Genomic DNA, 136741 nt, shown 5'->3' on the forward strand with positions numbered 1-136741 from the left:
AGGGACTCACCTGGGATCCCTGGGTGGCGCAGCGGTTTGGCGCCTGCCTTTGGCCCAGGGCGCGATCCTGGAGACCCGGGATTGAATCCCATATCAAGCTCCCGGTGCATGGAGCCTGCTTCTCCCTCCGCCTGTGTCTCTGCCTCTCTCTCTCTCTGTGACTATCATAAATAAATAAAAATTAAAAAAAAAAGGGACTCACCTGCTCCATTGTCATGCTGCATGGGGTGTGCAAAGCTTCCAGGATCTATAGACCTATGTATATAAAGATGAAATAATTGGGCCACCTGGCTGGCTCAGTCAGTAGAGCATGTGACTCTTGATATTGGGGTTGTCAGTTCAGGCCCTATGTTGGGCATAGAGCCTACTTGAAGGAAGGAAGGAAGGAAGGAAGGAAGGAAGGAAGGAAGGAAGGAAGGAAGGAAGGAAGGAAGGAAGGAAGGAAGGAAAGAAGGAAAGAAGGAAAGAAGGAAGGAAGGAAAGAGGAGGGAGAGAGGGAAGGAGGGAATAACTGAAATTCCCATTGCCTCCCTCTGTCTTCTGCTCAGCGGCCATCACGAAGGCAGTAACTAATGGCCTGAGAGCATGCACCTGGCCAGACTTGCTAGCACTAATAGCCATCATTGCATTCTAGCTCTTGCTGGTACTGGACTGGCCCTCCCAATGTATACAGACAGAAATGGATCAACAGACAGTTGCTGAGTATTCTGATGTTGAAGAAAAGACAGAGGTATGGGTTTTATGTAGAATCTCCTGATTTTATAAATGCTGACGTCATTTATGTAAACACGTTAATTTACATATGATAAAATTCTCCTGGGGTACCTGGGTGGCTCAGTTGGTTAAGCATCTGCCTTCGGCTCAGGTCATGATCTTGGGGTTCTGGGATCAAGCCCCGCATTGGGCTTTCTGCTCAGTGGAGAGACTGCTTCTCCCTCTCCCTTTGCCCTCTCTCTTGCTCTCTTTCAAATAAATAAAAATTTTAAAAATATATAAATAAATACAATTCTTCTAATTTTTTAATTTTTTTCTCATTAAACTTTTGTTTTAATGGGTCTCAAAAATCTGTGACAGATTTTTGGTCAAGTTGTTTCCATTAAAAAGTACTGATTTTAAAAACTAATAACTTAAAACTGCCCACACGCACAAAAAACAAAACAAAACAAAACACCAAAACACAAATGGTCCACAAAACATTCTCCTTTCCTTCTGAAGTTTTTACAATGCATTGTTATCATTAACCAGTCTTTTACTATTAAACTTAAATGGCCAATTGACACAAACAGTTCTGAGACCATTCTTCCACCACTGATTAAGACTGGGGTGGCGGGTATTGGGGATAATATTCATTTAGCCTTCTGAGCTTTCTGGGCAGACTTGGTGACTTTACCAGCTCCAGCTGCCTTCTTGTCCACTGCTTTGATGACACCCATAGCAACCGTCTGTCTCATGTCACGAAGAGCAAAACGGCCCAGAGGAGGATAGTCAGAGAAGCTCTCAACACACATAGGTTTGCCAGGAACCATATCAACAATGGCAGCATCCCCAGATTTCAAGAACTTGGGACCATCTTCCAGCTTCTTTCCAGAACAACGATCTATCTTTTCCTTCAGCTCAGCAAACTTGCAAGCAATGTGAGCTGTGTGACAATCCAGCACAGGTGCATATCCAGCACTGATTTGGCCTGGATGGTTCAGGATAATCACCTGAGCTGTGAAGCCAGCTGCTTCCATTGGTGGGTCATTTTTGCTGTCACCAGCCACATTGTCATGACAAACATCTTTGACAGATACGTTCTTGACATTGAAGCCCACATTGTCCCCACGAAGAGCCTCACTCAAAGCTTCATGGTGCATTTCAACAGACTTTACTTCAGTTGTAACACTGACCGGAGCAAAGGTGACCACCATGCCAGGCTTAAGAACACCAGTCTCCACTCGTCCCACTGGGACAGTACCAATACCACCAATTTTGTAGACGTCTTGGAGAGGCAGATGCAAGGGCTTATCAGTTGGACGAGTTGGTGGCAGAATGCGATCCAGGATTGCAAGCAGCGTGGTCCTGCTGGCATTCCCATCTTCACGGGTGACTTTCCATCCCTTGAACCAAGGCATGTTAGCACTTGGCTCCAGCATGTTGTCACCATTCCAACCAGAAATTGGCACAAATGCTACTGTGTCGGGGTTGTAGCCAATTTTCTTAATGTAGGTGCTGACTTAACGATTTCCTCGTATCTCTTCTGGCTATAGGGTGGTTCAGTGGAATCCATTTTGTTAACACCAACAATTAGCTGTTTTACACCCAGTGTGTAAGCCAGAAGGGCATGCTCACGGGTCTGCCCATTCTTGGAGATACCTGCTTCAAATTTACTAACACCAGCAGCAACAATCAGGACAGCACAGTCAGCTGAGATTTGCCTGTAATCATGTTTTTGATAAACTCTCTGTGTCCTGGGGCATCAATGATGGTCACATAATACTTGCTGGTCTCGAATTTCCACAGGGAGATATCAATGGTGATACCACGTTCACGTTCAGCTTTCAGTTTATCCAAGACCCAGGCATACTTGAAGGAGCCTTTTCCCATCTCAGCAGCCTCCTTCTCAAATTTTTCGATAGTTCTTTTGTAGATCCCACCACATTTGTAGATCAGATGGCCAGTAGTGGTAGACTTGCCCGAATCTACGTGTCCAATGACGACGATGTTGATGTGAGTCTTTTCCTTTCCCATTTTGGTTTAGGGTTAGCAGTGGTTTTCACGACACCTGTGTTCTGGTGGCAAACCTGTTGCAAAAAAGCCTAATTTTTAATTTTTAAAAAAGATTTAGTATTGGGGGGAGTGTTCTAAAAAGATTCATGGCAGCCATACTCTCAGTTTGAAAAGGCAAAAGTACTTTATTAATATTATAAAAATCTAATAGAAAGAAAGAAGAAAAGGGAAATCTATGCATAGACGAGGGCAATAGTAAGCAGTAAAGGAGAATAAGACAAAGTTACATCAAATTGAGTACTTACAATATTCAACTTCATTAGCTAAGGAAGTCCTGTGGAGATAGCCAGGCTGGAGCCCCCACTAAGAGGCCTGGGTGGAGCATCCTCCCCTCAGGTGAGACTTCCAACTGACCATCCCCATAAAGGTCATATTTATAGGGCAAAATGATGAGTACTGAAATTAAACATGTTTGCCTACATGCACTTTGGAGTGGGGTGTATTTCTATGTTATCATGTCTTTACATCTTCAAGGAGCCTAGACCATATATACCTGTCTGCTGGATTCCATTCTGGGGGGCCCACCCAGCCTAGAGTCAGAGGAGATACAAGGTAAAATTTATAGCTCTTGGCATCTGGAATAGAGGGGCCAATTCTGACCTAGAGGCCAGCTAATGTCAACTAACTAGTTATTCATGCAGCACACAACATTACTCATAAACAACATTCTTTAACCTGCCTGCATATGTGCAGATTGAGGTGGTTCGTTACACAGGAAAAAATCACAGAAACCTCTATTCATGCAATACAGACGGGCAAAGGGAGAGGAAGAGAGAGAATCTCTAGCAGACTTCCCACTGACGATGGAGCCTGACACACACGGCTTGATCTCACAACAGTGAGATCATGACCTGAGCTAAAATTAAGAGTCAGACGCTTAATGGACTGGGCCATCCAGATGCCCCAAATGCTTCTAATTTTTTTTCCTTCTAATTTTTTGAAGTAATCTCTAACCCAACATCAAGCTCAAACTCATGATCCAGAGATCAAGAGTCAGATGCTCTACCGACTAAGCCAGCCAGATGCCCCAAAATGCTCTTTTAAGTGTATGGGTCAGTGAGTTTTACAAATGTATACACCTATGTAATGACATACTTAAATATTGAACATTCTCACCACATCTAAAGTTCACTTTGTGTACTTCTCCCTCAGTCATCTCCAACCCATGTGTCAGACAACTAGTAAGGACTTGCTTTCTGCCACTATAGGTTAGTTTTGTCTTTTCTAACATATTATATAAATGGAATAATTTATCCCAAATGGACCTTTTGTGTGTGTGTTCTTTTGCTCACCATAATTTTGGGAGATTCATTGATGTTGTAACCTATACCATTACTTCATTTATTATGGAATAGTACCTCATTGTAGGAAATGTTACTACATGTTTATTCCACCCACTGGTTTTACCCATCAGAGTTGTTTCCAACTTCTAGCTGTTATGAATAAAGGTGTTATGAACACTCATGTACCAGGATATTTTAAAGATTTTTTAAAAAGATTCTAAAGTAATCTCTACACCCAATGTAGGGAGTAGATCCCGAGTTCAAGACTCACATGCTCTACTGACTGAGTCAGCCAGGCCCCCGTTATGTACCAGGATTTTTGTGGTCTTGTGCTTTTATTTCCTATGGATATATCCCTAAAAGAATTGCTGAGCTGTAGGACAGGCATATGTTGAACCTCAAAGACATTGAGGGTATGCCACAGCTTAAGAGGCTAGCTGCACCAGTCCAAACTGAACTACGGAATTCAATATTCAGTCAAGGCAAAATCTTCTATTTCGCAAAGATGAAGTTGTGTGATTATAAATTCCTCCTGGGGAAGGAAAATGCATTCAAGTCCCTCAGTATACTCAGCAGGGACTACTAGCACAGTGCAAGTGGGTTATACCTCACTCTGAGTCTAAATATAGCATCCTTGGTGACCAGAAGGAAAACTCCAATACTTCCTGACAATTCAAGCAGAGGAAATACACAGCTCCTGTTAGGCACAATCTAGGCATGAGCAACAGGAGGACAGACTTTAGATGTCCTGATCAAGAGCCCCACCCCAACCCAGGCCTGCCCAGGGATCACCCTATTCCACCTATCTAACCATCAGTTTCTGGTTACAGCATCCCAGCAGATGAAGAGTTAAGTGTTTTTTTGTGTGTGTGTGTGCTGGTTGCACTTGTGTAGAAAGTAGCTGCTTGTCCTTATCTGACCTGTGTCTCTAAAATACAAATAATGTTGAGGTTTCCTAAGGTGCAGGTATTTTGGTTTTTTTGTTTGTTTTCTTGTTATTGTTGTTTTAAGATTTTATTTATTTATTTATTTAAGAGAGAGAGAGAGAGAGAGAGAGAGCCACTTAGGCATCCCTATGTAGGCATTTTGAATGTATCATGGGAAAAGACATGTTTAGTTGGCTAATTATTATATAATCCAGGCCTGTCACTCAAATGATATGACCCTAGGAATCACCAAAAGAAAAAAATTGTTATAAGCCCACACACTAGAGTATCTGGGGCCATTGTCTCTCTTGACTGCCTTGCTTCTTCCTTGGAATGTATATATTACTAAAACTTTGCCTGCTTTACTTTTTTTTTTGTTTTATATTTTATTTATTTATTCATCACACACACACACACACACACACACACACACACAGAGGCAGGGGAGAAAAGCAGCCTCCACGCAGGGACCCCAATGTGGGACTTGATCCTAGGACTCCAGGATCAAACCTTGGGCCGAAGGCAGGCGCTAAACCACTGAGCCACCCAGGGATCCCCGGGGCTGTGGTGATTCTGTGTCAGTGAAGAGGCTGGCTTAGCAATCAAAATGCTAGTCATGTGCTTAAAGATCCCTCTCCTTTCAAAGACCCTCAAACTCACCCTAGCTGGCCAGTGACATAACTATTTTATCCTGATGGATCATAAGTGGAAGAGGGCAGCAATACAGGACAAGAATCCCAGAGCAAGCTGGTATCCAGACACACTATTGCTCCAGAGGGGTCCTGGGAAAGGTACACATCAGCAACAACTGTACCCACCTCACAGGAGTCCTTAGGTATAAATGAGTGAATATGTGAAAAGCTACTAACACTATCTAAAACAAAATGGACCATGAAAAAGGTCATTGAATTCTCTGGGCCCCCCCAAAAATGCAGCTTGAAAGATGCTACATTTTTTATGAGGTACTAGATACTCACACTCTTGTTTCCCTTGAATAGGAAAAATGACACTCATTGATACATTGTTTTAGTGTTGCTATTAGAAAGCTCCATGTATCATGTTCGTATTGCCATGCAGTTATACCAGAAGTACCCTGGTGCCAGGTAATTTGGTCTAGGGGCTTGGGCTAATCCCTCTCCCTATTCCTATGACCAGGCTGGACACCTGGATATGGCCAGCAGTGCCAGCTTCCAAATCACCTCCCAATCCAGCAGCCAGCTGCCCTGAGAGATGAAAGGTAGGAGCAAATGAGGTTATGATTCCTGCAGCAGTCAAGAATGGAACCCTCTGAACTAGGATGGAGTGTGAGAGGATGCTGGTGGCTAGAGGCACTTTCTGACTCCCAGGTACAGAAGGCTGTAACACTGTTAGGGATGTGGCCCAAGACAGGTGTGGTGATTTCCACAAGTCACAGAGGTGCCCAACATTAATGCAAGGCTGCCCAGGACAGGAGCTGAATGTGAATACTCCCAACAACCTGGAGTTGTGCATTCTTAGTCCAGTATTTTAGATGTGAAGAAACTTAAATCACAGACAGGGGACATCGGGGCCCATTATCACACAGGTTATGGTCAGAGGAACCCACCTGCAAACTTAGGTGAGACTGACCTACCCTGGGCCTAAGCTGACTCCTCTTCCTCCAACTTGCATATATATATTTGAGAGAGAGAGGGAGCATGAACAGGGGAGGGACAGAGGAAGAGGGAAAGGGAAGAGCAGACTCCCCATTGAACGGGGAGGAGAGCCCAACTTGGGGCTCCATACTTCCACCCATGACCTGGGTGGAAGTCAGATGCTTAACTGAATGAGCCACCCCCGGTAGCCCCCCTCCATATTGCATTCTGCATCCAGCTGGACATGTGCATATATTTTATGCAAGTTTGAAGCATGTGGAAATCACATGCTTGGAAACACCAGATACAGAACATCTCATTTGATTCTGCCACTCCGAAACAGTGTAGACCTTTCTCTTCACAAAGTTAGGAGGGAATAATTCTTGCATGTCCCTAACTGTGGATGGTGAGGCCTGTAAGAATGCATCCCATGCTAAGAGGCTTGCCTGTATTTCAAAAAAGATCCCACTTGGACTGTTTGTACACAAGTATGCTACCTTGTCAAAGTGTAACCGAACTCAAGGGATTCACTGCTTAGCGTGCATTAAATTGAACACAACCCAAGGAAGTGTTAAAGAACTTTTTAATTACTTGTTACTAAATAAGTAAGGAACCAGGGCACTGTGTACCGGTAGGGTTAGTACAGGAAGGTTTTTTGTTTTGTTTTGTTTTGTTTTTTGTTTTGTTTTGTTTTTTTGAGAGAGAGAACACAAGCTGGGAGAGGAGCAGAGAGAAGGACAAGCAGACTCCTGCTGAGCATGGAGCCCGACACAGAACTTGATCCCAAGACCCTGAGATCATGACCTGAGCCAAGATCAAGAGTCAGAAGCTTAGCCACCCAGGCGCCCAGCAGGCTTTTTATTCAGTGTATTAGGGTGTGGAGATAGGGAGCTTGCATATACACTAAGGAACCTACACACATTGTATTACTTAGGTACTTTGGTTCAACTGTGTCTTGGTTTGCTGTCTTGATGGAAGTAAATTACTCCCTTTGGGTTTGTTGTGTCTTTTTAAACACTAGACATTGCAGAACATCCTCCCACTCTGCTGGTCTCTTCTGATTCCCAGCCCCTTGCTGTGACCTCATATCTCACCCTTTCCCCTCATCCCTCATCTCTTTCTCTCAGGTCCCCCAACACCAGTGTCCCCTTATTGTGTCCTCACTTGGTCACATGTCCTTGAAATGCCTTGTTAACATGCTATTTGATGACATTCATTTGTTCTTTCCAAAGACCAAGACCTGCTGCCCAACATGGTGCTCCTCTGCCACCAGAGGCTAAGGCTGTACCAAACTTCCCAGACAGATAAGTGAGCAAGGGACCTATCATGTCACTTTGTACTTGTACCTGCGCAGAGTCTCCCAGTCTGGGCTGTCAAACCTAATTCCTGTCCCCTGGGCAGTGACCCCATGAACTCCATCCTGGCTGTGTCCAATATGCACTCAGTTAACTGGCATGTCTCTGTTTTTTCAGCTGTTAGCATGGAGCAGGGGAAGAGCAGGTGTTATATGACCAGAAAGATAACCATCATGAAATATACCCAGAGCCTTTTCCCTACAAAGATATATACTACCAAGAATAAAGCTGCTAGAGCCATCTCCAGCTGGGTGAAGGACATTGCTCCCATTACATGAGACAAGATTCCATATGACCAGAAAGATAACTATCTCATGAAATAATGAGATTTCATATTTTCCCTACAAAGACATATACTACCAGGAATAAAGCTGCTAGAGCCATCTCCAGCTGGGTGAAGGGCATTGCTCCCACTACAGGTCCCTCTAGCCTTCTTCTCTCACCTAAGTGAGAGAGATCATAGTCAGCAGGGGCCAGGGCTTCTAGCAAATACTTTGAGAATGCTGTAGCCAGGGAAGGCAGTTGGGGTCAAGGAAGAAAAAATGAAAGAAAGAAACTACGGTGGTGGAGATATGCTCCTCAGACACAGTGCTACTAAAGATTGGGATTCATTGGAAGATTTAGTATGATCCTCTCCCCTCTCACCCTTTACACATCAGTGGAATTCCAGTGTAACAGAGGATTACCACTAAAAGAGATGCAAGACACGGACTCTCTCTGGAGAAGAACACTTACCAGAGCACAAAGTCTACAGAACAGACAAAAACTAGACCACTAGAGGAATTTGAAGCCTCTAGCACCCATAGTTACAACAAACATTAAGTACAGTCCTACTTTGATCCATATTACCAAACCTCCTGTTTACTTTTGTTCCTGTTACCAAACATAATTCTCGCTTTCAACAACAAATGACAAGGCATATCAAAAGGCAAGGAAAAACAGGCTGAGCACACACAAAACAATCATCAGAATGACAACCAGATAGGACCCAGAAGTTGGGAGTATCACACAGGATGTAAAATAACTGATTAAGATGTTAAGGGTCCTAGTGGAAAAAAAGTAGACAAAATGCAGGAATAGATGGATAATGTAAGCAGAGAGATGGAAACTCTAAGGTAAGATCAAAAGTTAAGGCTAGAGATAGAAAACACTAGTAGTAATGAAGAGTGCCTTCAACTGGCTCATCAGCAGGCTCAACCCAGCCAAGGAAAGAATGGATGCTCAGCACAATTCAGCACAATGCAAATGCTTATTACTATCTGTTTCACAGATGAGGACACAGGGGTTCACAGAAGTCCAGCCAGGTTAGCTAGGGCCCCACCACCGGCCCCAGACAACACCCTCCCCATGCCCCCCACAACCCCCCACCGCGAGTCACCTGGCAGTGCAATCTTGTTCAGGGTGAGATCTGAATCAGGGATATGGAGCTACTCTGTGTACAGAGGACGACTTGTTGCCATTTTTATTTCATTTCCAATTCATTAAATTGTGAGTTTACCAAACAATTAGCATTTCTCTAAATAGTAGGCAATCAAGATCCTTCTAGTCTAACTAATTACACGTTATAGGGATAATTTTAAAACACGAAGTTTTAAAGAAATTAAATGTCTCCAAACATTCAAACAGTGCTTGAAATGTTAATGCCTCTAAGCTTCTGAATAAGTCACGAGTTTAATATGTTAGATTTTCTTAAACTCTTTCAAAGCGAGCATCTATAGTGGAGATAGATGCATATAGAAGGAGGCAGGAATAATGAACGAACTTGACACACATTAATTCCATATTTCCTTAAAACAGTGGGTAATATGCGGTGGGTAACATGACTGTACCACCTTATGCATGCAGATTACCGACCCTGAAAAAAACCAAATCGTCCCAGTGGAGCAACAGAGGGAAAACCTCTTCTTCTCTGCCAGCAGTCACTCGTGTGCAGAGACTGCCTTTCCTTTTGTTTTTAGGTGTGACAGACACTCAGGTTGGTCCCGAGGAAAAGACACCGAGGAATCAATATCGTGATGTGCCAACAACACCCAGACGACCCAAAGACAAGCAAGTCTGGGAAAATACATTCTGCGCGGTCCAGTTTAGTAAGGTAAACAGATGGCTTAGGGACGTCTCAGAGAACAATTCAAACTCAAGAAAAATTTAGGCTGGGGGCTTGCAGCCCTTGGGGTAGAGGCTGCAAAAGTGATATTAACCCTTCACAGGACACAGAGAGGCCAAACCCGAGCCCAGGCCTCCAGAGGCAGCGCTCGGGTGGGCACTGCCAGGCTCGGTGCCAAAGCGCCAACCCTCGCACACGCACACACCCCGCCCGCAACGACACTGGGCTTTGTCCTTAAAGCCCCAGGCTGGGGTCGCCTCCCGGGACCTCAGCAGTTTCCGCTTCTGCGCGTCCAGCATTTAGTGTCGGCGGCCGCTTGGGTGCACGCCGGGATCCCAGAACCCCGAGCGCAGGCCCCCCAGCCGGACGACTCCCCACCTCACGCGCGTGGGCCCACGGAAGCAGGGTCGTGCCTGCGGGAACCCATGTCCCAGAGCGCTGCGCGGAGATGCCTGACGGTCGCCAGAGGCGTGGGCAAGGGTACCGCGGGACTGGCCGCCGAGCCGGCGGAAACTACGCTTCCCAGAAGGCGCCGCGCGTGCGTCCGCAGCGCTCATGGGGCCAATGACGGCTTGCGGAGGCTGGACTTCCGGCGTCCGGGGGCTGTCACTTTGCTGCCGGGCGTGGGGCCACACCGGTGTCGGGGACTGAGGCGCGACCGGCCCGGGTCGGTTTTCCAGAGGCTTGGAGACCCAAGGCGAGGGCTGCGAGGAAGGCGCGAGCGGAGGGCCGCAACGCGCACGCCGTGATCGTGGGCGACGGTCGCGTCCCCCGAGCCTGGGTTTCTCCGGGTGTAGCCTGGGACGCCCCGCAAGGCTGTGGGGCGGTGCCCAGAGTCACGTGTTCTCCGACCCCCGGGCGGCAGGGGCGGCGGCGTCCTGGGCGTCTGTGCCCTCGAACGACGGGAAGACTGAGACCTGGAGCCGGGACGTCGCGTTGTGCGTCGCTTTCTGCGCGTCCTCAAGCAAGGGTTCTGATGGCGACCGCGGCGCTGACAGAGCCCGCACAGGTGAGTAGAAGAAACGTAAGACCACCAACCGCCTGCTCCCTCCTCGAGGCACCTCGACTCAGGGAGGGACTTTACTTGGACGTTTTGTCTCCCCTCCCGGTCCGTCCTAGGCCCGGGGGCTCAGGCCAGTGGAGCGTGCACGTGTGAGATCCCCACTTCTGGCAGCCAAAGGAGTGAGGTGTAGACGGAAGTTCCCAGCAGAGGGTCCCACGCGTGCAAAAGCTGGGAGGGGAGACTGAGCCTAGGTGCTTCGGGAACTGAGCTTCCAGACGTGAGCAAGGAAGAGAAATAGCAGGCTGAGGAGTTGCGTCGGGGCCCGGGGAGGAATCGAACAGAGCCTGGACGTGCTTTAAGTTAGGATTTTTAAAGTATCCCACCGTTTCCTTGGCGGAGAAATGACGCAGAGCGGGGGTGGCCGTGTGCACGGAGCAGGCACTGCCACAGTCTGGGTAGCCGAAGACGGCACCTGCTGCAGGCACGCTGGGCCAGCGGAGACGGGAAAGGGGTTGGATTCCCGTGGGTCTGAGGTCTCAGGTGTGGCGTGTGAGCCAGTGGCCCTAGTGTAGCACAGTCCCAAGTTTTTTGGCCTGAGCACCCAGAGGAACGGAGGTGCTGTAGACAGGAACAGGAATTTGAAGGGAAAGCAGGGTGCGGAGTAAGATCAGGGAGTCTGTGATGTCCCAGGGTGGAGGTATGGTCTGGACCGGGAATTGCAGATGTCTAAGGATAGGGGCCTGACATTCTGAGCCAAGGCAAGGCCTGGGAATCAAACTTAGGAAGGAATCTCGTGGATGCGGCCAGGGATGGGTAGCACTCCAGGGAGATGAAGAAAGGCTGGTAGCCCCTGGGGCTCTTGGTGGAGGATGGGGGGTGGAGCTTGGCTGGTGGCTGAAGGCAGGGTTTAGGCCAAGGAAATGGGGGAGGGACCATAGTTTGGAGGGAGGGTGGAACTGGCTTCCTGTGTGCCCACCAGATCCTTGGGGCCCCTCCTGTAGTGACTGGAGGGGATCAGCCGGCCAGTCGTTCATGCTGAAGGAGCAGTCTTGGGATGTCAGGCAAGTTCAGCAGAAGGGGGCATCCCTGCGAGCATGGGCATGTCCTGCAGGGTCCATAGCTGGGACTTGTACAATTGCTAATTCCAGGAACAGTTAAGGGTATGTCTGGGGAGGTCAGTCTGTGCAAAGGCTGGAGCATGAGTGTGCACCTGGGCCTGCCTTTGGGGTGGTAGCCATCTGAAGGCCGAGAGCTAGCTCTGCCTGCCTTGTGTAAGTGGCCAGTCAGGAGGCCGAGAAGGCATCTATGGCCTAGACAGGTAGGGTTTAGGAAAGAGGAGGGAAGTTACATCTGCAGAGTTGCAGAGCCTGGGGAGAGGAGGGTAGGGGGAGCAAGGTAAGCCTCTGAGGGATATTGGGAAAGATAGCCCTTGGGACAGGGAGGTGGGTCCTGGGTTGTCATCAGCCATAGCTTAGATCGTGTCCATCCCCCCCGCCCACTGTTGTAGAGCCTGATGGCCTTTGAGGATGTGGCCGTGTACTTCTCCCAGGAGGAATGGGAGCTCCTGGATGCAGCCCAGAGGGCCTTGTACTGCCACGTGATGCTAGAGAACTTCGCACTTGTGGCTTCACTGGGTAAGGCCCTGGGTTTTCCATGGGAAGCTCTGTTGTTGCCAGCACTAACCCCTTATCTCCTGTTGGCCTATGAGCAGCCTCATACCAGCTGGCTGAGTGTCCCTGTGCCGCTGTGGCGCCTCTGTGTCCAGGCTCGGCCCCTTTCATCTGGTGCTGCCAACACGGTTCTCCTCACAGGGACCATTGAACTCTTCCTGTGAGTCTTGCCATGTGGTGTGGTTTTCTTGGTTGCACAGATGACACCATCTATACCCCATAAAGCCCTGACTTCTGCCATCTGTTGGGCGGTAGGTTGTCCTGAGCTGGGCCTAGCCCCTCACTTGCTTGTCTTTTCTTACAGGGCTCTCTGCGTCACGACCCCGGGTAGTCATGCAGCTTGAGCGTGGCGAGGAACCCTGGGTTCTCAGTGGGACAGTTGTGATGCCAGCCAGGAATGCTCAGAGGAAGGCCAGCCCTGGTGAGTGGGGACTCAGAGGGAGTGAGCTTGGGCCCATCTGCCGCCACGCTTCTGTCCCCTTTCCCTGCCTTCCTGGAGGCTCTCATCTCCCACCTCCTGCCTGACTCCCTCCCGTCCTCCTTATACCATCAGCCACTCCTGGAGACTCTGGCCTTGGCTTGCCCATCAAGGGGGAGGGAGATCCCAGGGTACCCCATGCCAGGCAGTGGGCCACAGCCTTTACCAGGACAGTCTGTGACTCACACTCATGGCACTGGCCACACTATGGGAGAGGCAGTGGGGTGGGGGTGGGGTCACAGGCAGGAACAGGGTTTGAGAGTAGGGCCTATAGCATCAGGTAGCTATTTGTGTAAGGAACAAAAGCAGGCTTGAGGAGTCCCCTGGGACAGAAGTGAAGTACATACGCTGGTATCTGGCCACGGCTTTTCTCCCCAGCTTGCACACCACCCAGTCCTCAGCATTCCTTTGCATGACCACTAGGCATGCCCCAACCATCCCCTCTGGCCAGGATGACCCAGGATCCACCATTTCTGTGCCTTCAGGTTCCCGTCATCTGGCATACGACAGGGTGGTTCCTGGAGAAGCAGCGCTGCCAGGGGCCCTCCATGATGGCTCCCGTCCAGCGCCTACAAGGGTCCTTCCCTTCACTGGCATGTGTGATCGTGGGAAAAGCCTGGAGGACTGGCAGGGCATCTCCCGTTCTCAGGAGAAAAAACCCACAGGGGTATCTGTAATCTATTGGGAACGGCTCCTGCTGGGTCCTGGCAGTGGGGAGGCCAGTGTGAGCCTCAGACTGACCTCTCCACTGAGGATGGCTGAGGACAGCTCACCCAGGGAGAAGGCCCTTATGAACCGCCCCATGCCAGGCAAGCAGCTGAGGGCATGTGGGGGTCAGAAGCCATATGGGCGGGAGGCCCCTGGGAGAGCCTTCCCCAAAATTCCTGAATTTGAGGCTGGTCTCACCTCTGGGCAAGGTGGTAAGGGTACAGCTAGCCACAAGCCTCATGGACTCCCTGCTGGCCAGGAGCCCCCGACCTGGCATCAGCTGGGCAAGGCCCTCCACACAGGCACTGGCCTCCTTTCAGGGGAGAAGCCCTTCGAATGCAGGGCATGCAACAAAGTGTTCGTGAAGAGCTCCGACCTGCTCAAGCACCTGCGCACCCACACTGGGGAGCGGCCATATGAATGTGCTCAGTGTGGCAAGGCCTTTAGCCAGACATCACACCTGACGCAGCACCAGCGCATCCACAGTGGTGAGACACCCTATGCATGCCCAGCCTGTGGCAAGGCCTTCAGGCATAGCTCCTCCCTGGTGAGACACCAGCGCATACACACAGCTGAGAAGTCTTTCCGCTGCAGCGAGTGTGGCAAGGCCTTCAGCCATGGGTCCAACCTCAGCCAGCACCGCAAAATCCACGCAGGTGGGCGGCCCTACGCGTGTGCCCAGTGTGGCCGCCGCTTCTGCCGCAACTCACACCTGATCCAGCATGAGCGCACTCACACGGGTGAGAAGCCTTATACCTGTGCTCTTTGCGGTGCTGCCTTCAGCCAGGGTTCCTCACTCTTCAAGCACCAGCGTGTGCACACAGGCGAAAAGCCCTTTGCCTGTGCAGAATGTGGCCGTGCCTTCAGTCACAGCTCTAACCTCACGCAGCATCAGCTACTGCACACGGGTGAGCGGCCCTTCCGCTGTGGGGACTGTGGGAAGGCTTTTGCCAAGGGCGCAGTGTTGCTCAGCCACCGACGCATCCACACGGGTGAGAAGCCCTTTGTATGCACACATTGCGGCCGTGCCTTCCGAGAGCGCCCAGCCCTCTTCCACCACCAGAGGATCCACACAGGAGAGAAACCTGTGCGGAAACCGCGGCGTGGGACAGGCCTGTGCCCCCAGGCCAGGCCTTCTTTGGGAGCATCATCAGAGGGTTCACTGGGGAGGGAAGCTGGGCCCACTCCCACTTCAGGTCCAGCCACAGTTTCAAAGCCTGCTGAAGCCTGAGTTCACAGCTGGTTGTCTAAACACCTGTGTCGCCCACACATCCACATTTTGGGGAAGACATGGCCGTGTACTGTGGTTCCATCTGCACATGGTGATGATGTTTGCCATTTCAGCCACAGGTCATCCCAACGGTCAGGCTGCAGAATTATCAGGGGGCTGTGTGGATGCTGGGACTTTGGTAGGGCAGAGACCTGGCAGAGTGCTGTTTCATGCCTATTATGACGTGGGTACTCAGGTGAGGAGGAGGAGGGCTGGAGTGCTGGGGAGGTGGTCCTAGAAGGTTCCCACGTCTGTACACCAGTGACTGCCATGCTGACCCTCAGGATGTTCCTTCAAGACCTCACTTCATCCAAGGCCTCCTGTGAGCAGACCCAGGGGGTAGGACGTCATGTGCTGTCTGGTGTTGGCCTTGGGCTCTAAGTCTCAGCTTCCACCTCCGGAAAAGAATGGGAGGGAGAGAAAGGGAGGGAAGGAGGGAGGGAGAGAGATTCAGGCCTACCGAGGGTATCTGCAGGACCGTGATAGGCAGGATCTTGATAAGGGCCAACATGTGCCCATTGCCACCCCTGAGGTGGCTGCTGTGGTTGGTACCCCATTTCTCCGATGAGGAAACTGAGGCAGAGAGAGGGGATGTGAGTTGCACACAGCAGAGCCAGGACATGGCTCCTGGCCATAGGGTCAGCATCCTGAGCTCAGCACTCTGCCCCCGTGCTCTGGCATCCATGCTCTAGTCTGCCAGTGTGAGAGCTGGGTGGTGCCAGGCCTGGCTACCTGCACCTAGAACTCCCACAGTCGGTGGAGCAAGCAGAGGTAGAGGGCCCTGAGTTGAGGAGAGGGAGACCAACATCAAGAATGATGGCTCTTTAGCCATGCTCTTCCATTCAGTTTCTCATCCAAGCCTCAGGATTGGCCACATCCTCTGTTACCAAAGGCTCCCTTACAGGAGCCTTTATATCCCCACTGCCCTGAGAAGAGGTGATCATAACAGGTTTGGAGGAGACCAGAGGGGACTACTTGTTTCTGCAGAGTCTGGTGGACAGGTGTCCACCAGTTCTCTTGCCTCAAGTGGAAAGGGGATTTGCCGTTCCCTAAGGCCATGTGTGTGCACCCTCCCATCGTGGGTCACCTCCACATGGCTGGGACACTGAGTCAGATGGGTGGGATGGGGCCCAGGTTTCTCCCTGTGGCTCTCAGTGGACCAGCTTCCATCGTGACCTGAGGCTTTACTCCCAGGGATGTTAGTGGACTCTTGGGAACAAAAAAGAGAAGACCCAAAAGTAGAAGTTGGAATGGACGTATATTATGTAAATCCTTGCACAGCAGTGTGGAAGTGCACAGCCTTGGCCCTCCCTCCCAGCCTCCAGATTATGGTTCAGAAGGGTTTAAGAACACAATCCAGAGAGGTTTTCATATATAAATTTTCAAACGTGCACAGTAACAGTCTGATGCCTGTTTCATCTTAGCACAATGCATACATGCCTTCAGTGTGTTTCCCAAATGTACAGGGACCTTGTTTTGTCCCATGTCTCTTTGAAAGACCAAAGGGTAGATGTGTAGTCTGAGGCCCACTGAGGATTTGGGATACCTGTTATCCCCTTGGTAGTCATAGGTGTAGGAGTATCCAAGGAGGTCTGGGCTGGGTGGTGTGCCTGGGTCCCCAAACAGGGCCTCTGTCTGGATAGGAGTTGTTTATGGTCCAGGCCAGGGGATTTAGTGGTGGGGTCACCAATTGGCTAGAAATATGGAGTCCAGCCTGGTGAGTCTTCTATCCCACCAGCTGCAAGATTTGGCAGCCGTGTGCCATATACAGTGACCACAGACCTATTGCTCTCTCTCACTCCCATCTTCCCAGCAGTGCCAGGCTCATTTCTGGAACCTCATAGCTCCTACAAGGACGAGAGACTTGCTGGACCTGCTCCCAAAGACCCTTAGATGGAGGTCTTATGTGCCAGGCTTCTTAGTTCCTTACAGACTTCTGAGCCACTACCCTGCCCCCGTCCCCCCCCCCCCCCCAAGTCATCCTTTCTCCTGTGGTCTGGTACACCCTGGCCTCAGCCACATCTTCCCTCAGAAGGGCCTCCTTGAATGTGCCTTGAGTAGTTAACAGCCTCAGGCTACAAAGCTGTGAAATGCAAACATCTGACTGATAGGTCTAGGAAGCCAATGGGATTCAGGAGCAAAGGCATCTTCAAAACACCAAGTGGGTACTCAGCAAGTCATGCAACCTTTCCTGCATCTTGGATGGAAGCTCCTGGAGCTCTTATGACCCCTTGAGTTGGGCTTGATGTCCTAAGCCATCTCCCCATCAGTCTCCTCCCCACTTCATTGAATTTCACGCTTGTGTGCTTGGCTCCTCTGATCCCTCACTTCCTCTATTCTCAAGTCCACCCCTCCCAATACCTAAGACTTGTCAGTGGCCCACAGTAACAATGATTACCTGCCTTCCCTGGTGTCTTGGGTGTCACATTACCATCCTCTAAACTTCTGTGGTCATGTTAAGCCTTGTCTTGTCAGGCTAGTCCATCTCTTTAATCCTGAACAGGCTGAGTGTATAAGTGCCCTTGAGCCCTCTGGGTCAAGATGGTGGACTGGACACATAGCATTTCATTTGGTTCCAAAAGCCACGGAAGCGACAGAGATGAGACTGTTTAAAAATATGAACCCACAAGTATGAGGATGGTGAAACAGCAACAGCAATGGCATTCTGGAATTAGAAGCAGATGCAGATGTGGGATATGATTTAGAGAAAGTCAAATACTGACTTGGCACTGTGTAAGTAGACAGGTCCCACCAGGCTTATACTGCATAAATCCAGAAGGCTTGCACATTGCAAACCAGCAGCCCCTGGGAGGAGAGATCTAAAAGATGACTGAGGTAGAGCTATTAAAGCTGTTAGAGCAACAGCTTTCTCCATATAGTGGATGATGGAAGAGTCATTTGTGGGGAATCCGTACAGTTTCAGAGAAATAATCTAAGTCCTCCATAAAACAGCTCTGACTGACGGCATTTATGAGTAGACAGGCCCCAGCCATGCAGATACTCAGAGTTTCCAATCAGCAGGTAAGACCACTGCTCTTCATGAAGTGCTGGCTGCTAGGGATTACAAGAAATCAAAACAGGCATATGCAGTTTGGGATGGTTCAGCTACTTGGTTTCTGGAAGCAAAGCACCCCTTTCCCACAGTGATTCTTGCATATACTGAGGTAAACTGAAGATCACTCTTACTAGGCCTGGTACCCGATGTAAAAGGTTAGTGGCGTCCCATAAGCTGGACAAAAACTTTCATCCCTTACTTTGCAGTACTGACATCTGAAGTGATGTCCGAGACTCTGAGGGTATTGATCATGGGATATTTTCCTCATGTGTAAATGAGTGCCCACCCTGGTCCTTGTTCTCGATGTCCAGAGGTCGAATGAAGGACTCCAGCTCCATCCTCGCTGGAATCACTCTCGGGGTTGTCCACAGATCAGGCCGGCCTTGCGGGCTGGACCCCGCTTCCTCCTGGGACTACCTGGAAGGAGTCTCCGCCGAACTACACTACGCTGGTAGTCACTTCCGGCCTCCCTGGAGGACCGGGCGACGCTCTGTCCGTTGCCTTGGAAACAGAGGGAGGTGGTTGGGCGTCCTCTACCGGTTAGCAAGAAGACTGCTCCGCAACTAGGACGAAGCCTCTAAGACGAGCGCTGGGGAGGGGCCTAGGTGGGGTGCTAGCTCTGAATGGCCGTAAGGTCACGCTCCTCCCCATTCACCACACTTGCCAATAGGCTCCGGGTCCACTGCACATGCGCAGGATCTTAACATACCGTCCATCACGGCCGTTGGTGAGTCTAGGGTTCCTTCCTTCCATATAAAGGAAGAGTGGTCGCCAATGAGGGGAGGGAGCCCCCAAACTGCGACTCTTCAGATTCCTCCAAGAGGAAGAGAGCTCTTCTCGGCCGTGCGAGGCCTTTGGAGATGAGCATCTGCTGGCGGAGGCCGCATCCGTCCTTGCTTGCTGAGTCTCACGGGAAACGTAGTCCTAAGGGAGGGGGCGGGTCCTGCTAAGCCGGCGCGTCCTTGGCCAGGGCGGAGTCGCCGCGGCACCGCGCGGCGGGGCGGGCGGGGCAGGACCCCTTACCGGAAGTGGTCTCCTAGCACCGGCGGCGAGGTTGAGGTGAGCGCCAGCCTGGCTGGGCGGGGCGCAGCTTTTTCCACCCCCTGGGGACCCGGCCGCCCGGTGCTCCTAGTACTCCAAAGTACCTCCCGACGTGCGCTGCGCGCTCCACCTCTCACTCAGAGCTGCGTTCCCCTTCCTCTGGCCTGACCTCTTCCTTCCCCTGCTTGTTGGGAGACCGACTCCAGGGCCGGGTGGGGAGGTGGGAGGTGGTCAGGCCTGGTCTGGCTGGTCTAATAGGTCCCCCAAGTGGGCTTGCTTCACTCCAGTCCGTCTGGACGGCAGGGGCACAGTGTCCGCTCACGACTGCGCGCAACTCGTAGCTTTGTTTTGCTTTTCACATGCTTGGTGCGGGAGGCGAGCCATTCACAGTTCGCTGTGGGTCAGCGAACACGGTGTCCCGGAGTCCGCGCTGCCCCTGCCTCGACCCATGGCGCAGACGTGCCTTATACTTAGAGCTGGCCCTCGGGTTGCTCACTTCAGTCAACATATCTGGACTCCTTGGAGATGATGGGGACACACACTCCACCATAGCCCGCACGGCCGCCTATGCCTCTTCTCACCTTCACTGCCTCCGCTCACTGGCAGTGATGGTCTCACCCGGTCCCTGGTTGCCTCTCCCTCAACGTCCTGCCTAACTGATCACTCCCCTCTCTTCTCTGTAGTCACTTTCCCTGGCTCCTGAGTCAGATCCTAGAATCCTCTGTTGACTCCCTTTGCCTACCTCTTCATCAATTCCTGCAGTTTTATGGAAGCTCCATTGTACAACTTGCCTCCAAAGCATTCATCCACAAGGTTTTCTTCTGCCTTTAGCTCCTGTCAGCAGCCAGCTCCTGTGACCCTCCACAAAGCATTCCCAGCCTCGTGTATCCCTGTGCCAAGGCCCTCCCACAACCAGCCTCAGCACCCTGGGCTGGGCCTGTCTGCCCAACCCTGGCCATGGCCTCTTGGCCTGCACCCTAACCACTCCTTTCCTGCAGGTCCTTCTTGTTGGCTACAGGAAGACACCCAGTACAATGCCATCCCCACTGGGCCGCCCACGCCTGCCCTCTGTGGATCCTGTGGCCATCCTGGAGGAGCCTGAGGCAGCACGCCTGCGCTTCCGGGGATTCTGCTACCAGGAGGTGGCAGGTCCCCGTGAGGCCCTGGCCCGGCTTCGAGAGCTGTGCCACCAGTGGCTGCGACCGGAGGCATGCTCCAAGGAGCAGATGCTGGAGCTGCTGGTACTGGAGCAGTTTCTGGGCACACTGCCTCCTGAGATTCAGGCCTGGGTGCGGGGCCAGCGGCCAGGCAGCCCTGAGGAGGCTGTCGCCCTGGTTGAGGGCCTGCAGCATGACCCTGGGCAGCTGCTGGGCTGGGTGAGTGTGGCTAGTATTGGTTTCTTGGAGGGACAAAGCAAAATTAGAGCCCCTGTAACTTATTTCTCCCCCTCAGATCACAGCCCATGTCCTGAAGCAAGTGGTGCTCCCAACAGCACAGAAGACAGAGGAGTCCTTGGGGAGATCCCACCCCTTAGGGACAGTGGAGCTCCTCAGTGCCACCTCTGGGGAGGGATCACAGGACACTCAGATGCAGCGGTCTGCCCAGCTTAGCTGCAGTGTGAAGGAGGAGCCAGATGCTGATGGGCAGGAGATGGGTGAGAATGGGAGCCACACAAGGTCTGGGGGGCTCTTGGGGGTTGTGTGGACATCCATGATAAGGGTGGGGATCCCAGGAGAAATTGTGCTGGGGGGCCTCCTAGAGGGAATGTGAATGTCCCCCAATGGGATGGGGATTCAGAAAAGACTGCAGACTGTAGAACTGGGTTCTCAGGAGGCAGGAGGGCTGCTTGCCTGCTATGTGACTGGCACACACAGTAGTCTCCTGCCTATTGGCAGAGGAAGGCCAAGGCTGCAGCACCGACACCACCTCATCTACTGTGGCTCACATGAGCAGCCTCTGATTCTCATCTGCCTCATTTTCTAGCACCTTCCAGCCCCCAAAATCCAGCCCAGTCCCAAGAGGGACACCCTGGACACAGGGAACCAACTTCCACATCCTTCCACCCACCCAGGATTCAGGTAAGCAGCCCTAGGTGGGAGGTACAGGCAGCCAGTAGAAGTATGTCCTTGGTGGCCACTCTGCTCTCGTTAGTTTTTCAGGCTTTTTGGCCACAGCTTTGTGCTCTTCGCTGCCCAAAAATGGAGTTGGTATCAGAGCTCCAACTGCAGGTCCTGGGAGACAGGGACAGGCTGGTGGTCTCCCTAAAATTGGGGAAAAAATTGAGGCTTCAGGCCATGGAATCTGGTTTAGAGTGACTGGAACTGGTAGGAATTGGCTTTCTCAATTACAGAGAAATCGGAGATTTTGAAGCTCTCAGCAGTCTTAAGCTGGTGCATGAGGATTTGAACCCTCATGTGCAAGTGGGGAGAGGTCAAGATGAAGAACTCTGACCAGAAAGCCTGAGCTACAACACATCACAGTCTGGTATCCCCAGCACACCTGAGATCAGAATGGAGATAGCTAGGAAATAACCTGCAGCTACCTCTTTCCTGAGTCTTTCCTCAGAGGCCATCCATCCTCTGGGCTGCGACCAGCTGGGGGCAGCAAGGCTTGGCTGAGGCCCTGCTACCTGGAGTACTTGGTTCCTGAGTGTGGAGAGCAGTGATCCTGTCCTCTCCCAGCAACTTAGCTCCTAAGCTACTCCACTGGGTAATGTTCCCGGTGGAAGATCTGGTTGAGATGTGTTTGGAGGCTAAAAAGTCCCTCCAGGCTCCCTCCACAGTCTGATGGCACAGTGGGAAACAGCTGGGTGGGCAGGCCACACCCTCCAAAGCCTCCAGCCAGCAGCATTCCACCTGTGGCTTCATGTGGCTGTCACCTCCCTGTCTGTGGACCTGCCGTGGCTTGTTTGTCAGGATTATTTTTCCCATCCCAGCAAAGCGCACGTGATGGGATTTTGGGAGACAAAGAGAGCAGACACCAGGGACAGGGAGTGCATCTCCTGGTAAAGCCCACCCTCGGCAACAGGCAGGAGCCAGCCCACCACCCCATTAACACACATCATCTGAGCCCTGAGATGGCTGTACCTCCTAATGTAAGCCCTTCTGCCTTCAACCTCTCTGCAGCCAGGTCACCACATCGAGGAATGCTGATAGCCCTCAGCAGCTCCCCCAGGGAGGATCTCTGTTACTTTTGTAACCAGAGGCTTGGGGAGAGGTGGCTAGGTTCCCTTGGGTCCCCAGGCCTTTTGTTCTTGATGCAGCACTGTTCAAGGCAAGGGTGTAGGGACAGTCACTTCCACACAGAACCTATCCAAGGGTTCTCAGCTGCCTGGCTAGAATATGGAGTGGGGCGGGCTTCTTAGGGGGACAGGTCCTAACACTGAGATGAAGGACAGCTCCTCTCTGCCCTATTTTCCCAGCCTTCACATTTCCCAGCCTTCACACACCCTTCTCAGCTTCATCCTTAGCAAGCAGAAGAGCCTTAGGTAATAACCTGCCTGTTCCCTCAGGTAATTAGTAAGATTGTAACCAGGGACACGGACAGGTAGGCACTGCAGGGCAGGGCAGAGGATGGGGGAGTGGACAGGCACCAAGAGTGATGGGCTGCATCCCCACAGGAGGAGTGGGGGCTACTGGACCCGTCACAGAAGGAATTGTACTGGGATGCAATGCTGGAGAAATACGGCACGGTGGTCTCCCTGGGTGAGGACCAGCCATGACCCCTCTTTTACTGTCTGCATACTGCCCTGGTTGTAGGGCTCGCTTCCCAGCCCTTTCCCATGCAGGTCTCCCAGTGCTTACCTGTATTCATGCTCCTTACCTAGGGGCACCCCATCATCCACCAGGGCCCCCGCCCCTGGCCCTAACATGTAAGAGCCCTTCACCTGCCCCCATGTCAGGACTGCTACCTGACTGTCCCTCACCCCAGCAGGAATACCAGCCCCCCAGCCAGAGGCACAGGCTGAGTTGGAGCCAGGGGCATTGCGTACAGGGACAGAGAGTCTAAGAAGCCTCCACCTGGGTGAGTGTTTTTCCATGCGACCTGAACCACCTGTTTTCTGGTGGAAGGGAGCTTGTCTGCCCCACACGCCTCATGGGAGAGGGTGGGCCAATGTTAAGGGCACTGAGCTACCTGGGACTATCACCTCTCCTTCCCTCAGGAGATGAGAATGAGAGCCACTGCGAGGGTCCATCCCGCTGCCCAGAGGACCAGCCACCCCGGGGCTTGGGGTCTGTTACTTGGGAGGGCCCGTCTGTGGCCTCTGTGTCTGCCAGGGCAGTGCTGGGAGCAGGGCTGGAGCCTGGCGTCCCTCGGAGGAAGCCTTATACCTGTGAGCTGTGCGGCCGAGGCTTCGACTGGAAATCGGTGTTTGTCATCCACCACCGGACACATGCAGATGGGCAGGGTACACAGGCACCAGCGCTGGCTGTGGGTGGTGCTCAGAAGCTGCCACAGGGTTCCCGGGAGCCAGGCACACCACGTCACCCCCGACGCATGCTCCCATGCCCCCGGAGCTATGCATGTGAGGAGTGTGGGTGCAGCTTCAGCTGGAAGTCGCAGCTGGTCATCCACCGCAAGAGCCATGCAGGCCAGCGGCGCCACTTCTGTGGAGACTGTGGCCGTGGCTTCGATTGGAAGTCCCAGCTGGTCATCCACAGGAAGAGCCACCAGCCCGAAGCCCCATGAGTGTCTTGAGAAGGCAGCCTCATCTTGGGGGCCTTGGAGCCTCCAGGGCTTGACACAGTTCCTGGTACTCTGGTTCCAGCCTTCCCAGGGCTGCTGAGCCTCTGTCTGGACACTTGTAGGCAGCAGAGGACATTGATGAATCAGAGCTCCCAGGAGGGTCCCCTGCCCGTATTTCAGTCTCCCCAAAACAGCCACCTGGGTATAAATAAAAGAAGCTGTCCCTCCCCCAACCGCCTGGTGAGGCTTGGGTTGGAATCCACTGCCTAAGTCTGGTGATTTCCAAATTTTGAGATCCCCAACTATGACCTTATGATATATAGGCAGACAGGACCTAAGGACTGTCCCTACCCCTGGGATCTTGTTGGCCCCAGGTGGATGCTCAGAAACTGCCCCTTTTCACTCCTGAAGCTGTTGGGCCTGCATCTTGATATGGAAGGTACAAAAAGCTCAGGAGAGCATGCCTTGCTTCTGTTTGCAGGCAGATGGAAAACTAATGACTCTCCACATTTTGGATTTTTAACAAATTCCACTTTTACAATGGGAAGTTTCTGCTTAAGAATCCTGATCTCTGCTTTCTACTGGTCAGAGTATCAGCAGTGCCACTCCCCCTCCCTGGCAGCTGGAGCCACAGAGCAGCCATACCCACAGGAAGGGCCAGCAGTCCTGTTCTACTGGCCCACTTTGTTTCTTGACCACACATATCACTCCCTGGTTTCCTTGTCCTTTAAGCTCTTGAGTCCTAGCTTGAGTAGACACTACAGGGACTTCCTTTGCAAGTTTGGATGGACAAGGAGGGTGGCGTCTGAGAAAAGGGTCTATAAACAGATGTCTCTTTGGCCATGTGATTTAAAAGTAGCTTGTGTTCATTTAGGCAAATCTGAAATGTACAAGAGAGTAAAGATAAGGTAAATGACCCCTAGTTCTACTGTCTATGGCAGTACCTATTCCAGGTGTTCACATGCAGAAGTGTTTTATAAATCTTATGGAGCTACTGTATATATCGTGCTCTTCTCACTCCCTCATTTCCCTGTTATTAAAAACATATTTTAATGCCTGGTTAAAAATTCTATTTTCTGTCCTATACTGTCTTTTCTACCAACCCCAGATTGTTCTTCCCAGTGGTACCCAGTACCTGTGATGCACACTCCCAAGCAGACACTTTGGATACAACTTTGATTATTTCCCAAAGTGTAATTGTTGCATTTAGAGAGCATGGGAGTTTAGTTTTGTTTTTGCCTTAAAACAACACTGGATTCCTTGAGCCAATTCCAAGTCCTCCCCTCCCCCTAGAACACCAAGCAATTCAACAGAAAATATTTTTTAACTCCAGTAAGAAAATGACTAAAAACCTAATAGAAAGGTGGATAAAGGCTATGAATCAGTAATTCACATCAGAAAAAACTTTACCAACAAACCAGAAAAAACATACATGCTCAGAAGTAATCAGGGAAATACCAGTGCCATGAAGATGGGGCCTGGCCTACCATGTTCACATACCCTGTTCCTGGCATTATGCTTGGTATGCATGGATTGCTCAGTCTTCAAAATAGCAAATAAAAACTCGACAGTAAGGCACTTGGCTGGCTCAGTCAGAAGAGCATGTGACTTTTGATCTCAGGGTCATGTTAGGGGTAGAGATTACTTAAAAAACCTAAACCTGTTGATAACAAGTATTAGGAAGTTCAGAATTGGGACCTGTGAATATGATCAGCTATCACTCTTGTGATGGGGTTATGTTATATGGCATAGTTGACCTTAAAATAGGAAGATGAGGGCAGCCCAGGTGGCTCAGTGGTTTAGCACCACCTTTAGCCCAGGGCCTGATCCCGGAGACCTGGGATCAAGTCATGCATCGGGTTCCCTGCATGGAGCCTGCTTCTCCCTCTGCCTGTGTCTCTACTTCTCTCTCTCTCTCTCTCTCTCTCTCTCTCTCTCATGAATAACTAAATAAAATTTTAAAAAAAATAGGGAGATGATCCCAGTGGGTGTGGCCCAGTCACATGAACCCTTTTAAAGCATGGAGTTTTCTCTGGCTGGTGACAGAAAAGGAAGTCCAAAAGAGTTGAAGCATGAGAAGGATTTGATGTACCATTGCTGGCTTTGAAGATAGAGGGAGCCATGCTGTGGCCTCCAGAAGGTAAGAACAACCCCTGGCCAGCAACTAGCAAAGAAACAGAGACCTTGGTCCTACAACCACAATTACAATCTGCCAACAACTTGAATGGGCTTGGAAGCAGATCATTCCAATGTCTTCTAGATAAGAGCCTAGTGCAGCCCATCTTGATTTCAGCTTTGTGATACTCTGAGCAGAGAACCTAGCCAGTGTCTCCCAGACTTATGACCTACAGAACAGTGAGCTAATAAATAGATGTTTTAAGCCACTAAGTTTGTGGCAATTTGTTAAACAGCATAGAAAACCAATACAACCATGTATTGTTAATGGGTTTAGTACTGTTCATGGCTAAAAATGTAAAACTGGCCTGCATCCAGTGATGAATGGAGTGTGGAATAAAATGGTGATAGTGTTTTTCAATAAATTATTAAAAATAAATGAAATGAATAATAACTTTTGACAACCTTAGCAGTATCTACTATAGCTAAATCTATGTAAACTGTGACTCAGCAGTTCCACTCCTTGGTATGCACCCAACAGAAATGAATACTTATTTTGGTTCAGGTCATGATCTCATCAGGGTCATGAGACTGAGCCCCATGTTGAGCCCTGTGCTCGGTATGGAGTCAGCTGGTCTCTGTCCCTCTGTTCCTCCTTCCACTTGCTCACTCACTCTCAAATAAAATCTTTTTTTAAAAAATATTTTATTTATTTATTCATGAAAGAGAGGAGAGAGAGAGGCAGAGACATAGGCAGAGGAAGAAGCAGGCTCCATGCAGGGAGCCCGATGTGGGACTCGATCCCGGGTCTCCAGGATCATGCCCTGGGCCGAAGGCAGGCGCTAAACCGCTGAGCCACCCAGGGATCCCAATCTTTTTTAAAAAAAGATTTATTTATTCATGAGAGACACATAGAGAGGCAGAGACATAGTCAGAGGGAGAAGCAGGTTCTCTGCAGGGAACCTGACTCTGGGACTTCCAAATCCCAGGATCACACCCAGACTCCAAGGCAGACACTCAACCTCAGAGCCACCCAGGCGTTCCCCCCACCCCTTTTCTTTAAAGATTTGCTTATTTATTCGAGAGAGATACAGAAAGGCAGAGGATAAAATCTTTTTTTAAAAAAAGAATGCTTATGAGAACCAAAAGACAAGTCCAGAAACATTTAGAGCAACTATCTATAAAATAAAAAAAAAAAAATCAGTAAACAGCCCTAGCCCACTGCAGCTATCAATTTATTGCCTCTCTGTTCCATATATTACCTGTTCTGCAGTAGTGGGCTGGACCCTGTAGCCATTTCTCCTTTGCAGTCAACACTTTGTTGGCTTTGTCAGTAGAGGGCACTGGCTCTTATTCTTTGGGCACACTCTCAGCCCTAGGATTTTATTTTATTTTTTTTTATTTATTTTTTTTTCAGCCCTAGGATTTTAAGAGTTATAGTTATTAGAATTATAACTGTTATAGGTAAAAACTTTTTTTAAAAGATTTATTTATTTATAAATCTTTATCCACTGAGCACAGAGTCAGATGTGGAGCTCCATCTCACAACCCTGAGATCATGACTTGAGCTGAAATCAAGAATCGGATGTTCAACTGACGGCCACCCAGGCACCCCTATAGTTAATAACTTTTTATATCAAATTTACTCTGTTCAAATGACTGGACATTCCCTGATACACTCACCAACAGCAGTGTGGATAATTACACTAGATATCCATGCAGTGAAATGCTATGCACATTTGCAATGACCAAGTGATTCCTACATACAATACTGTTGACTCTCAGACACAAATGGAAGGGAGGGATAGGGCTTAACCTTGCCTAGCAGTGCAAGGTTCTAAAGCCTTTCCAACTTCACTTCCCGATACAGGGTCCTCTGGGCAAGCTCCAACTGCCCCCATTCCTTCCCAGTAAAAGCCACGACCATGTCCTCAAAGGTCATATATCCCTGGGACTGGGACACACCTGTCCAGCCAGGCCTAGGTCATCTCCTCTCCATCCTTGCTTTGAACAAATTCAGGGGATGGGGCAGACAGGATTCCATAGCACCCAGGGTTAAGAGGGACCCAGGCCCAAACCCAGAGTCTCTAGCAGAGAAGACACATGTTCCCAGGAAGCTCTATCCCCACACATAAGACTGCTCTTTATCTCTTGCATCTATTTGGCTCTCCCTGCCTTGGGGACATGCCCTTCCCTCCGCTCCACTTTGGCCAGCCCTTACACGTCAGCTCCTGATTCCCATGGCCAACTGCCCCTCGAGTCCCAACCTAGAAGTCTCCAGAAAGCCTAGACTTCATTGGCTCAGTGCTACCTACCGCTCTAGCCACTTCCCATATCACTCAGTGGTAACTCCATCCCTCTAGTTGCTCACAGCTGAAACCAAAAGGGCCCCCATAATCTTTGTCTGGGGTCCACAGTCTGGCCACCTCTCATTCTTCCACTGCTGCCATCCTTGTTCTCCATATCATAGCACTAGCCCCTCAACTAAACTAGCTTCCCCCCAACCACATCCCCCCTCCAGGTTCGTCTTGTCCCACAACAGCTAAACAGATCTTGCTAAAGCTTTAGTCAGAACTCCAGGTATATACACCAAAGAATTAAAAACAGGTACTCAAAACAAGTACGTGTACAGGGATGTTCACACTCAAGGGGTACCTGGGTGTCTCACATAGTTGGGTGTCTGACTCTTGATTTCGGTTCAGGTCCTAATCTCGGGGTCATGGGATCAAGCCCCACATTGGGCTCCCTGCTCAGTGGGAAATCTGCTACTCTCTTTCCCTCTATCCCTCCCCTCCCTCTAATAAATAAATAAATCTTAAAAAAAAAAAAAGACCATGTTCATATTCAAAATAGCCAAAAGATGGAAACAATTCAAATGTCCATTAACAGATGAATGAATAAACAAATTGTGCAACAAATATACAGTGGAATAGCATTCAGCCATAACAAGGAATGAAGGGCTGACAGTTGCTACCCAGGGCAGATGGCACTCCAATACTATCTACATGCTAGGCCTGCTCTGAGCACCACACTCCTCTCTCTCCCTTCTCCCATACCAGGAGTACAACTATCCCCTTGGCAAACAAAGAGACAGAGCCCAAGAAAGGCCAGGTATCCTGTGTGAGGGCAGTGGGCTAAACACAAACTGTGTCCTAGACCAGTGGACCCAACCACTTCTTGGGGCATCAGCTTTTTTTTTTTTTTTTAAGTTTTTTGAGAGAGCGAGAGAGGACACACATGGGAGTGGGGGAGGGGAAGAAGGTGAGGGAGAGAGAGTCTGAGGTAGACTCTGGCTGAGCACACAGCCCAATGTGGGGCTTGATCTCATGATCCTGAGATTATGACCTGACCCAAAACCAAGAGTGGGATGCCCAACCTACTGCACCACCCAGGCGCTCCTGTACATTAATTTTAAAGCAAACTTCACATCATACAATAAACAAACATTGTTTCAGGTTACCTTAAAACAGATAACTTCTAAATAAACAGATATTCATCCACATAATCCTGTTTACTACCTGGAACTACATCTGGGAAGTCCCACCCACCCATGCCCATCACCAACTCCAATTCCCTCAAGTGGGCGCCTTCTTTTGGGGAATTTAGGGTTTTACTGGGATCTGCATAGGCCACAGCCTCCTCCTCCAATGGTAGATGCCTACAGGTAGACCCCTCTCCTAATGACCATGGGTGCTCAAGGAGGCAGTTCACTTTCACAGCAGACTTGTGTTTTCTGTGGTCTCATCGATACCAACACTATCTTTTTAAAAATTATTTATTTATTCATGAGAGACACACAGAGAGAGGCAGAGACACAGACAGAGGGAGAAGCAGGCTCCCCACTGGGAGCCCTATGTGAGACTCGATCCGGGACCAGGATCACACCCTGAGACAGAGGGTGTGATACTCAACCACCAAGCCACCCAGGTATCCCAATACCAACACTATCTGAACAAGTATCTGGCCATGTGTGTGTAGTCCATCCTGCTTCGCACTCTGTGAAAGCCCCACCATCCTGTCCTGACCTTGCACTGGGCTGTCTGGACCAGGACTGCCTATCCCATTCCACAGCACGAAACACACCCTGGAGATCTTTCCTACCATATCTGCTATCCCTTTAAATCTGCCCTCTTAAGCCATGATCAGCTCCCCATTCTTCCCAGGTCATCCCCCGACCCCATTCCCATCCCAAAAGGTTCTGCCTAGCCCACCCTTTCTAGATGTGTCCCCCACCCCACCTCCCTGTTCCCAGAAGATATCCCCACCGCAGCCTTCCCAAAAGATTTCCCCTCTACCACACCCTTTCCAGAAGTTCCTCCCTATGGTCCTTCTGTCATCCAACTTCCCACAGCAAAGGCCTGGACCATGGCTCCAACCTATGAGGCTCTGCTTGGCCTTCCTTGGATGGGTGGCACGTCAGGAAACACAAGAGACCCCAACTTAGCAGGGTTCCCACTACAGGACACCAGCAACCATGTCCATGCCTCCTCAGAGCACCTTTACCAGGGACAAGCACAGTCTAGAGAAAAGAGCCAAAGAGGGAGAAGGGAGATGACCATGAGATGCTGCCTCTTATTACCAACACTGTTTATAATCATGACTCATTTACTGAAGGAGAAAAACTCATCCTGAACCATTAAACCTGAAAGCATAGGCCCAAACAGGCAAGGGATGGGGGCGGGGCACTTAACATGAGCAGTCAAGGAAAGATGGGACAAGAAGAAACTCTGTGGACTTGGTGGTTTTTAAGAAACTTCATCATCCAGGGATCCCTGGGTAGCTCGGCGGTTTGGTGCCTGCCTTCAGCCCAAGGTGTGATCCTGGAGTCCCAGGATCTGGTCCCGCATCGGGCTCCCTGCATGGAGCCTGCTTCTCCCTCTGCCTGTGTCTCTGCCTCTCTCTCTCGCTGTGTCTCTCATGAGTAAATAAATAAAATCTTAAAAAAAAAAAAAAAGAAACTTCATCATCTAAGACATCACTATAGCATCTGATTGTATTTAGAACACTCACATGCTTATGTGCCTGGCATGATTTATTCCCAAGGCCAAGAGCTGTTATTCATGGGATTCATGGTCTACCTACAAGAGTAGCCACCACCCACTACAGGGATTCCTGCAACAGCAGTCACCCTATAAGATCATGACTAAAGTATGGTGCCCTCTACCACCTTTCACTTCTCTTCCTAAGCAGTGCGGTCTTTTTGTCAGGGAGGGAAGGTAGAACTGGGGAAGAGTTCTGACACATGACATGTCTGAATGTTTGTATCCCCACCAAATTCATGTTGAGGGATCCCTGGGTGGCGCAGCGGTTTGGCGCCTGCCTTTGGCCCAGGGCGCGATCCTGGAGACCCGGGATCGAATCCCACGTCGGGCTCCCGGTGCATGGAGCCTGCTTCTCCCTCTGCCTGTGTCTCTGCCTCTCTCTCTCTCTCTCTCTCTGTGTGACTATCATAAATAAATAAAAATTAAAAAAAAACAAAACAAAAACAAATTCATGTTGAAAGCTAATCCCCAATGTGGTGGTATTTGGTGATAGGCCTTTGGGAGGTTATTAGGTTATGAAGGCAGAGCTCTCATGAATGAAATTAGTGCTTTTATAAAAGAGACCCGAGAAAGTTCCTTTACCCCTAGTACCACATAAGAACCCAGTGAAAAGATGGCCATCTATGAACCAGGAAGCAGGCTCTCACCAGACATAGAATCTGCCAGTGCACTGATCTTGGGTTTCATACCTTCCAGAAATGCTAGAAATAAATTTTTGTTGTTTATAAGCCATTGACTCAGTGGCATTCTGCTATAACAGCTCAAACAGACTGACAACAAGCTAAGCATGTTGCAAAGTAAAGTAAGGAGAAAACTCCTTATCAGATATTAAAATTTATTACTAAGCTATGCTAATTAGGCTGGTGTGGAACACCAACAACAAAAAAACCCAGAAAGATCAACTGAATGAAATAAGAATAAAGTATGTGTGTAATCAGGGGGGAAGAGAAAAAATGTCTGTGATTTGGGGCGCCTGGCTGGTTCAATCAGTGGACCATGCCACTCTTGATCTCAGAGTCATGAGTTTGAGCCCCATGTTGGGTGTAAAGTTTATTTAAAAAGAAAGAAAAGAAAAATAATGTGTGTAAAAAAAAAGAAGAAAAATAATGTGTGTTATGTACCAAATAAATATTTCACTTAATTTCTACCTAGGAGGGGAATACAAAAAGTAGAATATTATGTTTTAGTCCTTGTAAATGTAATAGCAAAAAGTGTGAATGCCCCAAGCTGGTTGGGCTTGAGGAAGCAGGGATTTATATAAGCTGCTGGTGAACCTGTAAATCTGCAGATCCACAGTGAGATCTTTTTATCTATGCCCACTTACTTGATACTTGCAATGATGGTGTTGGCTAAATAACTCATGGCTAAACACCTCTCTCAGACAGGATTTCTTTCACCATGAAGTGAGAACAAGACTACAACCATCCTTGTGAGATGTGATGAGGAGATAGACTGTCAAGTGACAAGTGCCAGCCTTGGTCTGGCCCCAAGGGAGCCCATGAGGGTTCTCAGGCACAATTTTATTCTTGTTGTTGATGATGATCCCATTCAATGAGACCCTGAGGTGGGATGGACATGCTTACTCTGTAGATGAAGAAATAAGCTCTTAATGACAGGTAGAGCCAAGATGCCAATTTCTGAGACAACAGGTATCCCTTGTGGAGTCCTTTCCTGCACTTTTCTGATTTAATCTCCACAGACATCTTTCAAGGTGGGCACAATCATCAATGCCACTTTACAATGAAGGAAACCAATGCACAGGAGACAGGTGGTTCTAGGGACTTGCCCCAGGCCACAAAGCCTGTGGCCACCTCTCACTTCACAGTGCAAGTTCTGGGATCCAAAAGCCTAGGTTCTAGCCTACCATATATCCCTATACCCCACCCCCATGCATCTTCAGCACAAGGTATTCCGTTGATTAAATGGGAGTTCTTTAGTCCCATATCCCAGATGCTAGCTTTGTCTATTAGGAAATGCAGTCACACAGCCTCACACATCAGGGACCCTTGAGCTGGGTACATAGGAATGCAGTACTCTTCATCGGGGGAATGACCACAACTTAGTACCCACTCATAGCATGATACATGCAAGAGAAGCAGATATATAGGTTTATGCTGGCACCAGGCAATGAGCAGCTTGCCACAGAAGCCCAGGGAGGGCTGGAGAGCAAGGTCCAGAAGGTCTTAAGGGATGATGACAACACATGGTCACAGTGGATGTGGCCCGTGTCATCCTCTGCTACTTCATTCATCCACTCCAAACTTCTATCTACATTGGTCTTTGGTATCAGAGGGTACAACGGTCTTAAGATTAAAAAGGACCTGGAGCAACCTGGGTGGCTCAGCAGTTTACCGCTGCAGCCTTCAGCCCAGGGCCTGATCCTGGAGACCTGGGATCGAGTCCCACATCAGGCTCCCTGTATAGAGGCTGCTTCTCCCTCTGCCTGTGTCTGTGCCTCTGTGTGTCTCTCTTGAATAAATAAATAACATCTTTAAAAAAAATATATTTAAAAGGACCTACCATGTGTAGGGCAGGAAAATGGGCCTCAAGGAGGACCAGTTCAGACTCTGCTGCCTGTACCAGTTGTCAGATGATATGGAATCTACTGTGTGCACCAGGGGAAGGTAGTCCTGGGCCAAAGCAGGGGTGGCTAGCCTGGGCCTCCATTGCTATGTTCACACATGTCCAGCTCCTTTGCTGGCCAAGTCTCTCCTAAAAGGGACAAGTGAGGTATAAGCAAGTGAAAGAAACTAACAACCTACTGTGTTCAGGGGCGCTGACTGGACCACTGTAGGCACAGATCCAAGTGCGCACTGGTGCCACAAAGGGGCTGCAGTTCCTCAGGGCACACATGGGGTTCCTTAGGCACTACAGGGCAAAGAAACAGTGACAACAGGAACGACCAGTTCTTGGAAGAAAAAAATCACATGTGTGGCCTGCTGTGGGATAAGATTCCCAAACTGGAATTGGCCCTACAATGCCCAGAGAAACCATGGCTCACAGCCTCAGGGGCATCACCTGCTGCTGCTCACATCAGCCCCACAACACTGGCGGCACTTATGGACCATGTCCCACACAAACCTCTCTCCCGGATCCTTGGCCTCCTCTGGCTTTGCTCTAGGGTTCAGTCCCTAGAACCACCTGTCACAGCCCCCACAGTGCCCAGTCGGCTCTTCTGGAACCTGGGCCAAAACACTCCAAAGCAAGCTGGTATCTCAGCCACACTATTCCTTCCTGAAGTGTCTTGAGAAAGGTACAAAGACAGCAGCAACAACAGCACCATCCTCACAGGGGTCATGAGGTATAAATTAGTGAACATATGTGAAAAGCTGATAACAGTACCTATAACACGGTAGGCCATAATTCATTTATTGGAGCCCCCAAATCCCTTGGGAAGAGCAATTCCCTGCTTGTGAGGCACTGCACTGCCCAATCTGTGGATTGTTTTCCCTTGAATAAGGGATATCAAACTCATTACTAAATTTTTTTAGGTTTGTCATTTGACAGCCCCATGTAAGTAACACTGTTCACATGGTCATCTGATTGTCCTAGCTGTTCCCTGGTAGGAGGAGATTTGGTCTGATCACTTGGGCTAATCCTTCTTTCTTCCCACACACAGCCAGCTGGCTCCCCACCACCATCACCACCACCAACAACCACTACCACCTGCTTGTTATTCCTCTTATTCCAGCCTAAATTCCCTACATTCAGTCTCTTTTTCATAGAGATCAAGAGAAAAAAAACATTGAAGGTAGACATACTATTACAGATATGGTATAATAACAAATATATACAGTCTTTGTCTCTGATTTCCAGCACAGTGCTCCTAAAACTCTTGGGATTTCCTGAGTCATAGGAATATCTTCTGTTACTGATTAAAAGTCCCTTTCAGGGACGCCTGGTTGGCTTAGCAGTTGAGCATCTGCCTTTGGCTCAGGGCCTGATTCAGGTCTTGGATCAAGTCCCATATTGGGCTCCCTGCAGGGAGCCTGCCTCTCCTACTGCCTGTGTCTTTGCCTCTCATGAATGAATATGAATGAATATTTAAAAATAAAAAAATAAAAGCCCCTTTCAGGGGCTCCTGATGCCTCAGTTGCTTAAGCAGCCAGCTCTTGATCTCAGCTCAAGTCTTGATCTCAGGGTTGTGAGTTCAAGCCCCACATTGGGCTTTGTGATGGGAATGGAGCCTACTTAACAACTAAATAAATAAATAATAAAAACAAAAGCCTCTTCCTTTTTTTTTTTTAATTTTTATTTATTTATGATAGTCACACAGAGAGAGAGAGGCAGAGACACAGGCAGAGGGAGAAGCAGGCTCCATGTACCAGGAGTCCGACGTGGGATTCGATTCCGGATCTCCAGGATCGTGCCCTGGGCCAAAGGCAGGCGCTAAATCACTGCGCCACCCAGGGATCCCAAAGCCTCTTCCAAAACAAAACAAAACAAAACAAAACAAAACAAAACAAAACAAAACAAAACAACAAAAAACAAAACCCAAACCCAAAACCAAAACCAAAAAAGATACCAACCTCTGAACTAGTTTTTTAAAAAAGCCCCTTTCAACCAAACCCAGGATTTATGTTAGTAAGGTGACTTGAGTCAGAAAGGGGCCTAGACACCTTCAAGATGGGGCTGGATGCCAAAAGAACAAAGCTTGTGACCCCACGGTTGCCTTTACTGTTTTACTTACAAGCTTTGGGGAAGGGAGAGGGCCTGGATTGGGGTTAATCACAAATGGTCAATGATTTAGTCAATAATTGAAACTCCATAAAATCTCTCACAGTTCCTGGTTGGTAAACACATCAAGGTCCTGGGATTGTGGTGTGCACTGAGAAAGGGAAGCCCTGCCCATCTTCCCACCCTTATACCTTGCTGTAGGCACTCCTTCCCTTGTGGTATTTCTAAGTTGCATTCTTTACAATAAGCAGGTAATAGTAAATAAAACACTTTCCTGAGTTCTATAATTCGTTCTAATGAATTACCAACCTGAGAGGCGGGCGAGTATGAAAACCGTGAACCAGTAGTGTGCCAGGCAGAAATGTGAGTAGATTGGGCACCTCATATGAAGTGTGGCCATTCTTCTTGGACTGAACCCTAACCCTCTGGGATATGCAGACTGTGGGCAGTTGTGTCACAACTAAATTGAATTGTCCTATGGCCAGGTGGTGACAGAGAATTCGAGAATCAGTATTGAGACAGAAAAAAAGAAAAACTCTGTTATTAGATAATACCTATGCAGAGCCACCAGGAAATACCTAAATATACATTTGTAGTAAAATATTTAATAGAGAGAGTATACACAGGAGGAAGCAAAGACTGAGCCAACAATTAGAAGACTCTACAGAGCCAAATGTGAAGCTAAACAATTGTCAGGATTAAATCTTTTTTAAAAAAGATTTTATTTATTTATTCATGAGAGACACAGAAACAGAGGCAGAGACGTAGGCAGAGGGAGAAGAAGGCTCCATGCAAGAAACCCAATGTGGGACTCGATCCCAGAACCCCAGGATCACGACTGGAGCCAAAGGCAGATGCTCAACCACTGTGCCACACTGGCGCCCCAGGATTAAATCTTTAATTAATTCTACCACTTATTTTTCAAACAATTTTCTTCAAAAAATTAATTTCTGAATTTTCAGAGTTAAGAAAAATGAATACTAATTATATATTATTTTTAAGTATTTCAAACCACATCATGAAGTATGACAGATTTCCCTATTTAATAAAAATTCTAGGGATCCCTGGGTGGCGCAGCGGTTTGGCGCCTGCCTTTGGCCCAGGGCGCGATCGTGGAGACCCGGGATCGAATCCCACATCGGGCTCCCGGTGCATGGAGCCTGCTTCTCCCTCTGCCTATGTCTCTGCCTCTCTCTCTCTCTCTGTGACTATCATAAATAAATAAAAATTTAAAAAAAAATAAGAATTCTAGGGTTCTTAACAAATGTCTTATGCCCACCACAATTTAAGGCCATCCATATATGATCAAAGGCAGTAAGACTTTCAGGAAGCCCTGGAACATCTAGAGAATGAGGTAACCTTCTAATACGAGCACCCACCTAGGAACACATGGCAATTTCAAGCCGAGCATGGGCAGGCAGGACAGCTGATATAAGGCCAGCAGTGCCGGTTTCCAAATCACTGCCCACTCCAGCAGCCAGCTGCCCTGAGAGATGAAAGGTAGGAGCAAATGAGGTTATGATTCCTGCAGCAGTCAAGAATGGAACCCTCTGAACTAGGATGGAGTGTGAGAGGATGCTGGTGGCTAGAGGCACTTTCTGACTCCCAGGTACAGAAGGCTGTAACACTGTTAGGGATGTGGCCCAAGACAGGTGTGGTGATTTCCACAAGTCACAGAGGTGCCCAACATTAATGCAAGGCTGCCCGGGACAGGAGCTGAATGTGAATACTCCCAACAACCTGGAGTTGTGCATTCTTAGTCCAGTATTTTAGATGTGAAGAAACTTAAATCACAGACAGGGGACATCGGGGCCCATTATCACACAGGTTATGGTCAGAGGAACCCACCTGCAAACTTAGGTGAGACTGACCTACCCTGGGCCTAAGCTGACTCCTCTTCCTCCAACTTGCATATATATATTTGAGAGAGAGAGGGAGCATGAACAGGGGAGGGACAGAGGAAGAGGGAAAGGGAAGAGCAGACTCCCCATTGAACGGGGAGGAGAGCCCAACTTGGGGCTCCATACTTCCACCCATGACCTGGGTGGAAGTCAGATGCTTAACTGAATGAGCCACCCCCGGTAGCCCCCCTCCATATTGCATTCTGCATCCAGCTGGACATGTGCATATATTTTATGCAAGTTTGAAGCATGTGGAAATCACATGCTTGGAAACACCAGATACAGAACATCTCATTTGATTCTGCCACTCCGAAACAGTGTAGACCTTTCTCTTCACAAAGTTAGGAGGGAATAATTCTTGCATGTCCCTAACTGTGGATGGTGAGGCCTGTAAGAATGCATCCCATGCTAAGAGGCTTGCCTGTATTTCAAAAAAGATCCCACTTGGACTGTTTGTACACAAGTATGCTACCTTGTCAAAGTGTAACCGAACTCAAGGGATTCACTGCTTAGCGTGCATTAAATTGAACACAACCCAAGGAAGTGTTAAAGAACTTTTTAATTACTTGTTACTAAATAAGTAAGGAACCAGGGCACTGTGTACCGGTAGGGTTAGTACAGGAAGGTTTTTTGTTTTGTTTTGTTTTGTTTTTTTTTTGTTTTGTTTTGTTTTTTTGAGAGAGAGAACACAAGCTGGGAGAGGAGCAGAGAGAAGGACAAGCAGACTCCTGCCGAGCATGGAGCCCGACACAGAACTTGATCCCAAGACCCTGAGATCATGACCTGAGCCAAGATCAAGAGTCAGAAGCTTAGCCACCCAGGCGCCCAGCAGGCTTTTTATTCAGTGTATTAGGGTGTGGAGACAGGGAGCTTGCATATACACTAAGGAACCTACACACATTGTATTACTTAGGTACTTTGGTTCAACTGTGTCTTGGTTTGCTGTCTTGATGGAAGTAAATTACTCCCTTTGGGTTTGTTGTGTCCTTTTAAACACTAGACATTGCAGAACATCCTCCCACTCTGCTGGTCTCTTCTGATTCCCAGCCCCTTGCTGTGACCTCATATCTCACCCTTTCCCCTCATCCCTCATCTCTTTCTCTCAGGTCCCCCAACACCAGTGTCCCCTTATTGTGTCCTCACTTGGTCACATGTCCTTGAAATGCCTTGTTAACATGCTATTTGATGACATTCATTTGTTCTTTCCAAAGACCAAGACCTGCTGCCCAACATGGTGCTCCTCTGCCACCAGAGGCTAAGGCTGTACCAAACTTCCCAGACAGATAAGTGAGCAAGGGACCTATCATGTCACTTTGTACTTGTACCTGCGCAGAGTCTCCCAGTCTGGGCTGTCAAACCTAATTCCTGTCCCCTGGGCAGTGACCCCATGGACTCCATCCTGGCTGTGTCCAATATGCACTCAGTTAACTGGCATGTCTCTGTTTTTTCAGCTGTTAGCATGGAGCAGGGGAAGAGCAGGAGTTATATGACCAGAAAGATAACCATCATGAAATATACCCAGAGCCTTTTCCCTACAAAGATATATACTACCAAGAATAAAGCTGCTAGAGCCATCTCCAGCTGGGTGAAGGACATTGCTCCCATTACATGAGACAAGATTGCATATGACCAGAAAGATAACTATCTCATGAAATATGAGATTTCATATTTTCCCTACAAAGACATATACTACCAGGAATAAAGCTGCTAGAGCCATCTCCAGCTGGGTGAAGGACATTGCTCCCACTACAGGTCCCTCTAGCCTTCTTCTCTCACCTAAGTGAGAGAGATCATAGTCAGCAGGGGCCAGGGCTTCTAGCAAATACTTTGAGAATGCTGTAGCCAGGGAAGGCAGTTGGGGTCAAGGAAGAAAAAATGAAAGAAAGAAACTACGGTGGTGGAGATATGCTCCTCAGACACAGTGCTACTAAAGATTGGGATTCATTGGAAGATTTAGTATGATCCTTCCCCTCTCACCCTTTACACATCAGTGGAATTCCAGTGTAACAGAGGATTACAACTAAAAGAGATGCAAGACACGGACTCTCTCTGGAGAAGAACACTTACCAGAGCACAAAGTCTACAGAACAGACAAAAACTAGACCACTAGAGGAATTTGAAGCCTCTAGCACCCATAGTTACAACAAACATTAAGTACAGTCCTACTTTGATCCATATTACCAAACCTCCTGTTTACTTTTGTTCCTGTTACCAAACATAATTCTCGCTTTCAACAACAAATGACAAGGCATATCAAAAGGCAAGGAAAAACAGGCTGAGCACACACAAAACAATCATCAGAATGACAACCAGATAGGACACAGAAGTTGGGAGTATCACACAGGATGTAAAATAACTGATTAAGATGTTAAGGGTCCTAGTGGAAAAAAAGTAGACAAAATGCAGGAATAGATGGATAATGTAAGCAGAGAGATGGAAACTCTAAGGTAAGATCAAAAGTTAAGGCTAGAGATAGAAAACACTAGTAGTAATGAAGAGTGCCTTCAACTGGCTCATCAGCAGGCTCAACCCAGCCAAGGAAAGAATGGATGCTCAGCACAATTCAGCACAATGCAAATGCTTATTACTATCTGTTTCACAGATGAGGACACAGGGGTTCACAGAAGTCCAACCAGGTTAGCTAGGGCCCCACCACCGGCCCCAGACAACACCCTCCCCATGCCCCCCACAACCCCCCACCGCGAGCCACCTGGCAGTGCAATCTTGTTCAGGGTGAGATCTGAATCAGGGATATGGAGCTACTCTGTGTACAGAGGACGACTTGTTGCCATTTTTATTTCATTTCCAATTCATTAAATTGTGAGCACCAAACAATTAGCATTTCTCTAAATAGTAGGCAATCAAGATCCTTCTAGTCTAACTAATTACACGTTATAGGGATAATTTTAAAACACGAAGTTTTAAAGAAATTAAATGTCTCCAAACATTCAAACAGTGCTTGAAATGTTAATGCCTCTAAGCTTCTGAATAAGTCACGAGTTTAATATGTTAGATTTTCTTAAACTCTTTCAAAGCGAGCATCTATAGCGGAGATAGATGCATATAGAAGGAGGCAGGAATAATGAACGAACTTGACACACATTAATTCCATATTTCCTTAAAACAGTGGGTAATATGCGGTGGGTAACATGACTGTACCACCTTATGCATGCAGATTACCGACCCTGAAAAAAACCAAATCGTCCCAGTGGAGCAACAGAGGGAAAACCTCTTCTTCTCTGCCAGCAGTCACTCGTGTGCAGAGACTGCCTTTCCTTTTGTTTTTAGGTGTGACAGACACTCAGGTTGGTCCCGAGGAAAAGACACCGAGGAATCAATATCGTGATGTGCCAACAACACCCAGACGACCCAAAGACAAGCAAGTCTGGGAAAATACATTCTGCGCGGTCCAGTTTAGTAAGGTAAACAGATGGCTTAGGGACGTCTCAGAGAACAATTCAAACTCAAGAAAAATTTAGGCTGGGGGCTTGCAGCCCTTGGGGTAGAGGCTGCAAAAGTGATATTAACCCTTCACAGGACACAGAGAGGCCAAACCCGAGCCCAGGCCTCCAGAGGCAGCGCTCGGGTGGGCACTGCCAGGCTCGGTGCCAAAGCGCCAACCCTCGCACACGCACACACCCCGCCCGCAACGACACTGGGCTTTGTCCTTAAAGCCCCAGGCTGGGGTCGCCTCCCGGGACCTCAGCAGTTTCCGCTTCTGCGCGTCCAGCATTTAGTGTCGGCGGCCGCTTGGGTGCACGCCGGGATCCCAGAACCCCGAGCGCAGGCCCCCCAGCCGGACGACTCCCCACCTCACGCGCGTGGGCCCACGGAAGCAGGGTCGTGCCTGCGGGAACCCATGTCCCAGAGCGCTGCGCGGAGATGCCTGACGGTCGCCAGAGGCGTGGGCAAGGGTACCGCGGGACTGGCCGCCGAGCCGGCGGAAACTACGCTTCCCAGAAGGCGCCGCGCGTGCGTCCGCAGCGCTCATGGGGCCAATGACGGCTTGCGGAGGCTGGACTTCCGGCGTCCGGGGGCTGTCACTTTGCTGCGGGGCGTGGGGCCACACCGGTGTCGGGGACTGAGGCGCGACCGGCCCGGGTCGGTTTTCCAGAGGCTTGGAGACCCAAGGCGAGGGCTGCGAGGAAGGCGCGAGCGGAGGGCCGCAACGCGCACGCCGTGATCGTGGGCGACGGTCGCGTCCCCCGAGCCTGGGTTTCTCCGGGTGTAGCCTGGGACGCCCCGCAAGGCTGTGGGGCGGTGCCCAGAGTCACGTGTTCTCCGACCCCCGGGCGGCAGGGGCGGCGGCGTCCTGGGCGTCTGTGCCCTCGAACGACGGGAAGACTGAGACCTGGAGCCGGGACGTCGCGTTGTGCGTCGCTTTCTGCGCGTCCTCAAGCAAGAGTTCTGATGGCGACCGCGGCGCTGACAGAGCCCGCACAGGTGAGTAGAAGAAACGTAAGACCACCAACCGCCTGCTCCCTCCTCGAGGCACCTCGACTCAGGGAGGGACTTTACTTGGACGTTTTGTCTCCCCTCCCGGTCCGTCCTAGGCCCGGGGGCTCAGGCCAGTGGAGCGTGCACGTGTGAGATCCCCACTTCTGGCAGCCAAAGGAGTGAGGTGTAGACGGAAGTTCCCAGCAGAGGGTCCCACGCGTGCAAAAGCTGGGAGGGGAGACTGAGCCTAGGTGCTTCGGGAACTGAGCTTCCAGACGTGAGCAAGGAAGAGAAATAGCAGGCTGAGGAGTTGCGTCGGGGCCCGGGGAGGAATCGAACAGAGCCTGGACGTGCTTTAAGTTAGGATTTTTAAAGTATCCCACCGTTTCCTTGGCGGAGAAATGACGCAGAGCGGGGGTGGCCGTGTGCACGGAGCAGGCACTGCCACAGTCTGGGTAGCCGAAGACGGCACCTGCTGCAGGCACGCTGGGCCAGCGGAGACGGGAAAGGGGTTGGATTCCCGTGGGTCTGAGGTCTCAGGTGTGGCGTGTGAGCCAGTGGCCCTAGTGTAGCACAGTCCCAAGTTTTTTGGCCTGAGCACCCAGAGGAACGGAGGTGCTGTAGACAGGAACAGGAATTTGAAGGGAAAGCAGGGTGCGGAGTAAGATCAGGGAGTCTGTGATGTCCCAGGGTGGAGGTATGGTCTGGACCGGGAATTGCAGATGTCTAAGGATAGGGGCCTGACATTCTGAGCCAAGGCAAGGCCTGGGAATCAAACTTAGGAAGGAATCTCGTGGATGCGGCCAGGGATGGGTAGCACTCCAGGGAGATGAAGAAAGGCTGGTAGCCCCTGGGGCTCTTGGTGGAGGATGGGGGGTGGAGCTTGGCTGGTGGCTGAAGGCAGGGTTTAGGCCAAGGAAATGGGGGAGGGACCATAGTTTGGAGGGAGGGTGGAACTGGCTTCCTGTGTGCCCACCAGATCCTTGGGGCCCCTCCTGTAGTGACTGGAGGGGATCAGCCGGCCAGTCGTTCATGCTGAAGGAGCAGTCTTGGGATGTCAGGCAAGTTCAGCAGAAGGGGGCATCCCTGCGAGCATGGGCATGTCCTGCAGGGTCCATAGCTGGGACTTGTACAATTGCTAATTCCAGGAACAGTTAAGGGTATGTCTGGGGAGGTCAGTCTGTGCAAAGGCTGGAGCATGAGTGTGCACCTGGGCCTGCCTTTGGGGTGGTAGCCATCTGAAGGCCGAGAGCTAGCTCTGCCTGCCTTGTGTAAGTGGCCAGTCAGGAGGCCGAGAAGGCATCTATGGCCTAGACAGGTAGGGTTTAGGAAAGAGGAGGGAAGTTGCATCTGCAGAGTTGCAGAGCCTGGGGAGAGGAGGGTAAGGGGGAGCAAGGTAAGCCTCTGAGGGATATTGGGAAAGATAGCCCTTGGGACAGGGAGGTGGGTCCTGGGTCGTCATCAGCCATAGCTTAGATCGTGTCCATCCCCCCCGCCCACTGTTGTAGAGCCTGATGGCCTTTGAGGATGTGGCCGTGTACTTCTCCCAGGAGGAATGGGAGCTCCTGGATGCAGCCCAGAGGGCCTTGTACTGCCACGTGATGCTAGAGAACTTCGCACTTGTGGCTTCACTGGGTAAGGCCCTGGGTTTTCCATGGGAAGCTCTGTTGTTGCCAGCACTAACCCCTTATCTCCTGTTGGCCTATGAGCAGCCTCATACCAGCTGGCTGAGTGTCCCTGTGCCGCTGTGGCGCCTCTGTGTCCAGGCTCGGCCCCTTTCATCTGGTGCTGCCAACACGGTTCTCCTCACAGGGACCATTGAACTCTTCCTGTGAGTCTTGCCATGTGGTGTGGTTTTCTTGATTGCACAGATGACACCACCTATACCCCCATAAAGCCCTGACTTCTGCCATCTGTTGGGCGGTAGGTTGTTCTGAGCTGGGCCTAGCCCCTCACTTGCTTGTCTTTTCTTACAGGGCTCTCTGCGTCACGACCCCGGGTAGTCATGCAGCTTGAGCGTGGCGAGGAGCCCTGGGTTCTCAGTGGGACAGTTGTGATGCCAGCCAGGAATGCTCAGAGGAAGGCCAGCCCTGGTGAGTGGGGACTCAGATGGAGTGAGCTTGGGCCCATCTGCCGCCACGCTTCTGTCCCCTTTCCCTGCCTTCCTGGAGGCTCTCATCTCCCACCTCCTGCCTGACTCCCTCCCGTCCTCCTTATTTTTTTTTTTTTTTTTTTTTTCCTCCCGTCCTCCTTATACCATCAGCCGCTCCTGGAGACTCTGGCCTTGGCTTGCCCATCAAGGGGGAGGGAGATCCCAGGGTACCCCATGCCAGGCAGTGGGGCACAGCCTTTACCAGGACAGTCTGTGACCCACACTCATGGCACTGGCCACACTATGGGAGAGGCAGTGGGGGGGCGGGGGGGTGCACAGGCAGGAACAGGGTTTGAGGGTAGGGCCTATAGCATCAGGTAGCTATTTGTGTAAGGAACAAAAGCAGGCTTGAGGAGTCCCCTGGGACAGAAGTGAAGTACATACGCTGGTATCTGGCCACGGCTTTTCTCCCCAGCTTGCACACCCAGTCCTCAGCATTCCTTTGCCTGACCACTAGGCATGCCCCAACCATCCCCTCTGGCCAGGATGACCCAGGATCCACCATTTCTGTGCCTTCAGGTTCCCGTCATCTGGCATACGACAGGGTCGTTCCTGGAGAAGCAGCGCTGCCAGGGGCCCTCCATGATGGCTCCCGTCCAGCGCCTACAAGGGTCCTTCCCTTCACTGGCATGTGTGATCGTGGGAAAAGCCTGGAGGACTGGCAGGGCATCTCCTGTTCTCAGGAGAAAAAACCCACAGGGGTGTCTGTAATCTATTGGGAACGGCTCCTGCTGGGTCCTGGCAGTGGGGAGGCCAGTGTGAGCCTCAGGCTGACCTCTCCACTGAGGATGGCTGAGGACAGCTCACCCAGGGAGAAGGCCCTTATGAACCGCCCCGTGCCAGGCAAGCAGCTGAGGGCATGTGGGGGTCAGAAGCCATATGGGCGGGAGGCCCCTGGGAGAGCCTTCCCCAAAATTCCAGAATTTGAGGCTGGTCTCACCTCTGGGCAAGGTGGTAAGGGTACAGCTAGCCACAAGCCTCATGGACTCCCTGCTGGCCAGGAGCCCCCGACCTGGCATCAGCTGGGCAAGGCCCTCCACACAGGCACTGGCCTCCTTTCAGGGGAGAAGCCCTTCGAATGCAGGGCATGCAACAAAGTGTTCGTGAAGAGCTCCGACCTGCTCAAGCACCTGCGCACCCACACTGGGGAGCGGCCATATGAATGTGCTCAGTGTGGCAAGGCCTTTAGCCAGACATCACACCTGACGCAGCACCAGCGCATCCACAGTGGTGAGACACCCTATGCATGCCCAGCCTGTGGCAAGGCCTTCAGGCATAGCTCCTCCCTGGTGAGACACCAGCGCATACACACAGCTGAGAAGTCTTTCCGCTGCAGCGAGTGTGGCAAGGCCTTCAGCCATGGGTCCAACCTCAGCCAGCACCGCAAAATCCACGCAGGTGGGCGGCCCTACGCGTGTGCCCAGTGTGGCCGCCGCTTCTGCCGCAACTCACACCTGATCCAGCATGAGCGCATGCACACGGGTGAGAAGCCTTATACCTGTGCTCTTTGCGGTGCTACCTTCAGCCAGGGTTCCTCACTGTCCAATCACCAGCGTGTGCACACAGGCGAAAAGCCCTTTGCCTGTGCAGAATGTGGCCGTGCCTTCAGTCACAGCTCTAACCTCACGCAGCATCAGCTACTGCACACGGGTGAGCGGCCCTTCCGCTGTGGGGACTGTGGGAAGGCTTTTGCCAAGGGCGCAGTGTTGCTCAGCCACCGACGCATCCACACGGGTGAGAAGCCCTTTGTATGCACACATTGCGGCCGTGCCTTCCGAGAGCGCCCAGCCCTCTTCCACCACCAGAGGATCCACACAGGAGAGAAACCTGTGCGGAAACCGCGGCGTGGGACAGGCCTGTGCCCCCAGGCCAGGCCTTCTTTGGGAGCATCATCAGAGGGTTCACTGGGGAGGGAAGCTGGGCCCACTCCCACTTCAGGTCCAGCCACAGTTTCAAAACCTGCTGAAGCCTGAGTTCACAGCTGGTTGTCTAAACACCTGTGTCGCCCACACATCCACATTTTGGGGAAGACATGGCCGTGTACTGTGGTTCCATCTGCACATGGTGATGATGTTTGCCATTTCAGCCACAGGTCATCCCAACGGTCAGGCTGCAGAATTATCAGGGGGCTGTGTGGATGCTGGGACTTTGGTAGGGCAGAGACCTGGCAGAGTGCTGTTTCATGCCTATTATGACGTGGGTACTCAGGTGAGGAGGAGGAGGGCTGGAGTGCTGGGGAGGTGGTCCTAGAAGGTTCCCACGTCTGTACACCAGTGACTGCCATGCTGACCCTCAGGATGTTCCTTCAAGACCTCACTTCATCCAAGGCCTCCTGTGAGCAGACCCAGGGGGTAGGACGTCATGTGCTGTCTGGTGTTGGCCTTGGGCTCTAAGTCTCAGCTTTCACCTCCGGAAAAGAATGGGAGGGAGAGAAAGGGAGGGAAGGAGGGAGGGAGAGAGATTCAGGCCTACCGAGGGTATCTGCAGGACCGTGATAGGCAGGATCTTGATAAGGGCCAACATGTGCCCATTGCCACCCCTGAGGTGGCTGCTGTGGTTGGTACCCCATTTCTCCGATGAGGAAACTGAGGCAGAGAGAGGGGATGTGAGTTGCACACAGCAGAGCCAGGACATGGCTCCTGGCCATAGGGTCAGCATCCTGAGCTCAGCACTCTGCCCCCGTGCTCTGGCATCCATGCTCTAGTCTGCCAGTGTGAGAGCTGGGTGGTGCCAGGCCTGGCTACCTGCATCTAGAACTCCCACAGATGGTGGAGCAAGTAGAGGTAGAGGGCCCTGAGTTGAGGAGAGGGAGACCCAACATCAAGAATGATGGCTCTTTAGCCATGCTCTTCCATTCAGTTTCTCATCCAAGCCTCAGGATTGGCCACATTCTCTTGTTACCAAAGGCTCCCTTACAGGAGCCTTTATATCCCCACTGCCCTGAGAAGAGGTGATCATAACAGGTTTGGAGGAGACCAGAGGGGACTACTTGTTTCTGCAGAGTCTGGTGGACAGGTGTCCACCAGTTCTCTTGCCTCAAGTGGAAAGGGGATTTGCCGTTCCCTAAGGCCATGTGTGTGCACCCTCCCATCGTGGGACACCTCCACATGGCTGGGACACTGAGTCAGATGGGTGGGATGGGGCCCAGGTTTCTCCCTGTGGCTCTCAGTGGACCAGCTTCCATCGTGACCTGAGGCTTTACTCCCAGGGATGTTAGTGGACTCTTGGGAACAAAAAAGAAAAGACCCAAAAGTAGAAGTTGGAATGGGTGTATATTGTGCAAATCCTTGCACAACACTATGGAAGTGCACAGCCTGGCCTCCCCTCCCAACCTCCAGATTATGGTTCGGGAGTGTTTAACGACACAGTCTTCACAGAGCTGTGAAGTTTTGCTTCAACCAGGTCCTTTTGAGAGTCTAAGGATTAGATACACAGCTTGCCTGCTCCCCAAATAAGGGTCTGGGACGTTTATGTCTTCATGACAGCCAAAGGTTCATGGGAGTCTGCGAAGAGACTTGGGCTATGTTAGACATCATGAAGCTGCCCAAGTCTCAGTTGTTTTTTTTTTTCCAAGTCTCCGTTCTACTATAAGATGAGTCTTTGTAGATCCGGGCTTGGGAGCCTGAGATAAGGGGGTACCCTAGTCCCATCACCAAGGTTCGCAGCCACCTGTCACACAAAATGAACACAGAAATGATGTCCCCCCCCCCCCCACATTCACCTGCCAGCACGTTCAGACTTATCTTCCATCTCTGGAACCTCGTAAGTCCTATAATGAGAGGAGATGTGGCAGCAGTGAGAGATGTCTTGCAGGGAACTGGGTCCCCAAGATCGTTGGAGTATAGTTCCACTGAACCAGAACTTCTGGTATGGTGCAGGACCTTGAACCACTGTCCACCCCTCCTGGACTCCTCTGCTCGGACCTTGTTCCTACTCCATTTCCCCCAGATTCACTTTCAGGAGGGTGACTTGAGTATGCTACAGCCTCACTCCACACTCTGTTCAGAGACCTCTGGGGAATCCATGGGATTTGGGATAAAAGGCATCTGTCAAACACCAAGTGGGTACTCAGCAAATTATATTCGACCTTTTCTGCATCTTCAACTGAAGCTCCTGGAGTCCAGTTTCCAACCTGAGCCCTCCTGACCCTTCGACCCTCCCATCCCCCTATGTGTGAGGCATCCTGCCATCTCTGACTTCCTCCATCTGAAACCACTGCTCCCAATACCCAGGACTTCAGTGGCTCTCACCTTGATCAGCAACTATTATAGTCACCTGCCTTCATCCATGTTTTGGCCTTTGCATTGCCCTCCTCCAGTCTTCTGTGGTCATGCTGGGTCCTATCATGCTGGGCTGATTGTACTGGTGTTAACCCTGAGCAGGCTATGCATGTAAGTTTCCCTGGGTTCCTGGATCAAGATGGACTGAATACATACCTCACTTGGTTCGGAAACCTAATGAAACTTTATGGAGGAGTGTGTTTAGAATATAAACCTACAAGTATTAAGGATGGAGTAAGAGGTGTCAGGCAATGGCATTCTGAAGCTAGGATTGGATGGGAATGGGTGAACCTTCACTGATTTAGTGAGAGCCACATACAAAGTTGCCACTGGGGGAAGTAGAGGGTGGTCCCTGCAGGCTTATGCTTCAGAGCTCCAGAGGGCTTGAAAACCAGCAGCCTCTACCCTGAGTCTCTTTGAGTTACACACCACAGAGTTCTTTGCGACCCCTACCCTCTACCTAACAGCTCCCACAGTGACCCAGGTGTCATTACCAGTATCCGAGCTCTCCAGGCCTACAATCCCAATCTTTATATCACAGGTGCCACAGCCTACAACATCTGTAGCAGGCAGGCGGGCAAGCAAGCAATGATTTCTGCCATAGAGCACAGACCTCTTCACTGAGGATTTTTTTTTTAAGATTTTGTTTATTCATGAGAGAGACAGAGAGGGGCAGAGACCTAGGCAGAAGGAGAAGCAGGCTTCCTGCAGGGAGCCTGATGTGGGACTTGATCCCAGGACCCAGCGATCACGACCTGAGATAAAGACAGACCACTGAGCCGCCCAGGTGCCCTTCACTGAGGATTAATGTGGTATTCCCCTTTTCTTGGTGTACAGCTCTTAAGATGCCTGGGCAGCACCTGAAGCCCCTGACATGGGGTGGATTGCACTCCCTAGAGGTTCATTGCCCTCAAATTCTTATCTGCATTTATCCTAATTCCCAAAGAAGTACTTCCGGTTCCTGAGACAGGATTATGCTTCCCTAACGTTTTGCCACTCGTGACTCCACCTCTTTGTTTCCTTGGCCCACAGTCTAGAGTTCCATAACAATCAAGTAACATTTAAAGCTTCTGACAGAACAGGTACTACACTTTTCTGATACCAGCAAAAGCATGCTCCTTTCTACAGTTCTCACAATGCCTGGAGGGCTCTTCTGGCCCCTAAAACACTGGATTTCATCTTCCAGAGGGCTCTGATCTCCACACCCCCTTGCCACAGGACTTGCATCAGGGCTTTTGCAGGTTCATTCTGCCAAGGACATCTTTTCTCCAGTTCCTTAGCCCCATGTCCTTGTCTCTCCATGACAGCACTTCCCCTTACATACTCCAGACCATATCCACATCTGCTGACTTGGGGCCAGCCCATCAGAGGACACAAAAAGACCTATAGATAGATTGAACCTCGTCTCTGAACCTTGGAATGGCTTCAAGGCTGCTATAACCTCCAACACTGGTGGCCTTGCTCAGGCCATTCCCTGAGGCTTGTCAAGATCCTTGGTGGGGAGGCTGTGTGTGTGTGTTTGTGTGTGTGTGTAGGGTGAAGTAAGCTACGTCCTGAATTCCTTGCTTGTACCTCTCTCTGCTGTTGGGGAAGAATTTCTTCCGCCCTTCAAGGTCTTTCTAGCTTCAATAAGAATGAAATTGACATGAGACATGTTAACAGGAGGATATCAAATTTAATTTGGTTCAGATGGGGGAATGCATACAACCATACAATTCTAAAGACACAAAATAAGGCATACATATTATACTGAACTGAGAGAGATAGGTCTAGGAATTTTATAGGAAAGAATGCAATTTAAAGGAAGATGAAAGAGTAAATACTCAGTAAACAAATGGTTTTGGGCCATTCAGAAACAAGACAAGAATGTGATCAAAGAGCCCTTGCTAGATTCCTATCAACATAGTTATTTCTGGGAGAGAAAGAGCTGAATTTGCTCGGGTTTTAATGCTTTTAACACAAAATGATCTTTATGCCAAAGTGACCAATCTTGGGGGCTGTCTGCCCTTGGCCCCTGTACACATAGATATCTGTGTACACATCCAAGTTTATTCTCACTCCACTAATGGGCCTAGCATCATCTCACTCTGGAGCTGGGATTATGGCCAGGCTGGGATTCATGATGACCTTTGCCAGGTTTGAGGGGAAGGTGACCCTGCACAATGGGAGTGGTAGTCAGCATTGGGCACTACCACTTCAGATGTCTTGTGGACTGGCCAGATGGTCAGAGTCTCCAGGTTCCATTGCACACAGCCTGGTACATGTCCACTGTCAGGGGCCGGAAGGCCTTGGCTTGGTTGTCCAACACGAACAAGGGGTCAGTAATTACGCCTACATTGAAGCCCTCACGCACCAAGCGGGACTTCACCAGTTTGAATGTGCTTGTGATCGCTAGAGTGTCCTGCAGGGGTAATAAGCATAATCTCGATTGTGGGCCCCTGTCCACGACCTCTCATCCACCTACTTCTGTCACCCTGAGCTCACCTGGATGCGGATGAAATGCGGTGCAGCGTAGGCAGGGAGCCAAGTGCGGACATGCTGGTACATCCTCTGACCATCAAAAGTCTGGCCGGTGGCCAGCTGCACCGCAGCCATGCCCACCTTGCCCTCACAACCTGGGAAGTACAACAGTCACTCAGCTCATCCACCTCACAGTGCCCATGGCCAACCCTCTCACTTGGCCCAACACTGCTCACTGGCTGTGCCCCAGCAGTTCCCCCCACCTGTAATATCTGGATAACACTACTCTGCCCATAAGGCTGTCAGAAGTTTAAAATGAAGCAAATCCTCCACACCTGGTACTGACACACCGTAGACGTTCACCTCCTGCAGGAAGTCCACCAGTGACAAAACGCTCTCTACCTCCCGCGTGGACACGTTCTCACCTTTCCATCTGTGGGGTTGAATCCACCGCTAGCGAGCACAACCTTGGCTAAGGGGAGGCCCCTCTTGCCCACCAAGCCCCTCCTCCTATGAGATCTGATCGCTGGTTCTGCCCAATTTCGGGATCGAGAAGCCACGCCCCTTGGGCCTGGAAGTCCCACTTCTTCAGCCCTCCTCCCTCAAAGGTCCAGGAAGCCCGGCCACCCGCCCAGGACCCGACCGGAAGGTGTCCCCAAGGCGGTCGCGAAAGTAAAGGAAGCCTTCTTCGTCCATGGCCAGCACGTCGCCGGTGTTGAAGTAAACGTCGCCCTTGCGCCGCACATCCCGCACCAACTTTCGTTCCGACAGCTCTCGCGCCCCCCGGTAGCCCAGGAAAGGCTGGTGGCGCAAAACCTGGGTCAACAGGAGCCCTGACTCCCCTGGGGTAGGAGTTGGAATTAGGGCATTAACCATGGCCAAAAACTGCACAACCCATCAGCCCCCTGCCAGAGTTTCCAACCGTGGTGGACCAACTCTTCAAACCAAAACTGCCAAAGAAGAGACAGAGAGAGACCTAGAGATAAAGATGGGAAGAGTGAGATACAGAGACTGGGGGACAGGAGACATTGGGGAGCCCACTAGAAATAGAAAAAGGATAACAAGGGATGCACAAAGGACAGAGACAGAGGGTGGTGGGAAGAAAGTGATATGGCCAAGATCATGAAAAACGCCAGGAGAGAAGACCCTAGGAGAAGGTACTGGACAAGAGATTGATGCCTGGGAGGATATAACTACCACAAATAGAGACCCAGAGACCTAGCAGAACAAGAGATTGAGGCAGGGGATCCAGGCAGAGCTGAGAAGATGAGAGACAGAGGGTCCCAGGCAGTGGTCAGACAAGCTGAGAACAGGGTGCAGGTGAGGGCAGCAGACACCACCACAGGGCACTGACCTCAAGGCTTTGGGCAGCCTGTTCCAGCGAAGGAGCAGATGGTCCCCTGCCCTTCCCACACCCAGGGAAGGTTTCCCCGACCCTTGTACCTGGCCCCACAGGGACGCAGAATCCCCGATTGTCCCTGACAGGCTCCTCCGCCTCCGTGTCAAACTGTACAAGCTCAAAGGGGGACAGCATCTGAGTGGAGGGTGGGAAAGTGTCAGTAGAGACCCTGTGAGCTCAGTCTTAATCAGGGCCACTGCCCCACTCAACCCACTCACTCGAAGGAAGCAGCTCATCTTGCCCAGGGCCCCACAGCGCCCTGGATAGTTGATGAAGCCAATATTGCCTTCCGTGGAGCCGTAGATTTCCAAGATCTTAATGGGGCCAAAGCGCTGCTGGAAGGACTGCCACACATCTGCCCGAAGTCCATTGCCCATTGCCAAGCGGACTGTATGTGTCCGGTCCTCTGGTCGCTGCAGGGACATCCCAAGAACGGTGAAGAGGAGCATGCCCTAGAACCCTTACCTATGAGGGCTTTTAGTCCTTACCTGAGGAATTACCTGGGAGGTGATAAGGAGGGGGGCATCCATACCTAAGTAATCCACTAAAGGTTCTTACTTGAGAGTAGTTATCTGGAGTCTGTTTATGGAAGTTACCTGAGAGCCTTAACTGGAGGGATACCTAGGGGCAACTGAGGCCTTATCTGGGGCTTACCTAGGGGAAATATCTAGGATCTTATATAGGAGTAGTACCTGGAACTGTTACCTGGAGGGGTTACTTGGGGGCCTTTACCTGGAGGTAAACTGGGGAGTGACTTAAAGTTTCAACTTGAGGAGAGACCTGGGGGTCTTACCTGGAGGTAGTTACCTGAAGCATTTTACCTGGAATCCATACCTCATTGCTGTATAAGTTCACATCTAGTGAGTTTACCCTGAGGCATCCTCTGTTCTAGGCATTTTATATATGTTTTATACTCACAAATACTCTCTTTATTATCCTAATTTTCCAAATGGGGACATTGAGACTGATAGAGGTGAAGTCATTTGCCCAAGGTAGCACTGATGATCATCATAGGAGCTATGTTTGGAAACCTTGTGTGGGATAAATTATCTGTGGATGTTGCCTAAGGTGTTTTACCTAAGGGACCCTGGTCAGGTCCTGTACCTGAATCTACCTGAAACCTTCACCTGAAATGACATCTGGGATTTCATACCTGAGGTGATCACCATGAAGCCCTAATCTTAGCACCTCACCTGTGGAGTGTTACACAGGTACCGTAGAACCTCGCCCACATACAGGATCACAGTCACACCATGCTGCCGACAGTTATCCCAGAAGCGAGAAGCAGAGAACTTGGGGGCCAGGACACAGGTTGCTCCTGAAGGGGGAGAGGAAAGGGTTTCAGGTCATACTTCCATGCCACTATGATAAGTTGCTTTGATCAGCTGTGGCCCTCTGACTCACAGGGTTTGGAGTTCATCTGTGTGTCACTGACTCAGCCAGGAGTGCCCACATGAGAAAGGTGTAGGTGGGTATGGGGTTGAATCCTATCTTCAGAATATGTAACAAGCTCACTGCTTTGTATAAAGTGAGTACTGCTAAATAATCATTAATGATTATAAATGTTTTATGAATGTCTAGCTGGGCAGATGGATAGATGAATAGGTGGTGGCATAGATGGATGGGTGGGTGAGGAGGTAGGTTAGTAGATGGATGTGTGAGTTGATGGAAGAATTGTTTTAAAGGATGGACACATGGATTAAGAAATTTTATGGGCCACTACTTATCACTCTGGAAAGTGATCCTTTCTTAGCTGATCACCTTCTCTGCGGCTTTGTGAAAGGCACTCTTCCTACCTCAACCCTAATCCTCAACAAAGCCCTGCAAACTAAATATTATCATCCCCTCACTCAAAGGGACAATTGCTCATGTGCCTGGTGAGGTAGAAATTCTGTGTCTTCTTTGAGGCTGTATTTTTGTCAGGAGGTAAAATACAGTGCCTTCTCTGTGAAAATAGATGCTGGCCCTTGAAAGTGACAATTTTGTTTGCCACCCCTAATGAAATGCCTGATTCAGGAAAGGTCTTCAAGAGCTGGTACAACCAGTGCGGGGGTGGGGTGGGGTTGGATAATGCCTGGGTGGCTCAGCAATTGAGCGCCTGCCTTCTGCTCAGGGTGTGATCCTGGGGCCCCGGGATCAAGTCCCGCATCAGGCTTCCTCTATGGAGCCTGCTTCTCCCTCTGCCTGTGTCTCTGCCTCTCTCTCCCTCTCCCTCTCTCTCTCTCTGTCTCTCATGAATAAATAAATAAAATATTTAATAAAGAAATAAATAAAACTGGGGGGGAATTGATAGGGAGTTTTCCAATTAAACCTCCCAAATATATATTTGTCTAAACACTACCTTGTACACCAGAAACTAATATAACATGTCAACTATACAAACATACATACGTACATACATACATACAGCTCCCTAATTCATCTTAGCCTCTGTAAGGTACAAGAACAGTTATGAGCTGCCTTCAGTGTGATGTATTAGAAAATCAAAATGCAGGGATGCCTGGGTGGCTCAGTCAGTTAAGCATCTGCCTTTGGCTCTGGTCATGATCACAAGATCCTGGGATTGAGGTCTGAGTTGGGCTCCCTGCTCAGCAGGAAGTATGCTTCTCCCTCTCCTTCCCCCTGCTTGTGCTCTCTCTCTCTCTTTCTCAAATAAAATCTTTATTATTTTTTTTAAGATTTTATTTATTTATTCATGAGAGAGAGAGAGAGAGAGAGAGGCAGTGACACAGGCAGAGGGAGAAGCAGGCTCCATGCAGGGAGCCCAAAACGGGACTCAATCCCGGGTCTCCAGGATCACGCGCTGGGCTGAAGACAGGCGCTAAACCACTGAGCCACCCAGGGATCTCCCATCAAATAAATAAAATCTTTATAAAAAGAATATTTAAAAATAAAAACAAAAAAAAATTTAAAGGAAGTACAATACACCCCACCAAGGTTCTTTCCAACAGTACATTGAAGTGAATCCAACATCTCTAGAGGAAATTCCACTGTAACAAGAAATGCAGGAGAAAGAGAAGCAGAGACCAAACAAGCAAGTACAGTGAGGGGACTTTAACCTTAATAAAACAATTTGACAATTGGAGAAATTTAAACATGACCTGTAGCATCAGATGGTATTAGAGCTACTATTAATTTTGTCAGGTGTGGTATCACTACTGTGACAGTTCTTAAGTCCTTATGCATTAGAGATACATACTAAATACTTACAAAAAGATACAGTATCTAGGATTTGCTCTAAAATGATTCAGAAATAAAGAAGGGAATACGTATCAAATAAGATTGGCAATGTGTTAACAACTGTCAAGGGTGAATGAGGATATGTGAGACATCATCAAATCATTTTCTCTACTTTTGCTCTACTGTGTATGTTTGAAAGCAAAATGCTGATGGTGGCTGAAGCTAAGTGGTGGGTACCTGAAAATTCATGTAGAAATATTTAGAAATGTGTATATGTTTCAAAATTGTCACAAAAACTCAAAAAGAAAATACTGGAGCCTTCCCAGTCTGAATTGCTAGTCAGGTGTCCAGGAAAATAGCCCAGTGGGATGCTTGGTGAACACCTAACCCTCAATGACTATCCCAGCACTCATATCAGCTTGTCACCTTCTGACAACAGCAAAGCCCTTAGGGACTCTAAGTAACCAAGTCTCTGCCCAAGTAGCCCTGGGGCCTGCTGCTGTGTGTCCCTTGTCAAAGGTAACAACCTTGGCATTGGATTACTTGTGGGGCCTGGTCACCCTGAAAGCCCCACCCTGAGGTTGAGTCTGGAGGTCCCATGAATTGGAGGGGTCTTCAGAAAAGGGCTTACCGAGCTCCAGGCAGCTGAGGACCCCAAGGATAAGCCCCGTCACATGGTACAGAGGCAAGACTGTGTAGACCACGTCATCAGCTGTGCCCCCACATAGGGACAGCATCTTGCACATCTGCAGCAGTCGCTCATGTGTGACAATGGCCGGCTTTGGGAGCCCTGGGAAATGGAGTGGGAAGGGTGGGTGGTGAAAGGACAGCACAAGAGGGGCCAGCACATAGGAGTGGGTCTCCGTGGTCAGGTCTGCAGTGAAGGGCTTGGGGCTCTTAATAGGTGATCAAGTTCGGGCATTAGTGGGTGGGCTCAGGGAAGAACAATTGGATTTGGAGTGCAGAGGGTAAATTCCAAAGCTCAGTTGGGAGTTTCAGTGGCTGTTTACTGGGCAGAGGCAGGAATTTGGCACTGACCAGTAAAAACACATTAGGGGTCAGAGTTCAGGCAAGGTGTTGCAATCATAGGGCAGGATGGGTTTCAGAGGTCAAGTTTGCGGCACATGTCAAGCTTGGGGTCAGGGCAGCATTAGGGTTCAGAGGTCAGGGCTAGGGCTGCGGGCACCCTCACCAGTAGTCCCTGAGGTGTAGATAAACAGGGCAGGGCTTTGTCGTGTGATCCCGGCACGTAGGTCAGTGGGCACAGGGTCAGTGGGTGCAACATCAAGAGCTGCCCCCAGAGCCCCCACTCCTGGTGTTGGGGAGGACTGGCTGAGGTAGAAGCATCGGATGTTCTCTGCCTGCAGCTTGGGAAGGACCTCTTCCAGGTTCTCCTGGAGGTCTGCAGGGATAGGTCAGAAAAGAAATTGGGAAAAGGCCCACATTTGAGGTCAGGAGGGGAGCCCCGAGACCCAAAGATAGGGGAGAAGAACCTATTGCAAGCAACACAGGAAGTAGCTGGCAGAGAAAAATTTACACATTCCTGTGTAAAGAGCCCTATAATTAGTATTTGTTGGCAAAAAGGATTGAAAGAGGGGTTCCGGGGATCCCCGGGTGGCTCGGCGGTTTGGCGCCTGCCTTCAACCCAGGGCATGATCCTGGAGTCCCAGGATCGAGTCCCACGTCGGGCTCCTTGCATGGAGCCTGCTTCTCCCTCTGCCTGTGTCCCTGCCTCTCTCTCTGTCTCTCATGAATAAACGAATAAAATCTTTTAAAAAGAAAAAGAAAAGAAACAGGGATGCCTGGGTGGCTTAGTTGGTTAAGCAGCCAACTCTTGGATTCAGTTCAGGTCATGGTCTCAGAGTGCTGAGACTGAGCCCAGTGAGCACTGGATGGGGCTCCAAGCTCATTAGGGAGACTGCTCAAAGATTCTCTTTCCCTCTGCTTCTGCTCCCCCCACCCCACTCACTGTCTAAAACAAATCTTAAAAGGAGGGGGATTGAAACAAACAAGATAAAGAAAAATCTCTGATGCCCTCAAAATTACTTTCCAGCAATTAAGTTTTGATTCTAATTGCCTGTAAGGGTAGGTGGGAAGCAAGGAGTTCCTTGCCTAGCCCCTACTAGGACACTGTGAACTGCAGTCCTCCATGTCTGTCCCTTGCTCCCTCACTCCTCTGTCTTCTAATAGCCTCTGGGGTCCTCACCTGGGTCCACCACCAGCAGCCGAGCCCCAGAGCTCAGCACAGAGTGCACCAGAGGCTCCCCACGAGCATGTGGATTAATCCAGGCCACCGGGCAGCCCAGCTTGGCCAGCCCCAGCCACAAACCCAAGGCTGGAATGGTCTGGGAATCCAGCACCAAGAGGGCAGCTGACTCCCCGCCAAGCAAGTCCGTGAGGCCTCCCAGCTCAGCCTTCAGGGCCCACACAGCCTGGCATGCCCTGTTGTCCAGCTCCCTGAAAGTGAAGGAGCGGCTCCCTGGCCCCTTCCACACCAAGGGTGCATGGCCCGGCTGTGCTCGTGCTCGCCGTTCAAAGGAATCCACAAAAGTGTCGGGCGGTTGGTGGCTCATGCGTGCTCTGATGTGCAGGCCAAGGTGGAGGATCCTGATGATATAGGCCACATCTGCAGGCAGCCAGCGCAGCCCTGGAGGTGACCGTGCAGGCAGCAAAGTCAGCGTGAGGGCCGCGGCTGCCAGACTCAGCCAGTGGGGCATCCAGGGACAGAGCCAGGGCCGTGCCAGTACGGCCAGGCCGAGCAGCACACAGAAGATAGAATCTCCCAGGAGCCAGCGCAGTGCCAGGGCCACAGCAGCAGGCCATGCAGGCTGCTGCAGGCCATGCAGCAGCAACAGTACAAAGGCTAGTCGCAGCCAGATGCCCATCGCACCAGCACCCTCCTCAGAGAAGTGTCTACAGAGTGCTAATAACTTCTGCCAGGGACTGCCTGGCCTAGATATTTGACCCCTTAGTCCCGCCCCCCACCCTTCATCCATGGTAGCCTTGGAGCTGTTGACAGCAATGCTTCTGCCCTCAGGACTCCACCCCCAGCACTTTTTAACCCAACCTGTTTGCTTCGCTGTGCCTACCTCTAGCCAAGTACATGGCTGGCACTCAGTAAATACTTTAGGGAACAAATGCAGTACCTAAATTCAAGCTCAGTTCTAATATCCCCACCCCCACCCACGTGCTGGGTTTTGAGTCTGCCCCTCCCCCTGGCATCCATGGAGACTACCCTTCGGATTCAGGAGGCTAACCTCCCCAACCCCCAACTTGGGCAGAGCAGTCTATGCATGGTTGACCTGAAAGCCTTACCCCCTCACCTCTGGGAGACAGTCACAGATGGGGAGATCAGAGAGGTGCTGCCATTGACCTAGGAGCCCACAGGTCTTCAGCTCAAACTCCGCTCCACCTGCTCCAAATCCTTAAGATAGGGCACCCAAGGTTAGACAACACCAATGCTCTGGAAGCAGAACAGTGGCTGGTTTCTGGGCTGGCAGCTGAACTGATGTGGGGTCTTGTGACGCTGGTTCGCGACCAGGAATCAGTATCTTCAGCTGCCTGCTTAGCAGCCCAAGGGTCCTGGCTGCTGCTCCTTCTTTGCCCCCTCTCCCTTGTACTTCAGAACTTCTGGCCAGGGTAGTTATCCTGGGGTTCAGATCCCCACATGGCAAACTGGCCTCAAAACTCCCTTGGACTCCCCCCAAAAGTAAGGTACTCAATCACGATGCCCATCAGAATAGGGGAGTGGAAGCCTAAAGCCCAAAGGGCCTTGAGATTCTGTCAGAAAGATCTGGGGAAAGGGGCTCCAAAATCAGCATCTTTCCCACAAATGGCTTCCCTCTTCCAGACACACCTCAAAGCTGGCCTGTACTTCTCCCCACAGAACCTAGGGCTCTAGAAGAGTCAAGTGCCAGTCATATGTGCATCCCACTCCCTCCCAGAGAATAGAGGTATGAGATGGCCAAGCAGACCATCCTGTCTCTGCCTGGGGAGCCTGGGAGATTAGGTTAGCTGCCTAGGGACGGAAACATTGAGCCCCTACACCCACAGCCAGTCTATGATGGTGAAAAACGCTTGGGTCTGGGAGCTCACAGCTTCTGGGTTTGGAACCCATGGCCCACAGTACTTTATTAGAGAGTGGGAGTCCCAAGGCCCTGTCCCAGTCCATGATGGGCCCACCTGAGCCCCCTAGATGCCAGATTGAGGGAGGCGTAGTTCAGGGTGGGGAGCCAGGGATCATGCCCAGCTTGGCATGGAGCAGAGGAGCAGCTACAGAATCCACCCACTCACACAAGGAGTCAGTGCCACAAATCTTGGGCCTGGCCCAAGGGTCTGAGCAGTCAGTCTGAGTTTAGGTTGGTGATGATCCAGTTCTCAGGGGTGGTCGGGTCCCTGACCAACCCTAGCCCCAGGCTGCCACCATCAGGAGGGTCTAACCATGAGGAAGGAGAGGAGTATGAAGGGATGGACCCCTGGTCAGGTCTGGAGAAAAGAGTGGAAGCAGAGGGAAGGCCTGCGCTTCGAGGAAAGCATGGCTTGGTGATGGAAATGTGGTCAAGGCGTCTAGGCAGGTATGAGCCGGCTCGGCAGGGATGTTACCGGTCTGGCAGTGGTTGTGGGCTAGTTCCATGGGAGGTCCCCTAACACAGAAGAGGGTGGCCTACAGCGCGGGGGCGTGGTCAATTCTGCGGTGGGTGTAGCCAGGCCCAGACCTGGATCAAGGCGCAGGGTGCGCGGCCAGGTGGCGCTCGAGCAGCGCACGGTGTGAGAAGACTTTGCCGCAGGCGGGACAGGGCGCACGCTCAGGCCGGTGCGTGCGCATGTGCACGTTGAGAGAGCTCTTCTGCGTGAAGCGCTTGGCGCAGACAGCGCACTGGAAGGCACGCACGCCTGTGTGCGTGACCATATGCTTCAACAGGTAGTCGCGCAGCGAGAAAGATCGCCAGCACACGGCGCATTGGTGGGGCTTCTCCCCTGTGGGCGACAGGGCATGCCGCGCACGTACGTCAGCTGGGAAGGGGCCTGAGGAGCCTTTGCTGGGCAATGACTCCCCTCTCCTTCTTGACTGCCCATCAACCCAGAATCCCCCTGTCTGTTAGGGACAGTCCCTCCCCTCCCGAACCACCCCTTACTCCGGGACCTTCCTGCCCAACAGGGACCGCCCCTAACATGACCCAGTATGTCACCTCGCTCAGCGGGGAGCCCTTTTCCCAGATCCTTACTGTCATACCAGGATACTGTGGTTAGGGGCCTCAAACTCTAACAGGTACTCTCCCAACTGGAAATCCTGCTGGCCTGGGACATCAGTGCCCATTAGGACTGACCACTGAGTTCTCCCCCCACCTCATCGGACTTTCCTTCCCCCCACTCCTGCTATGCCCCTGGAACGTTCTGAATTCTCTCTGATCACTGGCCACCATTCTGGGGACAGTCTGGCAAGGCCCAGCACACTTTTATGGGAAGAGACAGATACATACTTGCCCTCTTCCTACTGGAAGCCCCTGTTGCCCAGAACCTTGGTCTGCTGGCAGCTATAATGCACCTGGAGTGACAGCACAAGCTGCACTGACCCCTGGAGTCACCAGGTATTAACAAAAAACCTATCTCAGTGGCAGAGGACTGCAGGGCAGTGCCTGGGCAAGGCCTGGCACCAGGCTAAGGCTACACAAAGTTGGCAAATCTTGGCTGGTACTACCTTGAGGCCCCTGGCAGCTCTCCACAGGCTGAACACCTATGCCTGTATCCTCTCTCCTTCATCCTCAAGACAGCCAGGTGGGGATTTTAAACTGTAAATCACATCACTCTCCACCTCAGAACATTGATGCCTTCCCCACCATTCACAGTGAAATCCCAAATTTCCGACCCTGCAGAACTCCCCACTCCACTCCCACAGAACTTCCAGCCAAATCTTTGCTTTTCCTAACAGCATCCAGTTCATCCCTGAAAGCAGTCTTTGACATCCCATACCCCTGTCCTCCACTTGAGCCCCTAGGGAGCACCCTACACATCCTGCAACTCCCCCAGGACCTGCCAGCCACCATCTCAGCACCTAGCTTCACAATCTCCACTGGACCACCCTAGCATACTCTGTACCTCTTCCTCAGCCACTGCAGAGCTGCCTCTCAGACACGTTGAGGTTTTAGGCCACCTTTCCGTGGTCTTCAAGGAGCTCCCCTTCCTCCTTCTGCAGCTTCAGGGTTCCCACAATGCAGCCCCATCTCCCTTCTCTACCCCGGATCAGGCTACCTCTCTGCTGACTCTGCACACTCTCCCTAGGCTAGTGAACTCACCCTCCCTCACATCTAGTCCCAGTCACTGGACCCACTGATAGCCAGGAGACCAGGAAGCTCCCTGAAGCACTGTTCCCCAACCTGGCTATGTACCCCTGCCAAGACTCCATCCCTCCTGACCAGCCCAAGCTCCATCCTGGTGACTAAAGGCTCCACTGCCAGCTTTCCAAAAGTTCTGGGCAAGTTCCTGCTCCTTAACCCTGCCTTAGAATTCCCCCAGCATCAATAAATGGAGGTAGGGGATGGGTAAGAGTGCCTGCTTCTCTATGTGAAAGGGACTCCCCTCTGCCCACATCTAGAGCTCAATTTCCAAGCTCCCCTAGGGTCAGGGAAAAGCATCAGAACCTCATGAGTGTATCCACCCCACTTGCCCAGTACCCAGTTCTCCCTCAGGCTTGAATCTCCAAAGACCAAGGGGCTCAGAGACTCATCCCAGCTCACCAGAGTGGATGAACATGTGCTTGGTGTAGTTTTTCCGCGAGCTGAACGTCTTGCGGCAGTGACTGCACTCATAGGCAGGTGGCTCGGCCGTACCTGGGGGTCGGGCAGGGGTGGCCGAGGGGGCCGCAGCGGGAGCAGCAGGCGGGGCTGGAGCCTCCCCGGGAGGTGCGCTGGGGGCCGCATCAGGCTGGAGTGCGGGGTAGAAGGCGGAGGGGAGGGCAGGAGCAGGCCCCGAGGGCGCGGGAGGAGGTTGCGCAGGCGGCCCAGGAGCGCCCAGATGAAATGGGAAAAGCGAGACTGGGGGCCCAGGGGTCTTCACGCCCGGGGCACGGGATCCAGACAGGACACAGTCAGGCGGAGCCGGGTTCTCGGTGGCACAGGCTTCAGCGGCAGTGCCATCCTCATCTTGCCAAGCGGGGACGTAGCTTTCCGGGAATACGTCTTCCGCCGCCGAAGCCCCCCTAAGGAAATCCCTCCCGGGGCCGCCGCCGCCGTAGTCAGAGAGGCCGGCAGGTGCAGGCGGCTCCTCGCACGCGCTGGCAGGGGCAGCGGTGAGGAAGCCGGCGGCGGCGCAGTCGGGGAAGGCAGGGGGTGCCTGGCCCTCTCCCGGGCCGCCGCCTTCGCCGTCCTCGCCGTCGGTTTCATCATCGGTCTCCTCGTCGCCATCACCGCCATCATCTGGGGCTGCCGGTAGGGAGGGGTCGACATCTGACCCCTCTGTCTTGGTGGGCGCAGTGGGCGCCGGCAGCTGCAGGCGTGCCGGCTGGCGCTGCTTGCGGCTATGCGCGGCACCGGTGTGGCCCGGAGGGCGCGCGGCAAGCAGGTGGCGCAGGCGATGTCGTAGCTGCGCAGGTGCAAGAGGTGGGGGCACGGGCGTGGGCAGGGGTGCAGGAGCCCCCGGGACCGGGGCACGGGCGCGGGCAATGATCTGTGTGCACTCGTCTATGACTGTCTGGATGCGCAGCACCGACGCGGCCGTGAGCACCTGCAGTGCTTCCCCCTGTGCCACCACAAGTGAGCCGCTGTAGAGGAACTCGACAAGCTGGCGCACTGTCTGCGCCGGCACCACCGGTGGCACGCGGATCTCGGAGTGGCCGAGAAGCAGCTTGTCCTGGAAGAAAGGCGAGCCAGCAGCCAACACACAGCGGTGTGCACGCAGTGAAGCCTCGCGGATCCTCACAGTCACGTCGCAGAAGTGACCGCCCAACCGCTGCCCGTTGAGGGTCTCGAGCAGCGAGCGGGAGAAATTCTGCAGGTGTATGTGGTGCACCGCCTCTGCTGCCGCCATCTGCACTGGATGAGGAGATGTGGGCGGGGAGGTCAGCTGGGGACCCCGCCCCATTGTCCCTTGAGCCCTTATCACAGGATAAGGCCCATGGGCACATCACAACCCCAGGCTTTGGGAACCTCAGCCATCCCCAAAAGGCCCCTTGCAGTTCTGTTCCCATACGCAGGACTCCCCTCAACCCCCACTCCCAATCTCCAGGACCTCTGCAGCTCCACCTCCTAAGCCCCCAGCACACCTGTTACAAGGTTGGGAATATCAAAGATCTGCCTCCTTCTCAAGTCTTGCTTACTCCTCAAGGCAGGGTCCAGGGCTCAGCTTCCCCTATATTGCCCCCCCTTTCCCCTAACTCCAAATCCATAAACCTCCCCCAAGTCCCCCTCCCAGGGGCAACTCTGTGAAGACTGCAGGGGCCCCCATACCCCATGGGCTGCACACTTTACCCACTCCCCACCCCAGCTAGCTGTGACTCTTCCCCATCTGGCTTCTTTTTGATTTCCCTTTGTCACATCCCCCAAACTTGCAGCATCCGAGGCCCAGTGGAGACCCAGGTCTGTTGGCTCAGAATTGGGTTATGTTAACTAGTGTATACAGAGGTCTTCGAGGGGCTGAGGTGGCACGAAATGACTCCTGGACTAAGCAATTCAGGGTGTGCATAGTCACGAAGGGTTGAGAATAGGTTGGGCATTAGCCTCGCAAGTGTCCTATAAGAGAAAAATACATGGTTTCTGGCCAAGCCCAGCACAGCAGATAGGGAAGAACCTCCAGCAGCCTGGTGTTTTTGGAATCTTGATATGGCCTGTAGGACACAAGGTATGGGTGTGGCATAGAGAGGGGGCTTGTGTGGACTGTTCACGGTGTATGATTGGGAGGGCAAAGATGGAGCAGCAGCAGTCTCCAGATCAGGATGATTCTTGTGAAAACTTTGGCCTCCTAATTCCAGCATTGATCACCCTCAGCGGAAAGGGGAGGGGATCCCCCCGCACCCCACTCCAGGACTCCAGGAATCTAAGAAGCTCTGCTACTTCCTCCCCCAAGCAGGCACCATGCTCATGAGGACTCAGTCTTTCCTCTATCAAAGTTGGGATACCTGGCTCATCCAGCACCGAGCCCCACACACCTCCAATCTAGGGGAGGGCAGTCAGGACACAGGACACACCCTGACACTCACCCACTCCTCCACCAACCAGGCAGGGTCACACAGCCCTAGAGTGTAGCCTCTCTCTCTCTCTCTCTCTTTTTTTTTTTTTTTTTTTTGATTGTAGCCTCTCTTAACCTTCGGGGTCTAATGGTGTCTCACTACCCCCTCCCCGTTTTCTCATGCCGGAAGCACCTCCCTTTCTCGCATGCTCCATATCTCACCCTCAGATCACTTGGCACACCTCCACTGCCCCGGTACCGCTGGGAGCGCTGGCCGAGGCTGACGGAGTCATCTCCTTGTGTTCCCCCGCCTCCCAGTCTATTCCCTGCGACAGCCAGAGGGAGCCTGTTGAGACCTGACAGATAGGGACCCTCCAGCGCTCAGAGCCCTCCATGGCGATGAATTAATTCTTGGCAATCCCTCAAACAAGCCAAGTCTTTGCACGTGCCGTTATCTATGCCACAGCCCTTTCCCCGTCTTCATTCACCCACCATCTAAAGAACTTCAAATCCGTGCCTGGGCGACTGGGGCGGAAACCCGCGCATTAACCCGGACGGCTTTAAAGCCTGACTTTTCCGACCCACCTCCGCCCTGCTCCCGGTCTCTGGTTCAGTCCAGAAGCTGCACGGCCTTCTTGGCGCTTCAGAACAAAGGCCCACCCTCCCGGGTATGGCGCCGCTTCGCGCTGCCACGCCTTTGCCCACGCCATACACTTTGATCCAAGCACCCTTCTCACACTCTGCTCACTTGCTCGCGCCCTCCCCTGAACCGCGAGCCCCTTCTCTGATGCGCTCCGCCTGCATCCGCTGCAGACCCGGACAGCCTGTATTTCCCGCCTCCGCGCGCTTGCCAGAGCCATGCCCCCATCCTGCAGCGCCCCCTCACGTCCACAGCGTGCGCTCCAGGCCCAGCACCGGTACCCCTCCCCTGGCACGCCCCGCCGCCGGTGGGCCCCGCAGCAGGGGGATGCCCGCAAGACCCCACCTCCGGCTCCTCCTCAGGCACCAGGCCGGGACGTGGTCTTCTCCCGCTCGCCACCGACAAGGCCGCACTTTCAGGCTGCGACACTGGCGGAACCCAAGTCCGTAGGCGCTGTGGAGTTGGGGAGCGCTAGGTCAGAGCACGTTTCCGGTGTTTCTATGGCGATCAGCCGCCGCTGCCAGGCTGCACTTCCGGTTCTAGCAGACTCGGAACTAAAGTCGCAGAGGCTCTGGCGCGGGGGCAGCGAGGAATGTCTGTGCCAGAGGACGCTTTCAGTGTCGCCATAGGGACGGGGTAGAGAAGGGACCAGCGCTGTCCATCCGCGGGGCACGCCCCCGTGCGCTCCCCGCTGTGCTGGAGCTGGAGCGCTGCGACCCAGGCTGGAAATGCGGTCTGAAGCCCCAGATTGGTCTTGGCTGGCTCAGACTGCACTGCGACCCCAGGTGGCAGCCTTCAGCCCTTAACATGAATGAAAGCAGCAGTAGGGCTCGCCCTCTGGTCCACCGGACTCCAGCCCTGCGTGGAGAGCAGAGACATTTCTGCAGCCTACCTCCACTCCCGCCGGTGGCTACGAGTGTAATGAGGGAGCAGACACCACCCCAGGCTCTGGCTACCACCTTCCGCCCCTTCTGTCTCTAAGCCTGGGTCCAGGTAGAAGGTGGAGGTGGCCTGTCTGTATGCCCCCTACCTCCTCACACACACAGCAGGCCCACCTGCCCCAGGGCAGGAGGTGAACAAATAAATGAGTGGATATTGAACTAAGTGCCTTCTGCATGCAGACTCTGAGAGACACCTCAGAATAAAAGAAGGGCAGGGGTGAGATGCGTGGTGCGTCTGCCAGGATGGTGATGACCAGCCTGACTCCAAAGACCAGAAGTCACTTTAGGGGACAGAATATGTAGGAAGAGCTGTGCGGACAGAGGAAACAGCCGTGGTCTTCAAGGACCTTGATGGGGATGGCTATCCAGGACACCGTGAACCAGGTTTGATGGTGAGGCTGGAATGGTGGGCTGGCCTAGCTTTAAGCTTTGTTCATGAGGGCCAGAGGGCAGGCAGGACGACAAAAAAGTCAGAAGATTCCTGAGACCTCAGAGGACCCAATGCCTTGTTCAGTATGTGTGGAATACAGCATGGGGGGAGGAGGGGTGCTGATTTAGCTTCACCTATGAGGACAAGATTAGAGTACCTGCCTCCCATCTTGGGCAGCTGTATTGTAGATGTGTTAAAGGTCAAGAGAGGAACCACTGTCCGTACTGGCAGCCTATCCTGTGGCCCATGCCCTGAGGAACCTTATTAAAACTTAAATCTAATGGCCTTAGATCAGCCATTCAGAATCTGGGCCCCTCCGGATGGCCTGCGCAGCCTCAGTAGCCCCTCTCCAATCCTATCACTGCTCATTCTTCCTTGGTTCTACCTACCTCAAGGCTGGCTCGTGCCATTCCCTCTTTTTGTAGCACTCTCTCACATAGCTCAGCTGCCACTACCTCCTCCAGGGACTCTCCTGAATGAAGGCCTCCCTGTCTTCTATCACAGGGCCTGTAAGGGTAGGAGTCATCTGTGTCCCTCACCTTGACAGGCAGCTGCTGCTACTACTACTGAATCAGGAAAGGAGGTGCTAACAGCAGCTTCACCCTGTCGTGGGCCTGATTCCACAGGATTCTGGGACATTGTAAGTCATAGGGGAGCAGAATTCTAAAATACCCCTTCCAAGATTCCTTGCACTTTTTTTTTTAAGATTTTATTTATTCATAGGGACACAGAGAATGAGAGGCAGAGACACAGGCAGAGGGAGAAGCAGGCTCCATGCAGGGAGCCTGACGTGGGACTCGATCCAGAGTCTCCAGGATCACTCCCTGGGCTGCAGGCGGCGCTAAACCGCTGCGCCACTGGGACTGCCCATGCACTTTTTTTTTTTTTTTTTAGATTTTATTTATTCATGAGACACACACACACACACACACACACACACACACACAGAGAGAGAGAGAGAGAAAGGCAGAGACACAGAGGGAGAAGCAGACTCCATGCAGGGAGCCCAATTTGGGACTCCATCCCGGGACTCAGTATCATGCCCTGAGCTGAAAGCAAACATTCAACTGCTGAGCCACCTAGGTGTCCCCCATATCCAGGACTTATACATAGTAACAGTACATGGCAGATATAATTAAGGTTACTAACCAGCTGACCTTAAAATGAGATGATCCTTGATTGCTTGGATAGGCCAAAGGTAATCATAGGCCTTTCAAGGCAGAGGAGGGAAAAAGAGAGAATTGAAGTAGAAGGATTCCAGGGGCTTTGAAACCCCATGTGACAAGAAATATGGGGGGGGGGGGTCCAGAATCTGAAAAGAGGCTCACATGACAGCCAGCAAGGAAAATGGGACCTCAGTCTACAACTACACAGAACTGGAATCTGCCAACTGCCTGAATGAGCTGGGAAGCCAATTTTCCCCCAGAGTTTTCAGATAAGAGCCCAGTCCTGCCCAAAACTTGATTGCAGCCTCTGTGAGACCTAGAGCAGAGGTCACTGCCTGGATTTCTGACCAGCAGAAAAGTAAGCTAATAGATGGGTGTTGTTTTAAGCTACTGAGTTTGTGGTAATTTGTTAAGTAGCAATAGAAAATGGATTAAGCTGCCAGAGACTCAGGGTCTGCACACAGTAAGTTTCTGATAAATGCCACTGTTTTTCCATCTGATGAATACCTTCCCCTTGCCTCTCCCTTGCTGAATGCTTCATTTCTGCCTTATCAGCATCTATCAGCCACCTTGGTGGTCTTATTACCCCATCCTACAAGCAGAGGGATGCAGGGGTGAGAAAGGGAATGAACCATTCAGACACATGGCTTGAACAACCTCAGGCAGGTAGAAAGGCATTTATGGGGAACAGTGGCTTTCCTAAGTTGAAGAAAGCAAGAGAATTGTGGACTGGGCTGCTATGGGGATTGTGGAGTTGGGAGAGGAGAGCGGGAGGACCACAGTCCCACCTGCATGTTTAAGGAACTATGGGGAGAGCAATGGATCCAGTGGAGCAGCAAACACAGGAGGCCGAAAGGGCAACAATGGCTGCTCAGACCTCAGCAGGGAAAGCCAGAAGGGGACAGGATAGGGGATAGGATTCAGGGTAGGAAGGAGAGGACACTGGTGGCTTCAGAGGTCTTAGTGGATGAGGGTGAGATGGAGGACTTGGTCCAGTAGGAGGCAGGAGAGAGAAACACAAATCCTGACCAGTCTCAGGCAGCAAGAGAAGTGGGAGCTACAGCCTCCAGTATCACAAGCCTTGAGGAGCCATCTGTTTTGCTTTCCTCTCCAAAGGCCTTATCACAGTGGTTGTGGGGGCATTTTGAGGAATAAATAATATATCTAAGGACACAGGTTTAATAAGCCAAGTTAGGATCAATGTGGCCTGAAAATATTGGAAATTTTAGGCCAGGTCCTAGGGTCTTAGTGGCAGTAGGTGAGGAGGGGCAGGTGGCACTAGCTGACAGACCATCAAGGGAAGAGATTTCAACAGTCACAGACACATGAAAGGAGAGGAAATTAAGCTACTAATTGACTGGGCCTCCTCAGCTGCCAAGAGGCAGGAAGCCCTGATACCCCACCCCCCCCTCACAACCACACACACAGCTTAGGCCAGAAGTCAGAAGGCTCAGTCCCTGCTCCCAGCTCAGGGTTCCCAATCTCCCTCCACCCTCCATTACTAGCTTCTCACACAAGATCTCCTTCAGTGGCAGCCACTGCCCACAGGTAAACACTGCTCAGGTCCCACTGTCTACAAGCCCAGCCCTACCCTAATGGGGCTGGATGGTGCCAGATATGGGATGCAGGTCCCAAGATTCAAGTACATACCTCAATCTGCCAGGAGCTTCCCCTTGGCCAGGGGTCCGACACAAAGCCCATCTCTGGAAAAATGCTTCCCAGTACAAGGCAGATAGGATAGAGACAGGAAGGTCCCGGGCAAGGCAGGTAGGTACCAGCTGTGGAGGGTCTAGCCCTCCTGACAAGACTGAGAGGAAATGGGGAACCCTCTGGGGTAGGGGAAGAGTAACAACAGGATCCCATTTCTACACTGATAAGGTCTTGGAAGCTTGGGAGAGGGCTAGGGATAACCCAGCCCCAGGCCCTGGTGAAGTGTATGAAAGATGATAGGAGCAGTAGGTCAGATAATGCAATGCCTACAGGACTTATCAAAAAAGAAATATCCAGACAGGGATCAAGGACTGTTGAAGTAGGGGTGGAGGGGGAAATGGACAAGGGATATTTGCAATAAGAGAGAAAATATTTAATTTGCTTTCATATGTAAAAGACCAGAACATCCTGCTAGTCCGTGGACAGAGAACTGAGGAAATCACAGGGAAAATAGGAGACCTAAATTGAAAGTAATAATCATCATAACGCAACTACCATTGTCACTCCTCTTGGGTCCCTGCACAGGGTCCTGTACTGGTTCTTGATTTAATTTTGAAAAGTGAAAAGAAAAAACAACAACAACAAGAAACACGAAGTACAATACAGCACATACTGGAACACTTACACCCCCAAATTAACAAATGTTCTTGTTTTGCCCGTTTTCTTTAGAGATCTATTTATTTATTTGAGAGAGAAAGAGCACGAGCCTGGGTAGCAGTAGCGGAAGAGAATGTCCAGCGGACTCCCCTCTGAGCATGGATCCCGACACAGAGCTCAATCTCATTACCCTGAAATCATGACTAGAGTCAGACACTTAACTGGCTAAGCCAACCAGTAGCCCCTGTCCTTTTTTTTTTCCCTACTTTTAGTACACACACACACACACACACACACACAAAAGGCAAAAAATTTTTTTTTCTTTTTTTTTTTTTTTGAAGTAAGGCTTGTAGGCAAAGGAGAAAGCCCCTCAAGGTGGCACACCTGTGCACTTCTGTCCCTTAAAGGCCTTTTGTTTTATCCTCAGTTTAACAGATCTACTGAAGCCAGATTAATGTTTTTGGTTTTGTTTCGTTTTTTTCACATGTGATAACTTTTTTAAAGTTAATGTTTAGGGGTACCTGGGTGGCTCAGTCAGTTAAGCATCTGCCTTTGGCTTAGGTTATGATCCCAGGGTCCTGGAATAGAGCCCCATATCAGGCTCCCAGCTCATGGGGAGTCTGCTTCTCCCTCTACTCCTCTCTCCTGCTTGTGCTCACAGTCTCTCTCTCTAAATAAATAAATGAATAAAAGTCATTAAAAAAAAAAAAAGAAAGTTAGGGATGTCTGGGTAGCTTAGCGGTTGAGCGTCTGCCTTCAGCCCAGGGCGCAATACTGGAGTCCCGGGATGGAGTCCCACATCGGGCTCCCTGCATGGAGCCTGCTTCTCTCTCTGCCTGTGTCTCTGCCTCTCTCTGTGTGTGTCTCTCATGAATAAATAAAATCTTTTTAAAAAGATAAAGTTTACTTATTTTTTAAAGTGATCTCTACAACCATTCATGAGGCTGAAACTCACCACCCTGAGAGCAAGAGTCCTATGCTCCTCTGAGCCAGCCAGCTGCCCTATATGTTTCTATTTAAATTTTTAAATTTATTTTTTATTAGAAAGAGCATGGAGGGTGGTCAGAGGGAGAGGGAGAGAGAGAATCTGAAGCAGGCTCCATTCTGAGTGCAGAGCCTGATGTGGGGCTCAGTCTCACAATTCTGAGATCATGACTTAAGCCAAAATCAAGTCAGACACTTAACTGACTGAGCCACCCAGGTGCCCCTCTATTTTAATCAATGTTCCTCAATCACTGCTTCTTGGAGCCCCCTGTGCATAGAGGATTTGACATCTTCACACATTGACAAGATTGCCTCACCATGGGGGTGTCCAAATATAGCCTTACCTCCCTTTGGACACCAACTCTTTCATATAATTCTCCCATTTCCAGTGTACATAAAATCCAATCATTTTTAGTAAATTTGCCATATGTGTAACCCTAAGCATCCTCCTGTTTTAGAACAATTCTATTGTAACCAATGAGATAACCTCCACCCATTCACTGTGAGTTCCTATTCCCATCTCGGTCCCAGGCAACTGTTAATCTAATGTCATTATAGATTAGTCTGTGCTGGACATTTCACATTAATGGAATCACACAATATGAAGTCTGGGTCACTTTGCCTTAGGCTTCTGTGCCACCCAGATGTTGTCAAATTTGTTTAGTTGGGCTGTTAATGGTTTCTGTTCAGGTGCTGTGTCCATGGCTTCAGTTCTAAAAAGCATTTCCCTGCCATGGTGGGTAACTGAGGCAGGAGCTTCTCCAGTCCTGCTTTTACCAGCTGTCCTCCTGCTAAACCCTTCCCTCCTTCACGATATAAACTATTCTCTATCCTTCCCTCTTTGTGCTTAACACACTACTCAGGGATGCCTGGATGGCTCAGTGGTTGGGCATCTGCCTTTGGCTCAGGATGTGATCCTGGAGTGCTGGGATCGAGTACCGCATCGGGCTTCGTGCATGGAGCCTGTTCCCTTTCTGCCTATGTCTCTACCTCTCTCTCTGGGTCTCTCATAAATAAATAACTAAAATATTTAAAAAAAAAAAAGACATTCCTCAACTCTCTTTTTTCTTTTTTTTTTTTAAATATTTTATTTATTTGAGAGTGAGAATGAGTGGGAAGGAGAAGGAGAAAGAATATGAAGCGGACTCTGTGCTGAGTACAGGGCCCAACGTGGGGCTCCATCCCATGACTGTGAGATCATAACTTGAGCTGAAACCAAGAGTTGGACACCCAACTGACTGAGCCACCTAGGCGCCCTTCAACTCTCCTCTTCTAATGTCAGGATGCATCTTTTAAAAATAAGGATGAAAAAAAAAAGGATGAAGGGCACCTGGGTGGCTCAGTTGGTTAAGCAGCCAACTCAATTTTGGCTCAGGTCATGATCTCAGGGTTATGAGATGGAGCCCCATGTGGGCTCTGTGCTCAGCGGGGAGTCAGCTTGAGAATTCTCTCCCTCCTTCCCTCCCTCTGTCCTTCCCCCTGCTTGTGTGATCTCTCAATAAATAAGTAAATCCTTTTTTAAAAAAAGATTTTATTAATTTATTCATGAGAGACACACACAGAGAGAGGCAGAGATACAGGCAGAGGGAGAAGCAGGCTCCACGCAGGGAGCCCAATGTGGAACTTGATCCCGAGACTCCAGGACCAGGCCCTGGGCTGAAGGCAGGCACTCAACCCCTGAGCCACTCAGGCGTCCCATAAATAAATAAATCATAAGAAAACAGCAAGTTTGGGGCACCTGGGTGGCTCAGTCAGTTAAGCATCTAACTCTTGATCTCAGCTCAGGTCTTGACCTCAGGGTGTGGGTTTGAGCCCTATGTTGGGCTCCACACCCAAAGCAAAACCCAAAAAACCAAGAATGGTTTCCTAGTTGCCTGATTTCAAAAGCTTCCTCACTCCTTAGCATGCCTGGTCCCCATTCCCAAGACACCAGCTATCCATAAATGGGCCCTGACAGCTTATTTGTCTCTGCCAGGAACCCTTTCAGAACCGCTCAGATTCCTTGCTCCCTGTTGATCCAGAAGTTCCACTCACCCTTTTTAAATTAAGGTGAAATTCATATAAAATAAAATTAACCATTTTAAAGTGAACAATTCAGGAACGCCTGGGTGGCTCAAGTGGTTAGGCATCTGACTCTATTTCTGCTCAAGTCGTGATCTCAGGGTCGTAGGATCAAGCCCCAAGTCAGGCTCCACACTCAGCATGGAATCTGCTTAGGATTCTCTCTTCCTCTCCCTCTGCCCTTTCCCCTCAATAAATAAAAAAATAAAATCATAACAAAGTAAAGTGAACAACTCAGTGGATTTTAGTGTGGTCACAGGTAGTGTAGCTACTACCTCTATAAAGTTCCAAACATTTTGCTCAATCAAAAATAAAAACTTGTACCCACTGGCAGTAACTCTTCATTTCCCCCTGCCCCCTTCCCCCCTCGCTTCATTTCACCACTAATCTACTTTCTGTCTCTATGAGTTTGCATACTCTGGATATTTCATATAAGTGGAATCATATAAAATGTGGTCTTTTGTGTCTGATTTCTTTCAGTTGGAGTGATGTTTTCAAGGCTTATCTACATTATATATTATAGTACATATCAGTTCACTTCTTTTTATGGCTGAATGAGACTCCATTATATGGAAACATAACATTTATTTAACCAGTCATCAATTGATGGACATTGTTTCCACCTTTGGCCACTGTGAATAAATTGGCTACTGCTCTAAATTCCTGTAGGAGGATTTGTTTGAACACCTGTTTTCAATTTAGGGGGTATACCTATACTTTTTTTTTAAGATTTTATTTGACAGAATGTGCATGCACACAGGAAGTAGACAAAGCAGCAGGCAGAGGGAGAAGCAGACTCCCCCCACCCCCAAGCAGAGAGCATGTAGCAGGGCTCCATCCCAGTAACTTGGGATCATTTCCTGAACAGAAGGCTGACACGCAACCAACTGAGCCACGCAGGTGCCTCCTTATATATTTTTTAAAAGATTGGATTTTTGGGGATCCCTGGATGGCTCAGTGGTTAAGTGTCTGCCTTGGGCTCAGGGTGTGATCCTGGAGTCCCGGGATCAAGTACCATGTCGGGGTCCTTGCATGGAGTCTGCTTCCCCTCTGCCTGTGTCTCTGCCTCTCTCTCTCTCTCTCTCTCTCTCTCTCTCTCTCTCTCTCCTGAATAAACAAATAAAATCTCAAAAAAATAAATGATTGGATTTTTACATTTTTTTAAGATTTTACTTATTTATTTATTTGAGAGAGAGAAAGCACAGCAGGAGGAGTGGCAGGCAGAGGGAGGGGGAGAAGCAGGCTCCTTGCTGAGCAGAGAGCCGGATGTGGGGCTTGATCCCAGGACTCTGGGATCATGACCTGACCTGATGCTTAACTGACTGAGCCACCCAGGTGCCCCTAAAAGATTTTATATTATTTGAGAGAGACAGAGAGACAGAGAGACAGAGAGAGAGAGAGAGAGAATGAGGAGAGGGGCAGAAGGAGGGGGAGAGAATCCCAAGCAGACTCCGTGGGTGAGCATGAAACCTGACTCAGGGCTCGATTCCACAACCCAGAGATCATGACTTGAGTCAAAACCAAGAGTTGGAAACTTAACTGACTCGGTTGCCCAGGAACCCTGGTATATACCTATAAGTTAATTGCTAGATCATATGGTAAATCTATGTTTAACTGAGGAATAGCCAAACTTTTTTTTATCAGTGTCTGCACCATTTTACATGTCCACCAGCAATAAAGGAGGGTTCCAATCTTTCCACATTCCTGCTAAGACTCACTATTGTGAGTCCCTTTAAAAAAAAAGTATTAATAATTTATTATTTTTAAAGGTTTTATTATTTATTCATGAGAGACACAGAGAGAGGCAGAGACACAGGCAGAGGGAGAAGCTCCCTGTGGGGAGCCTTATGAGGGACTCAATCCCAGGACTCCAGGATCATGCCCTGAGCCAAAGTCAGATGTTCAACCACTGAGCCACCAAGCGTCCCATTTTTATTTAAGAAGGGGGCGGGGGGCGGCGAGCAGGGAGAGAGAGAATTTCCAGTAGACTCCCCACTGAGTGTGGAGCCCTATGTGAGGCTTGAACTCACAACCTTGATCAAGAGTTGCACACTGGGGCGGGGGGGGGGGGGCAGCCCTGGTGGCGCAGCGGTTTGGCGCCGCTTGCAGCCCGGGGTGTGATCCTGGGGACCCGGAATCGAGTCCCACGTCGGGCTCCCTGCGTGGAGCCTGCTTCTCCCTCTGCCTGTGTCTCTGCCTCTCTCTCTCTGTGTCTATGAATGAATAAATAAAATCTTAAAAAAAAAAAAAGAGTTGCACACTGGGGACGCCTGGGTGGCTCAGCGGTTTAGTGCCTGCCTTCAGCCCAGAGTGTGATCCTGGAGTCCCGGAATCGAGTCCCACACTGGGCTTCCTGCATGTAGCCTGCTTCTCCCTCTGCTTTTGTCTCTGCCTCCCTCTCTCTCTCTATGTGTCTTTCATGAATAAATAAAATATTTTTAAAAAATAAAAGAGTTGCACACTCAACTGACTGAACCATAAAGGCACCCCTAAGGTAGATGTGAATTGGTACTTCATAATGGTTCGATTTGCTTTTCCCTCATAACTAATGGTGTGGAATATCTTTTCATGTTCTTATTATCCAGGGCATTTGTATAAAAGCTGTATTAAGGGGCACCTGGGTGTCTCAATCAGTTAGGTATCTGCTGTCAGCTCAGGTCATGACCCCGGGATCCTGGGATTGTGCCCAGAGCTGGGCTCCCTGCTCAGCGGGAAGTGTGCTTCTCCTCCTTCTGTCTCTCTCCCGGTTCTTGCTCTCTAGCTCTCTCTCTCCAATCAATAAATAAAATCTTAAAAAAAAAAAACCTAACTCCTTCAATAAAAATAAATAAATAAGTAAAAGTTGTATTAAGGTATAGTTTATATGCCATAGAATACACCCATTATAGATATTCTTCAAAGAGTCTTAGCAAATTAATATTCATCATTGTACAGCTATCACCACAATCCAGTTAATTTTTATTAAAGGTTATTATTATTTTTAATTAATCTGTATGCCCAATGTAGGGCTTGAACTCACAACCCCAAGATCAAGAGTTGCATGCTTTACCAATTAAGCCAGCCAGGCAACTTACCACTATCCAGTTTTAGAAAATTATTCTTTACCTTAAAATTTCATTTGTACAGTCTGCATCTGTTTCTGCTTAGAGCGACTCCCAGTGTCTGGCTACAGATTTATAGGCCCCTCTGTGAAGACAATTAAAGAATAGTAGACCTTAGTTTCTGTCAGGACAACCTCTACTCCTGGATGAGCCCACTGGCTACTTGTTTCCTTTCCTGTAGCCTTTCATTAGCTCCCATGAATGAGAAACTAGCTCTAAAGACTTGGGTTTCAGGCAAACACTGGCTAGAACCTCTCAGAGAGTGTTGGATGGGTCCCCTTGTATCTCATGAACAATCTTAGTATTGCTGACCTTAATGTGGGAGTGACAGCCTATCTACTGCCCACTCATGTGCCCCCTCTCAGATGATCGTATTCATACCACACCCTCTCTCTAGTCACCTCATAGTGTACATAATCGATAATCCTGACTTGCTCAGGAATCTTATTATGGGTTGGGGAATAATATTTTCTGAATTCTAGAATTTAAGTAAGCAAGAATTGGAACTGAAATACAGTTCCCCTTGGAAAGGCAGAATCAGTGCTGAATTTCCAGAGTGAGGGGCTGGCTTAAAAGTGACATTATATGTGACAGATGGGCTTACTTTCCTGGCTCTTTGAGAACCTTTAAGGATTCATTGTATGTCAGCCAATGACAGTCACTATTTTTTTTTAAATGCTTGAATTGTATCATCAGGTTTGGTTTCTGTGTCCTTTTAACATGTTCCTGTCATTCTTGTCATTCCTTGGGCACTTATTTTGTGACAAAAACAAGATGTTCCAGGCTCACCTGGGACTCTTCCTGTTTAGTCTTGGACTTAGTAATTTCCTTCAGGAGCCCTAGTTCCTCTTTGCAGGAAAAGGGATGGAATTCTGGGTTATGGATGTCTCCTGTCCTTTCCCTCTCTGCCCTTCCTGGGAGCTGCAGATTCCCTTGGGAAGGAAGCAGACGGAAGGGGTGAGGGCATCCCCCAAGCCCAGGATTGGGTTGGACTCCTACAGATTGTGGAGCTATGGACAACTCCTATTTTCTGGGGATTAGTTTTCCCATCTGTGAAATGTAGACTTCAGTAGGCAGAAAAATGGTCCCCAAAGATGTATACATCCTAATCCCTGGCCCCTTGAAATGTTATCTTATTAAAAAGAATCTTTCCAGTTGTAATTAAAGATCCTGCAATGAGGAAATTATCCTGCATTATTTGGGTATGCTCAGATGTAAATTCACATGCATCCTTATAAAAGTGAGGCAGAGGGAAATTTGTCAATTAGTTTGCTCAAGCTGCCATTACGAAGTACTATAGCTGAATGGCTTAAACAACCAAAATTTACTTCTCACAGTTCTGGAGGCCTGGGAAGTCCAAGATAAAGGTGCTAGCAAAGTAGGTGTCATTCTTAGGCCTCTTCTCTTGGCTGGTAGGAGGCTGCTATATCATTGTGTGCTCACATAACCTCTTCTTTGTCACCACAGTAAGCTCATTAAAAAAAAAATTTTTTTTAAGTAGGCTCATGCCCATTGTGGGGCTTGAACTCACAACTCTGAGATCAAGAGTTGCACGCACTACAGACTGTGCCAGCTAGGCACCCCTAAATTTTTGTTTTAAGCTATCTACCAATTTTATGGTCGTATGTTACAGTAGCAACAGGAAACTAATGGAGAAAATATAGTGATTTAAAAGGGCAGTTTAGAGGATCTAGTGCCTGGCCTGCATGGATGCTTATCTTCTGTTTTCCATTTCCCACCCATCCATTCCCCACCTGCGAACCTGCACATGGGAGTTGCATTATGTCATCTTCTGATAAAACCTTTTATTAGCTCCTCATTATAGTTACAGAAAATCCTAGCTGAAAGACCTGTATGGGGCCAACATCCATATTTCTAATAGCACCAGCAGGAGGGAGATCCAAGTGCAGTCAAGAGAATGTGTAAACAAACTGTAGGTATTTGTGTGATGAAGCCCTGTACAACAAAGGCAAAGAAGGAACCAAGGCCATACACAACGATATAGATGTGCACTCAGGAAAAGAAGCCAGACACTGACATGCAAACCCTGTGTGGTTCTACATATGGACCAGCAAAGCTTGTCTGTGGTGGAACTCAAGATGGCAATAGCTATGAGAGGTACAAAGGACTTCTGGGAGCCCAGGACGTTCCAGTTTTTGCTATAAGACTTGGTTACCCAGGGTACTTACTATAGGAATGATGTGTATGTCTTTCTCTCTATATTACAAGCCTTCAACAAAAGGTTAAAAAGTTCATAGAACACAAAGTTGGTTAGTAGTTGCCAGGGGCTGGTGAGAGAGGGAATAGGGAATAAATGCTGATGGATACAGGGTTTCCTTTTAAGGTGATAAACAAGTTCTAGAACTAGATAGAGGTGATGGTTGTACAACATTGTAAATGTATGAAATGCCACTGAATGTACACCTCATTTTTTAATATTTATTTGAGAAAGAAAGGGAGAGAGCTCATGTGTGTGCATGCACAAGTACAGGGAGGGGCAGAGGGAGAGAATCTTAGGTCAGACTCCCTACTGAGCAAGGAGCTGACATGGGGCTCAATCTTACCACCCATGAGATCATGACCTGAGCTGAAACGAAGAGTCAGACACTTAACTGACTGAGCCACCCAAGCGCCCCATAAATGTATACATTAAAATAGCTAAAAAGGATAAATTTGATGTTATGTGAATTTTGACTCAATTAAAAAAAGGTTAATTAAAGTAAGATAACTGAAGGGTGCATAGCTGATTCAATCAGTAGAACATGTGACTTAATCTTGGGGTCATGAGTTCAAGTCTAATGTTGGGTATGGAGCCTACTTAAAAACAAAAAAAGATAAGATAATCCTAATCTAATCTTTTAGCTCACAAAACTGGCAGGGTCAAGACAGTTATGATCTTCATGCATTCATTTTCTTTCTTTCTTTTTCTTTTTTTAAAGATTTATTTTAGAGAGAGAGAACAAAAGCATGAGCAGGATTGCTAGAGGGAGAGGGAGAGAAAATCGTAAGCAGATTCCATGCTCATCACAGAGCCTGATACTGGACTCAGTCTCACGATCATGAAATCATGACCTAAGCTGAAACCTTAGAGTGGGATGCCTAACTGACTTCGCCATGCAGATCTCTCCCCGCCTTTTTCTTTTTTGTCCTTTTACACATTTACTGAGTGCCTATGATGGGGCAGGCCCTGGGTTAGGCATGATAGATGTAGCAGTGAGCACAAACAATTTTGATTCTCTCTAGTTGAAATGTGAAGGAAGAGAAAGAACCAGCCAGATAGAAGTGGAGAAGAACATTCTGGGTAGAATGAACAGCAACTGCAAAGGCACTGAGGTAGGAACAATAGGTTGGCTTGTGTGCTGGAGCCAAGTGGTGAGGTCAGAGATCAGCAGGGACAGACCAGGGTTCTCATTAAAATATGATATTTATGTGTGTGGTAAAATACATAACATAATCCACTTTGACTACAATCGTCCCTTGAACAACATGGATTTGAACTGTGTAGGTTCACTTACATGTGAATTTTTATAAATACAGTATAGTACTGTAACTGTATTTTTTCTTCCTCTGATTTTTTAAAAAGATTTTATTTATTTGAGTCAGAGTGAGAGCATGTGCAAGGGCAGGAACAGGGTGGGGAGGGCAGCCAGAGGGAGATGGAGAAGCAGACTCCCTGCCTAGCAGGGAGCCTGACACAGGATTCAATCCCTGGACCCTGGGATCATAACCTGAGCAAAAGGCAGACACCATCTGAGTCACCCAGGCACTCTTAGAGATTTTTATTTTTAAGTAATCTCCCTGTATCCATCAGCACTTACTCCCTATTCCCCTTCTCACCAGCCCCTGGCAACCACTAACCCACTTTCTGTTCTATGAACTTTTTAACCTTTTGATGAAGGCTTGTAATATAGAGAGAAAAACATACACATCATTCCTACAGTAAGCACCCTGGGTAATCAAGTCTTATAGCAAAAACTGGAATGTCTTGGGCTCCCAGAAGTCCTTTGTACCTCTCATAGCTATTGCCATCTTGAGTTCCACCACAGACAAGCTTTGCTGGTCCATATGTAGAACCACACAGGGTTTGCATGTCAGTGTCTGGCTTCTTTTCCTGAGTGCACATCTATGTCATTGGGGCCCAAACTCACAACTCTGAGATCAATAGTAGTGAATAGCATGCTTTACTGACTGAGCCAGACAGGTGTCCCAAGAGTCAACTGTATTTTAAAGTATACATGAGGTGTCTGGGTGGTTTAGTTGGTTAAGCATCTGACTCTTAATTTTGGCTCGGGTCATGGTCTGAAGGTTGTGAGGATTTTCTCTCCTCTTCCCTCTGCCCCTCCTTGCTTGCATTCTTTCTTTCTTTCTCTAAAACAAAAACAAAAACAAAACATAAAGTATACAATTCAGTGGCATTAAGTAGATTCCTGATGTTGTACAACTATTACAACTACCTAGTTCCCAAATGAAATCTGTGAAGGTGGAGAAAGAGATTGAAGTGATGCAGCCACAAGACTTCCCCAGGAAGTGGCTTTGTCAGTGACACCCGAAGTTTGCCAGGAGAGCCAGGTGCAGGTGTGGAGTTTGGGGGAAAAGAGAAAATGGCTGCCTGCAGGTAGGTGCTCAAAAGAAGTAGGGGGCAGGCCATGGCTGGCCTGGGTGCAGTCTAAGTGACTCTTACGCATTGTTTTATCCCTTGAGTTCTGTCTGCAAGGTCAGAGTATAGAGTTTCCAATGGTCCAGGACTGGGAAGGGTGAGATGCTGTAAAGGGTGAGTAAGGAGCACAGAGGATGAGAGTATAAGGTGCCACGGACTACTTGGTCTGGCCTGGTGCGAAGAGGTACCCATATCCTGTCACACACATCTGGACCTCTGAGCAAGATGTCTGCCTTGGCCTTGCCCTCCTGTATGCATATTCCACTTGTCCCGGAGTGCCCCCATGTGCTTCTCTCAGTCTGCCTGAACCTGGTTCCCAGTTGATTCCCTCTCTCTCAATGTAGTCCTGACACTTCCAGAAGACTTGGTTTGGGCATTTGGACAATGGAGCTGGCAGTGACCCAGTACCTGGTAAGATGGTAGAGGGAATCTTCAAGGCCTACTGCTGGTACCTGATTATACCCTGATTCTAAAATAAAAAAAAATAAAAAAAAATACCCTGATTCTGTGGCTGCCATGGACTGGAAGAGAAACTACTGGGCCCCAGGAGGAAGGAGGTACTGTTTATTTATTTATTTTAATAAATTTTTCATTTATTTATGATAGTCACAGAGAGAGAGAGAGAGAGGCAGAGACACAGGCAGAGGGAGAAGCAGGCTCCATGCACAGGGAGCCCGACGTGGGATTCGATCCCGGGTCTTCAGGATCGCGCCCTGGGCCAAAGGCAGGCGCCCAAACCGCTCCGCCACCCAGGGATCCCGAAGGAGGTACTGTTTAGAGAAAAAAACATGAACCACTGAAACCACAGGGTCAGTTGCCATAGTCTATAGAAGAGCCCATAACGAGGGGCAAATCAGAGGACACAACCTTTTTTTTTTTTTAATAGTTTTTTATTTTTATTGGAGTTTCATTTGCCAACATATAACACCCAGCACTCATCTTGTCAAGTTCTCCCCTCAGTGCCCGTCACCCAGTCACCCCATCCCCCCGCCCACCTCCCCTTCCACTACCCCTTGTTCGTTTCCCAGAGTTAGGAGTCTCTCATGTTTTGTCACCCTCTCTAATTTTTCCCACTCAGTTTCCCTCCTTTCCCCTATAATCCCTTTCATTATTTTTTACATTCCCCATGTGAGTGAAACCATATGATTGTCCTTCTCTGATTGACTTACTTCACTCAGCATAACACTCTCCAGTTTAATCCATGTGGAAGCGAACGGTGGGTATTCGTCATTTCTAATGGCCGAGTTATATTCCATTGTATATATAGACAGCATCATCTTTATCCATCATCTGTCGAAGGACACTGAAGCTCATTTCACAGCTTGGCTATTGTGGACATTGCTGCTGTGAACGTTGGCAGAGGACACATCCTAACCTATCCAGAGAAAGCTGTTCAGCAACCTGCAGGCCCCCTTCAGCTATCTCCTACTCCTCCCTACTTCACTGCTCTCTCAGTGCCTGGTAAGGACTTCTGCAGTTGTTTCTACCCAGAACGGTCCTTCCCACAGGTGTTTGGAGGTAGTCGCCTAGGTGAGTCCACTCCTACAGTCTTTACCATCACCTTCTTATTTGGACTGTTTGGCCCTGACACTCTGGTGTCTGCTCCAGAAGTCTGGGTAGGTATGGGTAGCTCCTATGCCCCCTTACCGGTGATTTTGGGTCACAGGGAGGGATGGGGGCGTGGGAAATGCTCAGCCAGTATCACTAATGGATGCCACACCTCACTCCATGCGCCAGCCAACTTTCCTTCCCAATTCTCAGAGAAAGGCAGCAAAGATCTGAGGCCAGAGCCTTGGGGTAGCAGCATGGAGGGGGCGGGCCACTCAATGGGGGGGCGTGGCCCCGCGGACCCGGTGGGTGGGTAGGGGGCAGAGGCTCGTAATAGCTCAGCTAAGGGGCGGGGCGGGGCGGGGGCCGGATTTGGGGGCTGCGGCCAGGCTGGAACAAAGGCAGGCACAGAGACAAAGCCCCACAGCCCCCCAACTCCCTCCGGGAACAAAGGCCACACCCTGCCCAGTAGGGCCAGACGCGCCTCCACTGCCACCACGCGTGGGCGCCTTGCTCTGCCCATGGTTTTATGTTTGAACCCAGAGTCGCGGAGTAGGGTCCTGGGGCCAGACTTGCCAGCCAGCATGCTCTCCGCATCCTCTCAAAAGCTGACCGCCGCCCCCTCCCCGCCCCCTTTAGCCTTGTTCTGAGCTAGAGATCTCAGCACCAGGAGCCCTGCAAAAGGGCTCAAGGGCCACTCCAAGGGCCAGCTCCGAGGCATCCATCCCTCCAGCTTTCTTCTTGCCTCAAACACGATCCCCTCCCAGACTGCTCCATCTCAAACAGGATCAAACAGGATCTTTCGGCCTCCACCGTAGGCCCTTTTTCCCAGCTCAGACCCAGCTTCTCTCCCTCCCGCACCCCCCAACACCCCCGACCCTGCCTAGCACCCAGGATTCTCGCCACAGACTGCTTCCTCCTCAGACAGGATTCCCACAAAAAGGCCATGGTTCTCTCAAACAGGGTTCCTTCCACCCCTCACAGGCCTCATTCTCCCCATCTGACAGAATTATCCCCAGACATTCTGCTTCCTCCCCCAGACAGAAACTCCTCCGCTCCTCCACCCCCAGGCCCCCGCATAGATGCTGCCTCATTCTTTTACGGATCTTGCTTCCTCCCTCTAATAGGGTTTTCCCTACACAGACCCTGCTTCCTTCCTTAGAATTCCTCCACTGTTGCTGTTCATTCGGTTCGCCCACCTGGAAAAGCATCCAAGTCAGCGCAGCGGTTGCCTAAAAGATGGGAAGGGGGCGCTTGGGGGGCCAGGCGGGATTTCACAGGACTCGCTGCTCTGTAGCCCCTTGGAATCTGTTTGCTTTAGGCAGGTTTTAGTGCTTGCAAGCTAAACAATAAAGCGATTAAAACCCAAAAGTCAACCACTTGGCTTAGAAGTGGGAAGGGGACTCTCGGCCTCTCTCTCTGAACGCAGCCTTTCTCCCCAGCACTGGCAGACGCCAAGACTGGAGACTTCTTTGGCCTTGGCCTAAGGGGCGGGGATTGAGGTGGCGGCCTGGACTGCCAAATCGCCTGCGCAGGACCGCGGTCAGGGGCTGGGACTAGAGGGGGAGCAAGCGCAAGTAAAGGTGCGCGCGCCCCGCCCGCGTACAATGTTGCGGCGGTGATATCAATAGTTCCGCCCCTGCCGCACAGGCGGCGCCGAGGTGGTGGAGGCGGAGGTGGGAAGACCCGGCTCAGGCGCTTGCGTATTCGCGTCCTTGCTCGGGGCGGCCAGCCCGGGCCCCGCCCCCGGGCTCAAGACGCCCAGCGCGCTTGCGCGGCGGCGTCGGCGCCAGTTATTTCTGTCCCGCCCCCCAGCCGCGGCTCTTTCTGCGAGCGGGCGCGCGGGTGAGCGGTTGTTCGCGTGGCGTGTGGCGCTGTGTCTGGGCGGCCTCTAAAGAGGGATCGCGGTCGTCGTCGGCGGGAGGCTAGCGGGCGGCTGCCGGCCGGGCTTCGACAACGCCCCGCGCGCAGCGGGCAGTAGCCCAGGAGGCGCGTGGCGGCGCTCGGCCTCGCGGCGGCAGCGGCCCAGCCGTTGGCGGCGAGTGCGTCTGCGCCTGCGCGGCGGGCCCCGCGCCCCTCCTCCCCCCTGGGCGCCCCCGGCGGCGTGTGAATGGCGGCCTCGGCGGCGGCGGCCTCCGCGGCGGCGGCGGCAGCCGCCTCGGGCAGCCCGGGCCCGGGCGAGGGCTCGGCTGGCGGCGAAAAGCGCGCCGCCGCCTCGTCGGCCGCGGCCTCGGCCTCGGCTTCGGCCTCGGCGTCGTCGCCCGCGGGGGGCGGCGGCGAGGCTCTGGAGCTGCTGGAGCACTGCGGTGTGTGCCGGGAGCGCCTGCGCCCCGAGAGGGAGCCGCGCTTGCTGCCCTGCCTGCATTCGGCTTGCAGTGCCTGCCTCGGGCCCCCGGCGCCCGCCGCCGCCAACAGCTCGGGGGATGGCGGTGCAGCGGGTGACGGCGCCGGTGAGTACGGTCGGGCCGGGGCAGCCCATCCCCCCACCCCACAGGCTTTGATCCGCACTCGGCGTCGGGATTGGGGGTCTGTTCCCAGCGTGACGATGGCGGGGGATCGCCTGAGCGAGAGGATAGGGACGCGGATAGTAGTTGGCCTGGTCGAGTATGGGCAGCGGGTTCTGTCCTGGGCGTGAGCTCATATGCTGCAAGTTCGATGAAAGAAGGGTTTGGTTTCTGCTCCCTAATGAGAGGATTTGGCCTTCTTTGGGATGAAGGTTGGGCTCAATGGGGGGATGGGTTACGACTTGGCTGTGAGCTCACAATCTCATTATTTTGTTTGTTTTTGGCAGTGGTCGACTGTCCTGTGTGCAAGCAGCAATGCTTCTCCAAAGACATTGTGGAGAATTACTTTATGCGTGACAGTGGCAGCAAGGCTGCCACAGACTCCCAGGATGCAAATCAGGTATGTCCTGCCCTAGCAACCCCTAGGAGGCCTCGATACATGTAATCAGTTCCAGATTTTATTCTTCTCATACTACAAGTGTTTTGGCAGACTGTATAGGTTAGGTGAAGGCAACACTTTGCTTAGGTTGTGTTATCTGGGGTGTAGACGTGGATCTATTTGGCGTTTTTGCCTCTTCTCACTCTGCTTTTGCCCATTAGTGCTGCACTAGCTGTGAGGATAATGCCCCTGCCACCAGCTACTGTGTGGAGTGCTCTGAGCCACTGTGTGAGACGTGTGTGGAAGCACACCAGCGGGTGAAGTACACCAAGGACCACACCGTACGCTCCACTGGTATGCAAGGCAGAGCAGAAAGCCTTGGTTATCTTGCATATGTTCTCAACTGTTTATGGTGCTGGTTACTGATGATGGATGGGTCCCAGGGAGCTTTATCAGGGTACCTCCGGAAGAGTCTGAGGGCAGAATTAAAAAATGGGGATGCTGGGGCTCAGGTGTGTGGGTCTAGTGGGAGGGAAATGACCACAGAAGTGTGAGGGGGTGCACTGAGGGTTCAGGCAAGCTCATCAGGCGCCTCCCCCCCCGCAGCACACAGGGGATAAGCCCCAGTAGTGGAGGGGCTGGACTGGGGTTCCCTGGCAACTTGTTATGGTTCTGTAGGGGGAAATGAGACCTCTGAGCCACTGTGTTTAAGTTGCACAGGCCCTGAAGAGCATTGTGGAGAGTCTTAGAACTTTGGGTTATACATGTTCAGCTCAGGTAGGTATTTAGAGAGTGTTTCACTCAGGTAGGTATTAAGAGACTCCTGTAGACGCTGGTAGTGGCAAAGAAAAGGGCTTGGGATCTTTCTGAGTTTATCCTGTTTTTTTGTTCCAGAACACTCTGTGGGTCACCTTTTGGTAGTTACATTGTGGCTTCTCAGTCCTAGAGCAGAGCATTGGCAGGAAAATAAGAATGGAGGTGGTGGTTGTGGGGGCACGAGGAATCAGGAGCCAGGAGCGAAGAGCAGGGATTTGTAGGAGGTCCTGGCTTAAGGCAAAGGGCAGAGTACAGGAGGCGGCAGTATTAGAGGATCCATGGTCTGGCTGATTTGTATCTCAAAGTCGTGTGTTTTGGGCTGGGATGATACAGCCAGGTTGTAAATGGGATTGGGTAGGAAAGAGGAATAGATTGTCTCAAGCAGCTTTTTAATGATGGTGACAGGTTGGGGGTGAGGTAGTATATTGGTCTTTAGGTGGTATTACTCTAAGTACCAGGACTCTCCCCTCCGAAGAGGGGTTCTGACACCTTTGTGAGGGTTTTGGTCTGACAGTTCACCTCTTCTGAGAAGGCTTTGCAAGGCCTGGATCCTTTGTAGGTCTATGGGTTGTAAGCGGTTTGTGCATTTTTTTTTTTTTTACTCGAGAGGGTAGATCACCAAAGTATGGCTTCTAAGGAAGCTGTGCTTGAATAGTGTCTCTAGTTTCTGATTTGCTTTTGTCTACACCAGCAAGCAAACATTTTATGTGCTTGGATGGCACAGTAGCCAGAGTGCCTTCCTCTGCTGGACAGAACCTACTGCGAGTGGAGGAGTGGAGCCAGTGGTGCTTTTCAAGGTGGAAGAGCTCTCCTGAGTATCCATTTGGGAAGGTTCTAGTAGAGGGAATAGTTAAAGGAAGGTCTCTGCCAAAGTCTTCAGATTTTGTTGTCAATATCAGTAGCTAGAAGGAGTGATTTTCTGGGTCAGGTTTGGGCTGAAGATTTTGAGAGGAAAGATTTAGGTTTACAGGCCTGTGCTTTACCCTGGCCACTGCTGCAGGGCTTTGGAGTTTTCCCAGCAGACAGCCCAGGGTTGCAGGACAGGCAGGAAGCGAGGCCTCAAATTCTGTCTTCTACTTGAGTTGGAGATGGCTGAGGATGAGCTTCAGCCTCATGGTTTCTCTTCTCCAGGGCCAGCCAAATCAAGGGACGGTGAGCGCACAGTGTACTGCAACGTGCACAAGCACGAGCCCCTTGTGCTGTTCTGTGAGAGCTGTGACACCCTCACCTGCCGGGACTGCCAGCTCAATGCCCACAAGGACCACCAGTGAGTACTGAGGATGCTGGTGGGTTTGTCTGTTAGCATGGTTCAGCACCCAGGCCCACTTCTGTGTGTCCTCAGATACCAGTTTCTGGAGGATGCAGTGAGGAATCAGCGCAAGCTCCTGGCCTCGCTGGTGAAGCGCCTTGGGGATAAGCATGCAACACTGCAGAAGAACACCAAGGAGGTTCGCAGCTCGTAAGTGTGGATGCCAGGGCCGTAGTTGGGCGCAGTCCTGGGGGATCACCTTCTTGACTTGGTTCACTCTGCCTCCCAGGATCCGCCAGGTGTCTGACGTACAGAAGCGTGTGCAGGTAGATGTCAAGATGGCCATTTTGCAGATCATGAAGGAGCTGAACAAGCGGGGCCGTGTGCTGGTCAATGATGCTCAGGTATACCCTGTTTGAGGGGGGAGGGATTCTGGGTCCCATCTGCTGGCTGCTGACCCCATCTGTGGTAGTCGGATCTTGGGGACTGGCATTCTCTGCTGGCAGTTGATGCCATCTTTGGTGTCTTCTTTCCTTGATTTCTTTGTTCTGTCTACCTGTAGAAGGTGACTGAGGGGCAGCAGGAGCGCCTGGAACGACAACACTGGACCATGACCAAGATCCAGAAGCACCAGGAACACATCCTGCGCTTTGCCTCTTGGGCTCTGGAGAGTGACAACAATACGGCCTTGCTGCTCTCCAAGAAGCTGGTGTGTGCTGGTGGGCACCCAGTGGTGGGTTCCAGGCAGGTGCCACTCAGTACCCTGCAGCCTTGTTTGCTGTGTGTTCATGCACTGCTCTATCTCCAGATCTACTTCCAACTGCATCGGGCCCTCAAGATGATTGTGGACCCTGTAGAGCCACATGGCGAGATGAAATTTCAATGGGACCTTAATGCCTGGACCAAGAGTGCAGAGGCTTTTGGTTTGTCCTTTTCTTTATCCTGCTGAATATTGCTATCGCTCCAGACACTGGGTCTTAAGCTGATTTTATCTCATTTTTGCAGGCAAGATTGTGGCAGAGCGTCCTGGCACCAACTCAACAGGCCCTACGTCCATGGCCCCTCCTCGGGCTCCAGGGCCCTTGAGCAAGCAGGGCTCTGGCAGTAGCCAGGTGAGCAGGGGAGGGGGGGAATCATGGGCTGGAGAGGGTGGGGGCATGGGGTCCTATGGGACACCTGCCCACTGAGGTCCACCTGCTTTACCCACAGCCCATGGAGGTACAGGAAGGCTATGGCTTTGGCTCAGGTAAGTACCTTGTAGGTGGGAGAGCTTCAGTGCTCTAGATCTGTCCCTAACCTACTATCTCTTTCTGTATTTTCTGAGCAGACGATCCTTATTCGAGTGCAGAGCCCCATGTGTCAGGTGTAAAGCGGTGAGTTTGGCTATCCTTTTGTGGAGCCAGATGGGCAAAGGGATGGGTGTCCTAACACCACGCTGCCCCTGTACCCACAGGTCCCGCTCAGGTGAGGGCGAGGTGAGTGGCCTCATGCGCAAGGTGCCACGGGTGAGCCTCGAGCGCCTAGACCTGGATCTCACGGCTGATAGCCAACCACCAGTTTTCAAGGTCTTCCCAGGCAGCACCACTGAGGATTACAATCTCATTGTTATTGAGCGTGGTGCTGCAGCTGCTGCTGCTGGACAGCCTGGATCTGCTCCACCCGGGGCCCCTGGGGCCCCACCACTACCTGGCATGGCCATAGTCAAGGTGAGCCTGTCTCAAGTAACTGTGAGTAGGAAATGAGCACCCAGGTCTGCACCCTGTTTAACAAACTATTACATCCTTGTAGGAGGAAGAGACAGAAGCTGCCATTGGAGCTCCGCCTGTTGCCACGGAGGGTCCTGAGACCAAGCCTGTGCTGATGGCTCTGGCGGAGGGCCCTGGTGCCGAGGGCCCCCGCCTGGCCTCACCCAGTGGCAGCACCAGTTCAGGTCTAGAAGTAGTGGCTCCAGAGGGCACTTCAGCCCCAGCTGGTGGTCCAGGTGCCCTGGATGACAGTGCCACCATCTGCCGTGTCTGCCAGAAGCCAGGGGATCTAGTCATGTGCAACCAGTGCGAGTTCTGCTTCCACCTGGACTGCCACCTGCCTGCCCTGCAGGATGTCCCAGGGTGCGAGGCTTGTGTGGGGTCTGTGCAGGGTGGAGGGCTGGGCCAGGTTCTTTGCAGCTCCTCATTCTCCTTCCATCCAGGGAGGAGTGGAGTTGCTCTCTCTGCCATGTACTACCTGATCTGAAAGAGGAAGATGGCAGCCTGAGCCTGGACAGTGGTGATAGCACCGGTGTGGTGGCCAAGCTCTCACCAGCTAACCAGCAGGTGAGGGTGGGGGCCTATTCCCTTAGGAGTAGCTCAATAGTTCTGCCCCCCTGACTCTGTTCTCTGTCTTGTCCATAGAAGTGTGAGCGTGTCTTGCTGGCCCTATTCTGTCATGAGCCCTGCCGACCTTTGCACCAGCTGGCTACTGACTCTACTTTCTCCCTGGTGAGTCTTAGGACTTAGAGAGGGTAGGGGAAGGGACTGCCAGGCCTCACTTTCAGCCTGTGGGGTCTGTCTGCAGGATCAGCCTGGTGGCACCCTGGACCTGACCCTGATCCGTGCCCGTCTCCAGGAGAAGTTGTCACCCCCATATAGTTCCCCCCAGGAGTTTGCCCAGGATGTGGGCCGCATGTTTAAGCAGTTCAACAAGCTGACAGAGGTGAGCTTGGGGAGAATAGGGTTGGGAGGGGGGTAGGGTTAGGGGAGATGGGAGGAGGGAGAGCTAGGATCCATCCACTGCAATCTGCCCGGCTCAGGACAAGGCAGACGTGCAGTCCATCATCGGCCTGCAGCGCTTCTTCGAGACTCGCATGAACGAGGCCTTTGGTGACACCAAGTTCTCAGCTGTGCTGGTGGAGCCCCCCCCCCTGAGCCTGCCTGGTGCTGGCCTGAGTGCCCAGGAGCTATCCAGTGGTCCTGGTGATGGCCCCTGAATCTGTGGCCTCTCAGGCCAACCCGGCCTGGCTCTGTTCTCTGTCCTGTCAAATTCCCTTCCCCCTACCTCCCCCTCTGGTGGCCTGGCTCCTACTTCTTGGTGGCCCCATCCCCCATCCCCTCACAATATGGTTTTTACTTATGTGGATTTAATAAAAACTTCACCAGTTCCTCAGGCCTTTGGTGGTGGGGGGAGTGGTCCTAGGGCTTGGTCTCTGCAATTGCCTCACCATGCCCTGGTAGATGGAGTAGGTGTGGGGCACTCCTGAACCATTGAGCCATTTTGGTGTCCAGGGAGTAGGGAAGAGCATTCCCCTTGGGCCCTTCCAGTGTCTTGGGTAGGTGGGAGGGTTGCATGGTACACGTGCTGTAGGCTTTTGGGTGCCCCTGTAGGTGGTAATGGGCAGGCAGGGTGTAGCCCCAAATACACAGCTGCATGGTGGTCATTCTTTCTGAGTACTTCCTGGACTTGGGTGTAACCATTTCTCATCAGATGGCACCACAGTGTGGGTGGGCTGAAGATTCCTGGCAGATGAGCCCAGATTTCAGGGTATCTGGGAACCCGACTGTTTTGGAGGTGATAGGCACTGATAGGCCAAGGCACTGGAGGCTTTGGGAGGGGTATGGAAGCAGAGCTCACAGATATGATCTTCAGCTCCCAAACCCTGAACATTGTGGAGACGACCTGTCAATTCCTGCCACAAACTGGGAGGCAATCCAGCCTACCTTTTCTTATATCCCAACAACTCTGGTACTTGGCCTTTGGCCACATGTCAACTGCCCCTTTACCAAACCCTGTATGTGACCTCTGCCAAGGGACCCCAGCCTGGCCCAAGTCCGGTCAGTCACACAGGCCTAGGAACTAGTGTCCAATCTTTTATTACAGAAGTAGTACAGCAAAACTGGGCATCCAATGCCCACCTCCCACTCATGGTAGTATAGGGTGATTAGTCCCTCCGCAGATTCTTGAGCCGCTCCTCCAGGTCTGCGTCGGCATCTACTAGGGCTGAGGCTGCAGCCTCTGCTTTCTTCCCACTGGCAGCCACACTGAGTGAGCCTCCGGTGGAGGGGAGGTCTACAGAGAGTGGGGGTTAGGAGAGCTCCTGTAGAAAGGAATAATGCTGTGGGGGAGGGGGTCAGGGGTTTTGTCTGGACTGTTGGGTGGGGCAGGGCCCAAAATTGGGCGCACTCACTTGACAGCTCGTCTGTCAGGCTCAATCCCAGCTCATCCAGGACCTGGGATACAACAGCGTCACTTGGGAAGAGAGAAGAAGTTTATGAGGGTCTGGTTATGTTTGAGGACCCCGCATCCATCCCCACCCTTCCCACACCTGGTGTCCCCTAACCTCTCCTCTTCATCTTCCTCATCACCCATGGCATCATCAATGGCATCATTCATCATTTCCTCCTTCATGTCCATGATCTCGGCCTGCCGCTCAAATTCCATCATGATCTTCTGGATCTGAGGCAACTTTAGCTGGAAGTGAGGTGGGGGGAGGGTTAGTTGGGGATTAGTTGGTGGGGGGGTGGGGTAGGGGGATGCTTGGGAGAGGCGCACCTGTCTGTTCATGGTGCCCATGGCTTTGGTGACCCCCTTCATAGCTTGTGCCATTGAGTTGTTGGACTTCAGTGTCTGGATCTTCAGGGACACTGCCTGGATGTTGGCCCGCATCAACACAAATTTACGCACATAACGCCGAGTGCGCACCAGATCTTTTGCCATGATACGCACAGCGTCCTGAGGAGTGCACAAAGGTGGCAGGGATGGACCAAGGAAGATGCTTTCAGATATTTACATGTGGCTTAACCCAGTGTTCACTGGCCCCTCCCTCCTCCCAACCTCATCCTCATGCCTCTTGGGTCACGACTCCACAGGCTCCTCTGTACTCTGACCTCTCTAACCCATAGGTGCTGGAAGGAAGGCTGTGCTCACTCCACATAGGGACCCTTTTCCCTCCATATCTAGGGTCACTCTCTTAAAATGCCTATTTCTGAATTTCTATCCTGGCTGAAGAGTGCCTCTCTCTCCGTCTCACAAAGGCTCACACCTCAAGCTCTACCCCAAATGAATCGATCCATCGCTCAGCTTTTGACTTCCCAAATGCTTGCCTTGCCTTGCCTATTCCAGGAAATGGAACCTCTTCAACCTAGCTGCTCAGGTTCAAACTGTCATAGGTTCTGCTCCCTACTGGTTCAGGCTATCCCCCCATTCTTTTACTGACGTTCAGGTCACAGTGTATTCTGGGCTACATCTCTCTTGCATTAAAATTAAACCCTTTGACTCACTTCCCACTGTGGCCCAGGATTTCAACTTGTGTGGCCTACCATCTACTCTGAATTCACCTATAACTCCCTTATGGAACATGTGGTTCCTCATCTGTTTGACACACTGGTAGTTTGGATCTTCACAGGCTCACTCCTCATTACTTAAGGTTTGTGGCTCTGGCATCCCCTCCTGGGAAGAGCCTTTCTGGATCCCCCAAAATAGGGAAGCCCCACACTTGCCCTTAATTTCTCTCAAGGCACCTGTTGGTGTCCTGTCATGCTCTATAGTTATAGCAGTACCTGACCCAACTATAGCCCCTGATCCTGTGTCCCAACCTGTGCCCAGCTGAGCTCACCATCTGGCCCTGCTTGGCCATCTTCTTGATGTCTGCGATGATTTTCTTCTCCTGGGTCTCTAGCTTCTGTCGTTCACGGTCCAACTCTCGCATGGCACGGTTCAGGGCCCGCTGGTTCTGCCTCAGCAGCTCCTCCGGTGTCTTCCGGCGCCCAAACAACAGGTCCATGATAGCAGTAGCCCACTAATGGGCCTGTGACCAGTGGTGTGAAGCCTAGCTGTGAAATGGTATGGGGCCCAGAAAAAGCAGAAGCAGAGCCAGGGTCACAATGTATATTGGCAGGGTGGTGCAAAATGTGAAGGGGTTAAGCAGGAAGAGGAAACCTTAATAGAAGGCTAAAACGCAGCCAGGAACACTGAAATTATTCCAAAGAAGTGGGGGCAGCAAGATTTGAAAGTCATCCACAACATACCCACCCCATCCCTTCATCATAGAGCCCCAAGGAAGTTCAAGGCTTCAGCCTGCCTCTCCAGCCCAGAGGCCTTGGAGTCTGACAGGCTCAGAATGGAGGTGGATGTGTGAGGGTGCACTGGGGTATTTGGGACCCTGAGCGCCAAGGACGGGAATTGTGGGGGCCCTATGGGATGGCAAGGCAGGTGGACAACCTGAGTACCAAGAACAAAGTGGATATAGGGGTTCTGAAGCTTCAGAACGTATGAATGCCATTCGGATTTGGGGGTCCCTGAGTGGGGAGGGAACCTGGGTACGAATAATATGGTTGCAGGGCGTCTGGGGACCCAGTACACTAAGGACATGATAGACGCTAGGGAGTTCTGTAGATCTGGAAGAGTCTGGGGTCCAGGAACGGGATGGTGGGTGTTGGGGCGCCTGGTTCACCCAGGACAAAACCTGGAGGGTGTTGGGAGGCCCGCGCCCAGAGAGCAAAGTGGCTAGATGAGGCCAGGGTCTCGGGGATGGGCGAGGCAGTCGACATCCCGGCGAAGAAGCCCTCGTCTGCCGTCGCCCACGCACCCACCCGGGACCCGCGGCCCGGCAGGGGCCACTCACCGTAGCTGGGACGGGAACCCGCTTCCGCTTCCGGGTTACGCTCCTCTCTACTTGGATCCTCGGGCGCGCCCACCAACGATAGCCCCTCGGTTCTTTCTGCCGCCGCCGTTTCCGGAAGAAGTGGTCTGACGTCACACGCTCCACCGGCACCCGGAGCGATGGGCGGGGACAAGAGCGCGCGTGCGCACGCCTCCTGGAGCAGGCACGCATCCAGGCGCATGCGCGCCAGCTTCCGTCTCTCCAGAGCCTGCTTGACGGTGTTCCATAGGTTCCAGGACGAGCCAGGCCTGGGATCCTAGACCTCGTTGGGTTGGTGCATCTTTGGGCACCTTCCACCCAGCCACCCCATCCCGCCACCGCACCCACCAGAGGGCCCAGCCCATCCGACGGACCATGGCATTTCCGTTTCTGGATCTCAGGCACCTGGTGACACCAGGGAGGGTTCCTTGGTGGGCCCAACCATGGCAGAAGGGGGCAGAACTGGAGGTGGCATGGACTTTCCTTTATACTGGTTTACCAAGCAGGAAGCAAGTGGTTACTGGATCCTGCCCCTCATTGGTCCCAGACTGGGATTCATCCCACCCAGCCTGAGGCTGAGGTATTCTTGCCCCCTTTTACCCCCAAGGCTGCTCCAGGAACTGGGTAGCCTGCTGAGGGGTGTCCTAGTGCCACCTGTGACCACATATTTCCCACCACTCTTGCTGGTGTATATGACCTGCCCCTCCCAATCCCACAGAAGTAAGAGGCAGAAGCCATGCAGTAACATTCCCCTTTAATAGCCTGGTGGGACCTCCAGTGGTGGAGGGGTAGGGTGCCCGAGCCCCAGCCACCCAGTCCCCTTGGCCACCCACCCCAGAGCCCAGAGTGGGGGGCTGGACAGCACCCAGCTGGGGGCTAGACAAGCCAATTCATTTCCCATTGCTGAGTGGGTCGGAGGCAGCGCCGACCTTAATCACATGGTGGTTTAAAAAAAAAATAATAACTAGGAGCGGGTGGCAGGGAGGGGAGGCAAGGTCAGGGCATGGGATTCCCCCACCGGCCACCCATGCCCCCCACCTGTGGCCCCCAATAAATATTTGCAGGGGACGCCGGGGCTGGTGGCCCTGGCAGGGGTGGGTGTACGCAAACCCTATTTCAGGCAGCGCTCGAAGTAGGTGGAGCCGATATAGCCACCCCGCATGGAGCGCTGCACATTCTGCTCAAACAGCCGCCGGTTGTTCTGCAGGACCTCGGCGGCCTCCTTGTTCAGTGGGTCTTCGGGGTTGGGCTCCTGTGGCCGGTATAGGTGGAGGTCAACAGGCCCTTAAAGCAGAAAGGGCCAACCTTCCCCAGCCTTCCCCACCTACCCCTACTCACCAAGAAGAGATACTGCAGGCCATAAATTATGGAGTTTATCGTAAGGACTGGCTTCCAGTCCTCTCTGTGGAGGGAGAATCAAGGTCAGGGGCTGGTGAGTGGATGGCCAACACAGAGCCTGCTGGGACTGAACAAGTCAGCTCCAGGGCACGGGACAGTGCAGATGTGAGAGGCTAGGAGGAGGGCGCACAGCAGGACAGGCCAGGGAGAAAGCTAAGGTCAAGACTTGAGGAAGAAAACATGGAGATGAAGAGAGAGGACCACAGACCACAATAGGGAAGGAAGGGACAGAGACTTGTGCAATCCAAAGTCACAGCCCTCACCTGAGGATGTTGAGGCAGACATTGCCCTCGAGGTCAATGTTGGGGTGATAGACCATCGTCTCACACTTCACCTTGGGGGGGTCATGTGGGTAACCCTGGCCCACCTGGCTCCAAGAAGGGAGAGAAGATAGAAAAGTGCCCCAGCAGTGCCTGGCTGGGGCCTCAGCTGTTGCCTCCTCAGCCACGGAGGTATCCCTGCCCACCTGGGACTCACCTTAAAACTGAATACAAACTTCCCACTCTTGTAGAAGCCCTGCGAAGAGAAAGAAGAAAGTGTTAGGACATCATCCTGCAGTGCCTGGCAGGTAAACTAAGTCTCCCAACTCAAAGTGCTCTCCCAGCCCCCTTGGCCCATGCCTCGGAGTCCAACTAAGTGTACCCTTACCTCATCAGGACAGATAACCAGCTTGAAGTTGAGGAGATCGTCTGGATCTGAGAAGCTGATGTCACACGTCTTGGGCAGGTTTAGCTCGTTTATGTCTGGGTTTGCACAGCAAAGAAGGGGAACGATGAGAGGGAAAGGGAGATGGAAAGACAAGGGCATTCAGAGGTGCAGGTGCCAGGAGAGCACCCATGGCCTCCTCCAGGACCCTCAGGGCTCTGTCCTGGGCTGTGCCCCACACCCCCAACCCTCTCCCTACTCTTTCTGCTTTCTAGTCTCCAGGCAGGCTCTTCTAGATCCACAGCACACCTCAAACATGAATTGTAAACTGTGGTTATGCTCTAGCTCCCGGCCCAGGATAAGTTCCAACTCTTCCGAATCCACAGCCTAAAGTCTCAGCGTCCAACAGCTGCGTACCCATCCCCCCAGCCCCCAAATACTCCCACCCCTGTGTGGCCCCCCAAGAGCCTACAACTACCCCAAACACCAGGATCCCCAGCCATGACCTCCATTTTCTATTAGACACTGCCTGTCCCCACCTGACCACCCAAATCCAAGGACCCTGCCCCTAATCAATGCCGGCCCCACCATCCCTCCTCTCCTCTGCTTGTCATCCTAAATTCAGGTACCCATCCAACCCTCAGACATGTGAATTCCCATTCCTGTACCCCCTCTAAACATTGCCTCTAAGATTCCCAGCACCCAGCATGTTAGTCTAAATTAACCCTACCCCCATCTCCAGTCCCCAGCACACACTGTTCTTCCCTCCTCCACGTGTCACCCCAAACCCCAAATTGCCATGTGACCCCCCCAGACCCACAAATCGCAGTGCCCAAAACTTACTTCACTCCATCTCACTCTGATTCCCAATGACCCCAATATACTTCACTAAATCCCCTCCTACTCCTATCTCCAATCCTCGGCCCCCACTATCCAATCTCCTCTGCCTATCACCCATGTTCTCATACTCTGTGGAGTCCCCAGCTTCCTACTCGCCTTCCATTGCCTGACTCTCTGATTCTTGGTCCCCAATGCAAGATGCCTGGCTTTCCGAGTCTTGTAAGTGCCCCACATTCGGCCCCCCATCTCTGACCCCTCGGTGACTGCATTACTCACCCCTGATCCCCCATCACACCGAAACCCAGGCCCTAACCTCCGACCTCCACATTTGCGGCCACATCTCTGACATCTCTGACCCCCCGGTGACTGCATTAACTCACTCCAGACTCCTACATCACCCCATCCCAGCCGCTGACTTCCGACCCCCACCCCCATCCCCCGACCCCCTACCCTTCTGGATCCGCAGCTGCGCAGCCGACGCCTTCTTGCTGCTGCCCTTGGTGCCGCCCGCCGACTCCTCCTCCTTCTTCTGCTGCTTCAGCGAGAACAGCTTGATCATCCTGCCGCCGCCGCCGCTGCCGCCGCTGCGGGGCCCGGGACCCCGGCCACCCGGCCCCCTGCCGCCGCCTGCGCCGCCTCCGCCACTCGAACCCGCCTTCGCGGCCTCCTCCGCTGCTGCTGCCGCCCGCCCGGCCTGCCGCGCCGCTCCGCGCCCACCGCGCGGCCCGCGTCGGCTCCCGTAGTCCGGCTCTGGCCTGGCCCGGCGCCTCGGGCTCGCTCGGCGGCGCTCGGGCCGACTCGGCTATTCTCGGGGCCGCTCGGCCCCGCCCCCACCCAGCCGCTTCCTCCTCCCCCTCGCCAGCTTAGGTCCCCTCAGGCCCAGCTGCGGCCGCGCCGCTTGTCTGTTCACTTGCTCCCACCGCGAGGGGCTGCGGCTCGAGGGGAAGGAGGAGGCGGCGGCCGCGGTGGCGGCTGCCGTGTACTAGAAGAGGCTCGGCTTCCGCGGCAGCAGCGGCTTCGGCGCAGAGGTCCGCAACGGCCTCGGGCGCCCCACCGCTTCGGATATTTCCGCCGCTTGCACTCTTCGGCTCTTCTCGCCCGGCCTGCGCTATGCGCCTGCGCAGAAGCAGCAGCCGCCGCGGCCGCCGCGGCCGCCGCCGCTGCCGCCGCCGCCGCCACGGCCGCCGCCACCCCCGCCCCGCGTTGCTCAGCAATAGGTCTTAATATTCGGACTTTTTCGGCTGGACTCGGGTATTTCCGTTTGTGCCGCCTGTCCCGCGGTCATTTCCGGGGACGCTCGCGGGTCCAGTCAATGGCGGTGCCACCGCCATCTTTAAGTAGGGCAGTTGATGGTCACTTCGTAGGCAGCCCACCCTTGCAGATTGTGGTGGGGGTGGGTCACATGAGGTCCTTGCCCCTGGAGGTCACAGAGGCAAGGTGATTACGGCGGGCCAGAGCCCGGAGAGGCCATAGCCTTTACTCAGAGTGCGGGGTCGAGCAACCTCGATGTCCCATCGCAAACGCAAACGCAGCTGGCTCGCGGAGATTCTGGATGAGGTAAACTAGTAAATAAAACGTGTATTGTGTTAGAGAGTGGTAAGCACTTTGGGAGATTACATGGGTGGACACTAGATGGGACGTGGGGCGGGGACCCTCTCGGAGCAGGTCCCGAGACCCAGCGGACACGCTCTGCGATCTTCCGCTGTGTGGCCAGCCTCCACAAAGATCGCACACAGCTCAGCGTGCCTCGGAGGGCGGGAGGACGCGGCGTGGGGCGGTTATATGACGTCCGGCTGTCGCCATGGAAACGGTCGGGCGGGTGAGCAGCGCGGCACCGCACTTAGTGGGTGGGTGCGGCCGGTGCTCAGTCTCTCAGCACCTCTGCGACCCAGTGCGGCTCCCGCTGTACGTCCCCGTCTGTCTCTGAGGCCACCTGCCGTCATCACCTGGAGCGTTGTGGAACAAGTACTTTTGGCGGTCCGGTTGGGCCGGCGCTGGGGCTGGGCAGGGGTGCTCACGGGGTCCTCTCAGCCATCGACCTCTGCCCAGGCTCGCAGTCCTCCCCTCGGGGGAGTGGCCGTTCCATGCCCTGCGTCTCCTCAGACCCGACCTGGCGTCCATCTCGACTTAAGGGAGTCACCTCCACCTTTTCGGATCTTGGGCTGGCCCCAGCCTCCTTAGAGGCCCTACCCTGTGGGTCTTCGGGTACCACTGAGGTCCCTGGGCTCCACGGACTGATCGCAGCCATGTCTCTGCAACTGCTCCCTCTTTAGGCCCTTCCATTCACAATGCCACCATCTCCGACACCCCTTTCATTCTTCTGGTTGTCCTGTTATTCTAGCCTCGCATTTCCAGCATCCTTTCTTGATTCCTTTGAGAGTTAAGTGCTAGAGAGGTCCCAGGATGAGAACTGGGACTCAGAAGCATCAAACAGCTCAAGTTTGGGGTTGACATTGCAGCCATCTCAGCGTTCTTTCGGTTCAGACATGGCTGGTCATGGGACTCGGATGGTCCTTCCAGATTCAGTCTTCCTCTTCCTTTATCCCTTCCTCTCTCTTCTTCTCAGCCACCCTGATTTTCCTATCTATGTTATATCTATTGGGCCACTGCCAAGTTAGGGTTGATGACCATATTCTGTTTCCAGCCAAAGTCTTGGGGGTGTTGCCTGTTGGTCAGTCTAAACTATGTGTCATTTACCTCGGGCCAATTTCTGAGGCCCATCAGATGATGGGGTTTTGGTTCCCTGGAGAGTTGATGGTGCACTAGCCAGAGCTAGACTCGTGTGGTCTAGGAACTCAGGGCTTTCCCATGGTCCAGGGAGGAGGGAATGGCTGAGTTGAGGCAGAGGGGTGGGTTGGAAGTGGTACACCTGTGTTTTTGTTACTCTCATGGCAGAGGGGCACAGGTAGTTTTGGTGGCAAGGGTGCCTGTACCCCTTGGGCCTGCATCCTCTTGGTAGGCAGCATAGGGCTCAGCTTATCAAAGGTCCCGAAGGAAGCTGGGGCTGGCACCTGGAGGGATTGGGCAGCATATCACAGGTGAAGAGTGAGGGTGTAAGTGCACTTGGGACCTGTGACTGGGAAGCTAGGGTCTCTCTTGGAAAGGAGGGACCAGGAGTGGGAAGGGATGCTGAGTGCTATGGGCCTCCAGGCTGGAGATGGGTGGCTGGGATCAAAGCAGTGCTGGGGGATGAAGGGAATTGGACAGATTTGGGAAGCTTGGGGTTAGAATAACTGGGTGGATGTGGCACAGGGAGGCTGTGCTTGGAGCAAACAGTATGGGCTCATGATCCAGGGACAGGTTGGCTGGGCACTGTTGTAGCTTCCCCAGATGACCAGTGCCTTAGGGGTTCCTCTCCTGGCTTCCTCCAGTGGCTCTGAGTGAGGCCAAATGGTTATTCTCTCCAAGCCCTCAGCCCTGCTGATACTATGGTAGTACTTGAGTTCATAACCCCCAAGCCTGGCTTGCAGGTATGTCCCTAGCCAATTGCAGAAATGGCCTTTTGTGGGAGGCTGTCACATCACTCTTCATGTTTCTTTCTTAGAAGACTGGTTTAGCAGGTGGGTCTGTGGACTTCTTAGGACTTTGGACATGGGGCCTTGGCCTCATGTCTCTAAGCCCTTAATGTGTGTTCTAATTTTTCCTGTGTATAATTTCAAGTTCTTAGTCATATGTGTGCAGATTTCTCTCCATGTTTTTCAAACATCATGATGATCAAAAACATGAAAGTGAACTTTCTTGTTTGGTTTCTGAGAATAAAATTCACACAGGTATTGAAAAGAATCCATGTTACAGGATTTATAAAGTTCTGGGAATACTCCTTAACCTCATAATACTAGCTACCTCACTGTTTGTGTGCCCTTCTTAATCTGACTCCTAGCCTCCACCTAGGGACCCAGTGACTGTGTTCCTCCCCTTTGATTAGTATATCCCAGATCAGAGTCCTCAGAGTTCGTTTTGTGGTTGGAGAGGACAGGAAGTGTTGGCATAGGGCCCAGGGGACAACCCCCCAACTCCGACTGTGTCACATGGGGAGCTGTTCTTTGCCAGATGTGGTAGATGCCAGAGTGTCCCTGGTCCTGGCTGGGTTAGGCCAGGGGGGAGGTGGAAAGATGGGTGGAGTAGGGGAGGGAAGGAAGCAGGGAACACATCTCTGGGATGGCCATTGGCTGATGGCCATCTCTGGCCAAGGCTGGCTTGTCTTCTTTCCCTGATTTTAGGATCTCAGTCTTGTAGCAAAGTCCAGCCATATCCCTGGAAGAAGCTTGGACACATGAGGCTCAAAGGATTGTTCTTAGAACCCCTTAGGCCAAGGGCAGGCTAACACCTGTCCAGAGTGGGGTTTAGGTCCCAAGCCAAATCCTGATGCATGAAGGTCTTTTCTTTGGCACTGCTTTTCATCCCGCTTTCGGCAGCCAGTGTACCCACTAGTTGGAGGTGTAGGGGGCACTAGGCCAAGGGCCTGGACAATGGGATGGAAGGGGAAGATAACTAGGGCCAAGTCAATGGCACAGGAAAAGTCTAGAGGGTTCCAGAGATGCCATCCCAGTCTGGACATTGAATCTACACTGGCAGGTATACTTACATGGAAGCTGCTGCCAGCTGTGTTTCCTGTGACTTGCCAGTGAATGCATTCCTCATAGAGACCACCCAGTATGGGGGAGCCCTTGGGGATTGTGCAGCTGGCCAGGCTTGGCAGCAACTGCTCCATGGAATGTGAATGATCACTAGAGGGCTAGGGAACTGGCCTGGGGCCTCCAGTAGTCATTGATTTCTGGACTGGTCAGGGTTCTATCCTAAGGGGAACCTAACCTTAGCACTTGCTGGTAGTTAACATGCATGAAAGAATCTCGATTTCCAGATAAAACCTAGTTTTATGCCTAAGAAATGGCTTCCTAAGTTTAAAGTTTTAAAAAACATATCCCCAGCTCTGGCCAGTTTGCTTTTTATACTGCACTTGATGATCTTGGCTGGCTGGGGAAAACTGGGCCAGTTCTTGGCCCCATGGTTGTGTGGGCTGAAGGCACCATGGACAAATAGTACAGGAGCCATGATACAAGGTGGCACCCACAGATGTCGGGAGGTGCTGTTAGGAGTCCATGGCTCTCACAGAGACTGCCTGGTTGGGGAAGTGCTGGATGGGTGGGGTGGGCAGACTGACCCACGCAGGTAGGGAGGCACTGAATGGGTGGATCCCCAGACCCAAGTTCCATCTACTATTTATTGAGCACCTACTAGAGGCCAGGTCCTGGGTGGGCCTGCCTGTACCTAAATTTGATCACAGGCCTCACAACAACCCTGTGAGGTAAGTTTTCTGTGTGCACACACTGCCCTCCCCCAACAAAAGGCCAAAAGCCAAGAAAGGGTATACAGTGAATGCTGCTTACTCTGCACTATGGATGCGCTGGTGCTGGATGAGCTTAGTACTCTGGTGGAACCGGCGGCCACAGTCCTGGCAGGCAAAAGGCTTCTCACGCCGGTGGGTGCGCAGGTGCTGCGTGAGCGTGGGCCGCTGGCGAAATGCCTTGCCGCACTCCGGGCATGCGTAGGGCCGTTCGCCAGTGTGGATGCGCCGGTGTTGTGTGAGATTGGCATGCTGCCGGAAGCTCTGGCCACAATCAGGGCAAGCAAAGGGCCGCTCACCCGTGTGGATACGCTGGTGTTCAGTGAGCCTTGAAACTTGTGTGAAGCCCAAGCCACACTCACTGCAGTGGTATGGTTTCTCCCCGGTGTGCGTCCGCTGGTGGCGTGTGAGCTTCAGACGCTGGCTAAAGCGCTGGCCACACTCGGGGCAGGCAAAGGGCTTCTCGCCTGTGTGCACGCGCAGGTGCTGCGTGAGTGTGGGCCGCTGGCGGAAGGCCTTGCCGCACTCTGTGCAGGCGAAGGGCCGCTCACCTGTGTGGATACGCCGGTGCTGTGTGAGGTTGGAGCGCTGCCGGAAGCTCTGGCCGCATTCGGCACAGGCAAAAGGTCGCTCACCACTATGTACACGACGGTGCTGCAGCAGCACGGAGCGGCGGCCGAAGCGCTCACCACACTCCACGCAGCCAAAGGATTTGTCACCCGTGTGCACTGCCTGGTGTTCTAGGAGCACGGCACGCCGCGTGAAACTCTCCTGGCACTCACTGCAGGGGAAGGGGCCTGGGGGCTCCGGTGCCCCGGGAGGCGTAGGGGGCGTGGTGGTCACAGAGCCAGGTCCCGGGGGGTCCCCATGGATGCGCTGGTGCTGCAACAGGTTGGAGCGCTGCCGAAAGCTCTGGCCGCAGTCAGCACAGTGGAAGGGCTGTTCACCTGTGTGCACTCGCCGGTGCTCCTCCAGGCGCGCGCTGCGCACAAAGCCCTGGCCACAGTCACTGCACACAAATGGCCGCTCCTCAGTGTGTGTGAGTTGATGGCGCAGAAGGTGTGAGCTTCGGCTGAAGCTTCGACCGCACTCGCTACACACGAATGGCCGCTCTCCTGTGTGTATTTTCTGGTGCCTCAGTAGGTTGCTGCGTTGGCTGAACACCTTCCCGCAAACGTCACAGCGGCCACCTCGCCCTGCCCCAGGGCCTGTGCTGGGGCGGCCTAGGTCTCGGCCACGACCCCGGCCTCTGGGCACACGCCAGTGGGCATTGGCCAGTATGGGGCCCAGGAGTTGGCCCGGATCCTCATTCGTAGGCTTCTCACCTCCAGGGCCATTGGGGAGCATCACTGCATGTGAGAAGCCACTTTCACAGGAAGGTGACTGCAGTTGGTCAGTGAGGCCAGCCATGCTGAGGTCCCAGGGAATGTGGAGGTGGGGGCTCACAGTGCCTGGGCCAGCAGAGACACTGTCCATGTGGAGCGCAAAGCCTGCATTGCACAAAGGGATCCATACCAAGGGAACTGTGCCTGGACCCACTCTGGCCCATGGGAAAGATTGAACTAGAAGGACCTGAAACTAGCCAATGAGCCAGAGGTGACAGGGGCAAGGGTTCTATCTGTGCAGGCCTCCCTAAGGTGGAAACAACGGGACAGAACCTAGCATGAAGGGGAAGATTCAGAAGATTGGGACAAGCTTTCCAGGCCTGGCTTAAGTTTGCAAAAATTGCCTTTCTGGAAGTGCTGTAGGGCAAATATGGGGCAAGAGGCCCTGTACTAGTGATGATGGTTTCCAAATACACAGAAGTGTGAATGGGTCTGAGAGTGGTGGGATGGGAGGAGGGTAGGCAGCAGGACTTTGGTCTGATGTGCCTTGCTTGAGATGTCCATGGGGCATCTGAGGGACAGAAACTGCATATAGGCTATAGGGTGTAGGAGCTGAAGCTCAGTCTTCAGAGAAATGTGAACATGGGTGCTGTGGTATATGCATGGCACACAGAGCCCTGGCCCTGTGTGTGATCAAGTAAGAGTGGGTGTCTATGGAAGGGAGCAGGTCCTAGCCACACTGGAACACTCCAGCATTAGATCCTGTGTGAGGAAGGAGGTGTGAGCAAATGCAACTGAGAAGCAGGGGCTAGAGAAAGAGGAAGACTGAAGGAAGTTAAGGGGACTTAAGAGAATAGCAAGGACTTCAGTGGGTGATGGAAAAATCTGTAATTTGTCAAAGAAAAGTCCTAAATTATACTGCATCAAAGGAAATCATTTGTGCACAGCAAAGACAACCTCAGAACCAAAAAACGAATGACAGATTTTCCAGAAGCAAAGGGTTAATTAAGCTTCTAAGTAGAAGACCAGTGACCTGAAAAACAGGCAAATGATGTGAATAGGAAAGGAAATGTAACTAATGCTATATTCCATAAAATATGCTGAGTTCATTCCTAGTAAGAAACTGCCAGTTAAAGCTGTACTCAGCTATCATTTTCACACCCTCCCTGGAGGGACCCAAGTGTTTGCATGCCTTGCTGGTGAAGATTAAATGGGAAGCCAGTGGGGCAAAACTACATTAAAATGGCAAACTTCTCATACTTTGATCAGCAATTTCACTTTTATGCACTTCAACAGTTGTGTTCCCCACTGTCCAAAATGACCTATACATGAGGTTTCTCAGTTCGTCACTGAAAAATTCCTCCAAAGGAATGTCAGTAGGAGCCTGAATGGACAAACAGGTATCTCCACAGTGAGCCACAGTTGGGATCCATGCAGCTGTTCAGAGACAAGTGTACTTGCTGCTGTGTGAAGTGGGAAGATGCACAAAAAATGTCAGGTGTGAAACCTGGTGATTAGGCCTTCACATGTGTTTTAAAGGGAAGAAATACGAACTTGAATTTGTGTCTGCTCTTTTATGAACAAAATCTTTTTGGAAGAACACCCAAGATGGTAATGTTGGCTATTGAGAAACAAGACTGTGTAACACAGGCAGGATAGGGAGGGGCATTCTACTGTGTACTCCCTTGTGCCTTTTGAATTTTCTGTCATATCATTAGCTATTCAAAATAACATGATGAAAACAATGGCTGCAGAGATGGTCAGTTGAGGGGCAAGGAGAGCAGGCATGGGTCCTGATGGAGAGACCAAGATAACTGAAGGGAATCAGTGTTTGAAGCTGGGAGCTGCAGTTGTCAATGGAGAGACTGAGAAGGAACCCACCATGGAGTCTGAGGTGGTGCCACTGGTGTGGATGGAGAAAACTGAAAGACTGTGGGGTTGTGAATTGAGAGAAGCAGGTCCAATCTGGAGGCAGTGGTCAGCCACAAAGCACAAGGCTAAGCCTGGCCAGCCAGCTGAAGACTAAAACAGCAGATGGGGGATATGCCAGATCCTACTCTTTCAAGTCCAATGTCCAGAAATGACAACAGAACCTGAGAAAAAATTTTAAAATATTTTGGGCAACTTCAGAGGAAGAAAGGACAGTTGGTGAGGTTTAGGAATCCTCAGCCTGGGGATGCCTAGGTGGCTTAGCGGTTGAGCATCTGCCTTTGGCTCAGGGTGTGATCCTGGAGTATCAGGATCGAGTCCCACATCGGGCTCCCTGCATGGAGCCTGTTTCTTCCTCTGCCTGTGTCTCTGACTCTCTCTGTGTCATTAAAAAATAAATAAATAAAGGAATCCTGAGCCTGTGCAGTGAGCTGTAAAGCTCCTGCGTCATTAGACCTAGGGATTAAAGCCAGGCTCTATCATGAAGCTGGAGTTTGAGGATATGGGCTAGGTTAGTACAGTTGATCCACACAGCTGGCCAAGAATAAGCTGCTTGCTTTGGCTGGGTTCCAGAAGTATCTTCACTCAACGTCCTGGGGCCCAGATGATCTTTCCATTTCAGGGTTATGATGCATCCTGTGGCAGACTCACCTACCATGATACTTAGGGTAGAGACAAATAAGAAGCTTCTATAGCTATGAAGGGCAGACTGTCAATGGTTGGAGAATTCACACCTGAAGAAACCAAACTAGCTAACCAGCCTGGAAAGGGCACTGAAATATGTCCAAATCCTCGAAGGATGGATCAGCATCCACAAAACGAGGACATTATGAAAAACAAATGATGAGAATCCTTATTGACAAAACATAGTGAATAAGGAATTCTGGGTATCTATGTTTGTTCCATCCTGAGACAACAGTAAAAACCACAACAAAGCTTTCTGTTTCTTAAGGCATAATATCCACAAAGATTAAAGAAGAGGAAAGGAAACAAACTCCTGACATCTTCTATTCTGGAAAGCTGAAGGACAAATAGTAACCTTGTAGCAGATTGTAGAAGGTGAATACCAAGCCAGCAGTGAGGAAAAGGAGGGAAAAAAATCAGTTTGACCTTAAAGACTACTTGAAAATTTTGGGAGTTAGAAGTACAAGGTAGCTCTGGCCATGGAGGTGATGGAACAGGGGCACCAAGCATGCTGAGGAGACTGTTCAGAAGCAGAAGCTGGGCAGGACTATTGCATGGAACAGCCCTGGGCTCTGTCAGCACAGAATTCTAAGCAAATAGTGGGCACTGCTATAGCTCTGATGCCTGGATCTCTTCTCCCATCCTGGCAAAAGGCTGGGTGGAGGGTGAGACACCATACCAAGGAAGCAATACAGCCAACAGTGAAGTGATACACATTCCAGAAACAAGGAACAATAGAGGGAAAGGAAATCAGAGAAACAATTCAAGCGTTTCCCATAATTGAGAGAGAGGAATTTTCAAACTGAAAGGGCTTATCAACAATGATGATGAAAAAGCTTTGAAATTTAATTAATAAAAATTCTTCATGCAGCCCAACTAACCTATATAGAATGTTAAGTAAGTGTATTTTAGAGATGTAGCATCTCAAAACTTTTTATCTCCCATACCAGAGTTTGCAGGAAGGTCCGCCAGAATAAGACAGTAAACCAAGAAAGAGGAGGGGTCCAAGAAACAAGGAAGAAGAGGCAGGGAAACTGGCTGATGGCAGACTGAGAGCAGTACAGCTGAGTGGCCTGCTGTCCTGCTTGATCCATGCCCACCCACTCCACTAACCTGCTGTCTTTGCCAGATCCAGACCCTCCCTCCCCTGCTACTCAATCAGTAGTAATGCAAACCTAGAATCTATGGGCCATCCAGGATGCCAGGGCTGGGAGAAGTTGGGGATATGGTGAAAACAGGCTCTGCTCTCTAGAGGTTTTACTGTGGTGAGGAGCAGCAGCTGGAAGGAACCTGAAGTCAGCAGAGGGCTTGATGGAAACCCCAGCAGCCTACTCCATGCCAGTGGAGAGCAGAGAAGGAACAGTCCATAGAATGGAGGAGCCTAGAGATACTGGAGTAAGAGGGCCACATGAGCAGGGCCAGGAGTGGGATAGGTAGATGTGGTGCTGCCCATGCAGAGGGCCCAGGCCCACCATGCCCAGTCTCACTCACCTGGAGGGAAGATGCCCCCAGCTTCCTCCTGCCACAGGGCCCCAGGATGCACCCTCCATGAAGGCCCCTCAAGCCCAGTCTCGCTGTGGGGAGAGGCCTGGTCCAGCACTATCTCACAGCCCTGAAACCACAGTGGTCACTGCTCGTCTGCCCAGCCAGGCTTAGGAAGGGACCTACCTGACCCCCACCCACTGAGGCTCCCCAGAGAGAGGAGCATGGCCTGTATGGGACTCACCTGGGCCTCTTTAGGCAGGAGAGTAGAAGTGGCTTCCTGGGGAGTGGCTAGAGGCCCAGAATCCAGAAGCTCTGTAGAGGAAGGTTGGGGTCAGGTGGCTCAAGGGTGTCCCCACCCCAGTGCCCTCCTCAGTGGTATGCCAGATGCTGGAATCCACCTTGAGGTTGGAGTAAGGCAGAACCCCCTGGAAGGCCATAGGAGAAGCTGTACAGGATGAGACAGGCTCAGGTCTGTGCCCTGCACCCCTGAATGAGCCCTGAGCAGGATGGCCAGTGAGAGTGGAGAGAAGCACTGCACTAGGGTCCACAAAGGAATGATGGAGAGTGTGGGTGGCCAGCTCTGGCGTCTGCCTGTAAGGAGTAAAATAGGGAGGGGCATACCTCCCAACACCCTGAGGTCCTCCTTCAGCCATAACCACCCATATTCAAGCCTGCTGCCTGCTCCCCAGAGACCAGCTATTATCTCCCGATGGAGTTCCTTGGAGAATAAACCCCACATGCCCTCCCAAGCCAAAACCCCAACATGTCAGGGGAGAACACAGAACCATAGCTGTGACAGTCACACTTGGCATGTGACGAGCAGATGGCCACTGGCTAGGCAGGATGTAGGGGACACCACTGCATAAGAACAGTTCTACCCAGGTGACCTTTAGGCTATTGACACCAGGCACCTCTGGTCTACTCAATCAGGCTTTGGATCATGCATGCCTTTCCCACCCTTACCTCGGTTCTCTGTAACCGTGGGCTCCTCTTTCACCCGAACGCCAAGTGGTGACTCTTGTCTGACTTCAGATGGTGTTCTAGGGCCACATTCTGGAGTCTGAGGCTTGGTTTGAAGGAGGGGCTGGAAGTTGGAGGGCTCCATCTTCTCTGATAGCACCTCCTGACCCTGCACTTGGACTGTGACCTGGGGAGGTGTCCCCCACCATCAGGGGCCCATGCAGAGAGTTGGGCTGGGCACAAGCAGGAGGTTCATGGGCATCTACCCCATCACAGGACCCCAGGTCCTGACCCACTAGATTCTCAAGGACCCACATCCCCTCAGCACTGAGGAGTGAAGGGACCATGTGCAGTTTGCTCTCCTGCTGCTTACACCCATGAATGCCTATTGGTCTCCCTTGCTCCCCACCCTGCATCCCTTCCATGTCCATGACTCCAGGTGATATAGGGATGGGCCTGAGAGGCTGGCTGTGGAACCTTGTCTACTCTCACACAAGGTCTACTCCAAGGGAGCCACTTCCAAACCACAAGGAACAGGTGTCTGGCCGAGCATGGCACTCCCCAGGATGAGGCAGAGCTGGATGCGGTTCCAGCCTGGGCCCTGGCTCAGGACCACTGACTCACCCATCTCCGGGGGCCTCCTGGCTCCCGGCGCAGCCCCTCAACCAGGGCAGCGGCCTCCTCAGGGCTGCCTGGCTGTTGTCCCTCCACGCAAGCTTGGATCTCAGGGGGCAGTGCGCACAGGAACTGTTCCAGTACCAGGAGCTCCAGCATCTGCTCCTTGGAGTGCACCTCTGGTCGCAACCACTGGCAGCATAGCTCCCGGAGCTGGGCCAGGGCCTCTTGGGGACCCACTGCCTCCTCATAGTGGAAGTGTCGAAAACGCTGGCGCGCAGCCTCTGGGCCAGGATCCCACCGGGTGGCCTCACCCTCCTCCTCAGAGTCCTCCAGCTTCACCATGACAGGTCCCTCATCTTCCAGGGATGTGTGACCTGGGGAGCCTAGTGCTGCGGGTCTCATTGGAAAGACTGGGCTGGGGTTCCGAGGATATCTTCCCCTAGGAGAGGAATAGGATGAGGCTACTGCAGGGAGAAACTGTGGCAGCAAATGCTTATTAAGCATGTACTGTATGCTTCGTTGTTCCATCTTCAGATCTGCACTGAGTGGAAGGCAGATGAGAAAACTGAGGCACAGAGAGGTGGTTACATGCTAGACATCTGTGTCTCTGGTCTCTAGCTGGGACTTACACAGTCTCTGGCATTCCTTCTTCCCTAAATCCTGCCCTTCAACACACCACCTCATCCCTGCCTTGTGGCTCTCCCCCTGCCAAGTAAATGACATCTGCAATGTAAGTGCCACTACCACCCACCCCCCAGGACTCCCCATGCCCACCCAATACCAGCCCATCATTGCACCACCCACTCTCCCATCTAGTCTCTCAGACCATTCCCTTCTGTGCTCAGTCCCATAGGGCAGCCTCTATCTGTTCCCCACCCCCAGAGATGGGCAAGATCAACTGGGCAAGGCAGCTTCCCCTCACCCCCATTCAGCCTCAACCTCTGAACCGGCCCAACTTATCACACAAGGTAATGCCCCACCATCTCTTTAGCTTCCTGATTTAGGAGGGTTTAGGAGGTGATGGGAGCTTACAGGGGACCCAAAAAGGTCCCAAAACAACTGGACCAGGTGCCTGCAAGCAAGGTGGGAAAATCTGATCTTGCCTATTAGCTATGTAACCTTGGCAGGTTTCTGTGAACCTCAGTTTCCCCATCTTTACCATCCCCGATAAGTGGGGATGCTCCCCCCTTCCCCGCCATTGCTGCACCTTTCGCAGCTGGGAGTAATGTGCGGGTTTTGTGAAGGAATCTGAGTTTATTGAGTAGATTGGATTTCCAGGGCCTCTGGATCCCGTGAGTCAAACTTCCGACCTGCAACCTTGGGAGAAAGTTGGACTGTTTTTAAGCCAGCTAGCCACTGCGAAGCTTTCTGAACTACAGTTACCAGAAATCTTGGAGGGCAACTTCCACTTCAGAGAGCATCCCCTCCCTACCTCCCCAGGCAGGTCAAGTGCCGCCATGGCAACCAGGGGGCGGGGCTCCCAGTCCTTGTAGCTGTGGTAATGCAGTGACTGAAGAGCGTCGCGCGACAGCGCCCGGCTCGCTGAGAATGAGTGCCTAGGCCCCTACTCCGCGCTCCAGATCCCGCTGGATAGCTGGAATCCAAGAGTCCGCAGCCACCAACCGGGTCCCCGCCCAAGCCTTCCTCGTCGGGAGGCACCCGCCCTCACCTCCACGCTCAGCCGGCCGCTCCGCGCTCCTAAGCATGCGCACTCGCCGACTTCCCCCTCCCCGGCCGGACTATGTCTCCCAGAATGCTCCACGCATCAGCCCGAGTGCCACCTTGCCCTTCCCCTACCCTCGCCTCCTTTTCCACCCTCTCCCCTGTTCCCCGGGGTAGCGTTGTTCGCAAAGATCAGATCACACGACCGGCCGCCTCTTCCCGCGCTCCCCGCCTCAGATCCAGGCGTCCATGCCCCGTCGACGTGCGCAACCTTCTTTGGGGACAGCGGACAGCAGCACCGTCTTCCCAACCGCGCATGCCCCCCACCACGTTTTCCTCAATTCTTTACGGGCTTTCCAGAGATTAGCAGGGTTCTGCACCAATTACCGCTCTCGCTACGACGCCGTCAGATCACATCTCCATGGCAACCACCTGCAGAAAAGGTGGGGCACCGCCTCCACCGCCCGCTCGGACTTCAAATTGAAAAGAGGCTCGGCCCAGGGCTTTCTGGGAAGTGTAGTCGGATGCGCCGTCCGTGCGCGCTTGCGTCGCGCGACGACGTTCCTTTGTGTTGGTGAGAGGTAGGCGGGCCTGGGAGACTCCATGGTAACCGGTTGGGCCAACCCGTAGGTCTTCAGCACGACCTTGGGGAACCTGGTGGGCGTTTGAGAGGCTATGGGGGTCGTGGGGTAAGGGCTTGGGTAGCCAACAGGGGCAGAGAAGCCGAGCAAGACAGTGAGGAGAGACAGACACAAAGGGCAAGGAGAGGCCCAGGGCCCACTGGGGGCAGAGAGAGCTGAGGAGAGGCAGTGTTCAAAGTAACTGAACAGATACAGAGACTGAGACACTGGTAAGAAAGAAAGTCAACAGAGAGGAATATCTACTCTCAGAGACCTAGAGAATGTGAAAAGAAGCCAGAGGATCAGAGAGTCAGGGCCGGTTAGACAGGAGTGTCAGAAAAATTAGCAAGAGGGAGGGAGATCACGAAGGGATGGATATGAAAGAAGAGACAAAGAGAGTGAGGGAGAATAGAGTCACAAAGACAGTGCAAATATCGAGATTCAAGAGATAGACAAGGAATACTGGCATACAGAGAGACAAGAGGAGAGAAAGGGACAAAACTTAGAAATACAGCAAAGATGGAGAGTTTTCAAAGACCTAGAGAAGGGGGACAGCAAGAAGTGAGACAGTTGGAGGTAGACTTGTTAGGAAAACTTATACAAAATTTGACGGGGAACGCCTGGGTGGCTCAGCGGTTGGGCGCCTGTCTTCTGCTCAGGTCTGATCCCGGATTGCGGGATTGAGTCTCGCATCGGGCTCCCTGCGAGGAGGCTGCTTCTCCCTCTGCCCGTGTCTCTGCCTCCCTCTTTTAGTCTGTGTCTCTCATGAATAAATAAATAAATAAATAATAAAGTCTTTTAAAAAATTTGACAATAGGACAAAAAGATGATTGGGAGCCCTCTCTGCGTTTCCTGGCATTGTCTATCAAGCCAGCTTCTGATTCTCGAAAACGAAGTAACACTTTCTCTCAAGTACCTTTTTTTTTTTTTTTTAAATTTTTATTTATTTATGTTAGTCACAGATTGAGAGAGAGAGGCAGAGACACAGGCAGAGGGAGAAGCAGGCTCCATGCACCGGGAGCCCGATGTGGGATTCGATCCCGGGTTTCCAGGATCGCGCCCTGGGCCAAAGGCAGGCGCCAAACCGCTGCGCCACCCAGGGATCCCTCTCAAGTACCTTTTTAAAAAAATATTTTATTTATTCATAGAGATGCAGAGAGAGGAAGAGGGAGAAGCAGGCTCCACGCAGAGAGCCTGATTGGGACCCGATCCCGAGGCTTCAGGATCACGCCCTGGGCTGCAGGCGGCGCTAAACCGCTGCGCCACCGGGGCTGCCCTCTCTCTTGAGTACCTTTTGATCAGAATCCAGGCTGCAAATGCTTGTGGTTAGAGTTGTATATCACCTCAAGGACACCGAGCAGAAACTGAGACACCCGGGCCCGCTACCCTGTGAGGGCACTACTAATTAGACTTTGGGCTTTTATTTCAGTGCTCCTTTTTCTCACCTTTTCTGTTCTTTCTCATCTTTCTGGAACCACCTATGTCATCCTGCTAGTTCCCTCCATGAGGTAAATAACTTTTTGACACGCAATCAGAGCTTATTTTTAACTTTAAAAAAATATTTGACAGTCTGAGCGGAATGAATTCTTCAGGATGGGAGACAAACCGAGAGAAAGAGAAAATGGACATAGCCGGGAAGGGAAGGAGATAGGGAGGATGATGGAAAGTCACACAAAGTAGGCGGCGGGAAAAATTCGAGAGAAATGAAGCAGCTTCGGGCAGAGAAAGCCTCCGGCGCCCCCGGCTGGACTCTACGCGCAGCGCCTCCGTCGCCGAACTACATTTTCCGGCCGGCCTGGGAGCGCCGGGCGCAGGGCAGGGCTCAGAGCCGTCAGGGGCGGGACTCCTCCAATCTCGCCAGTCCCGGTCAGTCTTCCGTCTCCGCGGATAACATGGAGGCTGAGCTCAGCCGCCTCCAGAAAAAGGCACTGTAAGGCAGGAGATGGGGAAGAGCCACAGCCCCACCGGCCCAGCAGAAGCAGCTGGCCCGCGTCGCAGTCTGGAGGTGAGGACGGTCGGCCGCGCAGGGGTCCTGTCTCCGGTGGCGGGGGCTGGGACGCCGTTTCCCTTGGTTCCGAAAGGCGGGATGGGAATGGAGAGAGGCCGCTGCGCGCTCAGCCGGACGGCCGCGGATGGGCCAATCGGAGCTTCCCGCGGCCGCGCGGCTGTCGGGGAATTGTAGTCTCACCGGGACGAGCCCTGTCTCCCATCCAGACCTTGGGCAGTGAGCCTCTCCGCTTGGGGCTTGGAGACTTTCTCTCAAGAGTGAAAGAGGGTATGAATGAATGAACATATCAGTGAATTAATTAAAAATTTTGGGTGAGCAGAGGAAGGGATGGATGTTGGAGAAAGAACAATGGCGCGTGAGTGGTTCAGAATTCCGAGACTCCTTCCAAGCTAGAGGAGCCTTTCCCATGCCCACCCACCTATCTCTGCCTCCCAGGCTCGAGGGTACTGTGGCCTGTACTACCTTGTTTCAAGCCTGTGCAGCCCATGGATCATTGAAGGTATTGATGCTATACCTATAGGTGCCATAGTCGGGGCAAAAACAGACTTGTCACTCATTTGTCCATGCTTTCACAGGCAGTCCTTCAAAAAAAAATTTTTTTTTGGTGCTACTTTCTCATGGTTCAAAATGCAAAAGGGACAAGGTGAAAACCCTGCCTCCCACCGCTGCATTTTATTTAATAATTTCTTCAGCAAACCACTACTGCACACACTATTCCTGGGCCTGGACACAAGGGAAAGATCAGCAGACACAGCTACTATCTTCAGGCAGCATGTGACAGATGCACCAAAAAAATGTCGATGGGGAAGGCCTCTTTGATCAGGTTACATTTGAGCAGAGATCTGTAGGAGAGGGAACAGGCCATGCAGATAACAGGGAAGAACTGGGCCCTGGGCGGAAGGAAACAGGAGCACACTTAGTTGGCCCCAAGGATGTGGGCAGGAGTGAACAAAGTAAAGGAGGAGGCTTTGAGGCGCTTCACCAAGCGCTTGGTGAGGATTGTGGCTTTTACTTACAGCTGGGAGGTCTCTGAGCAGAGCAGGGGTAGGATCATAGTGCTTACTGAATCTTTGTGGCTACCGTGTGGAGAACTACCTTTGTCCTCTATTCCCAGGTGCTCTATGATTGATGGCATGAATTAGGTTGGCTTCCTTCTGCTTTAGTTTATGACTGGTGTAATATATTACTGAAAAATGACGGGTTTAAAACAACAAATATGTATTATCTTAGAGACTTGGAGGTCAGAAATCTGAGATGGATCTCCATGGGTAAAATCAAGGTATCAGCAGGGCTAGTTCCTTCTGGAGGTTCTAGGCTTCAGTGGTCACTTGCCGCCTTCTGAGTGAAATCTTTTGCCTCCTCTTGCAAGAACCCCTCTGATTACATTTAGGACCTATTTGAATAAACCAGGATAATCTCCCCATCTCAAGATTATGAATTTATGAATCACACCCACAATATCCTTTTTGCCATGTAAGGTAACTTATTCATAGGGATTAGGATGCCTAGTGCCACCTCCAGAAAAAGGCACTGTAAGGCAGGAGATGAGGAAGACCCGCAGCCCCACTGGCCCAGCAGAAGCAGTTGGCCTGCATCGCAGTGTCTAGACTATCTCATGGTTGCAAGAGGTCTGCTGGGGGAAGAGAGCAGAATCTCCTAGCAGATTCTCTTGATCTCATAAGTTAAAACTAAGTGACATGCTCCTCTAGATGTAAAGAATGCTTGGAAGTGAGCGTGCAGTGTTTTTAGCAGTCGGGAAAGAAGGGACTGGGCATGCCTCTGAGGCAATGGTCAGCAGTGGGGAGTACTCTGTTGTCAGAGCATGGGAAGGCCAGCTAGTAGTTGGGACTTCCAAGTACTCACGCATTAATGCCCATGTGTCCTTGTCCTACAGGTAGAGGCAGGTGTGGCAGGAGAGGCCAAGAGGCTGCCCTTGTGGGCACACACTAGACAGGCACTGGGGAGAGACCTCATCAAGGCGCGTGGCTCAGGGAGGCGGAATGAAGACAACTCCCCGGCTGCAAGTGTCAGGGAAGGCACCCCTTGGTGGGATTGGTCTCCGCCACAGTGCCAAGCGGGACCGAAAGTCCATCACACTGCATGTAAAGTTAGAGGTGCTTCGGAGGTTTGAGGAAGGTGAGAAGCTAACTCAGATTGCCCGAGCCCTGGGGCTGGCCACCTCTACCGTCGCTTCGATCCGTGTCAACAAGGACAAGATCCGGGCCAATTCTCAGGCAGCCACACCTGTCAGTGCCACACAGCTGACCCGCTGCCGGGGTGTGGTGATGGGCCATATGGAACGCTTGCTCAGCCTATGGATTGAGGAGCAAAAGCGGCAGAACCTGCCCATTAGCACACTGCTCATCCAGGATAAGGCACGACGGCTCTTTGTGCAGCTGCAGCATGAGCAGGGCAATGGCACTCAGGCTGAGACCTTTGGGGCCAGTAATGGCTGGTTTGCCCGATTCAAGGCTCGCCACAATGTGCTTTTGACAGATGAGCCATCCGTGGCTGACACCCAGGCTGCTGCCCACTACCCCCTAGTGCTGCGCACCATTCTGGAGGAAGGCTGCTACTCACCACGCCAAGTCTTCAATGTGGATGAGACGGGCCTGTTCTGGAAGCGGCTCCCAGAGCGCATGCTCCTGGCACTGGAAGGGGCAGCTGGGCCTGGCCTCAAGGCCTCTAAGGACCACCTGACCCTGCTGCTTGGTGGCAATGCAGCTGGTGATTTCAAACTGAAGCCTCTGCTGGTGTACCCCTCAGAGAACCCACGTGCTCTCAAGGGCTGCTCCAAGGCCAGCCTTCCTGTGGTCTGGCGCTCAAACCGCAATGACTGGCTGACACCCAGCATCTTCCAGGAGTGGTTTACTGGCTGCTTCTGCCCTGCTGTAGAGAACTACTGTGCCAGCCACGGCCTCCCACACCGTGCCCTGTTGCTCCTGGATGGCGCGCCCTGTCACCCTGCTCACCTGGATGGCCTCTCAGCCCATGTGAGAGTTGAATTCCTGCCCAAGAACACATCGGCCCTGATCCAGCCCATGAACCAGGGTGTCATTGCCACATTCAAGGCCTATTACCTGCGCCGCATGCTCAGCCAGCTAGTCCAGGAGACAGCTGGTGAAGACCGACCCTCTGTGCAGGAGTTCTGGCGAAGCTATACTGTTGTGACCGCTGTGGACAATATAGCCGAAGCCTGGGCAGAGCTGCAGCCTGTCACCATGAACAGTGCCTGGAGAAAGCTCTGGCCCGAGTGTGTCCCTGCTGGCACACCCGAGCCTGACACTGTGCCTCAGCTCCACCGCAGCATTGTTGCACTAGCTAGCCACGTGGGCCTTGGAGATGCAGCTGAGGCTGATGTTGCCAACCTACTGCAGGCCCATGGGGAGCCCCCCCGCCATGGCATCCCCCAGGATACAGAAGATGGGGACATCAGTGGCTCTGGGTTGCCTTGGGAGGCAGGGAAAGGCTCAGTTTCCAGAAAACCAGAGCCAGATTTCACAGAGGCTGTGGTGGGTGCAAGGACTGAGGAAGCTGGTGTGGGTGCTCTGAGCCCCGAGCACCTGGCCCAGGCCCTGTCTCACTTTGCTGCTGGTTTACGAGTCCTCATGGAGAATGATCCAAACCGGGAGCGCAGCCTGCGGGTCTCTCGGGGTGTCCACTGTGCCCTTGCCCACCTCTGGGAGCTGCACCGGGAAGGGAGGCGCCAGGCTCGGGCAGCTGCATCCTCAGGAGGCCTCACTGCAGTGGCAGCAAGGGAGTTGTCAGGAAACCTGCCTTTGCCCCAAGTAGGACCCATAGAGGGTAGAGAAGTGGCTAAGGGCACACGTCCAGAAGGGCGGACCTCTGGCTGTCCTGTATGATTTGGGGCTTGGACTTGACCTCATGTGATCTCTGTCTAGTGATATTTTGTTTCCGGAGGTCAGATACTGCTACTTCTCCCACATGGTTCTCATATCTCATGATCTGTGGTCTCTGTATAGTGACATACAGCTCCAGGCTTGGGGAACAGAAGGGTGGTGGTTTCTGATTGGCAGATGAATTGTAGGGCCCAGGAGTGCCTTCCCATGACAGGGACACATCCTGTAGTATGGTAGTTGCCCAGCATAGCCTGCCAGGGCAGCTTTCCTTGTGGTGAGAGGCCAGAAGTAAGATCAGCCTCTTCCATTTTCCAAACTTGACCTCTCCCTGCACCATTGTGACCCTTACTTGCCAACTTTAGATGAGGGTTTCCTGTTCTGGGCATGTCTGTTCTCACTTTCCATGCCATCCTCACGTCTTCTGGCTTCCATGGCCTCTGTTGACCCGGGTCTCTGGTACCTTCTCTGTGCCTGAGCACTTTGATACTGTGGATTTTGATACCAGGGACCACTTCCTTTGGAGATGTTTTCTTCCTGAGTTTCTATGGTATAGTTGTCTTGGCTTCCTTCCATCCTCTGAGGTTGAGGCTTTTGTGGCTGTGATGGTCTCCCTATTCTGGTGCTCTTTGAAAAATACCATCCACTCCTAAGAGCTCAGTGATCAACTCAGGGTTAACTCCTAGTACATTGGTTACAGCCCAGCCTCTCCCTGAGTTAGATCCAAAGCTCTGATTCTGATGGACACCACCCCCCCCCACAGTTTTATTATCTCCCCTAATTCCAGTTTGTTTTTCTGTCCCCCAAACTGTAACAACGGGCATTGTGGGGTGTCCATCTGACTGCAGAAACACCACCGGGGTCACCAAAACATATGAGCTGCATGAGCCACAGGTGGTGGGACGGGGTGTCTGGGCTTTTGAACTCCTTTCAACACAAGTGCACATACACACACTCACACCAAGTAATAAAGACGAGAGAAAGGATTCCTGCTACTTCTGTCCGCTAACACTGCATTGATGGGCTTGCTGTCATATCACAGGGGCTGGGGGGCCAGGGGGAGACTTGAACGGCCAGCCTTATTGGAAGAAAGGTCATATGAGGCCCCATGCTTGCTTTCCTGGGGAAAGTGGTAAGAGGGATGACAAAGAGAAGGGAAGCTTTTCTTAGGATTCTGGTGACAGACTGGATTAATTGATTGCACAATTTGTGAGTACTTGTAATATGCCAGGTGTTGAGGAGACCAGAGTGAGACTGACTTCAGGAGCTGCCATTCCAGAAGTTGTTGCATTCTATGTGACAATGATACGAGAGAGCTTGGTTCTTGTCTCACGGAGTCGAAGAATGAATCTCGTGGACACAGGAGAGTGAGTAAAGTGATAAAAGTTTATTAAGTAAAGATACAGAGAAAGCTCTCAGGAGTGAGAGGGGTCCCAACAGGGTTGCCCCTGAGGGCTTGTAGACCCGGAAGCCTAATCAGGGAACCTAACCCCCCCCCCCCCAAACCCTTTACATTATCTATTGACATCACATTGAGTAAGGACTATTGATAACATCTTTAATGGCATACTTCTTTGGGGTCTGGTTATTCTTTGTTGGTCACAAGTAGCTGTTATTACAAGACACCCTCCCCACCCACACCTTAGGGCAGGGTGGTCTGGCTTGTTCCTTAATCTCTGGTTTCCTTACAACTCAGCAGTTTTAGGATTTTGTGTGTGCTTCCGTGGCGCCCTACCTAGCCCTGTTTATCCCTAACTCAACAAGGCTATGACAGGTGACTCAGGAGAGACCCCCACCTAGCCCGGGATAGAGGATAGGACATAATAGATAGGCTTTCTGGGGAAATGGTATCTTAGCTTTCAGGGACCTTGCTGACAAGAAACTAGTCATTTCAAAATGCTGCGTGTTACAGAGGGGCTTGACAGAGGCAGCCCAGTGTAGTGGGGTGATGATTGGTGAAGCCTAAAGACCAGGAGAAAGGGGTATCCTCTGTGGAGGCTGAGTGCGGTACAGCAGCTGAAGGAGACAGGTGACCAGGTGGGAATCGTTGAGGCCAAATCTGAATGTGTGGAAGGAATAGTTACATGAGCAGCCACTCGTGGTCATCCAGGCGTTGTGTAGCGGAGATGAGGCACGCATGGGCCGGTCCAGGCAACAGGGCTTGTTTTTTCAGAGCCAGGGACAGCGCCTGACCCTCAACAAACGCGATGCGGGAGACCCTGGATTCTTCGACCAGCAGCCTTCCCAGGCCCTTGAACATTTCAGAGTGGCCCTGGTGGTGGATCAGGGAAACCCGGTGTCTTCTGGGAAATGCAGTGTCTACAACTCTACAGGCTGGTTCTCCGACACTCTTGGGAACTACATTTACCAGAGAGCCTGGCCAACAGAGACTGCCTTCCGCGCCTTTCACTTCCGCGCGTGGACCGTTTCCATAGAGACTAGGAGCACCTGACGCCAGTTTCCCTCATCTCTTGGCGTTTTTGCGCGGAATGGTCGAGTGGGGGGCGGGGGTCGCACGCGAGGGGAAGGGCACAGGCGCCGGAAGCAGTCAGTGGAGGGGCTGGCAGCTTCCGGTTCTCGTTGCCCGGCTGGGGTTGGTTGCTGTCCATGCACAGTGGAGCGGTCACGTGTGGCTCCCGGGGGTGGGGGGGTGTGTGTGTGTGCGTGAGTCGCGCAGTACAGCCACAAGTGTTGGAAAAGGCCTGGGGCAGGGTGTGTGCCGCCCGGCGGAGGGCGGCAGCGGAAGTGGCGAACAGAAGTACCGCCGGTTTCCCAGAAAGCCCTGTTAGTCCTCGAGGAAAGGGATCCCGGGGCGCTTGGGATGCCGAGTGTTCCGTGATCGCATCCTGACCCGGAAATGATTCCGGGCTGAGTTGTCTCTGGCAGCTCCTCCGGTTCTGCCCTCGAATGGGCGCTGTTAACCTTCCTGAGCCGAATTTCTCGGGCTTCTCTATAGCAGTTCCCTTTTAGATGGATACCCAACCAAGCTCTTTCAAAACTGTTCTTACTTCCTCTGCGGAAGTCAATTTCCGTAGCCCAGGCCTGAATTCCCTCTTTGCTCCCACTACGCCACTACGCGTCCGGCCGTCTGTATGTGAGAGTGCTCCGGGAGCGCACTCCACACTCCAGGATTAAAGTGCAGACCCTTACGCGGCCGAAGGCTCTGCAGGATTGCCCTGGCGACAGGGCTGTGGCCTGATCTGATCCCACTCCCCAGAATGTTCTCTCCTGTAGCTTCCTCAGGACACCTGACAGCCGGGTGGGTGGGAGGGCGGCGGGCGCGAGAATGGAGCTGCCCGGGTCTGGGGAACCCTGACCAACCTTTTTAAAAACACGTGCTGGCAATGAAAATAGTCCCTTTGAAAAGTTGCAGTGGTAACAAATGGCCGTTCCCCAGCTTCCCAGATATCTGACGGTATGTAGAGATTTATAAAAGAAAAAAACGATGTTGGCCTCCAGTTACTTTACCCAGGTTTGCCAATTGGGGGTTTGTTCTTCAGGCGCCATTTCTGAACATTTATAACAGCTCCTGCGTACGCTCACACACATATATACTGGAGAGGTTTATGGTTTTTTTTTTTTTGTTTTTTTTTTTTGGTTTATGGTTTTAAAGTGTTAACATTAGTGGAATCACCGGTGGGGAGGTCCACAGGTTACGTTCTTGTTTAACATTGTAGAGTGGAAATCTCTCCTTGTCATTTTTTTATCTTACTGGTTTGAGCTGAGCCTTTGAGGTTCTGTAGGAGTCTGCCATGGGGGGAGGAAGGCCTTCCAGTGTAGGAGTCAGCTATTGCCATCCCTGTGCCTGGCCCATGCTAGCTGCACTTCATCTGTCCCTAGCTTCATCTTGCCCTTCCAGTCTGTCCCCCACATCACTCTTCCCAGTGCGTGGCAGATTGCATCCTTCACTTGCTCAGACCCTCCCTCGGCACTGACCCTCTGCTAGTTCTCGCCTGCACTTCTGCTTGACTGCTGGTGGGGTTCTCTTAGTTCATCGGAACATGACAAATCCATGCCCCCTATCCTCAGGAACAACTCTTCTATCTTTACCCAGTCTGGCATCAGCTATTGTAAACTTCTGCAGGGGTGAGTTTGCTCTCCTCTTAACCAGATTCCTAGTGCCAGGTGTTCTTTTAAGAGCACAGATGGGGAAGCTGGAAGTATCCCCTACCAGGTTGCCAGCTGGCAATACTTGAGGGGCCCTGATTGGGTTAGGCATTTGTCCCAGGATGATGGTGTGTGGCCTGAGTGAGTGCAGGGGAGGACAGCTTCCCAACATCTCACCATGGCAGCCCCACTGAATGCATGCCATGTTTCAGGCCATATAAATCAAGCAGGGAAGGAAATAAGATTTCTGCCCTATTGAAACTTAGTCTATTTGGAGAGTTGGATAGTGAGACCACCAGTCACAATTAGGGTGTCCTTTCTCTGGATGGGGTGGAGGCACAAGGAGGTGAGCACAGAGGTCAGCCTGGCCAGGGATGGCTTTGCATTTCCTGCCATGTGGCATTTTCACCTTAGCTACAGGTATGCCTGTATGCCTGTTTGGAAGGGATAACGATGAAACAGGCAGGAGAGGTGGTTGGTTAGGATGCCATCATTCATCCTGGCATTTGTTCACACATTTGCTACACATAACCTATGCAGTGACTTTTACTTTCTTGGTTCTCTGTATCAAGAGGTAGAAACCATAGCAATTAAAAACAAAAACAGTTTTACTAAGTTATAATTTACATACCAAAAAAGTACAGTCCCTGGATTTAGTATATTTATAAGATTGTACAACCATCACCATTGCCTAATTCCATAATTTAAGCATCTCCAAAGAAACTCTGGAGTCACTCTCCATTCTTTTCCTAATGCCCTGGCAACCATAAAAAAAGAGATAATTATGTACCACAACATAGATGAACATTGAAAACATTACACTCATGAAAGAAGCAAGTCATAAAAAACTACATACTGCATGATTCCCTGTAATGAGCTGTCCAGAATAAGCAAATCCATAGAGACACAAAGATTTTCATTTCTCTTGGTTATTTACCTAGAAGTAGAGTTGCGTGGTCATATGGTTAGGCTGTTTGACTTTTTGAGGAATGGTAACACACCACTTGTTTTAATAGAGGGGATTTTAATGTAAATAATTTAACCAGTTATTGAAGGAGGAGAAAAGTAAAGAAAGAACTTCAAGGTATCAAGGCAGTAAGGACTGCAGGGAATAGTATCTACTCCTAGAGCTGTGGGAGCAAAGGGAAGAGATTGGAATTAAGACAATTAGAAACTGAAAGGAGGTCCTGAGACCCAGACCCCTGAGCAGAGGCCACTGCTGGATGGTGCTGGGGTCTCTGAGGGGGACATGATGAGGCTGGTTCTGCACGTGTTGGAAAAGCTGCAAACTGGATTAAGTTACTGTTAAGGGGGGAAAAAGTTACTCTTAAAGGAAAACCTTGATAATGCATGACTGTTTTGCCTAGGCATGAACATGAGGTGCAGGTGAAGCATTTTGGAGGCATGTAGTCCCTGTGGGGTGTTCAGTTCTGCTCTTTTCTAAGCCTGTTGCCAATGTTTTGAGGTGGACTGTCTCCTGACCAACATCCAATGTTTGCTTCCTCCTTTGAGGTTTGTCTCCCAGTTCTAGTTCCCAGCTTCCCACTGAATGGATGCTTAGGTGATGCACACTATAAGATTTTGCAGGGCACCTGGCTGGCTCAGTCAGAAGAGCATGGGACTTTGATCTTGGGGTCGTGAGTTTGAGCCCCGTGCTGGGTTTAGAGATTACTAAAGAAAGAATAAAGTTTAAAAAAGAGAGCGATTTTGCATCATAACATTGTGGATGTTGGAACAGCAGCTTACTGGTCACTGAATGGACTCCGGCCTGGTATACTTATGTGGATCTTGTGGGGTGTGCATGGTTATGTCCATTCATCCTTGAAATCAGATGGTTTCAAGTTTGCCACAGTTCACACTTACATGAACACTCCTGCCTTTGCTTCATGCGCTTACCTGATCCTGGCCTGTTGCTGGCGCCTCCAATGGCCCCATGTGAAAGAGGGTAGAGGATCCGGCCCTTGCTTTCTCTGAGTGGCCTTGGAGATTATTGCTGTAATGCTCTCAGGAAGTTCAGAAGCTTGATGTCTCAGACTTTTTCCCTTGGCTATCAATGTCAAGATGTGAGGGGAGGAGGGGTCCTCAAGACCACTTTTGGCTTAATGATTTTGCTGTAAGGAGTCACAGAATTCAACAAGGCTTTTCTACTCATGATTATAGTTGATTACAGTGAAAAGATACATATTAAAATCAGCAGTGGAGGGATCCCTGGGTGGCGCAGCAGTTTAGTGCCTGCCTTTGGCCCAAGGCGCGATCCTGGAGACCCGGGATCGAATCCCACGTTGGGCTCCCGGTGCATGGAGCCTGCTTCTCCCTCTGCCTGTGTCTCTGCCTCTCTCTCTCTCTCCCTCTCTCTGTGACTATCATAAGTAAATAAAAAAAAAATTAAAATCAGCAGTGGAGAAAGGTGCATAGTCTGGGAGGTAGTGGGCATGAAATTCTACATGTCCTTTCCCAGGGTAGCCATGTGGACAATGCTTAATTCTCACAGCAATGACATGAAAATGCAGCAACCAGGAATGTTTACCTGAGCTATGGTGTCCAGGGTTTTTATTGAGGGTCAGTCTCATAAGCATGGAGCATACTGACTTTAGTTACTCAATCTTAACTCCTTCCAGAGATCAAATTAGTACAGTGTAGCCCAGGGTCACTACTATAAGTCACATTGTTAGCATGAACTATCTGGTTTGGCCCAAGTACTTAGGTAAACAAAGATGCCTTTTTTTTTTTTTTAAGATTTTATTTATTCCTGAGACACAGAGAGAAGGCAGAGACATAGAGAGAGGGAGAAGCAGGCTCCTCACAGGCAGCCCGATGTGGGACTCGACCCTGGAATTCCGAGATCATGCCCCGGACCAAAGGCAGACGCTCAACTGCTGAGCCACCCAGGTACCCACAAAGATGCCTTTAACAGGCAGAATATTCCAAGGGCTGAGAGGTTACCTCTTATGAGCTGGTCAAGGGCCAAACTTTTGGAACGTGCAGGGTTTGGACAAACCAGGCCTGCTGAGTCAACCCGTTACTGAACATATCTGGCTGCAGCCAAAGGAAGGTTCTCATCATCGTTTCCTTGGTGTTTCAGTGACTTGGGTTTCAGGGGCCTTGGTTGTACTCTTGAGGTCTGTATGTATAAAAATGGGAGCTGCATGCTGGTCAGGGCAGGGTGTTCTGTGTGGTTTGGAGGGCACACCCTTGTCTCATCCAGCTCAGAATCCCAGACCAGCAACTGGTTACATGTAAACTGACTGACTGATTGATTGATTGATTGGCCTGGGTGCCTGACCACTGTGTCCTTAGGGTGAGGCTGAGGACACCAACTCTTTCCTCTCCCCTCAGCACTGGTCAGGCCTGTCCTGAGGACCAGGGGCCTGAGAGCTGGCAGAGCTGTCCAAACCCTTCATGGATGGAGCTCAGGTGAGCTATGAGTCCTCCAAAGTCAGATGCCACATCTTGCTGACCACTCGCCGCCCCTCCCCCCCGCCCCAATCCTACCCAATGCCTCATAAGCTTTCCTTGGAGGGTCACTTCAGCAGCTGTGCCCAGCCTCCCCTACTTCCCCTCACCCTTAGGCTTGGCCCAGGAGCCTGCCCTGCAGCCTCTTTCAGCTCCTGGTTGTTAGGGTGGAGTATACCCAGGTTTATACCTCTGAGTAGTAGAGTGAATGCTTGTCCTGAGGTCCTGGGATCCCAGTGCCCAAATCCAAAGGCACAAGAGTGAGACTGGGGCACAGATGGGGTTGCCTGGTCTCAGCTTCTTTTGGGTATGGCTAAACATTGCTGTCAGGAAAGCCCAAATCCAGGTTGTTATTGTTGGCACCAGTTTACAATTTAAAACAGCATTTGATAGGCCCACAGGACATGGCTGTGGCCTGGACTGATTGCTAATTCTTCCTTTCTTCTTGTCTCCCTTGCTCTTCCTGCCTTGCACTCCCTTTCTACTGGTTTCCATTTTACTCCTGCTATGCCACTTTGACTTTCTTTTCCCTGTGGACATGGTGTATTCCAGACGGTGGTGGCATTTGGAGAAAAGGCCAAATCTGGATCCCACAAAAGAAGACTGGGGGCCACCCAGTGCCCTGCAGAAGGCAGCCTTCAGGAATGTGACTGGTTTGGTAAGGATGCGGATTTTGGGGAGTGGATTGGCCTTATTGCCAGACACACAAGCCCTCAGATGAGTGGTCTGTTTCCAGCCATGGGTTCCTGCTGCAGAAAGGCTTTACCTGAGCCTACCCACTTTCCATAGGAGTGGGGAGAGGGAGGGCTAGCTTAGGAGATTGTTTATTGTTTAAATTTGGCCTGAATATTTTGCTGTGGATCCCAGATGCCCACACATCTCACATCTGCCTTCTTCTTCTTTTTGGGGGCGGGGGGAGTTCAATTTGCCAACACATAGCATATTACCCAGTGCTCATCCTGTCAAATGCCCCTCTCAGTGCCCGTCACCCAGTCACCTCAACCCCCTGCCTACCTCCCTTTCCACTACCCCTTGTTCGTTTCCCAGAGTTAGATTTTTCTCATGTTCTGTCACCCTCTCTGATATTTCCCACTCATTTTCTCTCCTTTCCCCTTTATTCCCTTTCACTATTTTTTATATTCCCCAAATGAATGAGACCATATAATGTTTGTCCTCTGATTGACTTATTTCACTCAGCATAATACTCTCCAGTTCCATCCACATCAAAGCAAATGGTGGGTATTTGTCTTTTCTAATGGCTGAGTAATATTCCATTGTATATATATACCACATCTTCTTTATCCATTCTTTATCCATTCATCTTTCGATGGGCACCGAGGCTCCTTCCACACTATACACACCTATGTACACCTGGCTGAGGCATGCCCAGACTTGACCTCAGATTACATGCAGGAAATGAGTACCACCTGCTGGCTGAACCTGTTGCACCTGAGCAGGAAACTCTTCTGCCCCAATACTTGGACCAGCTCTGGGTTCTCCTCGGAGTGGCCCCCGTGGGTTTATCTTGGGATCCCAAGTTGCTGGTCAGCTTCTCCCATTTGAGTGTCTATACCACTTAATGTAGAATCAGAGTCAAATGAGAGACTGACTTTAAACACCACCCTTGGGCACATTAGTCAGATAAAGGAAGAGTCACTTGCCATTAGTTGGCCATGGGGCATGTGGCCCATCTTCATTTAGGAATCCAAGCCTGCTGGTCAGTGAATGTCCACCTGCCCTGGCAGGGAGACCTGGCTGAGAATTTCCAGTAAACTGTACCTGTGTTGGTTTCCAGGCAGCACAGCTCCCCACCATTCTCACAGGATCTTGGGCATGATGCCAAACAACAGTTTTATCACTGTTTTAACTTTTTACTGTCTAAAAAAAGAGGAGAAACACAATTCCATGTGTTTCACAAGTGACAAGTACAGTGAGATACTCGAATAAGTGAAACATACCAAATGAAAAGAGGGATCTACTCTCGCTCCACCAACTGAAGTGATTTGTCATCTGCATTGGGAATGAGGAAATGCTGATTTTCCCCGTCAGAAGGCAATGTGAGCTTTTGCTATGTCAAAAAATGAGAACATGTAGGATATGCTGCATGAGGCCCATGTTAGCATTGGGCATGGAGGGAAGCATAGGATGCTGGCAGAGCTGAAGAGCTACAAGAATGTGACATAGGAAGCTATACTCCTGTACTTGAAGATATACAGACCCTGGCAGCATAAGTTGCATCCTGTGAAGAAATGTATGTTGAAGACTAATATTTGTAGAGACAAGGAGCTGGTGCCGGGTGGACCGTATTGAAATGCAATTTAAATTTATCATGGTCTACCAGAGTCCCACCACCAAATTTGTCCAGTGGAGGCTTCTGACCAGCAAAAGTGCTGGGGATGTGGACAGATGTCTGCTAGATATCTTCATATCTTTTTTAAAAGATTTTATTTATTTTAGACAGCATGAACCAAGAAGGGGCAGAGGGGGAAAGCGAGAGAGGCATACTCCTCACTGAGCCCTATGCAGGGCTCAATCTCACAACTCTGAGATCATGACCTGACCTGAGCCCCCATGTCCAGGTCAGTCACTTAACTGACTAAGCCATCTATGCACCCCACATCTTCTGCATCTTTGGGGCCCTTTCTATTCTTTAGTCTGGAAATGGAAGATACTTTGCAAATGAGGTATGTGGAGTGGATTAATGATCATGACCAGGAAGCACCATCTGAGCCAGAGCCCAGGCAGCATGGAGTGGGGCCACTAAGACATCTACAATATTGTGACTTGGTAGAGGGGACCAGTGTGTGGACCTGGGAGCTGCACTTTGCTCAAGTGATGAAGAACAGAATTTTGTTGTTGTTTTATTTTTTTTTTAAGATTTTATTTTTAAGTAATCTCTACACTCAATGTGGGGTCTGAAGTCACAACCCTGAGATCAAAGCTCAACAATCTTGAGCTGCAGCCCAAGAATAGAATATTTAATGAGAGCATCTGCAGCTCATCTTATGAGGGGATGTTTGGTCATGACATCAAAGTGGGCCTGTTGACATCCTCGGTTCCCAATGGGGCAGTCAGCCAGCTGGAGGCAGAAGAGGATCTGTAGGAGCTGCTGCAGAGTGTGAGGATGGACAGGTCTGAGAATGAGTGCAATGGCCTCACTGTCTTGTTGCTGGAGGTGCCAAGAACTGGAGTGGTGCTTTGTGGTGTATGCCCTATGGGCTGTGGGGAAGCCCATGTATGTGAATCCTGCATGACGTATGTGGACTCGTCCTGTGGCAGAGACTCTCAGGCTATGAGAATGGTGACTTGGGCATGGAGGAGAGGCTTCTTGCTTCCCTCAGTATGCTTCCACTCCCATTTAAGAATGTGTAGTTGGGGGGATCCCTGGGTGGCTCAGTGGTTTGGCGCCTGCCTTCGGCCCAGGGCGTGATCCTGAAGTCCTGGGATTGAGTCCCACGTCGGGCTCCTTGCATGGAGCCTGCTTCTACCTCTGCCTGTGTCTCTGTCTCTCTCATGAATAAATAAATAAATCTTAAAAAAAAAAGAATGTGTAGTTGGACTCTATCAAAGCACTTTCTGCTCCTGGCATTGGTGACACTATCAGAATTTCCATTCTGGATTTAGACAAGGAAGTCTGAAGTCAGAAACATCCTGTGTGTGATCCTTTCCATCAAAGATGGGCAGTTATATTGATTAGGCAACAGATTGGGAACAATTGAGCAGTTTTTCATAAGGAGTCTATTCACAATGTGTTTAGAGGCTTCAGTTTTCTTTCTTTTTTTTTTTAAATATTTTATTTATTTATTCATGAAAGACACACAGAGAGAGAGGCAGAGACATAGGCAGAGAGAGAAGCAGGCTCCATGCAGGGAGCCTGATGAGGGACTGAATCCCAGGACTCCAGGATCACACCCTGGGCCTAAGGCAGGTGTTCAACCGCTGAGCCACCCAGGCATCCCTTCTTCTTCTTCTTCTTTTTTTTTTTTCTTTTTTAAGATTTTATTTATTTATTCATGAAAGACACAGAGAGAGGCAGAGACATAGTCAGAGAGAGAGGCTTCAGTTTTCATCAGAAAGGTCACACCTGAGAATGGTCCCTGAGTGCTCTCGAGAGTCCTGTCTGTAACTGGCAGGGAGGGACACAGGCTGTGTGTGTGTAAAGCCAAGTGCAGGACCAACAAATGTCCCTGCCAGGGTCTTTCAGGTTCCTATGTTCCTCCAATAATTTGGGTTCTGCTGTAATTAATGACCAGCTTCTGATGAAGTTCTGTATAGCCCTCCTCTCATGTCAGAAACTGTTGGCATGAGGAGCCTGGAACCTGGGCCTCTGCCTTGCTTTCCTTGCATTGCTGTGCTGACCTCTACATGGACTTTATCTGTGATCAGGAGTCAATTCAGTAAAGAACTGCTTTTATTGGTGTGTATTAGGTTCTGTCTAGGGCTTGTTTCATCAGGACACACCCTTGGGTTGGCGTTAGGAGGGACAGGAGAGGAGAATGGCAGTGAGATCAGGCAAGTGATGAATATGGTGTTGGGACAGGGAGGAAGAGCCCAACTCCCAGCTTCACTGAGGAGACTGTCCCTGGGATGTGGCATCCAGCTAGAGAGGGACCATGCCTCTCTCAGGAGGAGACTCATACAGCTAGAGGTGCAATGAATAGGGCTGGTGGCTCATGGAAAGTGTGAGCAGATCTTGGCTCCAGGGATCCCTGGATTTGGCCTTTGCTATGAGCTCCCACTCAATCCCCCAGGCTCCTTTCCTGTCCTTCAGATATCCAGCCAGAAGAAAGAACTCTGTGTAACTTCTGAGTCTATAGAAAGGTAGTATGGGCCCAAAGTGAAGGCCTGAGGATAGAGGGGAAGTCTATCCCATAAAGTCCATCAAAGTGAGGATGTCCATCTTGAGCCAGATATGGAGGCAAGTGACTAGGTACCTGCCTAGCCCAGCTTTCAGCTGCCCATGTTGGGTACTTGGACCATGCCATGAATCAGCAAGCATCCTTGCCTAGAGGAGCTCCTAGAAACCATCAATCTTTGAGGGTGTGCAGGTACTCTGGGGGCATGGAGAGGTATCTACCATAGAAGGCCTCCTGCAAAACAGTGAGTGAGGCAGTGTGGGTTGAAAATGGGTACAGGACCTTAAAAAAAAAAGAAAAGAAAAAAAAGAAAATGGGTACAGGAGAAGACATGGTGGGCAGCCCCCGTGGCTCAGCAGTTTAGCACCACCTTCAGCCCGGGGTGGAATCCTGGAGACCCAGGATTGAGTCCCATGTCGGGCTCCCTGCATGGAGTCTGCTTCTCCCTCTGCCTGTGTCTCTGCCTATGTCTCTGTCTCTCATGGGTAAATAAATAAAATCTTTTGAAAAAAAAAAAAAAAGGAGAGGACATGGTGAGCAGAGAATTGCCTTGAAAGAAGGTTCAGAATGATAGATGCAACTTGCTGTTTGAGCATTAGAAGCCTTCTAGTCTGTGAGGCAGATGTGTTGGTGAGTCACAAGGCCATATAAAAATGTAGGTGATGGGTAATGAATAGCAATGAATACTAAGCTATGGTATATTAGTTATCTATTGCTGTGTAATACATCACTCCAAGTGGCCTAGGACAACACATCATGTCATAGTCTCTCTGGGTCAGGAATTTAGGAGCTTTTAGCTTTTTTTTTTTTTTAAAGATTTTTTATTTTATTCATTAGAAAGAGAGAGTGAGCACAAGCAGAGGGGAGGGTCAGAGAGAGAGGGAGAAGCAGACTCCCTGCCATGTGGGGAGCCCAACACAGGGCTCCATCTCAGGACCCTGGGATCATGACTTGAGCCAAAGGCAGATGCTTATATGAATGAGCCATCCAGATGCCCCTGGTGTTTGGCTTCTACCAGAGCAAGTAAGCCAAGAGAGCAAGACAGGATCATTTATAACCTAGGTTTGGAAGTCACAGACCTTCATTTCCACAATACTTTACTGGCTTCCCAGGTCAACTCTGTTCAGTGTTGGAGGTGGTAACATGAATATCACGAGATGAGAATCCCTGGGCAGCATCTTGGAATCTGGCTACCACACATGAGGAGCTGTTTGAGAATCTTAAGCAGAAGGGACAGTTTCAGATTTGTTTAGGCTATCGTGTTTTGACACATTGTCTCATCCAGTCTTACTTGCACACCTGCCCAATTCTTGGCACCTGACAGTATATACTTGCAGAGGGATGCTGGGGAAGTGGAAAGGGAGCCTTAGTATTATGATACTGGGAAAGGCTCCCTATGTGACTGACCTCTGGTGTGAGATTTGAACAATTAATGAGAGAGCAGGGTAGATAAGATGAGAGAAGAGTGTTGAGAAAGTGGATGTTTGTCCTGTACCACTCTGTCTACCTTCCAGCTCCCCACCCTGTGACCTACGTCTCCCTGCCCAAGCTCCAAGGAATTCCAGTCTGTAATCTTGAACTTTCCTTATGCTTCACCCCTATATCCCAACCATTTCCTTCATCATCTGGCTCTAAATGGAGGGGATGAAAATCTGGCTGTGCCTAGTTTCTGCTCCCCCACAACAGCCCTCTCAGATATTGGTAGTTTTTCCCCCCCTTTCAGGTGCCCGCATGGTGCTCACTAAGTATCAGGTTCAGAAGGTGGTTATTTTAGGGCAGGGAACAATGGTGGAAAAAGCTCCTTAAGCAGCCATTCCAAGAGGGCACTCTGAACATTTCTAAAAGAAAGATATTGTGGTCAAATATGTATGGGATAGGCTGCATACTCTAGCCAACCTTTATATTTGAAGGTTAACTTTCATTCTCTTCCAAACCCCATTAAAACTACAGAACACATTAACAACATTGAGAAATCCTTGCAAGAGGGTATTTGTATGTGTTTAATCTAGCATGTTCCAAATAATACCTAAATTGTTTCTTTGTGGGAGTGCAGTGGGGTGGAGAAGGAGTTCTTGCAATGTGTCAAGGCACTGCTTTAATGCTTTATAACCTCCCCAGGAGATAGGTACTGTTGTTATCCTTACTTAACATACAAGGAGACTAAAGCATAGATGAGTAGGATCTAGGAAGCAGCAGGTCCAAAATTGGAACCTAAATATACTTGTGTGGAGTTGGAGCACCTCCTCACTTTTCCTCCTCACAAAAATATCTATTGGAAAAAAAATCTATTGGTATTCCAAAAAATGATTGGAAAATGCTAACCTAGGCAAAGGTTTTATTTTTTTTGTTTAAGTTTTTATTTAAATTCTAGTTATTTAGGGGTGCCTGGGGGGCTCAGTCGGTTGAATGTCTGACTCTTGATTTCTGCTTGGGTCATGATCTCAGGGTTGTGAGACCGAGCCCCATGTTGGGCTCCATGAGGAGTATTCTTTCTCTCCCTCTCCCTCTACTCCTCCCACTCATGCTCTCTCTCTCTCTCTCTCAATAAATACATAAATCTTTAAAAAAATGTCAGTCATTCAATCAACTGAGCTACCCAGGCACCCTGAATAAATTTTACATTTTAATGGATCCATCTTCAAACCTCCATCTTGCATGCTTTCTCCAGTCAAAAATCCCAGGGAAAGAAAAAATTTTCAGATATGATCTTATATTTACTTGGGCTGATACAGCATCGTCCTCCAAGAGGAACCCAAAAACATTTGAGTTTAAAGAAATCACAGATTTATTCTTCATGATAAAATGCTGTTGTACAAAAGCTAATTCATTGAAGGCTTTCTCAAGATCCATATAGTATGAGTTCTCTGCTATTGATTCAGACTAGGGAGGTTATTGTCTAAGACTTTGAATATGTTTTTATAGTTACTTTCCATGATGAATTACATGATGCTTTTAAGATGTGAGTCCTGGTTGAAAGCTTTGCAACATTCATTTGTTTATATGGTTTTTCTCCAGTATGAATTGTCTGATTTGTAAGGTATAGACTCTAAAAGGTTTCCCACAGTAATTGCATTTATAGCATTTCTCTTGACTGTGAGTGCTTTGATATTCTGTAAGGTATGAATTGTGTCTGAAGGTTTTGAGATATTCATTGCACTCAGAGTCCCTCTCTTGAATTGGCTGCCTGATGTGCTTTTTTTTCCTGAAGCATTTCCCACATCCATAATGTCGATAGTTTCTCTCACATGTGAATTCTTTGATGTATTGTAAAGTGGGAGGTCTAGCTGAAAACTTTGCCACATCCCTTGCCCTTGTAGGGTTTCTCCCCAGTATGTAATTTCTGATTTTAAGTGAAACCCAAGAGGCCACAGATGTCATTCCCACACTCAAAACATTCACATGGATTGATGTTATGGGCTACAAGGTCACTGAAGAAAACTTTACACACCAACCATATTTATAATGTTTCTCTCCAGAATGAATGCTCTGATGTAGAGTAGGACAAGATTTCTGGCTGAAAGCTTTATCATATTCACTGCATTCATAGGTTTTTTTTCCAGCGTGAATTCTCTAATGTTGAGTAGCGGGTTTTCTAAATTTTTTTTTTTTTTATGATAGTCATACAGAGAGAGAAAGAGGCAGAGACACAGGCAGAGGGAGAAACAGGCTCCATGCACCGGGATCCCGACGTAGGACTCGATCCCGGGTCTCCAGGATCGCGCCCTGGGCCAAAGGCAGGCACCAAACCGCTGCGCCACCCAGGGATCCCGAGTAGCGGGTTTTCTCTGACTAAAGGCCTTCTCACAGTTGCTGGATTTATAGATTTTCGCTCTCTAATGAATTAACTAATGTTGAGTGAATAATGTGAGGCTGAATGCTTTTCCATATTCATTACACTGAAAGGGTTTTTCTCCGGAATCAATTATCTGAAACTGAGTTGAAGACCTCTCTGCAGCTGGAGACCTTGCCGCATTCTGTGTTTTCTAAAGGTTTCTCTCCAGCACAAATTTTTTGATGTTGAGGTATTAATGAGTTATGGTGAAAGTTTTCCCACATACATTGCACTCCAAGTGGCTTTTCCCAGGTATGGATCTATGATAGTCAATAAAGGGAGAATTTTAATGGAAGGTTTTCTCATATTCACTTCCTTCAGAAAACTTCTCTCTGGTATCATTGTGTGCTTGAATAAAGAACACTTTCATATTAGGGACATTTCCATATTTACCAGGATCCTTTTGAGCATGAATTATGTTTCAGAGGGAAAAACTGGTTCCCTGGCTGAAGGCATTTCCACATTTACTACATGTACATGCTTTCTCTCCATTTTGGGTTCTGCGGTGTCCAAAAAAGGGGCTGAGCAGGCACTCTGTATGTTGCCACATTTACTGTATTCCCAAAGTTTCTTCTCTGATATAGCTGGGTATTCTATTTCAGAAATCTCTTTCCTGTAGAAATGCTGGTCTGTCTACATGGAAGTGACTCTGAATGCTGGAAGTTTTCTGTCTATCACCAATATCTAAGAGGTATTTGTTACTTGCCCCAGATCTCTATCCTTATTTGCCTTCTGCACCCACTCCCCAAGTCACCCTGGCACTCTCAGGCCTCATCTACTTGGATATCTGGGAAATAGTTCTTGGTAAGGAGGAATTCTCATCCTAAGTGTCCTCTTTGTGAAGCCTCCAACCTAGAGCTACAAACTATTAAAAAGTATCTTGAGTACTGTGCTGGGAAGTAATATGGCAATAATGAATGAGATTGGGGTAATAAATCAGAACCTAATGCCTGCTGAGAGTAGCTACCATGTCATTAAAACCCACAACTAGAAGAGTTTCTAATAAGTAGATGCTTCCTATGAGATAGACACACTTTCTAGCACTTCATATGTAATTAACTCACACCACTACACTCAGAGGTAGGTGCTACCATTATCTCCCTCTTATAGATAATGATATTGAAGTAATCACTAAAGGTTATACTACTAATAAAGTACAAACAAAAGCAGTCTAGCTGCACAGATGTTGCTTTAAAGTACTTTGTTAGGGCATCTGGGTGGCTCAGTGGTCTGAGCGTCTGCCTTCAGCTCAGGTCATGATCCCAGGGTCCTGGCATTGAGTCCTACACCAGGCTCTCCACAGGGAGCCTGCTTCTCCCTCAGCCTGTGTCTCTGCCTCTCTCTCAGTGTCTCTCATGAATAAAATCTTTGGAAAAAAATAAAGTACTTCATTACACAGAGAAAAATCAGAAATAACCCAAATGTCCAATGGTTGTAATATTCTATTACATGGAAATGTTGAAAATAATGTGGCCTAGTTAGATGTCCACTCTTATGTTAGATTAAAGTAGCAGACCAGAAATTACTTACACGTACACTTTTAAAAGTTATGTTAAAAGCCATTTATAAAGGGGCACCTGGGTGGCTCAGTTGGTTCAACAGTTGATTCTTGATTTCAGCTCAGGTCACGATCTCAGGGTCCTGGGATTGAGCCCTGGGCTGGGAGTCTGCTTGAGGATTCTCTCCCTCTTCCTCTCTCTCTGCTCCTCCCTCTGCTCACGTGCCCTCCCTCTCTTTCTCTAAACATAAATAAATAAATAAATCTTTGTTTTGTTTTGTTTTTTTAAAGATTTATCCACTCATGAGAGACACAGAGAGGCAGAGACACAAGCAGAGGGAGAAGCAGGCTCCATGCAGGGAGCCCGATGTGGGACTCGATCCCTGGACTCCAGGATCACAACCTGGCCCGAAGGCAGTCACTCAACCACTGAGCCACCCAGGGATCCCCATGTTTTGTTTTGTTTTTAAAAGCCATTTATAAAAATGAAAATAGCTCAACTTCTGGGGAAGATGGTGGAATAGGAGGATCCTAAGCTCACCTCATCCCCTGATACAACTAAGTAATACTTACATCAGTGTAAATAACTCAGAAAACTACCCAAATATTGGCAGAACATAATCTCCACAGCTAAATGTAGAGAAGAGGCTACATCGAAGAGGGCAGGAAGGGTGGAGATGCGGTTGGGAGACCACCTGACCCATGGGACTGTCTGTAGGAGGAAGGGACACTATGGGCAGGTGTGGAGAAGGGAGAGAAACAGACTCTCACAATAGGTACCTCAGGCTTAGGGAATCCATACAGGGAAGATGAATTCCCATAACATTTGGCTTTGAAAACCAGAGGGGCCTAATTTCATGAGTTCTTACAATTAGTGGGGCTTAACATCTGGAACTTTAAAAATCAGCAGGCTTGACTCTGAGAGAGCTGGAAAGCAAGAGGAAACAGAGTCAGCTTCACTGAGATACAGCATAGAAGCAGCAGTTTGAAAAATGCTTGGGGTATATGGGAAGGAGATGTTTACTAATCTAATTTGTTTACTAACCCAGCGCACTTGAAGGGCAGAAATCTTTGGAATACTTCAACAACAAAAGAGCTGGCAAGCACCATTTCCTTCACCTACATGGACATTTGTGGGAACAGCCTAGCATGAACACTCCCCATTTAGCACAAGTTACTTGGCTTCCAATTTCTTTTATTGGTTTTTCTTTTTACATTAAAAATTTTTAAAAATATTATTATTAATTTTTTTGTATATTCTTTTATTGGAGTTTGATTTGCCAACATATCAAACTTATATAACACCCAGTGCTCATCCTGTCAAGTGCCCCCCTCAGTGCAGGTCACCCAGTCACCACAACCCCCACCAACTTCCCCTTCCACTACACCTTGTTCATTTCCCAGAGTTAGGAGTCTCTCATGTGTTTTTTATATTTTTTTATTTAAAGATTTTATTTATTT

At 50.9% G+C, this 136741-nt stretch overlaps 9 protein-coding genes and 3 long non-coding RNA genes across 52 annotated transcripts; 5 read left to right on the forward strand and 7 right to left on the reverse strand.

Annotated features, from left to right (window-relative positions):
• Positions 1-1678: 1678 nt before the first annotated feature.
• Positions 1679-10530, reverse strand: LOC140594151 (uncharacterized). The gene is made up of 2 exons (XR_011994660.1): positions 10429-10530; positions 1679-2783 (listed from the first exon to the last, which is right to left on the reverse strand). It is a non-coding gene; the product is annotated as an uncharacterized lncRNA (long non-coding RNA).
• ZNF324 (zinc finger protein 324) lies at positions 10331-16578 on the forward strand. 3 transcript variants are annotated; one of them, XM_025984367.2, is made up of 4 exons: positions 10331-11059; positions 12561-12687; positions 13028-13144; positions 13687-16578. In XM_025984367.2, exons 1-4 carry the CDS (start codon positions 11027-11029, stop codon positions 15138-15140), a joined length of 1731 nt encoding a protein of 576 aa, XP_025840152.1. In that variant the 5' UTR covers positions 10331-11026; the 3' UTR covers positions 15141-16578. The 3 variants fall into 3 exon arrangements, with proteins under 3 accessions (XP_025840152.1, XP_072577394.1, XP_025840153.1); XM_072721293.1 differs by lacking the exon at positions 12561-12687 and having other exon boundaries at positions 10634-11059; XM_025984368.2 differs by lacking the exons at positions 10331-11059; positions 12561-12687 and adding an exon at positions 12765-12883.
• Positions 16579-18803: 2225 nt separating this feature from the next.
• On the forward strand, positions 18804-26515 carry ZNF446 (zinc finger protein 446). Of its 7 annotated transcripts, none has more exons than XM_025984378.2 (7): positions 18804-18961; positions 20274-20651; positions 20728-20929; positions 21259-21353; positions 22895-22979; positions 23209-23298; positions 23438-26515. In XM_025984378.2, the coding sequence occupies exons 1-7, from the start codon at positions 18923-18925 to the stop codon at positions 23962-23964; spliced, it is 1416 nt and encodes a 471-aa protein (XP_025840163.1). In that variant the 5' UTR covers positions 18804-18922; the 3' UTR covers positions 23965-26515. The 7 variants fall into 7 exon arrangements, with proteins under 7 accessions (XP_025840163.1, XP_072578519.1, XP_072578542.1 ...); XM_072722418.1 differs by having other exon boundaries at positions 22898-22979; positions 23206-23298; XM_072722441.1 differs by having other exon boundaries at positions 22898-22979.
• A 14952-nt stretch (positions 26516-41467) lies between these two features.
• Positions 41468-48799, forward strand: LOC112908796 (uncharacterized). 4 transcript variants are annotated; one of them, XM_072721453.1, is made up of 5 exons: positions 41687-42139; positions 43642-43768; positions 43846-43964; positions 44110-44226; positions 44805-48799. In XM_072721453.1, exons 4-5 carry the CDS (start codon positions 44139-44141, stop codon positions 46256-46258), a joined length of 1542 nt encoding a protein of 513 aa, XP_072577554.1. In that variant the 5' UTR covers positions 41687-42139; positions 43642-43768; positions 43846-43964; positions 44110-44138; the 3' UTR covers positions 46259-48799. The 4 variants fall into 4 exon arrangements, with proteins under 4 accessions (XP_072577484.1, XP_072577554.1, XP_072577658.1 ...); XM_072721383.1 differs by lacking the exon at positions 43846-43964 and having other exon boundaries at positions 41468-42139; positions 44805-48345; XM_072721557.1 differs by lacking the exons at positions 43642-43768; positions 43846-43964 and having other exon boundaries at positions 41707-42139.
• A 1421-nt stretch (positions 48800-50220) lies between these two features.
• Positions 50221-58595, reverse strand: SLC27A5 (solute carrier family 27 member 5). Its single transcript, XM_025984366.2, has 10 exons — positions 57811-58595; positions 56797-57006; positions 56236-56394; positions 53618-53742; positions 52643-52837; positions 52469-52559; positions 51669-51867; positions 51361-51458; positions 51050-51180; positions 50221-50966 (listed from the first exon to the last, which is right to left on the reverse strand). Exons 1-10 carry the CDS (start codon positions 58487-58489, stop codon positions 50790-50792), a joined length of 2064 nt encoding a protein of 687 aa, XP_025840151.1. The 5' UTR covers positions 58490-58595; the 3' UTR covers positions 50221-50789.
• A 1107-nt stretch (positions 58596-59702) lies between these two features.
• Positions 59703-66175, reverse strand: ZBTB45 (zinc finger and BTB domain containing 45). 11 transcript variants are annotated; one of them, XM_025984371.2, is made up of 4 exons: positions 65749-65851; positions 64986-65089; positions 62339-63631; positions 59703-60581 (listed from the first exon to the last, which is right to left on the reverse strand). In XM_025984371.2, the coding sequence occupies exons 3-4, from the start codon at positions 63624-63626 to the stop codon at positions 60325-60327; spliced, it is 1545 nt and encodes a 514-aa protein (XP_025840156.1). In that variant the 5' UTR covers positions 63627-63631; positions 64986-65089; positions 65749-65851; the 3' UTR covers positions 59703-60324. The 11 variants fall into 11 exon arrangements, with proteins under 11 accessions (XP_025840156.1, XP_072577863.1, XP_072578204.1 ...); XM_072721762.1 differs by having other exon boundaries at positions 64986-65119; XM_072722103.1 differs by having other exon boundaries at positions 62339-63626; positions 65749-65849.
• LOC140594156 (uncharacterized) lies at positions 65931-82511 on the forward strand. The gene is made up of 3 exons (XR_011994670.1): positions 65931-66736; positions 81657-81817; positions 82318-82511. It is a non-coding gene; the product is annotated as an uncharacterized lncRNA (long non-coding RNA).
• Positions 81636-82339, reverse strand: LOC140594159 (uncharacterized). Its single transcript, XR_011994685.1, has 2 exons — positions 82220-82339; positions 81636-81820 (listed from the first exon to the last, which is right to left on the reverse strand). It is a non-coding gene; the product is annotated as an uncharacterized lncRNA (long non-coding RNA).
• Positions 82512-84454: 1943 nt separating the features above from the next.
• On the forward strand, positions 84455-90682 carry TRIM28 (tripartite motif containing 28). Its single transcript, XM_072719208.1, has 17 exons — positions 84455-85048; positions 85390-85502; positions 85703-85835; positions 87429-87564; positions 87640-87756; positions 87836-87950; positions 88109-88255; positions 88355-88469; positions 88552-88658; positions 88756-88792; positions 88874-88919; positions 89000-89252; positions 89335-89654; positions 89735-89858; positions 89937-90023; positions 90100-90237; positions 90335-90682. Exons 1-17 carry the CDS (start codon positions 84709-84711, stop codon positions 90509-90511), a joined length of 2505 nt encoding a protein of 834 aa, XP_072575309.1. The 5' UTR covers positions 84455-84708; the 3' UTR covers positions 90512-90682.
• Positions 90683-91375: 693 nt separating this feature from the next.
• Positions 91376-94897, reverse strand: CHMP2A (charged multivesicular body protein 2A). 2 transcript variants are annotated; one of them, XM_025984384.2, is made up of 6 exons: positions 94142-94897; positions 93134-93350; positions 92071-92250; positions 91859-91989; positions 91706-91767; positions 91376-91587 (listed from the first exon to the last, which is right to left on the reverse strand). In XM_025984384.2, exons 2-6 carry the CDS (start codon positions 93299-93301, stop codon positions 91460-91462), a joined length of 669 nt encoding a protein of 222 aa, XP_025840169.1. In that variant the 5' UTR covers positions 93302-93350; positions 94142-94897; the 3' UTR covers positions 91376-91459. The 2 variants fall into 2 exon arrangements, with proteins under 2 accessions (XP_025840169.1, XP_072578853.1); XM_072722752.1 differs by having other exon boundaries at positions 93134-93346; positions 94142-94495.
• On the reverse strand, positions 94897-98107 carry UBE2M (ubiquitin conjugating enzyme E2 M). The gene is made up of 6 exons (XM_072722854.1): positions 97493-98107; positions 96206-96300; positions 96035-96073; positions 95821-95924; positions 95498-95561; positions 94897-95411 (listed from the first exon to the last, which is right to left on the reverse strand). Exons 1-6 carry the CDS (start codon positions 97599-97601, stop codon positions 95271-95273), a joined length of 552 nt encoding a protein of 183 aa, XP_072578955.1. The 5' UTR covers positions 97602-98107; the 3' UTR covers positions 94897-95270.
• A 4138-nt stretch (positions 98108-102245) lies between these two features.
• MZF1 (myeloid zinc finger 1) lies at positions 102246-111551 on the reverse strand. Of its 19 annotated transcripts, none has more exons than XM_025984365.2 (7): positions 111437-111551; positions 109394-109826; positions 108773-108956; positions 108208-108234; positions 108051-108121; positions 107816-107936; positions 102246-103876 (listed from the first exon to the last, which is right to left on the reverse strand). In XM_025984365.2, the coding sequence occupies exons 2-7, from the start codon at positions 109787-109789 to the stop codon at positions 102426-102428; spliced, it is 2250 nt and encodes a 749-aa protein (XP_025840150.2). In that variant the 5' UTR covers positions 109790-109826; positions 111437-111551; the 3' UTR covers positions 102246-102425. The 19 variants fall into 19 exon arrangements, with proteins under 19 accessions (XP_025840150.2, XP_025840149.2, XP_072575859.1 ...); XM_025984364.2 differs by lacking the exon at positions 111437-111551 and adding an exon at positions 111185-111363; XM_072719758.1 differs by lacking the exon at positions 111437-111551 and adding an exon at positions 110820-111361.
• Positions 111552-136741: the final 25190 nt, after the last annotated feature.

Source organism: Vulpes vulpes, chromosome 1, assembly GCF_048418805.1.
Source record: "Vulpes vulpes isolate BD-2025 chromosome 1, VulVul3, whole genome shotgun sequence".
Taxonomy (NCBI): Eukaryota; Metazoa; Chordata; class Mammalia; order Carnivora; family Canidae; genus Vulpes; species Vulpes vulpes.

Coding starts and splice junctions, on each gene's coding strand:
- ZNF324 (XM_025984367.2), top strand. CDS start 11,027: ATGGCGACCGCGGCGCTGACAGAGCCCGCACAG. Junction 11,060..12,560: donor CGCTGACAGAGCCCGCACAG/GTGAGTAGAAGA, acceptor CCACTGTTGTAG/AGCCTGATGGCCTTTGAGGA. Junction 12,688..13,027: donor CGCACTTGTGGCTTCACTGG/GTAAGGCCCTGG, acceptor CTTTTCTTACAG/GGCTCTCTGCGTCACGACCC.
- ZNF446 (XM_025984377.2), top strand. CDS start 18,923: ATGCGCAGGATCTTAACATACCGTCCATCACGGCCGTTG. Junction 20,930..21,258: donor TGCTGATGGGCAGGAGATGG/GTGAGAATGGGA, acceptor CTCATTTTCTAG/CACCTTCCAGCCCCCAAAAT. Junction 22,980..23,205: donor CGGCACGGTGGTCTCCCTGG/GTGAGGACCAGC, acceptor CCCTCACCCCAG/CAGGAATACCAGCCCCCCAG.
- LOC112908796 (XM_072721383.1), top strand. CDS start 42,107: ATGGCGACCGCGGCGCTGACAGAGCCCGCACAG. Junction 42,140..43,641: donor CGCTGACAGAGCCCGCACAG/GTGAGTAGAAGA, acceptor CCACTGTTGTAG/AGCCTGATGGCCTTTGAGGA. Junction 43,769..44,109: donor CGCACTTGTGGCTTCACTGG/GTAAGGCCCTGG, acceptor CTTTTCTTACAG/GGCTCTCTGCGTCACGACCC.
- SLC27A5 (XM_025984366.2), bottom strand. CDS start 58,489: ATGGGCATCTGGCTGCGACTAGCCTTTGTACTGTTGCTGCTGCATGGC. Junction 56,395..56,796: donor CTACACCTCAGGGACTACTG/GTGAGGGTGCCC, acceptor TCCATTTCCCAG/GGCTCCCAAAGCCGGCCATT. Junction 50,967..51,049: donor CGCATTTCATCCGCATCCAG/GTGAGCTCAGGG, acceptor TTACCCCTGCAG/GACACTCTAGCGATCACAAG.
- ZBTB45 (XM_072722037.1), bottom strand. CDS start 63,680: ATGGGGCGGGGTCCCCAGCTGACCTCCCCGCCCACATCTCCTCATCCA. Junction 60,582..62,338: donor GCACATGTTCATCCACTCTG/GTGAGCTGGGAT, acceptor TGTCGCCCACAG/GGGAGAAGCCCCACCAATGC.
- TRIM28 (XM_072719208.1), top strand. CDS start 84,709: ATGGCGGCCTCGGCGGCGGCGGCCTCCGCGGCGGCGGCGGCAGCCGCC. Junction 87,565..87,639: donor AATGCCCACAAGGACCACCA/GTGAGTACTGAG, acceptor GTGTGTCCTCAG/ATACCAGTTTCTGGAGGATG. Junction 88,920..88,999: donor CATGTGTCAGGTGTAAAGCG/GTGAGTTTGGCT, acceptor CTGTACCCACAG/GTCCCGCTCAGGTGAGGGCG.
- CHMP2A (XM_025984384.2), bottom strand. CDS start 93,301: ATGGACCTGTTGTTTGGGCGCCGGAAGACACCGGAGGAGCTGCTGAGG. Junction 92,251..93,133: donor TGGCCAAGCAGGGCCAGATG/GTGAGCTCAGCT, acceptor TGCACTCCTCAG/GACGCTGTGCGTATCATGGC. Junction 91,768..91,858: donor GAGGAAGATGAAGAGGAGAG/GTTAGGGGACAC, acceptor TCTCTTCCCAAG/TGACGCTGTTGTATCCCAGG.
- UBE2M (XM_072722854.1), bottom strand. CDS start 97,601: ATGATCAAGCTGTTCTCGCTGAAGCAGCAGAAGAAGGAGGAGGAGTCG. Junction 96,301..97,492: donor GCAGCTGCGGATCCAGAAGG/GTAGGGGGTCGG, acceptor GTGCAAACCCAG/ACATAAACGAGCTAAACCTG. Junction 95,925..96,034: donor AGTTTGTATTCAGTTTTAAG/GTGAGTCCCAGG, acceptor TCTTGGAGCCAG/GTGGGCCAGGGTTACCCACA.
- MZF1 (XM_025984358.2), bottom strand. CDS start 109,915: ATGGAACAACGAAGCATACAGTACATGCTTAATAAGCATTTGCTGCCA. Junction 108,957..109,393: donor CAGGAGGCCCCCGGAGATGG/GTGAGTCAGTGG, acceptor ACACCTCCCCAG/GTCACAGTCCAAGTGCAGGG. Junction 108,235..108,772: donor CACGGTTACAGAGAACCGAG/GTAAGGGTGGGA, acceptor ATGGCCTTCCAG/GGGGTTCTGCCTTACTCCAA.